We start from the raw sequence: 144179 nt of genomic DNA, 5'->3' as shown, positions 1-144179 counted from the left end.
ATACCATCCCTCTGGGTCATCCCAGTGCACCTGCATCAAACCTGGGCTGGCAATTCATTTCATATATGATATTATACATGTTTCAGTGCCATTCTCCCAAATCATCCCCCCTCCCCTCCCACAGAGTCCAAAAGGCTGTTCTATACATCTGTGTCTCTTTTGCTGTCTCGCATACAGGGTTATTGTTACCATCTTTCTAAATTCCATATATATGCATTAGTATACTGTATTGGTGTTTTTCTTTCTGGCTTACTTCACTCTGTATAATCAGCTCCAGTTTCATCCACCTCATTAGAACTGATTCAAATGTATTCTTTTTAATGGCTGAGTAATACTCCATTGTGTATATGTACCACAGCTTTCTTATCCATTCGTCTGCTGAAGGACATCTAGGTTGCTTCCATCACTTTCAATGTGTTCCTTTGACTATTTGAATTTTAGTAGAATAATTTTAATCAACTAGGATAAAATCATTCAAAGAACATGTGTTCAGAGCACACTACTTATAACACAGAGGTACTAAACTATGTTATAGAAAAACAGCCACTGTTAAGGAGCTCTGTTTATTATAAGATATTCCATTTTTTTGGACACTATTTAAATCATCAGATAGATATGACTGTGAAAACAGTACAGTCAACAGATAAAGAAGGCTAGATATATCAGAAGATGAGATGGTTGGATGGCATCATTAACTCAATGGACATGCGTTTGAGCAGCTCCAAGAGACAGTGAAGGACAGGGATGCCTGGCTTGCTGCAGTCCATAAGGTCACAAAGAATCAGACATGACTGAGCAACTGAAGAACAACAACAGACATATCAGGATACCATCTGGAGGAATACAATTTGATGAAGTTCATAGTCCATGCAAAAATGTATGGCTAATTTTTGTTTCCTAAATGTCATGGACATGAAGGGAAACATTTTATCATGAATACCGTCAATTCAAACCATATGTCAATAGTTTATAGCTCCTCTAAGACAAAAATATTTGTTTCATATCGCTTTAATCAAAAAGACACAGATGTATAGAACAGTCTTTTGGACTCTGTGGGAGGGAGAGAGGGTGGGATAATTTGGGAGAATGGCATTGAAACATGTATAATATCATATATGAAACGAATCGCCAGTCCAAGTTCAATGCAGGATACTGGTTGCTTGGGGCTGGTGCACTGGGACGACACAGAGGGATGGTACGGGGAGGGAGAAAGGTGGGGGGTTCAGGATGGGGAACACGTGTACACCCATGGCAGATTCATGTTGATGTATGGCAAAACCAATACAATATTGTAAAGTAATTAACCTCCAATTAAAATAAATAAATTTATTAAAAAATAAAAAATAATAATAATTTCTAGGCTTGTTAATTATTTATATTGAATTCAAATAGAGAATAATAAGGTATTAGCATACTAAATTCTTATAAAAAAATAAACAGCGACATCTTCTTTGGCTATCAGTGAGTCATTTCAATACTTGCAAGTAAGTGGCATAAATGTTAAATGTCCTGTCAGTATCTCAAAAAGATTATTCTTAGTATTTCCCATTGTTTAAGAAAATGACATCTAAGAAATTAAGTTACTGATAGAAGATTTCCTCTTTATAAATATTGAATTGTATAACATATATAAACAATTCTTGCCTATAAAATTAATAATTTTCAATGTATAATTATCATTTTATATAAACTAGGAGTCTACTTATTTTATCTGAATATTTTAATCCTATTTTTACTACTAAATGTCTATGCAGTTGATAATGCATGTTCAGTGGTTGTAATTGGTGTGATTTATAATTATGCATATCCAGATTAAATAAGACAAATGGCAGGGCTGGTAACGGCATCATATTTAAGAATGTAAATATATTTTAAAAATCTATTTAAAAGTATAATTGTAAAAAGGGAATGAGAGCTATTTTAAAATCTTTTCTAGGTATAAATAATCACATTTACCAAAGGGTATTACAGAAATCACATAAGCAAAAGATATTACAAAGTATTATTTAGAGAAACAATTGGAACTCAGACTTCTTAATAACTACTTGCTACTGCTGGCCAAATACAAAATGAGTGTAATCTACCATGATTAATTGCTTATGTTTTTTTCCAAACTGTATAATTGAGAAAGAGTGTAATCAATGATATAAATGTAACTCTAATATATTTTTCATACACAGCCTTAATGGCTTTTATTCCCTCCAACTTTTCCTATCCATAAGAGCAAACTATATTTGCAAAAGATTGGTTTCTATTATTGCTCTGATCCCAGGTGACTTGTAAGTGAATTTTTTATCACATCAAGCATAGAAATATATTTTAAGATGAAACTCTATTTTACTTCACTATTCTTAATGGATTAATGTGGGAAATGAGCTTTACAATAATGCACTAAAGAAATGGAAGATCTTGATAGTATATCTTAATAAAAAACACAAATTAAATAAATGATCTGATTTCCTCTACTTCTGATCTGCTGCAGGGAAAGGTTGGCCGGGGAGCTTCTGCCCTTCGAATTGATGCACCTTTCCCACCATCCTTCAACACAATTCTAGGGGTCTGCCTGGAATACCACTCAGGAGCCACTGACATCAGGCGAATGACCTTCATCACCTCCAGTCCTCTCTTAAAATTTCCATTAAAGGAGGCCAAAAGCTGCCTCAGAGCCTGTTAGCAGTTCCCACCTGAAAGGCACCCAATTTTCATTTACAATTTGTTAGTCATTTGTGATGTGTTTTTCATCAGTGCTCTTCCTTCCATTTCCAATTCCTTCAGTGTCTTTTCTCCACCTGCTCAGAAAACTTCAGCTGATCAGAAAAGTTAAGTTGATACTGAGAAAAGTTTAATTCACTTCTACTTTTATCCTTTAAGAGTCCTTTTCTTTCTGGCTAATATGTGATGAAACTATATTCCCCACAACAAATCTCCTCTTCCTGTGATTGATAAATTCACAATCATACTAGAATACTTGCTTAACATTAAAAAGTTGGTAGAAATCTGTGTTATCAGGGAAGACTTCTCAAATGTGTCATCCTTTTCTCCAAAATAAACCTGTATGATTCTTTTATCTCCTATAGTCTTCCATAAATATAGAAGACACATAAAGAATTATTTCAAAATTTAGTGTTTTCATATTTCAGGGCAAGAAGGGAAAGCTACAAGAACATTGGTATAAACACATATATGTTATTGTTGTAACCAGTATATCTACTGATCTAGGTAGAAAACAATCTTAATTCATGACTGAAACTCCTATTGTAAAGTATTTACAAAATAAAAAAGCCACTGGTTTGTACAAAAATAATCTCTGCTCTTATGACAGCAAACATAAAATTTATGATGACTCTCAACTGTAAGGCTCTAAATCCTGTACTCAAAGTCAGTTGTGCTTTTCAACCAATGATCTCCAAGTGCTTTACTAATAAGGGTTATTGAAAGTATTTCACACAAGAGCAAATACATACAAGTGACTTATCAAAGTCATGGAGTAAATTCCAAACCAACTCATGAATTAAACTATCTACCTCTCTCTGTGTCTGTCTGTCTCTCTCTGTATCCCTCTATACATATATTTTTAAATTTAGTTCTATATATTTAGCTGAATGTTCACATTACAATGGCTACTTTCTCATTTAAAAAAAAAATTAGGGTCTATTTATAACTGTCATAAAATCACAGCATATGGTTCAGTTCAGTTGCTCAATCAAATCCAACTATTTGCAACCCCAGGACTGCAGCATGCCAGGCTTCCCTGTCCATCACCAACTCCTGGAGGTTGCTCAAACTCATGTCCGTCGAGTTGGTGATACCATCCAACCATCTCATCCTCTGTCGTCCACTTCTTCTCCCGCCTTCAATCTTTCCCAGAATCAGGGTCTTTTCCAGTGAGTCAGTTCTTTGCATCAGGTGGCCAAAGTATTGAGGCTTCAGCTTCAGCCTCAGTCCTTCCAATGAATATGCAGGACTGATTTCCTTTAGGATTGACTGGTTTGATCTCCTTGCAGTTCAAGGGATTCTCTCGAGTTTTCTCCAACACTACAGCATAAAATCACAACATATGGTTACTTCTCCATTATAAAGACCATAAATGTATATCAATACATTACTCAATTGTCTCATGTTAATAACATTTCATTAAAACATGTACGATTCTGCTTCAGTATATGGGTAGTGAAATCAGTTGCGACATACTAAATGGAAAAAAGAAAATGCAGGGGTTATGTCTAAACTGACAATGTTTTAAGTATTGCTATCTCCCTTGAAACCTTTAAAAACTTTGGTGTTTGGAGCTGAAAATATTTGCATTCTGGAGAGGCATAATCAGCCAAACAGAACGTTTAAATGGCAGTGTAAAGGGAGGATGTGAGTGCAGCAGCTCACTGGTCAGCTTTTGTTCACGGGTTTGTTGCCCTTCCTTTCTCATTTCTGTGATGGTTAGATGAGGAATCATCTCGTGGACAAAAGAAAGAAAACTCCTCTTTCTTTCTAAGCCTGCATTTTTCCTGGCTACGTCATCCCTGTGAAGGAAGTGCCATTTACATGTGTTTGGCAGTAGGTTTATCTTTAGTTCAAATCCTCCGGGCTAATAACTATAATTCAGCCAAGGACCATGGTTCTGCTTGTTTGACGGTACATACCATATTGTACCATTACTAGCACTATTCATGTCTGCCTCTTTGTGAGAAGGAATCGCTTTTATCCCCTGTTGTTATCCTCAGGGCCCTGTAAGGTGGCACTCAGTGGGAGTTTGAAAACGAATAAAAAAGCAAGTAGAATAAAGTATAATCACAATTTACATTTGCTCATCATGTCCACTTTGGATCTATTTTCCTCAATAACACCTCCAAGGATTGCAAAGACTAGGAGAGTACTCTTTTGGGCCATCTCTGATGCTTAATCCACACATGTGGGAAGAAGCAGCTTAATATACCATGACAATGTATACTCTTTCTTTAAAAAAAATAAAAAATACAAACCAAATGCAAACCCTAAAGCTGCAACCAGTGTAGATATTTCATATATGCAATGCTAGAGGAAAAAAACCTCACATTTATCCATGCAGAAATCTACTGTATATTTGGTCATGACTTCATTTCATTATAGTACAAGTAAATGCATATCTTGCTTTTTCTTGCTCTTTTAATCCTGAAGTTGAGGGAACTCTTCTTCTAACCTTCTGTAGGGTGACCAGGCAGCAGATAACCCCAGAATCACATTTCATAACACAACTCCAGGAACCCAATGGCCACGCAGACACACAAAACTCTTCCTTGTTATTAGTTTCAGGACCTCTGGGACACTAATTCATCATTGCCCTCTCTCATCACTCTATCCATTATGCCTGTCTATATAGCTCACGTGGAGCGAAGAATGACACAGACTCCCACTAAAGCAATAGCAGGAGATTACCAACACAATCGCTTTCCGTGTGGGTAGGGAATTTTCTATACCCGCAGAAATGACTACAATCTGCTTCTGAAATATCCTTGTTGCTGCAGCCTTTTAGAGCTGCTACATAAGTGAGATTAGTAATATTAATCTATTCTTTGGTGAGGAAAGATATTGTATGTGGAAAATTAAATAGGACCATTCATTTCAGAATTGAAATGCTAAGCTAAAACCTTCTTTTGCAGCCTCATCTTTTTTCCAGAGTGTGGTACACATGTCAGTGTTATAGGAGAGCATCCTGGCTCTCTTTCCTTTGTTTGGATTCAGTTTTACAAACAACCATAGTATCCATTTCCTCGGCTTACAAAATTTGTGAACAAGCAAGGCAAAGAGAACCAGCCATTTTTATTCTTCCTTCAAAATGCATGAAAATATCAGCTGCCTTTTCCATGCTCCCATATAAAACATCAGTGGGCTGATAGGAAGCAAATGAGTGCATCTAGTTAACCAGTTAATAGAAGGTTTGGGTTGTGGATTTTGTGGGGGGTTTTATTTGTTTGTTTGTTTACGTTCTCATGAGTTAACTTGCAAAATTCAGAGATTACCAACTAGTCTTTGAATGAACTCGAAATGTACTTTTGTCTCTCACAAATACCAGAGGCTTTGTGCTAACAAAGATTTTTCTCTGCACACAGATTTTCATCCCTTAAAATGAATGGTAATAAGTAGAGGCTGAAGAACAAGCCACTCTTGGATTTTTTGAGACAGAAGCCGAGCGCCATCTGCTGGTATCATGCCTCCATGACATCCTAGCATCTTGTAATTCAGAAAAGAATTAAAGGGCTGTAATGTTTTGCATTGTTCTTCTCAGGAGCGAAAACCAGTCTTGACTTAAGCGAAACTTTCTGAACATTAACTTCATATCTGGAGAAATAAAACACTAAGTGCAATAATCCCAAGACACAGCACATTTCTAGATCACTGAATCTGTTCTACTGCAGTTCAGCTATTTGGAAGTTGCATTCTCTGAATTTCCTTTGAGGAGTAGGCAGTCCGGGTACATAGTGTACTGTTAGCCGCTCAGTCGTGTCTGACTCTGTTCGACCCCATGGACTGTAGCCCGCCAGGCTCCTCTGTCCGTGGAATTCTCCAGGCAAGAATACAGGAATGGGTTGCCATTTCCTTCTCCAGGGTATAGTGGGAAGGAAAAACACATTTCCGGAACCTCCTCCCCATGTAAGTGGATACTTAATAACTCTCACCTTAGGAGCCCATTCTGCACACATTCTTAAATCTCTTTAACTGCATAAGTAAACAAAACATTAGAATGTCACCACTTTATACAGAAAAAACAAATATTCAGAATGCTGTCTCACTGGTACTATTATATCACTTTTCTAATTTTGGTATTTTATCCTTTTACCGATATAGTAGATTTTGCACTGAGAGTCCTGCTGTAATTTTGTGCACTGAATTTTCATTTTCGATATTTTTTGTACAGTAAAAGTCTGTTCTTCACGCCAAGCAAAACAACTATACAATAGCTTCGCTTATTCCACATCCATCATGTAGAAGCATGGTTTTTTAAAAATAGACTGTGTAAACTGAAATTTAGGTATTTCCTTATTCCTATGTTAGCAAAAAAAAAAAATCCTAGATATGTCAATTATATTAAGGAACAGGAACTAAGCAGATAAGTAACTTTTAAATGTGTTAAAAATAAAATATAATTTGTCTTTCAGTAGCATTTCCAAAGAAATTTCTAAATAGGAGGGAAAAAACATAAAAAGTTTTAGATCTCAACAAGAAAATCCATCATTGCAGTGGCTTGCCTTGCTATCATTCTAGAGTCCAAACCTGTCATAATAAATGCAACCATAAATCCATGGCCAGTGACTCTGAACCTATCAGCTTCACAAGGAAGCATTTCCAAACCATAAATATAGGCTGATTGAAAACCAAGGTCAGGTCTTCATGACGATTTATAGAGCTATTTAAGAAAACTGTCTAGGACCTTATCCCTATGAAGAAGAACCAATTTCCACAAATGTGAATGCATCTTACATGGAACTATTTGAATAAACAGACACATAATGGAGTTTTTAAGCTATGTCCTCTCCATCTACAGACAAAAGGCAGTGGAGAGAAAGATAAGCAAGTAATTTAAAATGCCACCAGAAGTAAAGATGAAAGAAATGGGACAATAGCACTGTTCAAGGAGAGAGTGAGAGTAAATTTCTACAAAGACGTTCTGTACTCTGAGGGTCCGCTCATCCCTGTCCTTTTCAGCTCATGAATTCCTTCTCATATAGCTCAATCATTACTTCCTCCTGGAAGTCTCAACTGACCTCCCCTACTAGGTCAAATTGCCCTATTATATGCTTCGTGGCACCTGCATCTCGACTTCATAGCTTCTATCACAAATGCCATTTTATGTGGTTATTTGATTAATTTTTATCTCGTATCAAATGGTAGGCCTTATAAAGATATCATTCCTGCTTGAATGGCAACATCGTGTCCAGAATTTTTTAAAAAATGGTCTCAATGGATGGATGTTTCATAGGTGAGTGAATTAAAGAAGAAATGAAAAGAATTTGACAGTGATCCAAGTGTACATCTTATTTGGCTTCCTGTTGTTATGTATTATAAGTTGTTATGTATTATAAGTTCTGGCTCCCAATCTACAAGTGAAAAATGGAACATATGAATGACAAATGGACTTGAGCCAAATTCTCAGAAATGTAAAACACCTATCTGAAATTAATTAAGTTCTTGAGGCAGCTTATTAAACAAACTTAGGTCAAGTTGGTAGTATCCCAATATTCCCATGGGTTGTATATTGTTCTTTACAATCTTTTCCCCTACAATAGTATGTCAGATGGCTGGCTTAATTTTTTTTCTTCTTCCTGCTGATATTAGTCAGGATAATACAATTTCTGTTTTAGGTTAAATGTATTGCTAAACTGAACTCAAAACTCTTAAACAGATGAGAGACCCTGGTATTTACAGAAAATATTATTTCACAGTCGTAAGCATGGGTAGGATAGTGTAGAACAGTAAAAACTGAAGCATCATTTTTCAAAAGCTGAAAGAATAGGATTAAATGAGGGGGAGGGAAGTACAGCAACTAAAAATTATTACATGAAATATTTTCCAAGATATACTCTCATCTGTGTGTGCTCATAGACATTGGTAGGGATGGAAGATATAGTTATTCCCTTAGGGCACAATCCGAAAAAGTATAAAAGTCATGGGGCTTAAGCAAGGGTCAGCAAACTTTTTCTATAAAAATCCAGATAGTAAAAATGTTACCTTTGTTGGCCATAATATCTCTATTGCAACAACTCAACTCTGCTTTTCTAGTGTGAAAACAGCCATAGACAATACACAAACAAGCAGGTATAGCTGTGTGCCAATACAACCATTTTTACAGAAACAGGCAACCAGTGGATTTGGCCCAGAGGCTAGAATATCAAAAGAAATGAGGCTCTTTCCACTTAGAGTCTCTACAAATGAGAAAAAAAGTAGATATTAACTTGACACCAAAATCTGATCAAAAGGATTCACATTTAACAAATGGGGATGCAGTGTGACATTTCTAAGTGCCCTAATATGCTTTCTACCTCTCATCTTCCATTTTACCCTTCTTTGGCAGAATGTTTCACACCAACCTCCAAGGGATGCCTGAAATAATTTATATTTTTCCCTACTGAAAGTCCTTTGGGTTACTGATTTCCAATTCATTTCCTAAATCTACTTCATATGCTTTTTTGGAAGCCTAATATGCCTGGATTTTGTTTGTTTTGTTTTTCATCTGATCCTCATTAACATTTTGCAACTAATTATATTACGTCAACTGGGCCATCAGTACTTTCCAACTTTAAATTTATCAGACTTGGTGTCTGGTGTATAACTTGGGAGCTTCTCAACATACCATGAAAATAAATAATACTAAAATAAATCCACAGACATGCAACCTTGACTTTTCTGTGCCCATTTCCCAGTGGAGACTTGAGAAACTCAACTGGTTCAAGAGAATTATTTATAAGGCCAACAACCTGGCAAGGTTTTCTAGAAAGGTATAGTCACACATCAAAGATAATGTCACCATGCTGTGGATCTTTGAAGGGGCACATGAAAATGAACCAATGTTCTGAAGTACTGGTAATCAGGCCTTAGAAAGGATCCTAGAAAGACTAGAGGAGAGATAAGAAAGAGTTTCTTTTTTTTTTTAATTAATTTTTTTTATTTATTTTTTTACTTTACAATATTGTATTGGTTTTGCCATACATCAACATGCATCCGCCACAGGTGTACACGTGTTCCCCATCCCAAACCCGCCTCCCACCTCCCTCCCCATACCATGCTTCTGGGTCATCCCAGTGCACGAGCCCCAAGCTTCCTGTATCCTGCATTGAACCTGGACTGGTCTTTATAAAATAGATGTTTTGAAAAGTGTTCAATGAATGCTTTATCTTATAAAGAATAGACAGCTTCCCTGGTGGCTCAGCTGGTAAAGAATCTGTCTGAAATGCAGGGGACCCGGGTTCAATCCCTGGGTCAGGAAGATCCCCTGGAGAAGGAAATGGCGACCCACTCCATATTCTTGCCTGGAAATCCATGGACAGAGGAGCCTAGCGGGCTACACTCCATGGAGTCGCAAAGACTTGGACACAACTGAGCGACTAATGCTTTCACTGTCACAAAGAACAGAGGGTCTTTGCAAACATAAATATGGCTTTAATAGACTCAGGAAAGCTGATTAAGGGCTATTAAGAACATTGTGATCTATTCCTCATATTTAAAATGTCAACTCAAAAGAACCCATGTTAAGAGTAAGGAAATTTCTATATATTGCAAAATAGATCCCCCAAATGTCTGCAGAAAAGACTTGATAAGAAACTCTTTTCAGAAAAAAACCTTAATTTCTATCAAATCAACTTCTACTTAATTTCTAATACTAAAAGATTCAATTTCTAATAGTTTACTTCTGTTAACTTCAGTTTTACTCAGAATTGTAATATATGCCACCAAAAACAAACCTGAAATTATTCTGATACTTAACTAAACATTCCCATCTTTTCCAACACATCATACAAAAACAGTATAACTATGAACCAACAATTCTTCAAAACTTTTAACCCCAAGCTCAACAGCTAGGAGGAAAGCAAACCTCAGAGTTATGACTGGGTTTATTATTACAGATTTGGTTTCCAGAATGATTATTTGTCAGCTGTTTCTAGGATGACAATGCATAACAACCATAACATCTCAGTAGAGTGTAAATAGCAAACATACACATCTTGCTAATATATCCCAGATTTCCTCTGCTTCTAAAGTTTCAATTCACATCTGTGTCCAAGTGTCTCTCACTCCAGGAGCCTGGGCAAAGAAATACACCTACCTAGGATACTGCTCTTCTCACAATGCAAGATGGGAGCACAGGATAATGAGCAGAAACACGTAATGTTTCTTCAGCACCAGCACACCAAACGTTTCTTCGTATTTCATTGGAAAAAAGTAAGTCACGTGGCCACAATAAGCTTTAAAGTCAGTGGAGTGAGGCCATATGCTCCACCCAGAGAGAAACCTCGGCAAGAGCATGAAATAATTATGGACAAATAATACCATCTTCCCGAGACTGTATAGAAAATCTATGAAGACAGATTTTCTATGAGCACTCGATGTGAATATAGAATTTTTATGAAAGACTTTTGTGGCAAGCAAATATAAAAACCAGTGCGAGGAAGGCATCAACAAGACAAATTGCCATGAAAGCCTAAGAATTCTGTATTTGATAATGACAACTCCAAGGAGCACAGCAAGCAGAGAGCTGTGGCAGCATGTAATTCCTTCAGCCTCAACTTGTGTACAGAGAGAGGAGAAGAAATGTAATTTCCATTTCACTGGCAAACTTTATGACAGATACGTTTTTTTCATTTGTTTTTTAAGAGAGAAGAAAGAAACAAAAATGGTTTGAAAACATTTAAACTGATGACAAATTAAGAGAGCCATTTGGGCATACAAAGACATGTCAAGCTCAATTCAGAACACACGAAATTTGAGGTGATGCTAGATCATTCACTTGGATTTTTCTGAAAATATTTTGAAAAATGAGCATGGCTCATTTAAAGCATGGCTGAGGGCTGAATATGTAAAGGTAGGAATGAGGAGTCTGAGTGCCATAGTTAAAGCTGTGGGCATAGATGATGTCATCAAAGTAAAATATGGGAAGATGATAATAAATCCATAGAGAGGGGTCTTGGTGACATCCACTCTTAAAAGTAGAAACAAAGAAAGCTGACAAAAATGAGGAAGGGAAGAAATTATCTGTTATGGACCAAATGTTTGTATCCCCCCAAAATTCATATGTTCAGACCCTTTGGGTCAATGTGATGGCCTTAGGAGGAGGGGCCTTTGGGATGTAATTGGGATGAGATGAGGTCATGAAGGTGGAGCCCTCAATGGGTTTAATGCCCTCTTAGGGCTTCCTTAGTACCTCAGCTGATAAAGAATCTGCCTGCAATACAGGAGAGCCTGGTTCAACCCCTGGGTTGGGAAGATCCCCTGGAGAAGGCAATGGCTACCCACTCCAGTATTCTAGCCTGGAGAATTCCAAAGACTGTACAGTCCACTGGGCTGCAAACAGTCGGACACAACTGAGTGACTTTCACTTTCACTTTAGGAGTTACAAGGTGGCACTAGTGGTAAAGAACCCACCTGCCAAAGTGGAAGACGTAAGAGATGTGGGTCCAATCCCTAGGTCTGGAAGATCCCACGGAGGAGAAAATGGCAGCCCACTCCAATATTCTTGCCTAGAAAATTCCAAGGACTGAGGAGCCTGATGGACTACAGTCCATGGGGTGGCAAAGAGTCAGAAATGACTGAAGTGACTTAGCACACACACATAGGAGTTGCAAGAGGGCTTCCCCTCCCCATACTCACCATGTGAAGAACCAACAAGAAGCTGAAAATCTGCAACCCAAAGGAGATCCCTCATCGGAACTTGACCATGCTGCCATCCTGATCTTGAACGTCAAGCTTCCATAACAGTGAGGAATAAATTTATGTTGTTTATAAGCCATCCAGCCACAATGATACACTGTTATAACAGCTGCAACTAAGACATCATTCAATCAAGTGTGTCCTAAAAGAAGGTACTTGTGAGGCAGCCTAGGAAATAGGATCAAGTACAGGCTGTAGCATCAGATAGACCTGGGTCCTAAAATCTAACACTATCTAATCCTGAGACACCAGAGAAGGGACCTCTCTGAGCTTCTCTCTCTACACAAATAACATGGACCTAACAGTATCTACTTAACAGTGAAATTTACACATATATTTCCTTGTCTTCCAACATTTCTCCCTTCTCATTTTCCTTCCAACTCCTGTTATTCTTTCACTTCAGTTCAGTCACTCAGTCGAGTCCAACTCTTTGCGACCCCATGAATCACAGCACACCAGGCCTCCCTATCCATCACAGGCAGCCCACCCTGTGGGCCCACCCAAACTCATGTGTATCGTGTCGGTGATGCCATCCAGCCATCTCATCCTCTGTGGTCCCTTCTCCTCCTGCCCCCAATCCCTCCCAGCATCAGAGTCTTTTCCAATGAGTCAACTCTCCGCATGAGGTGGCCAAAATATTGGCGTTTCAGCCTCAGCATCAGTCCTTCCAGTGAACACCCAGGACTGGTCTCCTTTAGGATGGACTGGTTGGATCTCCTTGCAGTCCAAGGGACTCTCGAGAGTCTTCTCCAACACCACAGTTCAAAAGTATCAATTCTTCGGCGCTCAGCTTTCTTCACAGTTCAACTCTCACATCCATACATGACCACTGGAAAACACCATAGCCTTGACTAGATGGACCTTTGCTGGCAAAGCAATGTCTCTGCTTTTCAATATGCTATCTAGGTTGGTCATAACTTTCCTTCCAAGGAGTAAGTGTCTTTTCATTTCATGGCTGCAATCACCATCTGCAGTGATTTTGGAGCCCACAAAAATAAAGTCTGACACTGTTTCCACTGTTTCCCCATCTATTTGCCATGAAGTGATGGGACCAGATGCCATGATCTTCGTTTTCTGAATGTTGAGCTTTAAGCCAACTTTTTCACTCTCCTCTTTCACTTTCATCAAGAGGCTTTTTAGTTCCTCTTCACCTTCTGCCATAAGGGTGGTGTCATCTGCATATCTGAGGTTATTGATATTTCTCCCAAAATCTTGATTCCAACTTGTGCTACTTCCAGCCCAGCGTTTCTCATGATGTACTCTACATATAAGTTAAATAAGCAGGGTGACAATATACAGCCTTGACGTACTCAGGTATCCATTAAATTGAAAGCCTTCCCTAAATCTCAATCTGAATTTTGTGACCTGTTATTCTCTTTCAGAGTACTCCATAAGGCACCTATCTTCATTTACTTACCTACATTTATGTGTCATGTCTGTCTTCCCTTTTAGCCAGTCAAGAGTGAAATTTGTACCATTTTCTGATACCACCTCCTTCTCAAGATATGACCCCATTTATTACTCTAGAAATCAGTGTGATCAGATACAAATCCTCTCACCTTCTTCCCTCCTAAAGAAAGACATTTTCACCTCCTTTCCTCCTAAAGAAAGTTTCTTTTAATCCAGATTAATGTCTCCCATTCTTCACACTTGCTCTTTATATTGCCTGAATCACAGCCTCCCACCCCCACACTCTGCCCTCTCTATCTCATTTTCAGCTTCTCTTATTCTCTTCTGGGTACTTCTACATAGAGTAAAAATATGCCAAGTCTTTTTCATCTTCATAGAATTTCTCCCTCCAGTTTCCTTTCATCCAGCTGTATGTGTACCCCTTTTTTTCATTTGCATAACTCCACTCCTCTCTAGAATAATCAAGAATTACTGTACCTACTTTTCAACAGTGAGGTTCCATCCAAAACAGCATAATGAAACTGCTCTGGAAAAAATCACCAATAATTTCTTGTTTAAAGCAAAAATATAAATCTTTCATTTAGCTTTTTTAACCATATAGGAATATTTGATAGTTAAGCATCCTATTTTTGAAACTCTGTTTCACTTGGCTTCTCTCTCCCATTTTCTCCATCTCTGACAGTTCCCTTTGCTAATTTATCTTTTTCTAGTTTTTCTTTGGGGCTTCCCATGTGGCACTAGAGGTAAGGAACCTGCCTGCCAATACAGGGTTCAGCCCCTGGGTAGGAAAGATCCCATGGAGTAGGAAATAGCAACCCACTCCAGTAATCCTGTCCAAGAAACCCATGAACAGAGGGAGCCTGGCAGGCTACAGTTCATACTGTCACAAAGAGTTGGATACAACTAAAGTGACTTAGCACACATCCACTTTTCTTTAGTATTGATAATGACCAGAGTTCTGCTGCTTATGTATACCTGTGGCAGATTCATTTTGATGTTTGGCAAAACTAATACAATTATGTAAAGTTTAAAAATAAAATAAAATTAAAAAAAAAAAGAAAGTGAAAGTCAAAAAAAAAAAAAAAGAATCTTAAGGTAATCTTATTTTTAAAGATTCTTTCTGAATGACACTGTGGTATCCAAGACACAAGATAAGTCATGGAAGAGTTCCCAAGGAAGGAATGAAGCTAGAACTGCTGTCCAGACATTGTACATAAATCTACAGCCTGTCCTTTCTCTGTTCTTAATACTTACCAAGGATATGGTTTACAATCTTCATGCAAAAAACAATACCCCACATTCATAATTATAAACGTTACTACAACATAGATCTAATACCTAGACCCAGTGTCTAATAGATACATGTACATAGTTGACTCAAAAACAATATATCCAAAATGAACTCAACCAATTTTCTACAAAGTTTATTCTACCTCCAATATACTCTATCTTAATAAATGGGCCACCACTTCTCTAGGAAGTAAAATTAAAAAGTTGAGAGTCAATCTAGACTTCTATTTCCCACTCCCTTTATACTTCTAACCAATCACAAGCCAAGTTTGTTTGACTTCACTGGTATCTCTTATGCTTGACTATGCTTTTGCATGTGTACATACATTATTCACTCAGTCATGTCCGACTCTGTGCAACCTTATGGACTGTAGCCTGCCAGGCTCCAATGTCCATGTAATTCTCCAGGCAAGAATACTGGAGTGAGTGGCTATTCCATTCTCTAGGGGATCTTCCTGACCGAGAGATTGAAGCCAGGTCTTCTGCATTGCAGACAGATTGTTTATCACTGGGCCACCAGGAAAATGTTTGACTATGCTAGACGTAGGCTATTTTTGCTGGCCCACCCAAAATTTAAGAACCATCACCTACAAAGCCATAGGTTAAAAGTATTTAACATTGTGTAGCAAGAAGCCATTAGATTTGGCATAAAAAGGGTCACCAAAAGAAAACCTTCAATTAATTGTTGGAATTACATTCCAGATTTTAGTAAATACCATGGGCATAAATCATTCTTCAAGGGCATTGTGTATCTCTGTAGACAAAGAAATATGGTAGCCCAAAACTATTTAAAATGATGATGTTTTTCACTTTGTATATAAGAACTAAACAATAATAATGTATAATCTCAGTTTTAGACTTTTAAAGACCCTATTCCAGATAAATTTTTCCAATTAGACTTGTGTATGCATAACATCTATAAATGCTAATTTATTCAGATTTATAACACATGATAACTAAGGCCAAATATAAACTGTAAAATTTAAGCTTATGTATTCTAAGACTTCTTTAGAGCTACTAATAAGCGAATCCAGTTGCTGCTATTATTGTTCCAGTACTTTTTATGGGCCAGGAAGTTTGCTATACATGGATTATTTTCCTTAATCCCTACAAAATCTTGCCTAATGGCTCTTATTTTATTACTATTATCTTATAAAGATGAGGAAATTTAGGCTCAGAGAGGAAGCCAGAGATTTCCTCAATATATATTTGATGTGAAGTTCTAACAATTCTGCATCTATCAATACAATATTGCTCACATATATTTTGAATAGTCATTTACCTAACTCACTTTATATTGGCTTTACCATCTTAGCATAATTAAACAGTGTTGATTTTTAAACTATTTATAGTTCTTATTTTGATTAATACATGCTAGCTTTTATCTTTTAATTGTCTCCTTTATTGCCTCCTCATTGTTAAAATTAGTTAAATTTTGCTATGTATATTACTATGCTACTCATTTTTGGGGTATCCACTATTCAAGTTTAATAAAATGTAGACTCCAAATAAGCAGAGACATTATGGACTACATAAACCTAAAGGGCTTTTTCACAGCAAAGGAAACAATCAACAGTGAAAGACAACCTACTGGTTCAGAGAAAATATTTGCAAATGATATGTCTGATAAGGAGTTAACATTCAAAATATAAAAAGAACTCATACATCAAAAAATCAAACAACCCAATGGAAAAATGGGCAGAAGACTTAAATAGACATTTCTCCAAAGAAGATATACAGATGGCCAACAGGTACATGAAAAGAGTCTAAACATCAACAATCATCAGGGAAATTCAAATCCAAACCACAATGAGGTATCACCTTATACCTGTCAGAATGGCCATTATCAAAAAGACAAAAAATAACGAGGGTTGGCAAGGATGTGGAGAAAAGGAAACCCTTGTGCACCTTTGGTGGATATGTAAATTGGCAGAGCCACTACGGGAAATAGTACAGAGGTTCCACAAAAAATTAAAAATAGACCTAACATATTATCCAGCAATACCATGCCTGAGTATTTATCCAAAGAAAACAAAAACACTAATTAGACAAGTTATATGCAACCCTCTGTTCACTGCAACGTTATTTACAATAGTAAATAATAAGTCAAGATATGGGAGCAAACTAAGTGCTCCTCAATAGATGAATAGACAAAGATGATGTGGCGTATATATACACATACATACCCTGGAATACTACTCGGTCATAAACAATGAAATCTTGCCGTTTGAGACAACATTGATGGACCTAGAGGGTATTATGCTGAGTGAAAAATGTTAGAGAAAGAGACAAAGAAAAATAGATATTGTACGATTTCACTTATATATGAGATCAGATCAGATCAGTCGCTCAGTCGTGTCCAACTCTTTGCAACCCCATGAATCGCAGCACGCCAGGCCTCCCTGTCCATCAACAACTCCCGGAGTTCACTGAGACTCACGTCCATCGAGTCAGTGATGCCATCCAGCCATCTCATCCTCTGTCGTTCCCTTCTCCTCCTGCCCCCAATCCCTCCCAGCATCAGAGTTTTTTCCAATGAGTCAACTCTTCGCATGAGGTGGCCAAAGTACTGGAGTTTCAGCTTTAGCATCATTCCTTCCAAAGAAATCCCAGGCCTGATCTCCTTCAGAATGGACTGGTTGGATCTCCTTACAGTCCAAGGGACTCTCAAGAGTCTTCTCCAACACCACAGTTCAAAAGCATCAATTCTTCGGGGCTCAGCCTTCTTCACAGTCCAACTCTCACATCCACTTATATATAGAATCTTTTAAAAAAAAAATGAACAACTGTAACAAAACAGAAACAGAGTTACCGATACAGAGAACAAACAGGTATTTGCCAGAGGGCAGAGAACTCAAAGCAGGCAAAAAAAAAAATAGGTGAGAGAGATTAAGAGGTACAAAACCCATTGCAAAATAAATGAGTCAGAGTATGAAAAGAATAGTGTGGGAAATACAGTCAATAACTATGTAATATCTTTATATGTTGACACATTGTAACTAGACTTATCTTGATCAGCTTGAAATATACAGAAATAGTGATTTTTTTTATATTATGTAACAGGAAATAACATAGTGTTGTAGGTCAAATATATTTCAGAAACAAACTCATACAAAAAGAGATCAGAGGTGGTTATCAGAGGTGGGACAGAGGCAACTGGATGAAAGTTAGTCAAAATGTACAAATTTCTACCTATAAGATAAGTTCTAAGGATGTAATGTACAATATGATAAATATAATTAGTACTGCTGGGTGTTATGTCTGTAAACAATTAAAGAATAAATCCTAAGAGATCGCATCACAAGAAAATTTTTTTTTCTATTTTAATTCTGTACCCATATGAGATGATGGATGTTCACTAAATTTACTGTGCTGATCATTTTGATGTATGCAAATCAAATCATTATGCTGTATACCCTAAAGTTTCATGGTGCTGTATGTTAATTATATCTCAATAAAACTGGAAGGCAAGCATAGGACATTGTCATTTTCAATATACTCTAATGAAAATCGAGGCTTGTCCCCAGAAAGCACTAACATTTATAGTCTTTAAAGTTATCAGTTAAGTTTTAGCTCTGACTGATAATATCAAATAAGTAGACTGAGATCAATTAGGTAGATAGGTAGGTAGGTAGATAGATACATAGATAGATATGCAAAAATATTTAAAAGCATGGTGATACTAATTTATCTGAATTAATTAAGACAATTTTATTATCCAAATGTTTGTCTCATCCTTACATCAGGTATCAACAGTGATGGATGGCAGTTTCCCTTCAGATCTTTAAAAAATGGAATGAGCAAATATATTAGGTACAATATTTTCTCATAAGTTAAAAGAATGAAAATTCCATGTGGAACTTAATTTCAGGATCACCTTATTATCCATTTTGAGCATCACTCACATTTCTCAATAGCACCTACCCTTACCCTCACATCATTCTTCCCTGTCAAGAAAGTAACCAGCTCCTAAAGACTTCAACTGGTCTTCTTCTGGAAGGATGGGGATTCTTGGAGGGGAATCAACATAACCAAAGTAGCACAAAGAAAAACCCAGTTTCTCTAGCAGGTGTCAGAGTCAGAGATTTGGGGCACTTGCCTAGGTGGAGCTGAGCTGTCTATGAAAGTAAATAGCCTGACACAGCAGTGACTACAAAGTGCTGTGTTTTTTTTCTCTGTTCATTGTAAGGGTTGGAATTTTTCATTTCATACTTCATTTGCACCTGCTGAGTGATGCCACAGACTGGCACTACGTTCCATCTCCTAGCACGTAGAAGTAGCACATTACGTGTAGCAGTGGGACCCACGCCACTCATCAAGGCCCTGGCCTAATCCTTGTTTTGAAGTGTGTAACTCTCTTCCTTTTGCAGTCCTACATGGGTGATAAAAGCAAAGTGCTACAATTTGGTTAATCAGAGTACAAAACAAAAAGTACCCTGCAATTCAGCCTCTCTTAATTATATATATACACCAAAGCTGTAGTTTTCATCAAATGCTCTTTGTCAAGAAAAAGTAATATCCTCTAAAATATGGAGAGTAATTAACAGATACTTGGAAAGTGAGGAATGAGAATCACAGTTTTAAAAGGTTGGCGCTATCCAGGTTCTGACTTGTATGATAAATATTTTTAATTTAAATATTTATCAAACATGCAAACATGATTCGAAAACATGAGCATATTAATGTTCACAACAACCTAACTATATTTAGAAGCCCCACCTTTCAGTTAGGATGTTCTCACATTTGCTAGTAGAGAAGCATGCCTAAATTACTAAACACTGCCTCAAATGTAAGCTTGGTGGAAGATACGTATTATTATTCAAATTAAAGAAAGTCAGGAATGAAAATAGAGAACCCAGGTTTATAAACCACACCTTCAAAGAGATCAAAAGACATCTTTGTACTCCTGAATGACTCCAATTACATCATTTGTAAACTACAAACACTTAAAAATAATAATGATTTACATAAAGAAAAAGTGTTCTGTTCAGAGAATTAAATTTACCTAAAAGTATGTTAATACAGAGCTTCCATGGTGGCTCAGATGGTAAAGAATCCACCTGCAATACGGGAAACCTGGGTTTGATCCCTGCTTCGGGAAGATCCCCTGGAGGAGGGCATGGCAACCCACCCCAGTATTCTTGCCTGAAGAATCCTCATGAACAGAGGAGCCTGGTGGGCTACAGTCCATGGAGTCGCAAAGAGTCAGACATGACTGAGCAACTAAGCACAGCACATGTTAAATGCAATACGCAAAGGATGCTATCAATAGTACTGGGTTGGCCAAAAACTTCATCTGGGTTTTCCCATAAGATGCTATGAAAAACCTGAATGAACTTTTTGGCCAACCCAATATATGAAATATGTGATTATATAACATGCTGCTTACTGTTATAGAACAGTAGATCATTTCATAAGTAAAAGATGCCTCATGATGAGGTGAGCAAGGATATAGAATGGAATAGAATAGACTTAGAACTTCTGCAAGAAACTCTGAAAGAGAGGCAGGAGAATTAATAAATATAATTCTTTATTCATGTGAAGATGGCCAAGAGATTTGCAATATCTGAAAAACTTAATTATTATGATGTTATAGTGATATGATATTATAATTATTATAGTGACTAAATAGTTGCTAATTCACTGATAATCATGAGGTTTAAGTGAACTTTTTTTTAAAAGTAAATACAAGAAAGCTGCTGAGAGTGCAAATGTCCCTTCACCATTGCATATTAGTATTTTCAATCCTATTGAGAGTGAATCTCAAATCTTTGTGGATGCAAGTTCCAATAAAAGAGTATAGTTAGGTCCTAGGAGCACTGTCGTTAATGAAATATTAGCTAAGTGTTTGGCAAAATGTCATAAAACTCCACCAAATATCGATGATCAATATCAAGGAATTAGAATAAAATAAAATGAATGGACTTAAATAAAATGAATTAAGGAATTAAATATAATGAATGTACAATTTACAATTTGTTCACAGTTGAAACTGATGAATCAGACGTGGGCTCATCATCTTGAAGTCCTTAGGAGAATTATTTTAAGTTGCTGTAAACTGAAAACTAATATCAATAGGTTACCATCTTTAGCTCCATTAACTCATTCATTCTTTCAACAAAGGTTTATTGAAGACCTGCTCTATCTCAGGCATTGAGCTGGTGCCTGCAATAAATAGCTGTATTGACCCTTCCCCGACCCTACCCCCAAGGACTTTACACTCTTAACACACAAGATAAATGGAAACCTGAATCCATTACTGCAGTTTTATAGGCTTCTAGGGATGTTAATCCATAAACACTTCTCAAGAAGACTCACACCAACACATCACAACCATCACCGCTTTTGAGAAATATCTGCCTCTCTTTCACAAACAAGTTGATTAGGGAATCTCACTGACTATTGTTAAACATCCCAGATATACTTGTAGCAGATTGGTTTATTAAAATATGAAATAGCATTTGTTATTCCTCTATAGTTCTTTTCATCCTTTTCAATGAGGTTGCTCTTTTTTGCTTAGGGACTTCTGCTGGACTGAAAGCAGAAGCTTTTCTCAGAATAAACATTTCTTGCTGCCTTTTGTAAAAACCTAAACTCTTTGAAGAGATTATCCCAAGTGTGCTAGACAGGGGAGAGAGAAAATTGATTCTTCTGAGAACTGTAAGAGAGAAGAAAAAGATGGCCCTGAAATAAGGAAATGGTAAGAAATGTGCAGTCCCCTAGAAAGCCTGTGCCAGTCCACTGGGGAGGTGACAGCTTCTAGAAGGTGACAGCTTTGTGATGTGCATAGCAAGATTCCCCCACTATGAGAGTGGGAGAGAAGATGTAACCTTGGGGGACCTGAAGAGGCCATGCAGGTGCCACCATGAGCATTTCAGAGGTAATCGGGGCAGGGGAGGGCACTGACAACAAGATGAGATTCTATCATGTCTAAATAGCTCACAGAAACCAGAGAATTTGAATAGCTTTGCAGAGAAATGGGAATCTCAGTAACAACGGGGGTTAAACTGCCCTCAGAAAAGATTTAAGTTGATTTAAAGAAAATGAGGTAATGCATTTCTTGCTACTTGCATCTGTGGGCTAAAATTCATATTCTCTACAGAACCATAACTCATTTCTCCTGGTTCTATTCCTTAAAAAGAATAATGTATTAATCACATGGCACTTGTTTTTTATTTCATTTTTTAGTAGTCAGTTCATGCACATGGTACAAAGTTAAGACTTGGCAAGAATTTAAAATAATGTTCTCCCAGAATAAACCCATAGTTAATGAAGAGGAAATTAAATCAGAGGGAAATTAAGTCTCTCTTTCCTGTGATGCCAGTTTTGGAATTCCTCATTGCTGAATACTTGAGTCACAATCTCACCGTCCATTGTGTGAGTGTGTGGTTCACTTTCTCCTTCTTTTCTTAATTTCTTTTTACATATACCTACATTGAGGTACTCATTCATTCTTTCCCATATGGTCATCTTTTACAAGATGATTTCCAGACTTTTTTCCCTTTTGACAACACAGAGTTGCCAAACCTACAAAGCTTGAAGTGACCTACAACTCTGTTGTAGTTAACAGAATTGTCTAATAGGAAGGGATACTCTCCAAGGTGTATGTTTTAATGGTGACCTATTTTAGACAGTTCTACAGCCTAGTAAACATTTTAGGAACAAATCTGGAAATGAATCTAGACTAACAGTCAACATACTAACAACTATAAAAGTGGCCATCATCAAAAAGTCTACAAATAACAAATGCTGGAGATGGCGTGGAGAAAAGGGAAACTTTCTACACTGTTAATGGGACTATAAATTGGAACAGCCACTATGGATAAAAGTATAGAGTTTCTATAAAAAACCAAAAATAGAACTATCATATGATCCAGTGATCTTACTTCTGGGCATATATCTGGACAAAACTATAATTCAAAAAGATATACGTAACCCACTTTTCATAGCAGCACTGTTTACAAGAGTCAAGACATGGAAGCAAAGTATCCACCAACAGATGGATTGATAAAGATATTATATACACACACACACACACACACACAATGGAATATTACTCAGCCATAAAACATAATGAAATAATGTCATTGCCAGCAATGTGACTGGACCTATAGCTTATTATACTAAGTGAAGTAAGTCAGATACAGACAAATATCATATGATATCACTTAGTATTTATTGAATCTTAAAAAACTGATAGAAATGAACTTATTGACAAAGCAGATATAGACTCACAGACACAAAAAACAAACTTATGGTCACCAAAGGGTAAGGGGTGGGGAAGGTATATATTAGGAGTTTTGGAGTAAAATATACATACTACTATAAACAAAATACATAAATAATAAGGACATACTGTATAGCACAGGGAACTATACTCAATATCCTCAAAATCGTAATGGAAAAGAATCTAAAAAAAGAATAGACAAATATATATATAACTGAATTCCTTTGCTGTACACTTTAACACAAAATTGTAACTAAATTGCAATAAATTTTTTAAAAGAGTCAGGAAATAAGGGAATCATTGGCTACCTGCAGAGAGGATGGGCAAACTAAATCCCCAGCTATCTATGTTATGACTAAGGATCATTTGCAATGAAACTGCTTTACACATAATTCCAACAAGGCTGAAAAGGAGTTGCCCATTCTGGGCTGTAGTTTACAGACAGCTTTGACTGGACATGCCAAAGAGTTGATCTAATTGAAGAGGAGAGTGAGGGTGTCCAATACATCCCCAAAAGAGCTTGCATGGAAAAGGATGTGGAATGATGGCTGCTCCAAATCATGATAGGCTGAAGTCTCACATGAGGGGAGATGCTTTTGGGAGCCTCATATTTACAGGTCACATTCCCAGACCAAATCAGAAATTCTAACTGCTACCCCCATTAAATGAACCTGAAGTTAAAAATAAAACAGAGACTAGGGAATGAGTGGGGTTTATTTGTAATTTAGAGGCCACTTGATCATCAAAAATGAGTATTAACCACACAACCTTGTGTTGTGAAAGGGAAAGGTTGTTATGTCACCATACCTTCAATCGCCTTAGTGAAAGTGAAGTCGCTCAGTCGTGTCTGACTCTTCATGACCACATGGACTGCAGCCTACCAGGCTCCTCTGCCCATGGGATTTTCCAGGCAAGAGTACTGGAGTGGGGTGCCATCGCCTTCAATCGCCTTAGAATCTGAGAAAAGGCAAATGCAGAAATGAACCCTTGTCTCAGAAACAGGATTCAGAAAATGACTCTGACTGAAATTATAGGTGCTTCAGTAAAGCTCCCTATCACTGCTTATTTCAAACAATAACTATGGGGTCATATTTATGACACTGACTTTTCACATATAGACTTGAGAAGAAAGGGAGATGTTTCCATATTTGTTTTAGGACCCTAAGGAGGAAGGACCATTGCAGTCCCTGAACAAGGTGATTTTGATGGGCATAATGAGTTCTGAACATTGCACCAGTGGGTGAACTGGAAAATTCTGTAAAAAAAAAAAAAAAACCTTCCTGTAGTGTTGGATAGTTAAGCCCTGATCATTCGATATATAGATCAGGAGAAAAAATGAGTGTCTTAGAACTTACATGTCTGCGTCTGTGCTCAGTCACTCGGTCATGTCCAACTCTTTGAGACCCCATGGATGGTAGCCCACCAGGCTCCTCTCTCTGTCCATGGGATTCTCCAGGCAAGAATACCGGAGTGAACATAAAAAAAAAAAGAATACTGAAGTGGATTGCCATTTCCTTCTCCAAGAGATCCTCCCGACCCAGGGATCCAACCCACATTTCCTATATTGAAAAGCAGATTCTTTACCACTAAGCCACCTCTCCATATCTTTAAAAAGCCAAACTCCAAAAATCACACATAAAAGATATTTGTCATAAAACACAAACTTTTCACCTTGAGGAACCAGGATCCAATAATATATTTAATAGGTAAGTTTACCTCTTCAATGAGCTTTGTGTTTGCCTTCAGCTGGGCAATTAATAATAAGTCTAAAAGGATTATTTGGTGATAATATTGCTATCATCATTAATATATAAATTACAAAAAATCCTTATACTTAAAAGATATAGTGAAATTAACCCTTGGTAAATATATTCTAAGTCACAAGAATATTAATACAGGGTTGGAATCAGTCCAGCTTTGTAATCGTCACTAAAATGAAAAATGTTTACACAGAATAACCTAATTTAATATATGGGAAGTCTCATATAAAATAATAAGCATCAAGCATTTCTTTAAAGGCTTTGAATCTAGATAAAATAACTGATAATAAAAGCTTTTGTTAAGCCCTTGGTACACATATAAGAAAAGAAATATCATATTTATAACAGAAGTTGGATAAATTATTCTTAAGAATAAGAAAGCATTTGCTGCGAAAATTGTAGCTTCAGGAATAGAGCTAATCTTCACAAAGGTTCCTAGCTGAATTACAATCAGCTCTATCCTTAAAAAAAATAATAGAGATATGTTGGGGCTGTATGGCTTTTTTTGTTCAATCAATGGATTTTTAAATCTACATTAATGGAGGCACTAAGGGAAAAAAATAAAGGCTCTGGCAATAAAGAAAAATTTGTAAATTGCAGAGTAGTCATTTGGGTTCCTAGTCATTTTATGTTTATATAATATTTAAAGAGTTAATGCAAAAAGGATTTGCAGCATTTTTCTTGAGCATTGAAGGCTCTAGCAATAATTTTTGACATGCAAGACATTGGACAGATATTTGAAAATTATTACTTGAGCCAAGCAGGGACAAAGGAGGAAGAGAAAGAAAGAGAAAGAAACAGGTAGAAATGCAATCTAAAGGTGATATTTGTGGTTGATTTTGAGTCTTTTAAAAATAAAAGTTCTGAGTATATGATGGTGTTTGTTCATCAGCTAACAGCCTCTTCCATCTCTGTCTCTGTATCTCTGTCTCTCTCTGTGCACACATACAAACACAAGGTACTCAACATCTGTAGTCTCTATTTTACTTCAAGTAGACTTCTCAAAGGAAGTTGGCATTCATGATGCTAGGGCATTTGTTTTTCCTTGGAAACATAATTTTACATTAATTTGGAATATGATATATACTTATCAAAAATAAGCACCTTTCAGAAGGGCTGGATATTCTTAACAGGCATATTGTAACTGGTGTCAATTTTAGTTGTTTTTGTTTTGAAGGCTTTCTTAAATAATTCAGACCTATCTAAAAATATAAAAATAGTAAATAAATACCTATAAACTCAAAATACAGCTGAAGAAATGAAGTATAAATACAGCTGAAATGCCTTGTGCCCCTCTTCCAACTTATATTCTCCTCCCTCCATCTAAGAAGTAAATATCACTCTGAATCAAAGGTTTATCATTTCCATGTGTACCTTTATATTGTCACCACTTGTATAGTGGCAGGTTTTATTTTCCTGGGCTCCAAAATCACTTGGTTGGTGACTGCAGCCATGAAATTAAAAGATTCTTGCTCCTTGGAAGAAAAGTTATGACACGCCTAGACAATGTATTAAAAAGCAGAGACATCACTTTGCCTAGAAAGGTCCATATAGTCAAAGCTATGGTTTTCACAGTAGTCATGTATGCATGTGAAGCTGGACAATTAAAAAAAGGCTGAGTGTTGAAGAATTGATGCCTTTGAACTGTGGTGCTGGAGAAGACTCTTGAGAGTCCCTTGGATAGCAAGGAGTTCACATCAGTCAATCCTAAAGGAAATCAACCCTGAATATTCATTGAAAGGATTAATGCTGAAGCTGAAGCTCCATTACTTTGGCTACCTGATGCAAACAGCTGACTCACTGGAAAAGACCCTAATTCTGGGAAAGATTGTAGGCAGAAGGAGAAAAGGGCAACAGAGGATGAGATGGTTGGATGCCATAACCAAATCAATGGACATGAATTTAAGCAAACTCTGGGAGATAGTGAAGCACAGGGAAGCCTGGCACGCTGCAGTCCATAGGGTCTCAAAGAGTTAGACACAACTTAGTGACTGAACAACAATATATTCTTAAACAATTGTCATAATATTGGGTGTATTCTTTTCCAAGGAGCTTTTTCTCACTCAGCATTAGGTATGAAAGATTTACCCATAATGATACCAATGGTTCTAGCCTACTTCATTTGTTTTTGTTGCTTTGATATATTCTGTCATATGACCCCTTCCACAGTGTACTTATTTATCCTGCTGAAAATAATTATATTATCTCAATATTTTGTTTTAAGCACTGAGCTCTAAACATTCCTGTACGTATCTCTTTTGTACATACACAATATTGTCTCTTGAGTACATATATGGAAATTCCTACCTCTAGAAATTGATGGGTTGAATGTACCAGCATGGTCAAGTTTATTAGGTAATAACCAATTGCTCTCTCTCTCTCAAATGATTTTACTAATTTACAGTCATAGTATTATGTGCAAGTTTACCTTGTTGCATATCTTTGTCAACATCTTATTGGGGTAATAATCAGCATTTTATATATACATCCTATATGTAATAAACTTTCACAAAGTTGAATGTCATTTCATGTATTCCATGACATGTATGAGATGTCATCTTCTTGTTTCTCATATTCTTTTCTCATTTGCCATTGGAATGTTTCACTCTTTTACTACTGATTTATAGAAAACATTGACATATTCTTGGTAGCAATCCTTGTCAACTCTATGCCCTACAAATGTCTTCATCTAGTCTGTTCATTTCCTTTTTCTATTTTTCACAGTTCTTTAATAAATATAAATGTTTACCTTTGCCATAGTCCATTTTACTGACTGTATCCTTTATGTTCTAGGCTTTGTTCCCTATTTAATATATTCTTTGTTATTCCAAAATAAAGAGAGATTTTTCTGTTTTCCTCACAAAGTCTTAAAGTTTTGTTTTTATTTAGGTTTTTTTTTCTCATTGATTTATCTTTATTTATTTTTTTTTACTTTACAATATTGTATTGGTTTTGCCATACATCAACATGAATCCACCACAGGTATACACGTGTTCCCCATCCTGAACCCCCCTCCCACCTCCTTCCCCTACCATCCCTCTGGGTCATCTCAATGCACCAGCCCCAAGCATCCTGTATCCTGCATCGAACCTGGACTGGCGACTCGTTTCATATATGATATTATACATGTTTCAGTGCCATTCTCCCAAATCATCCCACCCTCGCCCTCTTCCACAGAGTCCAAAAGACTGTTCTATACATCTGTGTCTCTTTTGCTGTCTTGCATACAGGGTTATCATTACCATCTTTCTAAATTCCATATATATGCGTTAGTATACTGTATTGGTGTTTTTCTTTCTGGCTTACTTCACTCTGTATAATAGGCTCCAGTTTCATCCACCTTATTAGAATGGATTCAAATGTATTTTTTTTTGATGGCTGAGTAATGCTCCATTGTGTATATGTACCACAGCTTTCTTACCCATTTGTCTGCTGATGGGCATCTAGGTTGCTTCCATGTCCTGGCTATTATAAACAGTGCTGCGATGAACATTGGGGTACACGTGTCTCTTTCAATTCTGGTTTCCTCGGTGTGTATGCCCAGCAGTGGGATTGCTGGGTCATAAGGCAGTTCTATTTCCAGTTTTTTAAGGAATCTCCATAGTGTTCTCCATAGTGGCTGTTTACTTAGGTTTTTATTTGGCAGAGAATTATTGTTGTTACAGCTTCTAATGAAAGATAAGAATCCTATTTTTTTCCATGAGAGTAATTTATTTTAAAAATCTATTATTCTTCACTGATTTGATAAGCCTTATTTCTCATCTATCAACTTCAGATATGTAAACACACATACAACTCTGTGTCTGAGCTTTCTATTTTTCTCCATTGGTCTATTAATCTTTGCCTTTATCAATACTGCCTTTCCTTAATTACTATTACTTTAAAATGTCTTGATATATTGGTAAGATATCTCCCCAGGTTCTTCTTCATAACTGTCTGTTTTCTCTTTGTTCTTCCATAGTGTTAGAATCTTTCTCAAGTTCCAAGAAAATATTGGTAAGATTTTATTGGAATATTGCAATGAATTTATTCACAAATTTGGAGATCATTCACATCATCAGTATTTTAACTTTCTATTGCATGCAGTATCTTCTCCATATATTTAGTTCTTTTTATTGACTATCAATAAAGTTTTATAATTTTCTCCATACAAGTCTTCAACACCTTCTGGTAGATTTATTTCTACTGCTTTACATTTTAGTTTCTACTCTACATGCTATCTTTTTTAAATTATATTTTCAATTTTTTTTCTAGATCTTACATGTAATAAACCTTTAGAAATCGCTGATTATTTTTAATAAGCTAGTTAGAAATTTTCTTGGGTTGCCTACTACTCTCAAATATAGAGTATTATTTCTTCTTTTTTAATTATTATGTTTGCCTATGTCAATCTCTGGGCTTCCTGGACTGGCCAATACAAAGCAAAATAGGGCATGCTTTTGTCATGACTGGTTTCAAAAGGAATGCTTCTAATGTTTCACCACTATGAGTGAAACTTGATATACTGATATTAAGAAAGTTTTCCTCTCTTCCAACTATTCTAAAAAGTTTTATCATAAAGGAACAGTGAATTTTGTTGATTTCTCTTTGTTTTTATTGAGATAACCCTGTGGTTTTTTTTTGTTTATTAATATATTAAGGTGATGAATTTCATTAATGTTGTAAAAACAATAGTAAATCACTCTTGCATTCCTGAGTTAAAACTCTTATGAGCATGATGCATTTTTTTAGACATTTTAGAATTTTGGTTATTACTTCATTGATTTAGGATTATTTGCTTCTAAATTGATCCAATAGCCTAGCTTATAATTTTTCACTTACCATCTTATCTGACTTGGTTATTCTATTTTTTAAAGTTGGGCAAACTTCTTGCTTCTTCCAGTTTGTAAAACAGTATGCATATGGCAATACTGCAGTTATCTGTTACTTGAATATTTGATTTGTCTGTAGAACTAGTTTGCTTGGTAGGTGGGTAGAAGGGCAAGGGGGATAGTTAAGTTAATTAGTGGTAGATATTTTAAACACTGTTTCAGTTTATTGAATAGTCAGAGATCTTTTCATGCTTTCTATTTCTTGAGTCAGATTTTGACAATTTATATTTTCCTAATAAATTGTCCCTTTCACCCAAGTTTTTAAAGTTATTGCAATAAGATGACTATATTTTTTAATGTCCACTTTGTGTGTGATTATGTCATCTTGGTTGGTTGTTTATTTGTGCCTTCTCTCTTTAGATTTACTCTATGGTTCTCTAACTTAAGTTGGACACTGAGCTCATATTTTTCAATTTTTTTTTTGTAATAAATTTCTTTCTGAGTATGTTTAGCCATATCCCATAACTTTTGATATACTGTATTATCTTTATTTTTCAGTTATATTATCTAATTTCCATTATGATTCCTTCTGAGTCATATAGAACTGTGTTTTTTCCAAACATATAAAGATTTTGTTTCCCATAATGTGTTTCGTTTTGTTTTTCTGATCAGTTCTTTCATGGAGAAATTAGCACTCTAAAGGTACAGACTTTATTAAGTTTGATCCAGTGTCACCTCATTCAGTCCTAAGTCCTTGATTCCTTTTCAAGTGTAGCAACCAAAACCCAGTCATCTGTGGACTGACAACACCCTCAAAACAGTCTTTGAAGTTGGACAGGTTATTATTTTGGTTTTCAAATAATAATATTTTGGCTTTCCTTAGACCCCTGTGGTCCTTTCTTTCCCATGAGCTTATTTATATTTAATATATATGTATATATATTTTAAATGTTTCGTAGCTAAAAGCTTTCAGACTCTCTAGTCAACCACATTGCCAAGAACAAAAGTCTGAGGATATGCTCATTACATGTTGTACTTTGGGGAGAGTGTAAGGCCAGGATGTTTTTTCATACTAGTTCTTTTGGCTTAGTAAATGTAATTTTTGGTTAAATACTAATTTATCAATGGGGCCTTTATGCAGAGGACTACATCTATTTTATTTTATTGGAGATTATAGCTGATCCTGATTCTCTTGGCTCTTCAGTGTATGTATAGATGTCTTATATCTATAAAGCTCCTTGGACTCTAGGACCTATACACTCCTCCCTTGTGCCTTAGAACATTTTAACATGTCAAAAGGGTATTTATGTGTGGCTTTCTCATTACATAAAAGAGTTTAAATTACTTAGAAAATATACATATGAGAAGAAAGTAAAAATAACTGAGAAAGATTAAGAAAAGGAATACAGAAGGAATTAGGAAAATAATAAATCCAAGGATAAATTTGTATACCAATGCAATGCTTTATCTTGCTATACAGTTATTAGAAGTGAACCAAATTTGCTATTCCTAAAGGGAAAAAAAAGTAAAGGTGGAAACATTATCCATCACAAGAATAAAAATGTCCCTAGGATTAAAACAGACCGATGGTCAAAGTATTGGATCAAATACAATAATTGTAATAAGGCAAAGCCACATTTAGCCCTTGGGTAAATTCTAACACACTATTATATAAGCCAAAGTATCTGCCTTGAGCAAAAACAAAGAACATTTAGCCAGCAAGTGGCAAAGAAGGAAACAGAAATTATAACTCAGAGATATTATATGTTTTCTCTGTCTTCCATTGATTTTAGATGAAGGCGTATCTTCTATGGAAAGTTTGGATGTAATTTTCCATAATAGACTCATTAGGTAATCTCTAAAACCCTGTGTCTCTGTATGATATCAATGGACTACTTCATATCGAATATCTATAAGTCATATTGTGGAAGTATAATCAGCTTGGTTTTATGGCAAAAGGTGGTATTCAGGCTTTCATAGATAGAAAATCAAAGCTATATAATAAACACTCTGTTAAATCTTTAATCATTGAGATTTGGGGATGTTCTGTAAAGCTTATTGTGTTATATTCTGATATGTGAAAATAAGGACTAAGTAATTTACACTGGCTCCAAAATCACTGCGGATGGTGACTGCAGCCATGAAATTAAAATACACTTGCTCCTTGGAAGAAAAGATATTACAAACCTAAACTGTGTTAAAAAGCAGAGACATCACTTTGCCAACAAAGATCTGTATATAGTCAGAGCTATGGTTTTTCCAGTAGTCATGTATGGATTTGACAGTTGAACCATAAAGAAGGCTGAGAGCCAAAAAATTGATGCTTTCAAACCGTGGTGCTGGAGAAGACTTGAGAGTCCCTTGGACAGCAAGGAGATCAAACCAGTGCATCCTAAAAGAAATCAACCCTGAATATTCATTGGAAGGACTGATGCTGAAGCTGAATCTCCAATACTTTGGCCACCTGATGCAAAGAGCTGAGTCATGGAAAAGACCCTGATGCTGGGGAAGATTGAAGGCATGAAGAGAAGGGGATGACAATGGATGAGATGGTTGGATGGCATCATCCACTCAATGGACATGAATTTGAACAAACTCAAGGAGACAGTGAAGGATAGGGAAGCCTGTTGTGCTATAGTCCATGGGGTCTCAAAGAGTCAGACGCAACTAAGGAACTGAACAACAACAATTTACTCTGTACACAGATGTATATAGAAGATACTGAGAAAGAATTAAGTGGAAGTCAACAGACATCTTAAATTTTTTTCTCTGACGGCCTGGTACCTCTGAATAATGCAAATCACACTAATTAAATGAAAAATACAAAAGATTAGAAAACACTTTCAAAAAAATCATAAAGTATGTAAAACTCTATGTAAGCAGAGGTACATATTAAAAGCAAACTAGTTTTAGGGAGGTTAGGACCAGACAATAAGGTAACATTTTGCTACTCTGGGTATACATTGAAAGGTATTTACTTCCAAAAAGGCAAGTTTTCAAAAAACTTTAAGAAAGAGATGAAATGACAAAGAGGTGCTAGAAATGCATGGTATTCTAAAAATTATATGTGTGAATATGTGTGCTAAGTCACCTCAGTTGTGTTCAACTTTTTGTGACCCCATGGACTGCAGCCCACCAGGCTCCTCTGTCCATGGGATGCTCCATTCAAGAATACTGGAGTGGGTTGTCAGGCCCTATTTCAAGGGATCTTCCTGACCCAGGGATAGAACCTATATCCCTTGTGTCACCTGCATTGCAGGCGGATGCTTTACCGCTGAACCACTGGGGAAGCCCTATGTAAAGATAGTCAAGAGAATAAATAAGCTGAATGCTAGTAATGATACTGAAACTTACCTTAGTTGAATTGTGAATAGAATGCTTAGAAAAAGTCATAGGGACAAAGAATGGAAGGCCTTGAAGTTGGGTTGAATCAAGACAGTGATACAATTATAGTAGTTCTTACTACTTTACTACAAAGTAATAATATTTTCCAAGAGTATTTTGAAAATGCATTCTGAATGTATTTTTGAAGTCTAGAAGCCAGTTATTTAATATACCTGGTTGGTATAATAATCACATAATGATCAAAGTTCAATTAAAAGCAATTTCTATGAAATGGACAGAGAAGGAGATTAATCTCTTTAACATTAAACACAAAAAACCAGAATTTGCTTCAAGGTAAGGATTAGAGCTATATCCAGAAAAGGAAGGAGAAAAATAAATAATGCTGCCTACGTTTTCACTAGAGAGAACTATGAGGTTGTTGGCACAAATGATAATGAAGAGGAGAGTTCTGGCTGGTTGAGGGACGTTAAATCTGTATTTGCAATCTCCTACTAGCTCATTATCTATTGCAGCAATGTTCAGGAAAGACGAACAGGTTTAATTTTTCAACCAGGGAAAAAGACAGTAATTTTTAAAATGAAACAAAGGAATTTGCTACCATCTAGTGGCAACTTTGAAAATTACAGTATGCTTTAGTATTTTCACTTCTCCAAAAGATTTTTATAAACATATTCCTCTAAACAATTTCTATAAAGGATTCTCACAAAGTCAGTCTACTCACTTAATTATATGTTTTCTATATTAAATTTCAACTCCATTAGCAATAAAGTAGAGAAAATATTAAGGGAACACATATTCCAGTGTATTTTTTTTAATTTTACACAATTACAAAATGTTTACACAAAAATACATAAACCAAGCAAAAATGAATTTCAGTGACACAGTTCCTTGTAATCAACTTCATAATCTGGGGCAGAAAAAGTAACAGGAACAAGAAATTTGGGGGGCATAAGATAAGGAGACTTTATGCTCTGAAAAGCTCCATGATGGTGCTGAAAACAATGGTAAAATAGCTTTACCATTGTATTCAATAGCTCTGTGACTTAATGAAAGCTATTTAGTGGTTCATACCTTTCCTTCAAGATTCCCTGGAGTAGGAAATAACAAGCCGCTCCAGTATTATTGCTTGGAAAATTCCATGGACAGAGGAGACTGGCGGGCTACAGGCCATGAGATCACAGAGAGTCAGACACAACTGAGCACACGCCCACACACACACCTTTCCTTCTCTTCGAATCTGTTTCATTGAGGTGAGGTCACATGAATTGACACATACGAAACTTAGAAAACTAAAGTTTTGTTTAAAAATGAAAAGATAATGAAACTAACTAGATAAGGAAGAAAATAGTGTTGGATATGTGCCCAAGTGGGGAAAGAAAAATGAATTGAAAAGAGATCTTTTGCTTCATGTGGATGCTCAGAAAACAGACTGCTTGTTTCTAATAAATATCATACCCGTCATGTGAGAAAGTATGAAGAAAATTTAAATATGAAGAGCTGTCCCCAAACACCTGACAGTCTAATGGGAGATGCAGGCAATTTTAAAAAATTGTAACAAAAAGACATGAAAATGCTAGAATAAACATTCAGTGAGAGGTTCCAACATAAGTATGGATTCATTATTTTTTTTATTTAAATTTATCATAATAATAGCTTGCAGTAGAAAATGGCAACCCACTCCAGTATTCTTGTCTGGAAAGTCCCATGGACAAGGGATCGTGGCAGACAGTCCATAGGTCACAAAGAGTCGGATACAACTAAGCATATATTAAGAATATTAGATTGTGGGATAAGGCATAGGAATTAATTTCATGAAGTAAACATTGACTGTGGCTATCTGATGCTAATGGGATAAAAGGTTACACATTCTACAAGTTGTGCAAAAATTCCAAAACATCTTTGTATTTCAGGTAATCAGTGTTGTTTTTTTCTTCAGGGAAAATCATGAATTTCAGTATTTAACATAGGTTAAAGGAAAACACGCACTAGATTAGGTGCATTGAAGAACCCAGAGACTCGCAAATACTGCCTCATCCTTCACGAAAGGTCTCTGGAGCATGTTCACCAAGCAGTATGAGCCCACTTACTTCTTCCAATGTGAATTAGGAGGACAAACCCTAATCTGATTCACAATGATTTTTACTTAACATGTGGGGCAAAAATAGACTCAGATATAAAGAAATGCAAAAGAGTATATTGATCCATTAAGATGACAATTTCCTTGGGAAAATAAATCATGTCTAGACAATGTCTAATAAAACTAGTCTTTTTGTGTCCTGCCATTTATGTAAAACAGTGATGCTAGGAAAGATTGAGGGCAGGAGAAGGGGGTGACAGACGATGAGATGGTTGAATGGCATCACTGAGTCAATGGACATGTTCAGTTCAGTTCAGTCACTCAGTCGTGTCCAACTCTTTGCGACCCCATGAATCGCAGCACGCCAGGCCTCCCTGTCCATCAGCAACTATGGGACTCCACCCAAACCCATGTCCATTGAGTTGGTGATGCCATCAAACCATCTCATCCTCTGTTGTCCCCTTTTCCTCCTGCCCTCAATCTTTCCCAGCATCAGGGTCTTTTCAAATGAGTCAGCTGTTCGCTTCACCTGGGCAAAGTATTGAAGTTTCACCTTCAACATCAGTCCTTCCAAAGAACACCCAGGACTGATCTCCTTTAGGATGGACTGATTGGATCTCCTTGCAGTCCAAGGGACTCTCAAGAGTCTCCTCCAACACCACAGTTCAAAAGCATCAATTCTTTGGTGCTCAGCTTTCTTCACAGTCCAACTCTCATATCCATACATGACCACTGGGAAAACCATAGCCTTAACTAGACAGACCTTTGTTGACAAAGTGATGTCTCTGCTTTTTAATATGCTATCTAGGTTGGTCATAAGTTTCCTTCCAAGGAGTGTCTTTTAATTTCATGGCTGCAGTCACCATCTGCAGTGATTTTGGAGCCCAAAAAATAAAGTCTGACACTGTTTCCCCATCTATTTCCCATGCAGTGATGGGACCAGATGCCATGACCTTCGTTTTCTGAATGTTGAGCTTTAAGCCAACTTTTTCACTCTCTTCTTTCACTTTCATCAACAGACTCTTTAGTTCTTCTTCACTTTCTGCGATAAGGGTGGTGTCATCTGCATATCTGAGGTTATTGGTATTTCTCCTGGCAATCTTGCTTCCAGCTTGTGCTCCCTCCAACACAGTGTTTCTCATGATAAACTCTGCATATAAGTTAAATAAGCAAGGTGACAATATACAGCCTTGACGTACTCCTTTTCCTATTTGGAACCAGTCTGGTGTTCCATGTCCAGTTCTAACTGTTGCTTCCTGACCTGCATACAGGTTTCTCAAGAGGCAGGTCAGGTGGTCCAATATTCCCATCTCTTGAAGAATTTTCCACAGTTTATTGTGATCCACAGTCAAAGGCTTTGGCATAATCAATAAAGCAGAAGTAGATGTTTTTCTGGAACTCTCTTGCTTTTTCAATTATCCAGCGGATGTTGGCAATTTGATCTCTGGTTCCTCTGCCTTTTCTAAAACCAGCTTGAACATCTGGAAGTTCACAGTTCACGTATTGCTGAAGCCTGGCTTGGAGAATTTTGAGCATTACTTTACTAGCATGTGAGATGAGTGCAATTGTGCGGTAGTTGGAGCATTCTTTGGCATTACCTTTCTAAAGGACTGGAATGAAAACTGACCTTTTCCAGTCCTGTGACCACTGCTGAGTTTTCCAAATGTGCTGGCATATTGAGTGCAGCACTTTCACAGCATCATCTTTCAGGATTTGAAATAGCTCAAGTGGAATTCCATCACCTCCACTAGCTTTGTTCGTAGTGATGCTTCCTAAGGCCCACTTGACTTCACATTCCAGGATGTCTGGCTCTAGGTGAGTGTGAGTGATCACACCATTGTGATTATCTGGACTATGAAGATCTTTTTTGAACAGTTCTTCTGTGTAGTCTTGCCACCTCTTCTTACTATCTTCTGCTTCTGTTAGGTCCATACCATATCTGTCCTTTACTGAGCCCATCTTTGCATGAAATATTCCCTTGGTATCTCTAATTTTCTTGAATAGATCTCTAGTCTTTTCCATTCTGTTGTTTTCCTCCATTTCTCTGCAATGATCACTGAGTAAGGCTTCTCTCCTTGCTATTCTTTAGAACTCTGCATTCAAATAGGTATATCTTTCCTTTTCTCTTTTGCTTTTCACTTCTCTTCTTTTTACAGCTATTTGTAAGGCCTCCTCAGACAGCCATTTTGCTTTTTTGCATTTATTTTTCTTGGGGATGGTCTTGCTTCCTGTCTTTTATACAATGTCACAAACCTCCATCCATAGTTCATCAGGCACTCTGTCTATCAGATCTAGTCCCTTAAATCTATTTCTAACTTCCACTGTATAGTCATAAGGGATTTGATTTAGGTCATACCTGAATGGTCTAGTGGTTTTCCCCACTTTCTTCAATTTAAGTATGAATTTGGCAATAAGGAGTTCATGATCCGAGCCACAGTCAGCTCAATGGACATGAGTTTGAGCAAAAAACTCTGGGAGATGGTGAAGGACAGGGAAGCCTAGCATGCTGCAGTTCATGGGGTTACAAAGAGTTGGACATGACTTAGTGACTGAACATATATACATGGTAACTCTTCTAAAAGAAACATAAATCCAGTGCAAGAACTTGAAGAAAAATGTTAATTTATATATAAAAATTATTAAAATGGGGATTTTGACCAGCATAATAAGACAATAGATATCAGACATCAAAATGAGGTGCTCAATCAGGATGCAAAGATTCAAAGAAAAAAAAAATCATTGCTGCTGTGCAGCCACAAAGCCTCTTTTCTGAAATATTTCAGGAAGGATGTTGTGCTAGTCAGGGTTCTCCAAAGGAAACAGAACCAACAGAATATATTGGGGAGAGAGAGAGAAGGAGGAATGGAGAAAAGAACTTATTATACAGAATTGGCTCACACCGTTATGGGACCTAAGATATCCCATCACCTACCATCTGCAAGCTGGAGGCCCAGGAAAGCCAGTACTACACTTTCAGTTTAAGTCTGAAGACCTGAGAACCAGGTTAGCCACAGTAGAGGCCCGATCCAAGTGCAGGAGAATATTGATATCTAGCTGAAGTAGTCAATCAAAGTGAACCAGTACTCTCTTCCTCCACCTTTTCATTCTCTGCTTCTGCTGCTAAGTCACTTCAGTCGTGGCCCACTCTGTGCGACCCCGTAGATGGCAGCCCACTAGGCTCCTCTGTCCCTGAGATTCTCCAGGCAAGAACACTAGAGTGGGTTGCCATTTCCTTCTCCAATGCATGAAAGTGAAAAGTGAAAGTAAAGGTGCTCAGTTGTGCCCGACTCTTAGCGACCCCATGGACTGCAGCCTACCAGGCTCCTCCGCCCATGGGATTTTCCAGGCAAGAGTACTGGAGTGGGTTGCCATTGCCTTCTCCGTTTCATTCTCTAGAGCTCTTAAAGGATTGGATGATTTCCACCCAAACTGGGAAGGGTGATCTGCTTCACTCGCTCATTCTGCCAATTCAAATGGTAATCTCACCCAGAAACACTTCACACACACATACACAAGGAGATAAATTTGGCAAAATCTGTGGACAGCTTGATTCAGTCAAGATGATACATAATATTAACTATTTCAGATATATATTTCATAATTTTTTATATATATAATTTTTATACTACCTTTTTTTAAAAAGGTAGTATACTGTATTTTATTATATAACACCCTTGGTGCATATTATATATATCAATATTTCTGCAGCAAAATGTATGCATATTCTCAAGTAGAATATATTATAAATAGCCTCAGGTTAGTTTCAGTTCAGTTCAGTTCAGTCGCTCAGTCGTGTCCGACTCTCTGTGACCCCATGAATCGCAGCACGCCAGGCCTCCCTGTCCATCACCAACTCCTGGAGTTCACCCAGACTCACGTCCATCAAGTCAGTGATGCCATCCAGCCATCTCATCCTCTGTCATCCCCTTCTCCTCCTGCCCCCAATCCCTCCCAGCATCAGAGTCTTTTTCAATGAGTCAACTCTTCACATGATGTGGCCAAAGTACTGGAGTTTCAGCTTTAGCATCATTCCTTCCAAAGAAATCCCAGGGCTGATCTCCTTCAGAATGGACTGATTGGATCTCCTTGCAGTCCAAGGGACTCTCAAGAGTCTTCTCCAACACCACAGTTCAAAAGCATCAATTCTTTGGCGCTCAGCTTTCTTCACAGTCCAACTCTCACATCCATACATGACCACAGGAAAACACCATAGCCTTGACTAGACGAACCTTGGTTGGCAAAGTAATGTCTCTGCTTTTGAATACGCTATCTAGGTTGGACATAACTTTCCTTCCAAGGAATAAGCGGTCTTTTAATTTCATGGCTGCAGTCAGCATCTGCAGTGATTTTGGAGCCCAAAAGAATAAAGTCTAACAGTTTCCACTGTTTCCCCATCTATTTCCCATGAAGTGATGGGACCAGATGCCATGATCTTCGTTTTCTGAATGTTGAGCTTTAAGCCAACTTTTTCACTCTCCTCTTTCACTTTCATCAAGAGGCTTTTGAGTTCCTCTTTACTTTCTGCCATAAGGGTGGTGTCATCTGCATATCGGAGGTTATTGATATTTCTCCTGGCAATCTTGATTCAAGCTTGTGTTTCTTCCAGTCCAGCGTTTCTCATGATGTACTCTGCATATAAGTTAAATAAGCAGGGTGACAATATACAGCCTTGACGAACTCCTTTTCCTATTTGGAACCAGTCTGTTGTTCCATGTCCAGTTCTAACTGTTGCTTCCTGATCTGCATCAGAGGGGTATTATTGCCAAATAAATATGTAAGACAGATAGACATCTATATCTATATATATTTGTATGTGCTGTGCTAAGTTGCTTCAGTTGTGTCCAACTCTTTGCAACACTATGGACAGTAACCCTCCAGGCTCTTTTGTCCCTGGGATTCCCTAGGCAAGAATACTGTAGTGGATTGCCATGCCCACCTCATATATTTGTATATATAGATATATACAGATATATATATAGATATAGATATATAGAGAGAGAGATGTTTGTTCATCCTTTACTTTTTTACAACTTCTTAAATTTCAGAATTATAGATAATTATAAACAAGTATTTTAAAGCCACGTATATAATACTATATCTTTTTTCAACACAGGAAGAAAAACAAATTTGAAGATGGTTTCTTTGGCAAAGCAAGAGAAATGGGATAATACTTCCTAAATCAAAATCTAATCAGAGAAGTTTCCACAACAACTCTGAGGAAATAATCCCCTTTCCTTAGGAGGATATGATGGACTGGTGCCTAGCTCTTGCCTTGAGAACCCAGAAAGGAAGAGCTAAATCATCTAGCAGAAGAGGTGGTTGCATAGAATTCAGCCTGCACCCCCCAAATGTGTCAGGACAAAGTATGCACAGGACATGAGATATTTCTAGGCCTAAACAGCAAAATCACCTAGAAGTGTGTGTCAGTGATCTATTGCTGTGTAACAACCCCAGACTATTGCTTAAAATAACATCTTCATTTATCGAATCTCCCCATCCAGGCTGGCACATAACACGAAGCAGAGCTCCATGTGCTTTGCAATAGGTTTTTGTTGGTTATCCATTTTAAATATAGCTGTATGTATGTGACATATATATGTATGGCTGAATCCCTTCGTTGTTCACTTGACACTATCACATTGTTAATCGGCTATACCCCAACACAAAATGTTTTTGGTGTTAAAAGAAATAAATAAATAAGATTTTTTTTTTTAAGTCTTATTTCCTCAGCTTTGTGGACTGACTGGGAAGTCAGCTGTCTTGGATGGGGCAGGAGAGTGGAAGGGTGGCCTCATTCACATCTAAGGAGCCTCAACTGATGACAGAAATGTTAGAATGGCTGACCTGGTCTTCCTCTCTCCAAGATGTATTTCATCTCAGGCTTCCTCAAATGATGACAGAAGTATTTCAAGGGAGTGAAGCCAAAGCTTAGAAGTCACATAATGTCACTTCCAGAACATTCCATTCTATCAAAGCAAACCACAAAGCCAACCCAGATTCATAGAATAGGGAGGCAGATTCTGCTTTGTGGTAAGAAGAACTTGAATTTAAGGTTGTATTTTGTATACCACAAGGGGCAAAAGGACTTCTGCTGAGAGAACATGCAAGCAAATCACAAAATTCCCAAGGGCCAAGAAAAAGCATAAATGATAAGTCCACAGAGAGTTCATCTACCTTAATCAGAAAAATGGATATTGAGTGTCCCCCAGAATGTCAGTCTTCCAAGAACCAATCAATGTAAACACCAAGAGAAACAACAACCAAAGCCAGAATCCAAAAACACCCCTGCTTCTCTTCCCCACTCTTTCTTCCCCTGCCTCAGCAGGGTTGGAAAAGTCAGTAAAACAAGAAAGTAAGGGTGAAAACGAAGGCTTACGTGCAAAAGACCCAACTGGGGAGAAATTTAACTTTAACTCAAAATTTGAATATAACATGGCACCAGCTAGACAGCATATTAAAAAGCAAAGACATCACTTTGCCAACAAAGGTTCAGTTCAGTTCAGTCACTCAGTCATGTTCGACTCTTTGCAACCCCATGCACTGCAGCATGCCAGGCCTCCCCATCCATCACCAACTCCCAGAGTCTACTCAAACTCATGCCCATTGAATCAGTGATGCCATCCAACCATCTCATCCTCTGTCATCCCCTTCATCTTCCACCTTCAATCTTTCCCAGCATCAGGGTCTTTTCAAAAGAGTCAGCTCTTCCCATCAGGTGGCTAAGTATAGGAGTTTCAGCTTCAACACCAGTCCTTCCAATGAATATTCAGGACTGATTTCCTCTAGGATGGATTGGATGGATCTCCTTGCAGTCCAAGGGGCTCTCAAGAGTGTTCTCCAACACCACAGTTCAAAAGCATCAATTCTTCGGCACTCAGCTTTCTTCACAGTCCAACTCTCACATTCACACATGACTACTGGAAAAACCATAGGCTTGACTAGACCGACCTTTGTTGGCAAAGTAATGTCTCTGCTTTTTAATATGCTGTCTAGGTTGCCAACAAAGTTCCATCTAATCAAACAAAGGTCCATCTAGTCAAAGTTATGGTTTTTCCAGCAGTCAGGTACAGATGTGAGAGTTGGACCATAAAGAAGGTTGAGCACCAAAGAAGTGATGCTTTCAAATTGTGGTGCTGGAGAAGACTCTTGAGAGTCCCTTGGACATCAAGGAGATCAAAGTTAATCCTAAAGGAAATCAACCCTAAATATTCATTGGAAGCTGAATGCTGAAGCTCCAATACTTTGGCCACCTGATGTGAAGAGCTGACTCTTTGGAAATGACCCTGATGCTGGGAAAGATTGAAGACAAAAGAAGAGGGAGACAGAAGATTAGATGGTTAAATAGCATCACAAACTCAATGGACATGCCTTTGAGCAAACTCCAGGAGATAGTGAAGGACAGGGGAGCCTGGTGTGCTGCAGTCCATGGCATCGCAGAGTCAGACATGACCTAGCAACTGAACCACAACAACAACCAGCTACTTTCAATTACAGGATAACAACTCTATTTGAAATTTGAAATGACCATGATTTTTTTTCCCAAAAACAGAGCTGAAAATCATGGACCTGCCTGAATTTTCATTCATGAGAGGGAATAATTGCCTCTCCTGAATAAATACTGAAGGGAAAGTGAATGACAAAAGTAAAGCTACTTTCCAGGTGACTGTTTTTGCTACTGATCTTGAGACTGGAGCTTCAACATGTGTTTTTAGTAGTGAGAGGTATAATTCATATCCCATCAGATCTGTTGATTCAAATATTTTCTTGAAGAAACAGGGAAGGATGAGAGTCCCTCATTGCCTAAAACCACAAAATATCTTGAAACTTAGCTTTATCTTTGTCCTCTCCCATAGTTTCAAGTCTCAAGATTCTTGCTCAGATCTCCCCTGCCTTAACTCTATAAACACTGTGACTTCTTTTTCTCCTGACTATCCTGTTCTTAAAACTAGTATCACCTTTTTCTTCCAGGGATGGCTACTTGCCAAGCACCCATCCACAGCCACACACATCTGATTTATAAAACAGAGATTCTACAATGGTTTAATTGGAAGGAAAATATATCGTGCTTCAAATTTTGAAACCAAGCTCTATAAGTACTGAAAGAAATTCACTGAATACATTAAGAAGGTTATTCTAATGGCCATGTGCAGGATAGCTTCAATTAGAAGGTTTTAAAAGATAACAGAAGAATTCAAAGTGACCTAGAGAGAACAGGGATGATATTCAGTTACAGGCAAATTATAGAAAATTATAATTAACTTAAGCATGGAGAACCATGCTCTGCAGATAAAAAGTGATAAATGACTAGTCAGAGCTAAGGAGAAAAGAGTCTAGTTATAGAACATTGTAATACTCCTGAGCAAATTCGATTTGAAGAAGGTATATTTGTATTAATCAAAGTTTTAGAAATTCAGGCTTTTTCAAATCTCAATATATTGTGACAGATTAGAAAAAGATGATAAGGCTGCAATTTGAAGATGCTATCTTTATTAACAAATTATTTTAAATAATTGTCAAAATACTCCAGATGGGCAAAAGCAAGATCCTAATGTGTCAAATTATCAAAATTGGCCATTTACACTGATAAAATTGTCAAGCTCTTCATTTAACTTAAATTGGCTATAATAGACACTCAGAATTGTTTATATTTATAGAATAATACTGTACAAACTCTTCAACATTCAATTCCCTTAGAAAGTATTAATAGGGCATCAACTATATAATATGCTCTTTATTGGGCACTAAGAGATATTGGTTACAAAACAGAAATGGACCATGACTTGATATTTTGTAGTCTGGGGTTCCAACAAATAAACAGAAAATTATGAAGCTCCAGGACATGTACTGTGATAGAGGAAGTACAAGTTTCAGTGGGAGCATATAGCAGAGAATTTAATCCATATTTGAGAGAAGAGTGGGGGTCAGGGATACTTCCAGTGGGAAGTTATATTTAAATAAAAACTCTAAGACTCAACATGTAAAAATAATGATACAAATGAAAAACAAACAATAATTTACATCAGATGGGATGAAGACACATCTTAAGAATTGAATCAGTGAGAAGAGAACAGGGATACGTGACAAGAGACAATGCTAGAGAAGACAGAGCTGCATCATGCAGTTGGGCTAATCAGTCACTGGGGATATTAGGCAAAGGTGTGACACCATTTGACTGGAAGTTTTGAAAGATCACTCCAGTTTCAATGTTGAGGATAGAATGCAGAAAGCCAAGAGAGGAAACTAGGGTCATGAGAGGAGGTTGTGACAAAAATCAAGGTAGAAGATGGTAATGACCTGGGATAGACTGGTGATAGCCAGGAAAAGAAATGGAGGGATTCAAAGATAGGGGTTCTAGAAGCAAACAGTGTACATCTGCAGTCTGCTCTCTCCCAGATAAAATGAGGCTGCAGATGTAAAGTATTAACAGTGCTCTGGTGTATATATTGCTTGCTTTATAATCATGACTTCAGTGTCATGGTGATGAGGAAGGACACTAGAGAAATGGTTGGGGATCTGCTGTAATACCAAAAAAGTGAATACCATATCTGAAAGTTTTAAGCCTCAAATATCAAAGTCCACAGAAGTACACTTCATTTTTCCAGATAATGTATTTTTAAAACTTCACAGATAGTTCAGTCTTCTAACTTAATGCCTGAACATAGGAAAATGGAGCAAGAATCTAGAGTTTCTCTTCTTGCTCAATGGTTCTTATTTTTCAATCAGGTGAAAAGAGTAAATGACTACTGAGGGTTATTGTTCACACCCAGTTTACTTCCTTCACCTTCAAGATCTCTTGAATCCTCTCTAAATCCTTTCCTAGCATTTTCCCCTTCGAGGTGTTTCCCACGCCTTAGTTATCCTTTGATCAAAGGTAATTTTTACTCCCCTTTGTTCCCAAGTAGGAACCTGACTGTTGCTACTTGGGAAAGAACAGTCCAATGAAGTTGAAATGAGCAAAGGCAAAGAATTAGTAACATCACCATGCCACACATTTAAGCCATGTCCTCCAATCCATGTCTGAATTTTGGATGTATATCTCTCAGTCAATTTACAGTAGAGAAAGAAAGAGTCTGTGATTGGTCTGCCAAAACCATACAATATACAGCAAGCAAAATACTGGAAGAATATTACATGTTTTAAGGATGTTTCAAAATTATAATTAAACATTTTTAAATTATATAAATAAAATCAAGTAGGTGGTTTACAAAATGTATTTGTTCCACAACCATTCGCTGAGTCCCCACCACATGTGAAGCATCAAGGATACAAGGATGAGAAAAACAGACACAATCCCCATTGTTTAGTGGGAAAGGCAAACATTAATCAAATAACCAAAAATAAACGTGAAACTGTAATGGAGACACTCATTAAAAAGGAGTGTTATATTGCATTTTGAAAGCACATAAGAGGGGGACCTGAGCTAGTCAGAAAGATCAGGTTAGGCCTCCCTTTGTTGTTCAGCCGCTAAGTCATGTTTCATTCTTTGTGACCCCGTGGACTGCAGCCAACCTTCCCTGTCCATCACTATCTCCAGAGTTTGCTCAAACTCATGTCCATTGAGTCAGTGATGCTATCTAAGTATCTCATCTTCCATCACACCCTTCTCCTCTTGCCCTCAATCTTTCCCAGAATCTGGGTCTTTTCCCATGAGTCTGCTCTTTGCATCACACCTTCCTAAGGAAACAGAAATGGAGTTCGAATCTGAAGGAAAATCTTTCCACTTGAGGGGACTAGCATACAGTCGATGCCCAGAGTGTAGACTCCATTTATATTATTTCAAAGTTCTGATTTCTTCCCTTCTCTATGAATTCATTGAAAATGAAAACAAAAGCAGAGATATATGTATACAGATCACATAGGACTTTAGAAATTCCTTCCCAAAGGAGCTAGCAGGGCAGAACATATAATCTTGAAGCTAGCTAAGAAAAAGTCTTACTCAAAATATCACCATCGAAAGACCAAAAACTCAAATGTCAGTATGGGTAAGTGGCCTGGAATTATAGGGGTTAGAGTATGAGTATTAGGAAAACAGAATGGTGTAGCTACCAACAGGAATAAATAAAACATTTGAAGATAAGTTGTTTGATTAATTTCAGTCTTTCTGAAATATATGTGGTTTCTGAATTTCAGCTATACCTCATTTTGGAACACAGCCTTAAAGAATGTTTTCATTAACTTCTACAAGCTTATCCTGACACACATTTACTAAACCATGGTTATTTTCCAGGATGAAACAGCCTTTGCATCTGCATGTGCAGCTGTATCCAGCAAATCACTGAACCCTAAAGCAAACTGAAAAAAAAAAAAACCCATGACCTCTGCAGAACAGAACTAGAATCTTTTTCCAACAAACTCACCCTTACAAAAAACGACTTCTAAAAGAAGTGTGATATATGCTAGAGACATGCCATGGTTCAATTATGGTATTTATTTGTTCCTTTAAGATATTGTTAATTTCCCTATTTCTGAGGTCCCAATGTAGTTGTAGACTGCAAGATTATTTTGATTATGTAATAATTTGTAAATGCAATAAAATGTTATTCTGAAAGTACTGTGCACCCTGCCTGTTACTGCTCCCCAAAGGACCTAAATAAACTTTATCAGTGAACACTTTTTCCAATTGCTATTTACCAAATGTGAAACTTGAGCTAAAAAAGAAACTTTAATAAAGCCAAATTTAAAACCACCATGCTTCATTCTATGCAAGCATGACATTTAAATTAATAGCATCCATCTCCATCCCTTAGGACATATAACTTTTAAACTACAAATAGTGTATATTTATTTTTTGCCTTTCTTCCTCTGATCCAGACACAGTTACTGGAAATTTTGAGATAGTGTCATTATAGCTGTTCTACTCCATCACCACCATGTTGAAGTGAAAAATTAACATGGATTTAAGAACACCCATCATATCGTTAAGGAACTATCAAGAAAATAAATAGGCGATGTGTTATCTTTACTCCATGAGCAAATAATGCTCAGACAGTGCCCTCGACGCTTTTTTAAACCAATTCTGATCATGAAAAGGGAAACATGTGAAATGTGTTTAATGCCAAAAAGTATCTCAGTTTCTGGGACATTTGGTAAACTTTATAGCAAGAGAAATATTGCATATAAATGATATCACACCCTGTGTTTTAGCTGCTTATGCCTAAATCCTTTGTCGATTATAAGCCATATAAGTTCAGGCAGACAAAAGAAAAATAATCCATATCGTGTTGAATGCCAGGCTGTGATGTTTATGAGTACCTCCTGCTGTGTTAAATGACTCAAACATCTGTCAGGTGTGCTACATTATAGCCATAGGAAAACCTCAGTGCAGGTTGTGTGCCAGGCAAAATGCTTTGTCTAAGACCTTGTCAATCATGCTGATGGATGAGTTCAATATTCTAATGAGTTAGACTCTGAATATGTTTCTACTTTGCCAGATCTCTGGATCACATCAGGAGGCACAAAGCTCAGGCAATTGGAAGGAATAAGATCATTTTTAAAGGACAGTTCTTCTCCTGACTCATACAAATGTGTGGGTTTTATGCTATCCTGGTGAGATGGTCTCCTACCCCTTTATAATCCTTTTTTACATGCTTCATTTAACAGACTAATTTCCGTTTACTCAAAACAAATTAATTCCAAACAATTTGCAAAGGCTACCATACTTCTGAAGAGCTTTAGTTACTGTTAGCTTTACATTTTGCATTGTCAATGTCTACAATCAGTGGGTTTGCAGACATATTATTTAGTGAGTTATATTTGAGGGTGTGCTAATAGTAACAAAATCAGATAAATTATTTTGGTGGGATAGTATATATGTGTTTCATTTAGATAACTTGTAAGTAACAAATCCAACCACTTTTCTCATGACCTTTCCTATTCTAATATTGTTGTTCAGTTGCTAACTTGTACCCAATTCTATTCTAATATAAAACTGTCTTTTTTAATTGACTTTGGAGAGAACATTATAGTAAACATCTCTCATGATATAACAACTATTTGCTTTAAATTGCATAATACTTGTATTAGACTCACAAAGCTATGTCCTGTCCTAAATAAAAATTTTGTAAAGGAGTTTCATATTTTGTAAAATTGATATTCAAAGATTACTATTTTTAAACCCTACATAACATCTGATATGAATCCTAGTAAATTCTATTCCAAAAAGGCAAAATCACATATTTAAAAGAGATATAGTAAGGTGAACAATGATAATAAAAATGATAAGCCATCAGCAATTAAAAATCAATCTCTTCTCTATTTAAAATGTTATATACTACTTAACATCTCGAAGGACTCAACAAGGACATAATTTCTTTCCAAGAATACAACCACCATTTCAGTTAATGCCATTAAAAATTATATAACCCATATATTTAACCTTTACAATTAAGCTAACACAGATCTGAGGCCAATGATTTAACAGTACATTAAAAATAAATATTATAATAGTACTTATGGGTAGTAAATATCGAGATTATTCATTAATCACAAACGGGGATTTCTCCAAGTCATTATTTACCCATGCATTCATACATTCATGTTATCACACTGTAAAAAGAATACTGAATAAAAGATACATAATTCCTCTTGTCATCTTAAAAATTTTAAATCTCTAGCCCAGTTTTATGATACTGCTGATTGAGTCAATTCATGGATCAAAACGAGAGTGTACATATCAATATATATCAGCAAACAATATTTAACAAGACAATTTTTAGTTTTTAAATCTTTCTGTTAATTAAAGTTATATATATTCATTATAGAATATTTAAGGGAAAATTGAAAGATAAAAGAATTAAAGTCATCCTAATCCTACCACCCACATTTACTGAAAAAGACATCCCCTCTACTATACTGTAGAATCTTTAGTTGACATATGTATACAGTCCATATCTGATCTTTGTATTCTGCACCAGTCATGAAAATATAAACAAAATGTCAGTTATAGAAATATGAATAAAAGACTTGATTAGGCAATTTGGAAAAGAGGCTAACCAAATATCCAACATGTGAAAGTGGCCAATTTCATGAGTCAGGAGATAAGCTTAAAGCAATTTAACATTCCCCAGAATGGCTTAATGGAAAGAAGAGAAAATTCCAAGTACAGTAAGAATTTAGAGAAACTTAAACTAGCTTTTGTCTAGTCAAGGCTATGGTTTTTCCAGTGGGCATGTATGGATGTGAGAGTTGGACTGTGAAGAAAGCTGAGCGCCGAAGATTTGATCCTTTTGAACTGTGGTGTTGGAGAAGACTCTTGAGAGTCCCTTGGACTGCAAGGAGATCCAGCCAGTCCATTCTGAAGGAGACCAGCCCTGGGATTTCTTTGGAAGGAATGATGCTAAAGCTGAAACTCCAGTACTTTGGCTACCTCATGCGAAGAGTTGACTCATTGGAAAAGGCTCTGATGCTGGGAGGGATTGGAGGCAGGAGGAGAAGGGGACGACAGAGGATGAGATGGCTGGATGGCATCACTGACTCAATGGACATGAGTCTGAGTGAACTCCGGGAGTTGGTGATGGACAGGGAGGCCTGGCGTGCTGCGATTCATGGGGTCGCAAAGAGTCAGACACGATTGAGCAACTGATCTGATCTGATCTGAAACTAGCTTACATTGCTAATAGATGTGTATATCAGTATAAGGGCTCTGAAAATTGTTAGGCAGGGTTTCCTGAAGTCCCAAGTTATATGCATAGCAAAGTATTCAGTAGTTTATCTCATAGATATAAATATGAGCCCAGTCGCTCAGTCGTGTCCGACTCTGCATTTCCAAGGACTGTAGCCTGCCAGGGTCCTTTGCCTATAGAATTTTCTAGGCAAGAATACTGGAGTGGGGTTGCCATTTCCCACTCCAGGGGATCTTCCTGATCCAGGGATCAAGCCCATGTCTCTTGTGTCTCCTGCTTTGACAGGCAAACTCTAGGGCTTTCCTAGTAGCTCAGATGGTAAAGAATCCACCTGCAATGTGGGAGACCTGGGTTTGATCCCTGGGTTGGGAAGATCTGCTGGAGAAGGGAACTCCAGTATTCTGGAGGGAACTCCACTCCAGTATTCTTGCCTGGATAATTCCATGGTCAAAGGAGCCTGGCAGGCTAGAATCCATGGGGTCAAGAGTTGGACACAACTGAGCAACTTCCACTTTCAGTGCCACCTATACTCAAGAAATAACATACATATGTTCACCAAAAGTCATGTACAAGAATATATACAGCAGCTCTATTCATAACAGACCTGAACTGGAAACACCCCAAATATCCAATAAAATCTATTCAATAGAATATATTTCAAAAAATAGCAGTATATTGAGCATTGATACATTATATTCTCTTCAGCAAAAATAATGAACAAGAAGAGGAAAGAGGGGTGGATCAGTAAGAAGACCCTCTTGCCCCCAAGAGCTGAGGACACAGTTCCTAAGGAAGACTGATGTTAAACCAAAACAATGGAGAATGCCTGTGTCTTTCTGCCCCCACCACCAGACTAGCAAGCATCAAGGAACAGCAGTCTTCTGTCTGGAAAAAGCACAAAAGGGTAAAGAAAGTCCCTGTCTGATGTATAAGTTCAAAGGGAAGACCTGAAGCTGAGAAAAAAGCAAATATTGAGAAAATTCCTGTGGCAAGACAAGCCCCACCTTAAACACAAGGAACTGAGAGAGGACTTTAAAGCCTGTGGTGTACAGAAGCTAACCATAGCAACAAAATAAACCAAACCCACCACAATTCCTGATTAACTGACTTAACCCTTTGTACAAGAGGCCTAGACAAAAAAAACAAACAAACAAAAAAAAAACAAACAAACACTCATTTTTAACCATAGGTGGGGAATTCTGTAATGGGTTCGGTTTAGCAGGATTGCTTGGGAATGGAGAGGGTGCCTAGCAGAGGAAGGCGTAATGTGGTGGAATTGGTGCCTGAACCTCGGTCTCTCAAGCAGAGCACAAGGGACCAGTACAGGTGACTCAGGTCGAGGAAGACAAGCTGATGGTGTTGATGGGCGGGTCCCTGAAGCTGGTGACCCCAGAGGGGGCCCCAGTCCAGAGGCTTTGAACTCCAGAGATCCCCATGACTGAAGCAGTGGAGGCTGAGGCTATGGTCGGCAGTCAGCTCCAGGCCTTCGGGAAGCATGGAGTGCAGATGTGAGCTCTAGGCTCAGACCAGCTGCTGCAGGAACTCAGAGACCCCACCCTCACCTTCTGTCTGCTTGGCTCCCCCAGGCCTGTGGTGTAGAGACACACCCAGCAAATGATCCCACTGCCCCCAGCAACCTCTACATCCAGCAATGAGTCCCCAAGGAGGTGTTAGGTACCAGTCTCTACACCTCCCTCCCCGACGGACACACCACCCCCCCCCCATCCTGGCATGCCCCAGTCTCCCAATAAACATGGCTTCAGTTTCAGAAATCTTTTTTTTTTTTTTTTTAAAGCATAAAAATCTATTCACTGCCATCTATATTTTCCTACACAGGATATCAGTTTTCAACAAAAAAGTAAAGATATAAGAAGAAACAAAAAAGTCATTTTCAAGAGACAAAACAATCAACAAAACAAGGCTTCCTAAATATGAGACGTGTAACAGAAAATTTTAAATAACTATGTATGTAAAAGCTTCAATACAAATGTAGAGGACTTTCCTATCAGTTCAGCAGAAAAAGGAAATTAAAAGAAATTTAAATGGACATGCTTGAAATTAAATAATGGAAACAAATGAAGAGTGCCTTTGATAAATTCATCAGTAAATTTGATACAACAAGAAAAGAATCAGTGAACTTGAAAACAAATCAATAGAAATAATCCAGACTGAACCACAAGCAGGAGATAAGAACAGCAATAACAGAGGAGTACAAACCAGAGCTATGAGACAATATTAATAGCCTAGCATCTATGTTGTTAAAATCTTAAAAGAAGATAGAAATAAAACTAGGAAAAGTAAGTATTTGAAGAGATAATGGCTGACAATTTTCCAAAACACAGATCCGAGAATCTCAATGAATATTAGGCAGGATAAATATAAAATATATGCACACTTAGACTTTTCATATTCAAACTACTCAGATGAGAAGTAGAATACCTTGAGAAAAGCCAAATTAAAGGCACACACACAAAAATCATATGATCTCTCTTACAGGTGAAATATTAAAATGATAAAATGAACTTATTTTTAAAATAGAATCAGACTCCCAGACTTAGAGAACAAACATGTTTACCAGGGGGTAACAGTGGAAAGGAGGGATAGATTGGGAGTCTGAGATTGACATGTACAGACTACTATATTTAAAATAGATAACCAACAAGGACCTACTGCATAAAATAAATTATTATACTCAATATTCTGCAATAACCTAAATGGGAAAATAATTCAAAAAAGAATAGATATATGTATATGTACAACTGAATCACTTTGCTATCCACCTGAAACTAACACGCTGCTAATCAACTATACTCCAATATAAAATAAAACAATTTTAAATAAAATAAAGGCACATAACAGAGGAATAAAGATGAGAATTACAGTAAACTTCTCATTATAAACCATGCAAGCCATAAAACAATACAGTAATGTCTTTAATATGATGAAAGGGGAAAAAAACCGTTAACTAAAAATCCTATCTTCTAAAAATATTTTTCAAACATAAGAGGGAAATAAAGACATGATCAGAGAAAGAAAGCTTTAGAGAATTCACTGCTAGCTGATTTGTACTGTAACAAAAGTTAAAGGAAATGTTCCAGGCAGAAGAAATATGATACTAGAGAAACACTTGTATCCACATCTAGAAACAAAGAACACTGGAAATGTCATAAATGAAGATAAAAATAAAATTCTTCTTTTTTCTTATTTTCCATTGTTCTAAAAGATAAATTACTGACCAAACAAAAATAAGGACAGTGTACTGTATATTGTCACTCTGCTTATTTAACTTCTATGCAGAGTACAATATGAGAAACACTGGGCTGGAAGAAGAACAAGCTGGAATCAAGATTGCCGGGAGAAATATCAATAACCTCAGATATGCAGATAACACCACCCTTATGGCAGAAAGTAAAGAGGAACTAAAAAGCTTCTTGATAAAAGTGAAAGGGGAGAGTGGAAAAGTTGGCTTAAAGCTCAACATTCAGAAAACAAAGATCATGGCATCTGGTCCCACCACTTCATGGGAAATAGATGGGGAAATAGTGGAAACAGTGTCAGACTTTATTTTGGGGGGCTCCAAAATCACTGCAGATGGTGACTGCAGCCATGAAATTAAAAGACGCTTACTCCTTGGAAGGAAACTTATGACCAACCTAGATAGCATATTGAAAAGCAGAGACATTACTTTGCCAACAAAGGTCCGTCTAGTCAAGGCTATGGTTTTTCCAGTGGTCATGTATGGATGTGAGAGTTGGACTGTGAAGAAAGCTGAGCGCCGAAGATTTGATGCTTTTGAACTGTGGTGTTGGAGAAAACTCTTGAGAGTCCCTTGGACTGCAAGCAGATCCAACCAGTCCATTCTAAAGGAGATTAGCCCTGGGTGTTCTTTGGAAGGAATGATGCTAAAGCTGAAACTCCAGTATTTTGGCCACCTCATGTGAAGAGTTGACTCATTAGAAAAGACCCTGACGCTGGGAGGGACTGGGAGCAGGAAGAAGAGGGGACGACAGAGAATGAGATGGCTGGATGGCATCACCGACTCGATGGACGTGAGTTTGAGTGAAATCCAGGAGATGGTGATGGACAGGGAGGCCTGGCGTGCTGTGATTCATAGGGTCGCAAAGAGTCGGACATGACTGAGCAACTGAACTGAACTGAACTGTATAAGCATATGTACACATTTCTATAGTAAGAGCTGCTGTTGCTAAGTCATTTCAGTCGTGTCCAACTCTGTGCGACCCCATAGACGTCAGCCCACCATGCTCCCCTGCCCCTGGGATTCTCTAGGTAAGAATACTGGGGTGGGTTGCCATTTCCTTCTTCAATGCATGAAAGTGAAAAGTGAAAGTTAAGTCGCTCAGTCGTGTCCGACTCTTAGCGACCCCATGGACCGCAGCCTCCCAGGCTCCTCCATCCATGGGATTTTTCCAAGCAAGAGTACTGGACTGGGGTGCCATTGCCTTCTCTGATAGTAAGAGTACAAAGGACCAAAGGAAGAAATTCAGAATATCCCCTTTTATGGTCTGTATACTACATGTGAAGTGGTTTAATACTAATTGAAGATAAATTCAGATTAATTTTATATATATATATATATATATATATAGTAAATTCCAAACCAACTTCTGGGAAAAATGTAAAAGGCATTTGAATAAATTGACAATAACAATAAAATGGAATAATAAAAATACTCAATCCAAAAGAAGTCAGAGAAAAAGAGGGGAAAAGGAATCAGTATCCAATTAAGCCAACAAAAATTGTTAAAAGGATGGTAGATTTTCATCCAGCCACATTAAAGTACATTAAAGTAAAAGTATAGGTAAAGCTATCTCTAGTACACACTGATCAGAATAAAAGAGTGGTTATATTTATATATCATAAAAGCAAATATCCAAAACGAAGTAATAATTCTACATATTTATGGGCCTAACAAAAGTGCTTCACAATATGAGGTACAACTAATAAAACTGAAGAGGAAGAATCCACAGTTACATTTGGAGACTTCACAACTCCTCTCTCAGTAATTAATAGAACAAATAGAAATTCAGTAACTACATAACATTAAAATGTGGGAGATTCAGGAAGCTAAAGCAGTGCTTTGAGTGAAATTTATACATTAAATGCATATATTAGGTGAGAGAAAATATCTTAAGTCAACTTTCTAAAATCTCTACTTTAAGAAATTTTAGAATAAAAGAAAATTAAATTCCAAGCAAGTAGAAGGAAGAAAATAAAAATAAAAGCAGAAATCAATGACATTGAGAACAACAAAAAAAATTGAGGAAATAAATAAAACCAAGTGCACATTCCTTGGGGGAAAAAAACTCAATAAAACTGATAAGCCTCTAGTCAGGCAAACCAAGAAAAAGGAGAAAATAAGCAAATTACAAATGTCAGAAATCAAAAAGACCATATTGTGATATGTTAACAAGAAAATACTACAAACATCTCTACACCCATAAATTCAAATACTTAAATAGTAAATTTCTTTGAAAGACTCAAACTCCCAATGTGCACTGAAGAAGAAATAAACTCAATATTTCTAGATTTATTAAAGAAATTCAATTTATACCTAAAAACTCTCCAGCAAAGCAATCTACAGACCCATGTGGTTTCACTGGTAAATATTTATCAACAAATTAATATATACCTTTATGTGTGTTTCTGTTTTAAGACCCCTTACTTAGTATGTTGTTGATCCATTAACACTGACTTCACAGTGAACAGCACTATAGCTCATTTCTGAAATAAAAATTATCTCGCACGTGTATTTTTTTCTTTACTGCATAACACTTAGGAAGACTAGATAGCACTTGAGCAATATGCTTGGGAGCCATTTTAGTAAGTAAAACTATCAATAAAGAGCTCAAAAAAGTGGAAAATGTGGCAATAAGGAGACCATGAAAACAATGCTTAGTTACAGTATGACAGTTGAAAAAATGGTAAGGCATCACTTTTTTTTTACCATAGCTGGGACCATGCACACTGGGGGTTTCAAATATTTTGCTGCTTTGTGCACATCTACAAATGCTGCAAAATCACCACAAATGTTGATGTGGGGATTAGAGAAAAATTTTAAGAAGTAGGCAAATTCAGAAATACAGAATCTATGAATAATGAAGATTGACTGTAATTCACCATATCAACAGAATATGAAGAAAAAACCAATAGTTATCTCAATAGACACAGAAAAGCTCTTTGACAAACTCTGCATCCCTTCTGATAAAGCTCTGAGCAAACTGGTAATAGTAGGGATCATCATCAAGTTTTAAAGGGCACCTACAAAAAAAAAAAAAAAAAAAAAAAAACACCTACAGCTAAAATTATACTGAATAGTAAAAGACAAATGCTTCCTTTCTTTATGATTGGGAACAAAGGCAGGGATTTTTGCTCTCACCAGTCCTAGCCGACATCTCATTGGTTGTCCTACTCAGAGTATTGATAAGACAAAAAGAAAAAGAAACAGATTAGAAAGAAAGAAAGAAAACTGTCCCCATTCCCTGAAAACAAGATTGTCTACATGGAAAATTCCAAAAGAATCTTAAAAAAAAAAAAGCTAGCACTAAAAAACAGGCTTATCAAGACTGCAAAAAAAACAAGGACAATATAAAAATATCAATATTATTCTATATAGCAGCAATGAATAACTGGAAATTGAAATAAAAATTATAATTTACAATGACACCAAAGGTCATATACCACAGGCAAAAATCTTACAAAATGCATGCAGTCTTTATGTACAAGATTATAAAACACTAATTAAAGAAATTAAATAAGACCTAAATTAATGGTACAATATATACCATACTCCTGCATTGAAAAATTCAATATTGTTAAGATGTCCATTCTTTCCAAACTCACACACAATGTATTTCCAATAAAAACTGCAACAATTCTTTTATGTATTTGTTTTGTTATTTTTTTTTTTAGATCTTAACAAGTTGTTTCAAAAATCCGTAAGTCCAGGAAAAGGAACTACAATAGTCAAAACAATTCTGAAATAGAATAATTTGAATGACTTACACAACCTGATTTCCATACTTATCATAAGGTAGACATGTAGTATGTGGTTTTCGAAAAAAAAAAAAAAATGCCTATAAGATTATATGTGAAGGGAGTGCAATAAAAAGTCCAGTAATAGATCTACACATAGTTCAGTTCAGTCGCTCAGTCGTGTCCAACTCTTTGTGATCCCATGAATCGCAGCACGCCAGGCCTCCCTGTCCATCACCAACTCCCGGAGTTTACTCAAACTCATGTTCATTGAGTCAGTGATGCCATGCATCTCATGCCAACTCATCCTCTGTTGTCCCCTTCTCCTCCTGGCCTTAATTGTTCTCAGCATCAGGGTCTTTTCAAATGAGTCAGTTCTTCACATCAGGTGGCCAATGAATACCCAGGACTGATCTCCTTTAGGATGGACTGATTGGATCTCCTTGCAGTCCAAGGGACTCTCTCAAGAGTTTTCTCCAACACCCTAGTTCAAAAGCATCAATTCTTCAGCGCTCAGCTTTCTTTACAGTCTAACTTTAACATCCATAGATGACTACTGGAAAAACCATAGCCTGGACTAGATGGACCTTTGTTGGCAAAGTAATATCTTGCTTTTTAATATGCTGTCTAGGTTGGTCATAACTTTTCTTCCAAGGAGAAAGCATCTTTTTATTTCATGGCTATAGTCACCATTTGCAATGATTTGGAGCCCAAAATAATAAAGTCTGTCACTGTTTCCACTGCTTCCCCATCTATTTGCCATAAAGTGATGGGGTCAAATGCCATGATCTTCATTTTCTGAATGTTGAGTTTTAAGCTAACTTTTTCACTCTCCTCTTTCGCTTTCATCAAGAGACTCTTTAGTTCTTCTTCGCTTTCTGCCATAAGGGTGGTGTCATCTGCATATCTGAGGTTATTGATATTTCTCCCAGCAATCTTGATTCCAGCTTGTGCTTCATCCAGCTCAGCATTTCTCATGATGTACTCTTCATAGAAGTTAAATAAGCAGGGTGACAATATACAGCCTTGACGTACTCCTTTCCCAATTTGGAACCAGTCTGTTGTTCCATGTCCAGTTCTAACTGTTGCTTCCTGACCCACATACAGATTTCTCAGGAGGCAGGTCAGGTGGTTTGGTATTCTCATCTCTTTAAGAATTTTCCACATTTTGTTGTGATCCACACAGTCAAAGGTTTTGGCATAGTCAATAAAGCAGAAAGAGATGTTTTTCTGGAACTCTCTTGCTTTTTGATGATCCAGTGGATGTTGTCAGGAAATTCCCAGGGCCCACCCAGGACCCCAGAGCAGCTGCTGTGGATCCAGGTAGGCACTGGAGTGGCGGCTGTGTGGCGCTGGAGCAACTTTGAGGAGATACCCCATGTCCAAGGGCAAAGGAGAAGCCCCAGCAAGATGGTAGGAGGGGCGAAATTGCATTTAGAATCAAACCCCATACCCGTCAGAGATGCTCAGAGAGCTCAAACAACTTTGTGCACACCAGGACCCAGAGACCCCACAGAGACTGAGACAGAACTGTGTTTCAGTGTCTCCTGTGGAGGTATGGATCAGCAGTGGACTGCCACAGCAGTAGGGGCTCTGGGTGCATTAGACCTGGGTGGAGCATAAGTTCTCTTGGAGGAGGAAGCCATTAACCCCACCATAGAGCCACCAGAACTTACACAAGACTGGGGAAACAGACTCTTGGAGGGTACAAGAAGGTTGTGCATACCAGGACCCAGGAGAAAGGAGCAGTGACCCCACAAGAGACTGACGCAGACTTGCCTGTGAGTGTCCAGGAGTCTCCTGTAGAGGTGTGGGCTGGCGGTGGCCTGCTGCAGGGTTGGGGGCACTGAGTGTATCAGTGCAGGCATGGGACCTTTTGAAGGAAGTTGCCATTAACTTCATTACCTCCTCCATAGTTTAGCCCCAGGTAAATAACAGGGAGGGAACACAGCCCCACCCATCAACAGAAAATTGGATTAAAGATTTACTGAGCATGGCCCTGCCCATCAGAACAAGACCCAGTTTCCCCCTGAGTCAGTCTCTCCCATCAGGAAGCTTCCATAAACCTCTTATCCTTCTCCATCAGAGGGCAGACAGACTGAAAACCACAATCACAGAAAACTAACCAATCTGATCACATGGACCACAGCCTTGTCTAACTCGATGAAACTATGAGCCATGCCATGTAGGGCCACATGGATGGGTGGATGGGTCATGGTGGAGAGTTCTGACAAAATGTGATCCACTGGAGAAGGGAATGGCAAACCACTTCAGTTTTATTGCCTTGAGAACCCCATGAACAGTATGAAAAGATCTACACATAAATAGTTACTTAATTTACATAAAGATGCAAAGCCAATTCTATGTAGAAATGGTTTTCTTTTCCACATGTTTCCAGCATATGCAGAAGATTGAATTTCTCTTCATAGCTCACATTCTATACCAAAAAGTCTACCCAAACTGCATCATAGACCAAATAAAAAAACCTAAAACTATACAGCATTATGGTGCTTCATGTTGTTATTGCTGTTCAGTTGCTAAGTTGTGTTCAACACTTTTGCAAACTCATGGACTTTAGCCCACCAGGATCCTCCATCCATGGTATTTCCCAGGCAAGAATACTGGATTGGGTAGCCATTTCCTTCTCCAGGAGATCTTCCCCACCCCTCAGGAATCAAACCCATGACTCCTATATTGGAAAGTGGATTCTTTATCACTGAGCCACCTGGAAAGCCCACCATGTTCCACAGAATTGGTCAAATAATTTATGTCCTTTGTTAATTCTTTGTTCTGAAATTGTTCTCTTGCTAACTGAGAGAGATGTGTTTAGACTGTCAGTTTTGGGGCTTCTCTGGTGGCTCAATGATGAAGAATCCACCTGCCAGTGCAGGGAACATGGTTTCCATCGCTGATTCGGGAGTATCCCACATAAAGAGCAACTAAGCCCGTGAGGTACAACTACTGAACTTATGCTCTTTTTTTCCTCGTTTCTTGCTTTGTTTTTTGTTACTCAGACTTATTTTTAGTATTCTTCTCTTTTCCCAGCTCTATCCCTTTATTTCATTTTAGTCTTTGTCAGAAATTATAACATTCATCTTTAACACATCACAATCTTCTTCAGTTCAGTTCAGTCACTTAGTTATGTCCGACTCTGCGACCCCATGAATCTCAGCACGCCAGGCCTCCCTGTCCATCATCAACTCCCGGAGTTCACTCAGACTCACATCCATCAAGTCAGTGATGCCATCCAGCCATCTCATCCTCTGTTGTCCCCGTCTCCTCCCGCCCCTAATCCCTCCCAGCATCAGAGACTTTTCCAATGAGTCAACTCTTCACAGGAGGTGGCCAAAGTACTGGAGTTTCAGCTTCAGCATCATTCCTTTCAAAGAACACCCAGGACTGATCTCCTTCAAAATGGACTGGTTGGATCTCCTTGCAGTCCAAGGGAGTCTCAAGAGTCTTCTCCAACACCAAAAGCATCAATTCTTCGGCACTCAGCTTTCTTCACAGTCCAACTCTCACATCCATACATGACCACAGGAAAAACCATAGCCTTGACTAGACGAAACTTGGTTGGCAAAGTAATATCTCTGCTTTTGAATATGCTATCTAGGTTGGTCATAACTTTCTTTCCAAGGAGTAGGCGTCTTTTAATTTCATGGCTGCAGTCACCAACTGCAGTGATTTTGGAGCCCAAAAAAATAAAGTCTGACACTGTTTCCCCATCTATTTCCCATGAAGTGATGGGACCAGATGCCATGATCTTTGCTTTCTGAATGTTGAGCTTTAAGCCAACTTTTTCACTCTTCTCTTTCGCTTTTATCAAGAGGCTTTTTAGTTCTTCTTCACTTTCTGCAATAAGGGTGGTGTCATCTGCATATCTGAGGTTATTGATATTTCTCCCGGCAATCTTGATTCCAGCTTGTGCTTCTTCCAGCCCAGCGTTTCTCATGATGTACTCTGCATATAAGTTAAATAAGCAGGGTGACAATATACAGCCTTGACATACTCCTTTTCCTATTTACAATCACTCTGTTGTTCCATGTCCAGTTCTAACTGTTGCTTCCTGAGCTGCATACAGGTTTCTCAAGAGGCAGGTCAGGACAATCTTCTTAGAGCTTAAGTTTAATTATTTAAGACAAAATACTAGAAACTTTCAGCTGTATATCTATAGTTAGCTCCATCCCCTGTGTTATTGTTATGATCTGTTTCAGACAGAGGAGCCTGGTGGGCTCTAGTCCATGGGGTTGCAAGAGTCGGACATGACTTAGCAACTACACAACCAGTGCCATATCATATTTACATATATTATAAACCCAATAACTCAGTGTCTTAACTTTTGCTCTGAGTCCCCATATGTCTTTTAAAGGATTAAAGATAGAAAAAGAAAGTGCTACTGTTTTATATTTATCAACCTATTTATCATTTCCTGTGTACTTTATTTCTTCATGTAGCTCTAAGTTACCATCTGTGTCCTTTCCCTCCAGTCTAAAAAACTTCCTTTGGAAATATTAGAGCAGCGATGCTAGATTTATTGGATCTATAATTCTTGGTGGACAATTTCATTAAATTGAACATGTTACCCTAATGTTTTCCAGATTCTTTTTCTCTGATGACAGGCCAATCATCAATTGTACTGCTATTCCCTTGAATGTAAGGTCTTATTCTTTTCTATCTGCTTTCAAGATTTTTCTTGGTCGTTGACCTTTCTCTCCCTTCTCTGCTTCTGGAACATAAGTTGCACATATATTGGGCTGCTGGATATTGTCCCACAGCCTTCTCTGCTCACAGCAGTTTCTCTGCTCAGTTTTTGTAAAAATAATAATAATAATTAAATAAATAAACGTTCCTTGTTATATTAAATAATTTTTATAGATCTAATTTCAAGCTTACTATTTTTTCTTCCCACTCCCAAATTCTGTTGAGACTATATGTCAATTTTTCCTTTTAGTTAATGTGATTATCAGCTCCAGAATATCTTTTTTTGCTTCAGTTTCTCTCTTAATTTTCCCCCCATTCTTTACTCGCCTTTTTCTTATTATTTAATTATGTGCCTTTTAATTTTTGAACACACTTATACTAGCAGTTTTGAATTTGTTATCTTCTAAATACAACTTCTGGACAGACTCAAAGTCAATTTCTATTGATTGCATTTTCCCCCCTACATGCAGGTCATTCTTCCCTGTTTCTTGGCAGGTCTAGTGTTTTTTAAGATGAAAACTAAGACTGTGTAGATGTAATCTGTTGGGTTCTTCTGAGGTTTGTTTTTTATTACTGTTTTGCTTTTGTTTTCTTGTTTTCTACTGTGTTTCATTGATGTTACTATAATAGGGAATTACCTACTCCAGAGTTAAAATGCAAATTCTGTCTACCTTGAATTTTACAAATCTCTGCTTAATTTTTACAACTTCCCAGTGCTACATTTCATAGCCTGGAACCCTGAGAGTGTCCCCTACATCTGCACAGCTCAGCAGGCAACCAATATTTGAGCAGAGTATATATTCAGATTTGGGGGCTTACTCTAGGGTCACCTTGCTTTGTGGAATTCTCCCCTTAAGTTTTAACTGCTCTTCCAGCTTCAAGATCTGTTCTCTGATACCTCAAACCCATAAGGCTTCAGCTGTCTACCACCAAGCTGGACATTATTTTGGAAATATATTCAGTTAAAATACATGTGGACAGTGACTGCAGCCCTGCAATTAAAAGATACTTGCTCCTTAGAAGAAAAGCTATGACAATCCTAGACAGCATATTAAAAAATAGAGACATCACTTTGCTGACAATGGTCCGTAATAGTCAAAGCTATGGTTTATACAGTAGTCATGTACATGTGTGAGAGTTGAACCATAAAGAAGGCTGAGCACTAAAGAATTGATGCTTTCAAACTCTGGTATTGGAGAAAACTCTTGAGAGTCCCTTGGACTGCAAGGAGATCAAACCAGTCAATCCTAAAGCAAGTCAACCCTGAATATTCATTGGAAGGACTGATGCTGAAGCTGAAACTCCAATACTTTGGTGACCTGATGCAAGGAGTCGACTCATTGGAAAAGACCCTGATGCTGGGAAAGATTGAAGGCAGGAGGAGAAGGGGGAAACAGAGGATGAGACATTTGGATGGCATCACGATTCAATGAACATGAAATTTGAGCAAACTGTGGGAGATAGTGAAGGACAGGGAAGCCTGGCATACAACAGTCCATGGGGTTGCAAAGAGTCAGACATGACTGAGCAACTGAACAGCAACAAAAATACCAGCAAATTCACAAATCCCATCCACAGGAGTTCTAATTTTCAAGGCTAGTTTTCTCCCTGATCTCTACCTCTTTGGGGATAATCCCACTAGATCCTTCCCCATAGATATATAAGTTAGCTGTCAGTCAGAGATTTAGGCAAGTTATTCTCAGTCTGAGGTCTTTTGCATTCTGTAGCTCTCTCACAGATCATTCTCTTAAACTTCCAGAAATCCTTTCAGCCCTAAGCTGTTTTGTTTTTGTCACCTACACCTATAAGTAGGTAGTTTTCTGCTGTTGTAGATAGCAACTAACGAGAACCTACAGGAAAAATAGCTACAAATTCTGTTTTTACCCTCTATGGATAGTTTTTCAAGAGTAAAACTGCCTACAGATTCTAATTTTAGATGCTTTCTAGTGCCTTTATGCTTTTTCATATTTTATACAGACTTTATAATGGCTACCTATCCCCAGAGTTTGGGTTAATATTTAATTCTATCCCAGGTGGCACTAGTGGTAAATAACCTGCCTGCAGGAAATGCAGGAGACATGGGTTCAATCCCTGGGTTGGGAAGATCCCCTGGAGGAGTCCATGGTAACCCACTCCAGAATTATTGCCTGGAGAATCCCATGGACAGAGGAGCTTGGTGGGATACAGTCCCTGGGGTTGCAAAGAGGCAGACATGACTGAAGCAACTTAGCACACACCCAAGCCAATACTCTTAATTCAGTTTAAACATTGACCTTTTAAAAAGAGTTGTTATTACTTATCATCAGAGACAAAACATGTTTATTGCAGTAAATTTAGAAAATATAAGTGTGCAAAGAAATAAAAAGGAAAATTACTTGTAACTATCTCCAGGTAATCGCTGATAATATTTTGCAATGGGATTATCACTCCTCTAATGGTATTATTGTATAGGATAACTGATTTTCAACCATTGAAATTCCTGAAAGGTGTGCAAAAGTCATTTGTAAGAATGACTTTCATGTTATATCAAACCTAGAGATATTTTTAAAAGCAATAAGAAAAAAATTATAAGAAATTGGATGTCAAAAAAAAGTGACAGCCTAAGCAAAATGGCCATATACTTTTAAAGAAATATATTACAAAGGTCTCCAAAATCTGGGACAAGAGAATAATCAGTTTTATGCATTTAGGCAATTGCACATGTGTCTGGAAGTTTATGGGACAAATCAGGGCTGTATTTATAGATTTGAGTTATCAGTAGCTAGATAATACTGGATAAAGAGACCAAATCCTGATGACCTTTGTAGGACATGTGAAATAAGTTTGTCTGTATTCTGAGAGCATTGGAAGTCACTGAAAGATTTTATACAAGAAGATAACATTGTAGGGCTTGCCATTTGAAAAGTTCAATAACTACACTGCAAAAAAAAAAAAAAACTGATTGGAGGAAAGAGAAAAGATATGTAAGAACATTAGTTTAATGGCTATTTCAGTAGTTCAGATGAAAATGATGGTAATGTGGACTACAATGATTTTGGTGAAAGAAATAGGAAGATTTATAAGATATTGAAGAAGTAAAATCAAGAGGCTTTGTTGATGGATTTTATGTTCAGGATAAAAAAAAAAGTTTCTTCTGGCCTGAGTAACATAAGGATACCATTCACTAAACTATGGAACTTGCAGACCATCCATTCATTAATTTTTCATTCATATCTCCTTATAATGTAATCCTCAAGTGAAATACTCTTTATAATGTTAAAACCCTTAATTTCAAAAAATAACGTGAATATTCTGATTAAATACATAAGACAAAGGCTTCAGTTGTCTGGTATACCATTCAAACCATGATTATAAAGAATCATGCTAATATTGTCACACTTGTCTCATCTCAAATTTTTCCATCCTAACGTCGTAATTTCAGCTCCAGGTAAACAACTCAGCCCATTTATGGGTCTTATTCTTTCCATGAATTTTAAAACTCAGCTTCTCTTGTCACCAAGTGGACACTTTCCTGTAGATCATCTTTATTGCTGTTCCTATAGCCCATCCACCTTAACAGCATCCATGTATTATTAGATGAACTATTATACAAAATAATAATCTACTGCTACTAGGAGAAATTTTAAATATTTCTAGCTTTTAAATAATCATAACAAACACAGAATATAAGTAATATTTAGCATAAAGACCCTGGGCAAAAACATTTATTTTCTTTTAAAATGATGATAACATTTTGTGACTGTTGGTTTTGTATTATATTGACTTAATATCCAATTTTTTTTCATTTGTTTAGGGAAAAAAATCATTCATTATAATAGTGTTAGGTAGGAAGTTAGACATGAGCAACAAAGGGTGGCCTAAGGGAAAAGGATGCAAGCTGATCTCTAAACCCAGACACGCCCAGGAGAGCACACAGTGGATACACGCTAACCACAGGGGCTTCCTCAAGTAACCTTAGGCAGCCTTAGGAGACCATTAAGGGTTCATAAATATTCTATGCATATATACATCTTATTATAACAGACTGAATTATGGGAAGACATGCACAACAGAGCCTGTCACATAACTTGCAACTGTCAATTGGCCTTGAGCCTATGCCCACTTGCATTCCCTCTCCTGACTGGTGGTGGGTACAAGCTCTATTGTTAACCAGGGTAGAACCAAAGCATGGAGACAGGAAGTATAAAAAGGGGGAAGCCAAAGGAATCCTTACAATGACTTCTTTGGGGTTGACCTGCTCCCATGTCTTGGGAGTGGCTGCTTAATAAAAGATCTGTCTGCTTGGGCTGTAACTGCGCTGCAACTTGTCTGTTGTTTTAAACCCTTTAGTCCATTGTTCCAAACTTTTATTGCAATGAGGCAAGAACCAAGGGAGAGAAATAAACAGACCTGACAATAGGAATCACATAAGCAAAAAACTGCTTTGCAAATGTCAAATGTGAACAGTTAAAATAGAAACGTTAAAATTAGAAGGCTACAGAGATACCTATCCCTTAAGATTAAAGGTAACCATTTAACAAAAATTAACTTATAGTATTGGAGGGAGAAGGCAATGGCACCCCACTCCGGTACTGTTGCCCAGAAAATCCCATGAATGGAAGAGCCTGGTAGGCTGCAGTCCATGGGGTCGCTAAGAGTCAGACACGACTGAGCGACTTCACTTTCACTTTCCACTTTCATGCATTGGAGAAGGAAATGGCAACCCACTCCAGTGTTCTTGCCTGGAGAATCCCATGGACAGAGAAGCCTGGTAGGCTGCAGTCCATGGGGTCGCACAGAGTCGGACACAACTGAAGCGACTTAGCAGCAGCAGCAGCATAGTATTGGAGAAGGAAATGGCAACACACTCCAGTATTCTTGCCTTGAAAAATTCCATGGACAGAGGAACCTGGCAGGCTACAGTCCATGGGGTTGCAGAGTTGACCACTACTGAGCTCATTAGCACAACCTATAGGATGCAAGAAATAAAAAAGCTACCCAAGTCTGAACTTTGGACTACATCCTGCTGCTGCTGCTGCTGCTGCTGCTGCTAAGTTGCTTCAGTCATGTCCAACTCTGTGCAACCCCATAGACGGCAGCCCACCAGGCTCCCCCATCCCTGGGATTCTCCAGGCAAGAACCCTGGAGTGGGTTGCCATTTCCTTCTCCAATGCATGAAAGTGAAAAGTGAAAGTGAAGTCACTCAGTCATGTCAGACTGTTCGCAACCCCATGGACTGCAGCCCACCAGGCTCCTCCATCCATGGGATTTTCCAGGCAAGAGTACTGGAGTGGGGTGCCATCGCCTTCTCCAGGACTACATCCTACTTATCAGCTATATTTTACTCTGTGATACATCTCACTCCTATGAAATTTAGTGCAAATGTAGAAGAAACATTATCCATTACTTAAAAATTGTTTAAGCCATTACATGCAAAATACTAAGTGAGGAGCCTTAGAAGGCACAAAGTTAAATGAAAATAAACCTAGTTTTTATGAACTTTAGAAGAAATAAAATATGCACCAAAGTAACTCTGTAGAGTAATTTCAGATAGCACTTAGCTGATATACTGTGTTTATTTTATTCATTCATCAACAGTTGCTCTTTGAGCTCTTTCTATACTATAGAACCTACTGAATCAGTTGAGCTTGACTTCCATGATCTCTTTACTTGAGAGATTTAGAAGTTTCTGGGAAATGATTTATACCGTAAGAGCAGGGAGAATATTTTAAAAGTTCTGCCAATTTATAGGCAGAGAATAAAGGGACTAAGACCCATTTCTTAAGAAGAGAACATGAAGAAAAAGGAGACAGACAGAGAAGGAAGAAAGGAGGGAGGGAGGGATGGAGGGAAAAAGAGAATAAAGAAGGAAGAAAAGTAAGAATGGAAAGATAGAAGAAGGAAGAAAAGAAAGAAAGAAAAAAGGAAAGGGAAACAGAAAATTAAGTATAGTCAAATTATTCTGGAAATGTGTAAGAGTAGAAGGCTTGTTCTTGCTCCCCTACAAAAGAATAAAACATAGGAAAGGGAGAGAATCTCTCTCCTCACTTCTCCATCTACCGTTAAGCAGTTTTTGTTCCATGAAAAATTCAGTTTTATCAGTGTGGCACCTAATTGGAGATGAAAAACATGGTGACATTGCCTGATAGCTATTTTTGATGCCCAGTGAACTAGAACAGCAAGGCATGACACAGACATGACACCCGCAGTATGTGTTGATATCCAAGGATGCAATCAACAGAAGCACCTGTAAGCATCATGGTACCCAGAAGAAACAAAAATGGTTCTGAGATAACTAACAGGTCTCAGAAGACACTGTATAATTCAGTAAAAGCAACAACTTTGCCTACTAAAACATGTGGTCATTCAACCAACTTACTGATTAAAATATCTGAAGCATTCATCAGGAACTCCAAGATATATTTAGAGTTACGAGACTTCTGAAGCATGAGCAAAGTGAAATTTTGATATAATCATTAGTACAAGCTCACTGTAAGATATGGAGAAATAGATGGTGCTGCAATTCATGGGGTCGCAATGGACTTTACAAGAGAAAAGCAGAAGGGAGAGAAATTCATCCTAATTCTCAACCAATTTCTTGAGGAAGATGTTTGTTGTTGAGCTTGCTATTAGCAAAGAAGCCACCAAACTATTCATTGGTACCAGGGCTAAAAGGGAATAAAATGATGACAATAAAAATGATGCCATGACTCCTCTTGGGTCATGGTAAGGGTATGTATGGGCTTTCATCTCCACTGCTTATCCAGGGAGAGCTGAGGAGTTGAATCAAGTCTCATTTAAAAAAACCTGAAACAACAGGATGCACACCACAAAGAGTAGGTCTGCCTGGTGGATTTGGCAGTTCTTTTTTGTGGATTCTCTCTTTTCCTGTCACAGTGGAGAGCCTGTGATTCACTAATCCATCTCTCCTAAATAGCACTTATTGCTCAATACCCCAAGAACAACTATATTTCTTATTTTAACAAAGTAGAATAATAGCAAGAAAGATCACACATTTTCCAGAGACAGAGCAGCATTTATTAATGAAAACATTTATCTTTGCTTTCGTAAAAACATGAGTAGTATGTAAATGTGCTGAAACTTGATCTTCTCTCTTCACTTATCAATGTAAGTAATTATAAAATCAGTATTTTAAAACTCACCTAGGCAGTTATAACACTTCAGAATAAGCTCCATGAGGACAAGAATTTTTGTCTACTTTGTTCACTGCTACATCCCTAGGGCCTAAATTGTGTTTGACATGGGTTAGATGTTCAATTTTTAATGTGACTAAGCTCAAGATAAAATATAATAAGTTCCACTGATTTTTAGAATGAGGATGGTTTACTTTGAGTATCTGGAGAAAACAGTTGTAAACATTTCAGCTTAGGGAGACAGACATATTTAAGATAAATCATAAAATGTCCAGATCAAGATAGCAGAGTATGAAAATCTTGAGGTCACCTCCCATGGACATGCCAAACCTGTAACTACATATAGAACAACTATCTTTGAGAACAAACTGAAGACTAGCAGAATAGATTTTCTACAACTAAAAATATAAATAAAAGGCCACATTGAGATGGGTAACAGGGGCAGAGACACAGGCTACTCAGAATCCAGACCCCCAGTGCAGTGATTCACAATCAAAAGAGATATCACAATTGCAGCCAAGTCCTCTCTGAGAAGCAAGGGGTCCGAGCCCCAAGCTTAGGGAAGCTGCACTTGGAAGACAAACCCCCATAATGTCTGGCTTTGGAAACCAATGAGGCTTATGTCTGGGACAGCTGAAGAGCTGTGGTTACTGAGAGTACTAAGACCTTACTCTTGACAAATCACGCATAAACTCACCAACTCTAAGTCCCAGTGCACAGGCAGCAAGTTGGGTCAAACAAGGAGAATGATTAACTAATTTCAGGTCACATGCTGGAGAGGCAGGGATCTGGTAGAACTTTCTCCAGGGATGGAAGGGCTGAAGGGTTCCTCTTAAGTGTTTTTATTCTTCTTACATCTAGCTAACACAATGTACCTTGCCCTGGTAAGGTACTGAGCAGCAACCTCACTCAACCTATCCAACAATGGTAGACATTAATGGATATATCATCTAGAGAGAAAATCAAAAAGGATACATCAGCCTTTAATGACATATTATAGCAGACTGAATAAATATACACAATATTCCACCCCCAAACAGCAGAACACACATTTTTTTCAAGTGAACATGTAACACTGTCCAGAATAGATCATATGATACACAGAAAAGAAGTCTCCATAAATTTAATAAAAGTGAAATCCTATCTAGCATTTCTTTGTGACCACAGAGTATGAAACTATAAATTAATTATAGGAAGAAAACTGGGAAAAACAGAAACATAGGGAGGCTAATTCTAAACAACCAATAGGTCAATGAAAATCAAAAAGGAAATAAAAAAATATTTTGAAATGAACAAAAGTATAACCACAATATTTCAAAATCTATGGGACAGAGCAAAAGGAGCTCTAATAGAAAATCTTATAATGATACAGGCCTACCTCAGGAAACAAGAAAAATTTTAAATAAATAATCCTAAACCTAAGCCAGTCCCTCCCCTCAGGAAGCTTGCACAAGCCTCTTCATCAATCAGAGGGCAGACAGAAGCAAGAACTAGCATCCCACAGCTTCCAGAACAAAAACCACAATTACAGAAAGCTAATTAAAATTATCACATGGATCACAGTCTTATATAACTCAATGAAGCTATGAGCCATGCCATGCAGAGCCACTCAAGAAGGATGGGTCATGGTGGAGATTTCTGACAAAACCCGGTCCACTGGAGAAGGGAATGACAAATCATTCCAGTATTTTTGCCTTGAGAACCCCATGAACAGTATGAAATGGCAAAAAGATATAACACCAGAAGATGATACCCTCAAGTAGGTAGGTGTCCAATATGCTACTGGGGAAAAGAAATAGCTCTAGAAAGAATAAAGAGGCTGGACCAAAGTGGAAACGATGTCTGGATGTGGAAGGAAGGAAATAATAAATACAGAGCTAAAATAAAGAAAAGATAATAGAAAAGAACAATAAAACTAAGAGCTGTTTCTGTGAAAAGAAAGATGAACAAAGTTGATAAATGTTCAGCCAGACCCATCAAGAAAAAAGGCAGTGGACCCAAATAAATAAAAGTATAAATGAAAGAGAAGTTACAACTGACACCAAAGAAATCCAAAGAATCATAAGAAAGACTAGATCATAGAGATCAGATCATTAGGTAAGAGATTATAACAAACAATTATATGCCAAAAAAATGGGACAACCTAGAAAAAATGAATAAATTTCTAGAAACATACAATCTTCCAAGAATGAATCAGGAAGAAAGAGAAAATTTTAACAGACTAATCTCTAGTAGTGAAGTCTATTCAATAATTTAAACTCTCTAAACAAAATTTCAGTAATTTAATATCACTGAACAAAAGTTCAGGACAAGTGAACTCTACCATATATTTAAGGATGAGTTAATATCTACCTTTCTCAAAAAATTGAAGAGGGGGGGAGTGCTTCCAAAATTATTGTATGAAGACAACATTACCCTGATACCAAAACCAGATAAAGATATGATCAAAAAACAAGTACAAAAAAAAAATCCTTTTTGACATAGATGAAAAACCTTAACAAAATATTAACTTAATTCAACAATACATTTAAAGAATTATATACCATGATCAAGTGGGATTTATTTCAGGAATGCAAGGGATGCTTGAATATCTGCAGACCAATGTGATCTGCACCACATTAACAAAACAAAGGATAAATATCACATGATCATCCCAATAGGTATAGAAAAAGAGTTTTTTTTCTATAATAGATAAATTCAATATCTATTTATGATAAAAACTCTAAATTCAGTAGATAAAGAGGGAGCATACCTCAACATAATAAAAAGTATATATGACAAACTCACAGCTTAAATCACTTCACTCAATGATGAAAAGCTGAAAACTTTCCTTCTAGATCAGGAACAACAATGTCCACTTTCACTACTTGTATTCAACATAATATTGGAAGACCTAGCCACAGCAATCAGATAAGAAAAGAGATCAAAAGAGATCAAAAGTCATCAAAATTGGAAAGGAAGAAATGAAACTGTCACTATATGCAAATGTTGTGATTTTATATATTAAAAAACCTAAAAATACCAGAAAAAATATTTGAACAAATAAATTCAGCAGAGTTCCAGGCTACAAAATTAATATGCAAAATTTTGTTACATTTCTTTCTCTATATTAACACCAAACTATCAGAAAGACTGACAATCCCATTTACACCTGCATCAAAAAGAATAAAATCCACCTGTATACTGAAAAATATGACATTGATAAAAGAAACTGAAGATACCAATAAATAGAAAGATATTCCATGCTCATAGATTGGAAGAATGAATATTGTTAAAATGTCCATACTACACAAAGCAATCTAGATTCAATGCAATCCCTATCAAAATTCCAGTAGTATTTTTCATACAACCAGAACAAGCAATTCTAAAATTTTTATGGAATCACAAAAGACTGACACAAAAGCAAAGGCTTCATGAGAAAGAACAAAGTAGAGGCATAGCATTTCATGATTTCAAACTATATTGTAAAGCTGTAGAAACAGTATGTTTTGGCACAAAAACAGACATATAGATCAATGGAACCTAATAGAGAGTCCAGAAATAAACCCAAGTTTATATGGTCAATTAATTTACAATGAAGGAGGAAAGAATATACAATGAGGAAAGGATAGTCTCTTAAATAAGTGGTGTTGGAAACACTGGGCAGTCACATGCAAAAGAATAAAACTGGACCACCATCTTATACCACACACAAAAATTAACTCAAAATAATTACAGACTTGAATTTAGGATCAAAAACTTTAAAACTCCTAAAGAAAACATGGGTGGTAATCACCTTGATGCTGATCTTGGCAATAATGTTTTTTGTATCTGACACCAAAGCTAAGGCAACAAAAGCAAAAATTAAAAAGTGGGACTACATAAAACCCAACAACTTCTGCATAACAAATGAATCCATCAACAAAATGAACGAAGAATCTATCAAACTGCAGGAAATACTTCCAAATCATATATCTGATGAGTGGTCAACACAGTTCAATTCAGTTCAGTCTCTTGGTCATGTCCAACTCTTTGCAACCCTGCAGACTGCAGTATATTAGGCTTCTGTGCCCATCACCAACTCCTGGAGTTTTTTCAAATTCATGTCTATTGAGTCAGTGATGCCATCCAACCACCTAAAATATATAAAGAAACTGATGCAACTCAACATAAAATAAATAAATAAATAAGAGGCAGAGCACCTAATTAGAGATTTCTCCCTTGAAGACATATAGATGACCAACACACACATGAAAAAATGCTCAGCATCTCTAATCATTGCAGAGATGCAAATCAAAATGAGCTATTACCTCACATCTGTCAGAATGGCTGTTATCAAAAAGACAAAGAACAAGTGCTGGCAAAGATATGGAGAAAAAGGAATTCTTATGTACTGTTGGTGGGAGCTTAAATTGGTCCCACCACTATGGAAAACAACATAAAGTTTCCTCCAAAACTTAAAAATAGAACTGCTGTACAATCTGTGATTCCTTCTGGATATTCATCTGATGAAAACAAAAGCACTATTTTGAAAAGATATATGCACTGCTATGTTGATCACAGCATTACTTATAATAGTCAAGATATGGAAACAATGTAAATGTCCATCAATAGCTAACTAGATGAAGAAGATATGGTATATAGAAACATTGAAACATTACTCAGTCATACTGCTGCTGCTACTGCTAAGTCGCTTCAGTCGTGTCCGACTCTGTGCGACCCCATAGATGGCATCTCACCAGGCTCCCCTGTCCCTGGGATTCTCCAGGCAAGAACACTGGAGTGGGTTGCCATTTCCTTCTCCAACACATGAAAGTGAAAAGTAAAAGTGAAGTCGCTCAGTCATCTCCGACTCTTAGCTACCCCATGGACTGCAGCCCACCAGGCTCCTCCGTCCATAGGATTTTCCAGGCAAGAGTACTGGAGTGGGGTGCCATTGCGTTCTCCGACATAAAAAGTATTAAATCTTGCCACTTGACACAACATGGATGGGCTTAGAGGTACCATGCTAAGTGAAATAAGTCAGACATAAGAAGACACATACCATATGATTATACTTTTGTGTTGAATCTTAATAACAAAACAAATAGAACAAATAGAAACAGACTCTTAGATACAAAAGAGCAGGATTCCAGGGTGCAGAATGAAACAGATGAAGGGAATTAAGAGGCAAAAACTTTCATTTATAAAATGTCAGTTCAGTTCAGTCGCTCAGTCATGTCCAACTCTTTGCGACCCCATGAATCACAGCATGCCAGGCCTCCCTGTCCATCAGAAATGTAAAACAGCATAGAAAATATAGTCAGTAATACTGCTTCTTTGTCTGGTGACAGAGGGTTACTAGACTTATGGTGATCAATTTGTAATGTAAATGTCAGATCACTATGTTGTACACCTAAAACTAATATTGTGTGTCAATTATACTTTAATCAAAAATAACTTTAAAATAAAGAATACATTTTGTCTCATTAGTTAATTAAATCATGAAATATAAAGTGGACGTGGGTCACTAAGAGATTTAAAAAATGACAATCCAGGCAGAAGCCAACTTAGTAATTCAAAATTCTGGAGCTGAAGAATGTATTGTGTGTACAGAAAAGAATGAGTAATTCAGTTAATTCGTGAAAGGATACATGAGAGAAAAAAGAAGTACCAGTGGAAAGGCAGGTTAAGGTTAAGGTCAATGTAAGGTTAAATAAAAGGCCCTGAATGGCAAGTCACAGGGCATAGACTTGATTCAGTGTGGAGAAGCTGCTCTCCATTTTTGTGCAGGAAAATGAAAATCACAGCTGAGTCTTAGAAAAACTAACCTAGCAAAGCAGTCCAAATTAATGAGGATAGGACTAGAGGTGGAAAGCACAATAGAAAGGAAGATCGTATCCTTCATGAATTTTCTAAAAACAAAACCTCGTAGCAAGGGGTTGCTTCCTCCAATTGATTTCATCTCAGTTTAAAGAACGTGAGTTTGTATAACTCACTTCTAGTGAGCAGAAAAAGATTTAAGACAAAATGTTATAAAGTCTAGAATTGTCATTTTCTTGGATTATATATTAAGAAATAATTATTATTCTTAAAGGCCTTTAGGCATCAATTCTGGAATAGTAAAGTCTAAGAGTAAAAATAGCTTTTAGCACAGAAGATAGAAACACAAAGAGAAAGGAAAAGTCCAATGGCAGTAGATAGCTGTAATATGAGAAAGGTGTGTTTGGCAGAAAAAGCAAGTAGGAGGTGAGAAAGCTCAGTATGGTGCAATACCTAGAAGCATATTCTGCAGGAAATAGCCCACAATAAACTGCACAACCCATAGGATGTATATATTACAAAGAAAGAGTTCAGGGAAAAAGTAAATCTCACTTATAAAAATTTGTACAATGGGCAGTACATCCTTAGAAATTGATTATCTAAATCCCGAACAAATAGGAGGACTATTCATATAATTCATTTTGTTTGAAATTTCAATTATATTGCTTTACTTTCTAAGAAGCATTAATTACCACTAAAAGAAGAAATGCTTAAATCTGGGTTTGTTCCACCAAATATCTTTTCTCTTGCACTCATGCTCAAGTAAAGTTGGACACGCATGATTGGGTCTCCAGTCTTTAGGGAGAAAAGGATGAGAAAAGGGTAACTACCTGATTAGCATTCTGAGAAAGTATGGCAACATGAAATGAACCTATTTTATGTTGGTCTCTCTGTACATATTTCTAACTTTCATATATAAGAAAAGGAGAGAGATTATTCTGTTCCTTCCCCACTCTACAAATGCCTTGACAAATTTAAGAGAATAGAAATTATATCAAACATTTTTTTCCAAATTACAATGGTATCAAAGTAGAAATTAGCTATAGAAACAAAAACAGGAACAAACAAACATGCAGAGACCAAACAAAATGCTACTAAAAAGCCAATGGGTCAATAATGAAATCAAGAGAAAATTTAAAAATACCTCAAGGCAAACGAAAATGGGAATACAAATTTCCAAAATATACGGGATGCAGCAAAAGCAGTTCAAGGGAAGTTCACAGCCATATGCTTTTGGCCAGGCTTACCAAGAAGCAAAGAGAGAGTACCCAAATAAAATAATAACTGAAAGAGAAGAAATAATGACTCATAGCAAAAAAATCATGAGAATACTATGAACAGTTACATGCCAACAAACTGAATGACCTAAAAGAAATGTACACATTTCTAGAAACATACAGCCTGCCAAGAGACTGAGTCAAAAAGAAACAGACAACTTGAACAGACCAGTCCTTAGAAAGAAAATTGAATTTGTAATTAAAAAAACAAACAAACAAACAAACAAAACTAGCAAACTAAAGCCCAGGATCAGATGGCTTCACAGGGGAATCCACCAAACATTTAGAGGAAAGCCAGTATCTATTCATCTCAAACTAGTCCAAAAAATTAAAGAGGAGGAAATACTCCCAAATTCATTCCACAAGTCCACCATTACCCTGAAACCAGAACTAGACAAAGACACTATGAAAGAAGAAAGTTACAGGCCAATATCTTTGATGAATATACATGCAAAAATCCCCAACAAAATATCAGCAAAACCAAATCCAGTAATACATTTAAAAAAGGGGGGTGGGGATCATATGCCATGGATCAAGTTGGATTTTATTCTAAGGCCTGAACATCCATAAATCAATCAAGGCGATATACCACATTAGTAAAAGGATAAAATCACATGATCATCTCAGTAGACACTGTAAAAGAATTTGACAAAATTCAACACACATTCATGATAAAGCTCTCATCAAAGCAAGTATAAAGAGAACATATCCCAACATAATAAAAGCTGTTAAACACAGCCAACATCATACTCAGTAGTGAAAAGCTTAAAGCCTTTCCACTAAATTCAGGAAGAAAGAAAGAATGCTTACTCTCACCACTTCTACTTAACATAGTATTGGAAGTTCTAGTCACAGCAATTAGACAAGAAAAAGAAATAAAAGGATCCAAATTGGAAGGGAAAAGGGAAAACTGTCAGAATTTTCAGGTGGCATGATACTCTACATAAGTTCAGTTCAGTCATTCAGTCGTGTCTGACTCTTTGCAACCCCATGAATTGCAGCACGCCAGGCCTCCCTGTCTATCACCAACTCCCATGAGTTCACCCAAACTCATGTCCATTGAGTCAGTGATGCCATCCAGCCATCTCATCCTCTGTCGTCCCCTTTTCCTCCTGCCCCCAATCCCTCCTAGCATCCGAGTCTTTTCCAATGAGTCAAGTCTTCGCATCAGGTGGCCAAAGTATTGGAGTTTCAGCTTCAGCATCAGTCTTTCCAAAGAACACCCAGGACTGGTCTCCTTTAGAATGGACTGGTTGGATCTCCTTGCAGTCCAAGGAACTCTCAAGAGTCTTCTCCAACACCACAGTTCAAAAGCATCAATTCTTTGGTGCTCAGCTTTCTTCACAGTCCAACTCTCACATCCATACATGACCACTGGAATAACCATAGCCTTGACTAGACGGACCTTTGTTGGCAAAGTAATGTCTCAGCTTTTGAATATGCTACTCTACATACAGAACCCTAAAATCTGCACCCCAGAAATTACTGAAACTAATAAATGAATTCAGCAAAGTGATGGATACAAAATCAATATACAAAATATGTTGCATATGTATGCACTAATATCAGAAAGGGAAAGTTAAAAAAAAAAATCCCATTTAAAAATCACAAAAAATTACCTGGGAATAAACCTAGCCAAGGAAGTAGAAGACCTATACTCTGAAAAACTATAAGACATTGATAAAAGAAATTAAAGATGATTCAAAGAAATGGAAAGATATCCTGCATTCTCAGATGGAAGAATTAATACCGTTAAAATGGCCATATTATCAAAAGTAATCTGAAGATTTAAGGCGATCCCTATAAAATTACCCATGACTTTTTTTTAAAAATTAGAACAAATAATCCTAAAATTCACATGGAAACACAAAAGATCTCAAATTGCCTAAGCAGTCTTGAAAAAAAAAAAATTTTTTTGCAGGTTGAACCCCCCAGAAGTTAGACTATACTAAAAAAAAAAAGTTACAGAAAACAAATAGTTCATATTAGCACAAAAACAGACACATAGATCAACGGAACAAAATAGAAAGCCCAGAGACAAACTTATACACTTTTGGTTAACTAATCTATTACAAAGGAAGCAAGAATATACACAATGGATACAGTCTCTTCAACAAGTGGCACTGGGAAAACTAGACTGGTGCTGCTGCTGCTGCTAAGTCGCTTCAGTCGTGTCCAACTCTGTGCGACCCCATGGACGGCAGCCCATGAGGCTCCCCTGTCCCTGGGATTCTCCAGGCAAGAACACTGGAGTGGGTTACCATTACCTTCTCCAATGCATGAAAGTGAAAAGTGAAAGTGAAGTCGCTCAGTCGGGTCAGACTCTTTCCGACCCCATGGACTGCAGCCTACCAGGCTCCTCCGCTCATGGGATTTTCCAGGAAAGAGCACTGGAGTGGGTTGCCATTGCCTTCTCTGGGAAAAACTAGACAGTCACACGCAAAACAATGAGATTAGAAAATTCCCTTATATATAAGGGATATATGATATACAAAAATAAACTCAAAATGGTTTAAAGACCTAAACATATGGCCTGAAACCGTAAAACTCTAGAAGAAAACATAGGCAGTACACTCTTGGACATAAATTGTGGCAATGTTCTCTTGGATCAGTCTCCTAAGGCAAAAGAAAAAAAGCAAAAATAAACAAGTGATATCTAATTAAATGTAAAAGCTTTTTCACAGCAAAGGAGATTACTGAAAAAACAAAAAGCCAATCTACCTACAAAAGGAGAAAAAAATGTCTGCAAATGATGCAACTGACAGGTAATTAATATTCAAAATATACAACCAACCTATACAACTCAATATTTTTAAAAAATCAGAAAATGGGTAGAAGACCTGAATAGACATTTCTACCCAAAAAACAAAGATGGCTAACAGGCTTGTGAAAAAATGCTCAGCATTACTAGTTATTGGGCTTCCCAGGTGGCACGAGTGATAAAGAAACTGTTTACCAATACAGGAGACCTAACAGACACAGGTTCAATCCCTGGGTTGGGAAGATCCCCTGGAGAAGGGCATGACAACCCACTCCACTATTCTTGCCTGGAGAATCCCCACCGACAGAGGAGCCTGGTGATCCACAGTTCATAGGGTCACAAAGAGTCGAACATGACTGAAGTGACTTAGGATGCACTCTTTAGTTATTAAAGAAATTAAAATCAAAACAATTGAGATAAGGCCTCATACTTATCAGAATGGTTATCATTTATATGCCTACAAATAAATTTTGGAGAGGATATGGAGAAAAGGGAACGCTTGTACACTGTTGGTGGGAATATAAATTGGTACACCCACTGTGGAAAACAATATAGAAATTCCTCAAAAACTTAAAAATAGAACTACCATATGATCCAGCAATCCCACTCCTGGGTGTATATCTGGAAAAAAACAAAAACTCTAATTTGAAAAGATCTGTGCCTGAATTCATGCTCAGTCCCATCTGACTTTTGTGACACTATGGACTGGAGCCTGCCAGGCTTCTCTGTCCATGGGATTTTCCAGGCAAGAATACTGGAGTAGGTTGCCATTTCCTCCTCCAGTGAATCCTCCCTACCCGGAGATCGAACCTGCATTGACTGCATCTCCTACACTGGCAGGTGAATTCTTTACCATTGAGCCACCTGGGAAGCCCTTGAAAAGACGCACACCAAATTCATAACTGCGCTATTTACATAGCCAAGACTCAACAGCAACCCAAGTGCCCATCAACAGACCAATAGATTAAGAAGATGTGGAGTGTGTAAACACAAACACACAGACACACGGACACACACACTGGAATACAACTCAACCAAAGAAAAGAAAGAAGTACTGCCATTTGCAGCAATGTGAATGGACCTAGAGAATATTATGCTTAGAGATGTCACTTATATGTGGAATCTAAAAAATAATACAAATGAGTGTATATGCAAAACAGAAAGACACACAAAAAGAAAACAAAATGTGTGGTTACCAAAGGGGAAAGGGGGCAGGAAGGGCCAAATCTGTTGGAGAGCCGACAGATATAAACTACTGAATATAAACTACATAAACAACAAGAGTATACTGTAGCACAAGAAATTATATCCACTACTTTGCAATAACCTGTAATGGAGTATAATCTGCAAAAGGACTGAACCACTATTTTGTATACCTAAAACTAATATAAACCATACTTAAATTAAAAAATGGTAAATCAACCATACTTGCATTAAAAAATTGTATGCTCAGTCACTCAATTGTATTTGACTCTTTGTGACCCCATGGACTATAGCCCATCAGGCTCCTCTGTCTGGGGGACTCCCCAGGCCAGAATACTGGAGTGGTTGCTATTTCCTTCTCCAGGGGATCTTCCTGACTCACAGATTGAACCCCAGTGTCTTAACGTCTTCTGCATTGGCAGGTGGGCTTCTTTACCACTAGCTCCACCATAACAACAAAAGTAAAAAAGTTTTAAATGAGGTTCAGTTAAAGCAAACAGTAATCTAAATCATCGAAGGCAGTTCCCTATGTCTTTCCATCCCCATCTAAGACATGTGTCACTGGCCCAGAATAGATGAGATTTGGGGAGTTCTTCACATTGAAGAACATGTTTAGATTATAAAACAAGTTCATTCTACACTTCAGAGTATTGAAAAGCCTTTGTGGTAACATTGTCCAGGAAGCCGTGTCTTAGCCCTTGGGTTCTACTTAGATAGTTAATCCTTAGTGAGGGACATTCTGCTAAGAGCATTTCAGACATAAAAATACATTAGCATATTTTTCAGAATTTCAACTGAAATTACATCAGGTCACCTGATGCTTTTCTCTTTCCTAAAGGGTCTCCCTCTCTGCACTCAAGCAGGACAGACAGCAGGTCAACTACTCTAATTTCCTTCCATTCAGTAAGTGAAATTTCTATAGAAGAGTAAAGAAAGTGTTTATTTCTGTACCTACGTGGATTTGATTTCAGTTTCATGTCATTTAACTAGCCCAATATTGACCATGATATGGGAAATAGATGGGGAAACAGTGTCAGACTTTATTTTTCTGGGCTCCAAAATCACTACAGATGGTGACTGCAGCCATGAAATTAAAAGATGCTTACTCCTTGGAAGGAAAGTTATGACCAACTTAGATAGCATATTCAAAACCAGAGACTTTACTTTCCCAACAAAGGTTCATCTAGTCAAGGCTATGGTTTTTCCTGTGGTCATGTATGGATGTGAGAGTTGGACTGTGAAGAAGGCTGAGCGCTGAAGAATTGATGCTTTTGAACTGTGGTGTTGGAGAAGACTCTTGAGAGTCCCTTGGACTGCAAGGAGATCCAACCAGTCCATTCTGAAGGAGATCAGCCCTGGGATTTCTTTGGAAGGAATGATGCTAAAGTTGAAACTCCAGTACTTTGGCCACCTCATGGGAAGAGTTGACTCATTGGAAGAGACTCTGATGCTGGGAGGGATTGGGGGCAGGAGGAGAAGGGGACATCAGAGGATGAGATGGCTGGATGGCATCCCTGACTCGATGGACGTGAGTCTCAGTGAACTCCGGGAGTTGGTGATGGACAGGGAGGCCTGGCGTGCTGCAATTCATGGGGTCGCAAAGAGTCGGACACAACTGAGCGACTGATCTGCTCTGATCTGATCTTCTAGTTTAAGTGCTATTTTGGCACTTTTTCCATGAGACAGCAATCTCCTGTACACTAGACTTCTTCATCATAAAAATCCTATTTCCTAAGACTTTGATTTGAGTTCATATTTTGGAAATCTTAGTAAGGTTCTCATTTGTAAAAGGAAGATTTAAACTGTCATAAAGATAGGAAGAGTATATTTAAGTACATAAAATTTTAGTAACAATTTTTTAACATTGAAACCACTCTGAAATATGTTTTATTAATGATAAGAGAAGTCAGGCTAAAATGTGTCGTGAAAACATTTTCAATGCAACATAGAAAGTATGTAGCTCCTATTGTCCACATATATGGGATGAATTTCATTTAACTTGAAACCACATGATTCTAAAAGTTATATAGTTAGAGTGGATAAAAATAAGTCAGGGATGTTTGTAAGCAAGCAAATAAGTGTATGATCTAAGAAGCAAATGCTAAAATTCAAAGCAAAGTCTCATTAGTTAAAATTTACTAAAAGCATTGTATTTTTTCTTGCAATAGTTGGAATAGATGTTACTTCTTGCCTTGAAAATTTTGTTTGGTGTATAGCCAGTAGGAATTTGCTGTATGACTCAGGGAGCTCAAACTGGTGCTCTGTGAAAACCTAGAAGTGTGGGATGGGGTGGGAGGTGGGAGGGAGGGCCACGAGGGAGGGGACATATGTCTGATTCATTGTGATGTATGGCAAAAACAAACACAGTATTGAAAAGTGATTATCCTTCAATTTAAAAAATTTTTTAAGTTTATTTGGTTTTTTAGTGGTTTCCCTTGAATAGTAGTGGTTTCTACACTATGACATGATAAATAAATCTTTAGTACTGCCTACTTATTTTCTACATTTTAAAAAGAATCTCTTCGTTCTGTACTTTTTTTAATGAATTTTTATTTTTATCGATTTTTATTGGTTCAAGTGAGTAATGATTAATGAGTGCAATAATTTTTTTAGATTGAAACCCATTTGGAAACACATTTGAATTTACTGTATCTTATCTAACAAGCTGGACTCTGAGATAAATTGATATCATGTAGGAATTTCTTCAAAATAATCTGAGATGATGATATACTCCCAACAAGATCTGAAATGAGCTGATAATTATTGAAACTTTAAGAGTTTCTAAGGTTTAAGAGTGCTTGCAGTTCATTATACTATTCCTCTACTTGACAATGTTACATTTGAAAATTTTTATGACAAAAGTTTTAAAAAATTTTAAATGGATTATGAAATTCCTGTCAGGTTAACTCTCTTGATATTTTAGTACCTTCTTTCCAGTCACTGTGAGAGATACCGTCACCATTTATTGCCAAGAATTTTATTTTTGAGTACTGATTTAACATGAAAAGTAACAAACATTTGGTGAGCTATTAATTTTATTATTTGTGATGATTTGGCTTTCCATCTCATCCCTCTGAGTCTCTCACTGCTGTTTAAAAAATGAATTCCCAGAACACTTCATGAGAGAGCGTCAGATATTTCAATTTTGTTACTATTTTAAAAGAAGAAAAGATACTTAAAAACTTGTTCAAGGTCACAAAGCAATTTGCTACAAAAATCAGCCTAGGAAACCAAAACTTCATGGTCCTGGAAATGAGTGCTAACCATTGGAGACTTCCTTAATTGAGACTAAACTAGAACTGTTGCTTTGATTGAGGCTAAATTAGATTACAGACAGTCCTGTACTTTTCCACGCTCTTCCCTGAGAGTCATTGGTAGTCATGCACTAATTCAAATGAGTCACCTCCAAATTTAAATCAAAAACGTGTTTGGCAGTAACTACAGGCTTTATGGATCCATGGAGAAACTTTGTGGCAGTGCTCTCCATCAGTCACAGCGTCATGACTCACATCAGTCATCATGAGTAAGGCCTGTCAATGTCACCAACACAGACCCTGGATGAATGATCAGTGTCACACACCCAGGGTAAGTTGCAGTAGTTAATCAGATTGATGTTGTCATCCATGAAAACAGTGCAGGTCTTACAATTCTATTTAGAGCACATAGAGAGTATTTCCTGTTCAAATAGCTATAATCCTTCTCAAATGAATAAGCAATCAAATATTTTTGAGTCTATAGATTAAGCTTTGACTGAAACATAAATATTTCAGGATTAGTACCAAGGTTACTTCATTCAAATAGATTTCCCAAGGGAACAAAATGCCAGTGTACTGCCCTGAAGGAAATGTTGAGATATAAAATGTGTTTATATATCCCTCCATTTGCCCTCCATTAGTGAACTATAGTACAGAATATATTAATTTAAATTCCATAAAGGCTAATAAATATCATGAAGTCATTTCAGACCTGGACCTTAAAAAGGGAAATAAAATGGTAACTGTTATTTCCAATTACATGAAGTGTTAGTTATTATTGCCATGTAAAAAATTATCACAAACTTAGAGGCTTATAACAGCACCCATTTACTAACTTACGGTTTTGTAGGTCAGGAGTCCAGCACAGCCTGACTGGGCTCTCTCCTCAGAATATCAAGATATAAGCCAAGCTGAGTTCTTGTATGAGAGATCTGGGGAAAAGCCAGTTTATCTTTGGAGAAGGCAAAATTCCTCCTATTGGGAAGTCCTCCTATGGAAGTCCTATTCCTTACTTCTGATCAGCCAGGACCACTCTTAGCTCCTAGAGGTTGCCCACCTTCCTTGCCACGCAGTCTTCTTCATCTTCAATCAGAAACAGCAAGTCTGCTTATATCTGATATCTCTCATTTCCTTTTCTGTGACCAGCCAGAGAAAAATCTTTGCTTTAAAGAGTTTGTTTGATTAAAGTTGTCCCACCTGGATTATCTCTCAATCTCAGGGTCAGCTGATTTGGGGCATTAACTGTATCTGCAAAATTCCTTCACAGCAGCACCTAGATTACTGTTCAATTGAATAATTGGGATAAGGTGTGTGTTTACCAGGGGTCAGATCTTAAAGGCCGTCTAGAATTCTGCCTATCACAAATGGTATCACATACAATAAAAGTGTACTGTATCTCCTATATCTAAGTATTTCTTTTAAATTAGTCAAAATCTTCAAATTTCCTTTATACTTTGCATCTTAGTCCATGTGGACTATATGGACTGCTATAACAGAATATCATAGACTGGGCAGCTTATAAGCAGAAATTTATTTAACATAATTCTGGAGGCTGAGAAGTCCAAAATCAAGATAGATTCAGTGTAAGAACTCACTTCCTGGTTCATAGATAGCCATCTTCTTACTGTGTCCTCACATAGTAGAAGGAACAAAAAGGAGTGCTATGGGATTTTTTTTTTTTTAATAAAGGCACTGATCCTATTCATGAAGGCTCTATTCTCATGATCTAATCAATTCCCAAAGGCCCCAACTCAACTATCACATTGAGTGTTAGGATTTAACAAATAAATTTTGGGAGGACGCAAATGTGCAGTCTATAGCATCTTGTTAGTACATGTACACCTTACAAGTCTGGGCATCAGGATTTTGATATGTTTTGTTTCTATTCTGGCTATTTTTAAAACACTTTAAGAAATTATTTTTTTGGCTGCACTTGGTCTTTGTTGCTTTGAGAGGGCTTTCTCTAGTTGCAGTGAGCAGGTCTACTGTTCATTGCAGTGCATGGGCTCGTCTCGTTGCTGGTGGCTTCTCTTGTTGCAGAGCCCAGGCTCTAGGCATAAGGGCTTCAGTGGTTGCAAGTCACAGGCTTCAGAGCATGGACTCAGTAGTTGTGGTGCATGCTCCATGGCCTGTGGAATCTTCCGGGACCAGAGATCAAACCTATATCCCCTGCATTAGCAGATGGATTCTTATTCACTGCACCACCAGGGAAGCCCATTCTAGCTGTTTTTAAAATTGTTTATTTTCAGTTGGTCATAGATAACAGTTTTTACCCCTGTAATATAGACTGAAGCTTCAGTTCATTTCAGTTCAGTAGCTCAGTCGTGTCCGACTCTTTGCGACCCCATGAATCACAGCACACCAGGCCTCCCTGTCCATCACCATCTCCCAGAGTTCACTCAAACTCATGCCCATTGAGTCGGTGATGCCATCCAGCCATCTCATGCTCTGTCGTCACCTTTTCCTCCTGCCCCCAATCCCTCCCAGCATCAGAGTCTTTTCCAATGAGTCAACTCTTTGCATGAGGTGGCCAAAGTACTGAAGCTTTAGCAATGCACTATTTTGCCCATGTACTGATATATCTAGGCTAAAGCATGTACTCTTATTTGCCAGCCCAGTGACTTTCTAATCAATTTTGCAGATTGTCAGTATGACTGCTTATGACAAATGGCACTTATATATAGATGCAGAAAAGAATATAATTTAACTACTAAATTTGTACATTGAGTAATTTGTTGTTGTTGAATGGCTAAGTCGTGCCCAACTCCTAAGACCCCATGGACTGTAACACACCAGGCTCCTCTGTCCATGCGATTTTTCAAGCACGAATACTGGAATGCATTGCCATTTCCTTCTCCAGGGGATCTTCCCCACCCAGGGATCGAACCCACGTCTCCTATACTGGCAGGTGGATTCTTTACTGCTGAGCCACCAGGGAAGCCCCACATTGAGTACTTTCTGTAGCTAAAAGCAATGGTAATGGTTCTCCATCTGTCTTCATATTAATCTTTTGGGTTTTGTAGGAATTTATAGTTTACTACTCAAATGGAATAAAAGTCCAGCACCTTCTGACTGGTCTATCAGGAAAAGCATTATCATTTTTCTCACTAATTCTGGCAAGGATTGATTTTTTTTCTGAAAAAAATACCAGGTAAGCTCAAGGTCTATCATGATTCAAAGATCCTTTGCTTGTTTAGTAACTTGCCTAAACTAAATCTGTTGAATATGTCTCAGTTGTGGTATGTCACTGCCGATGTCTAAACTTGGGGAGATTTTCAAATTCTGGTTTTAATTTTTAAGGTTGGCTTGCTAGTGATTGGCCTTGTATCTGCATAGATTGTGACCAACCAGATATTGGTCATAGGTTGTACTCAAACACTTTAATCCAAGAAATACTTTCAACCTCTGCCCAAGGGTCTGTGTGCAAGTTGGGGAGCATATTAAAAGCTCAGCAGTTTTCAGGTGTGCTCCAGGTTTTCCTAACATCAGACTGTCTTGATTGTCATCTGTGGATGAACATATAAAAAGTCTGGATTCTGTTCAGTCTTTCATGAACATTTATGCAGACTTCCAGTTAGCCAGGGATATGAGGAAAGTTATCAAGCCCATGGTAGCCTCTTGCTAAAACCAGAATGGCAACCTCAGTCTAGCCAGGCCGCTGATCCAGTGACTCGCTATCAAGTTCACTACTTTTACTGACAACACTGCTGAGTACAGGTTTTTCACCTTCCATTCCAAATAAAAAAAGACCCATCCAAAAGTGAAGTTTCCGGTTTTCCTAGCCTGCCCCACCCTGGTACAATAATTGCATTATCCAACTGGGAAGCAAGGGGAATAGCCCTAGGCAAGAATGTCACTACTTCCTACTGAACTCTCCTGAAGTTCAGTCATTTTTCATGAATTAACACTTCTCACTGTTGCACACCTTTGGTAGATTTCCAGAGCCCTGAAATGGTTGTTTTTGACAAAATGTCTAGTTGACTTTTTAGTTGCTTCTTGAGGAAAGAATTTGCTGACCTCCTCATGTTGCCATAGCAAAATGTTCACTCTCAGGCCTGACTTTTTGATCTAAGGTCAAGGGCTATCTTATCTCCATATCAGTTTTAAGCAAAGTACTGACATGTTTATGGTTTGTCTTCATTAAATGAGATTCTGCAAGGAAGCAATTTTCAGTTTCATTACCCAGTTGAATGAGAACAACTCAGTGGCAAAAACAAGTACCAATTAACTAAATGAAAAGTTCAAGCTGTGAATTTATCTTCAGGGCAAACTGTAATAATGTGAAGGACAGCAATAGGAAGCAAAGTATACAAGTAACACAAAATAAACATTCTGGAAGTTGAACCTGCCTATATTATTCATTATAAATTATGGATAGATGGATTGATTTTATAGATAATATGCATAATAAACAAGTTCATTTATAATATGCAAGAATATAATTTATTTAGACTATAGCTTGGACTTAATGTAGGTCACTGAATTGAAATATTTTAATCTCAAATAGGGCTTCCCTGGTGGCTCAGGTAAAAATCTGCCTGCAATGCAGGAGACCTGAGTTCAATCCCTTGATTGAAAAGATCCCCAGAGGAGGGCATGGCAACCCACTCCAGTATTCTTGCCTGGAGAATCCCATGGACAGAGGAGCCTGGCTGTCTATAGTCCATAGGGTCGCAAAGAGTTGGACACAACTGAGTGACTAAGCACAGCACAATCTTAAATAGATATGGTAATTTTATCTATAAAATATTTATCAAATTTAATTATATAACTTGAGAGGATAACATGTTTAAGAATAGTTTTCTTAAACATATCTGCCATGCATTTACCATAATAAAAATGCTGCCTGGTAAAAAGCAGACAAATTTATATGGTTGTCAAGAAAAAGATTTTTAACTGAATATAATAAATCAATCAAAAAATTGAAAACAGTTAAAAGTTGGGGGGGAAATGCAATTTTTAAAGTGTATTACTAACAAAATATTGCCAAATATGTGGGAAAACACAGGAACTCTCTATATGCTAGTGGGAGAATAAATTACTATTGCCACTTTGGAGAACAATTCAGCATTACCTAATGAAGTTTTTAAAAGCACAATTATACAACCCAGTAATTCCATTTGTTCCAAAGAGACATATTCAAGGAAAGGTCAATTAAAATGTAGGCACTATATCGAAAGGTATGAAAACAAATAGATTTTCAACATATCAACATGTAGTATGTTACCATGTATATAATTTTTAAGTTATTCATGCATAAACATAAGAAGTTAAGATTTAATATGAGAAAATGAAAGAACACATTCCAAATTCAAAATAGAGGTTGACTCTGGAGAGGAAATGAGGAGAATATAGTGCTGGGAAGGAGTAGAAAGGTGACTTCATATCTCTCAGTAAAGATTATGAATTTGAAAAACAAAGGGAAATATTAATCTTGTTAATCTTTACTGATAATACAAAAGTGTGAGTTATATTTTACACTATATATTTCTAATTGGTAAAATAAGTAACGGTTAAAAAAGGGGGGGATAATATCAATACAAATGGGGCTATAAAACATAATTATTTAGTGTACCCATCCAAATTACCAACTAATAGTAGCAACTAATACATTTCCAAAGTATTGCTGTAAGGAATATGGCTGAGTGATTGAATATGCAATAAATTCATTCAGAAAGAATGAGGAGATGGAGCCAAAGCAAAAACAACACCCAGTTGTGGATGTGACTGGTGATGGAAGTAAAGTCCAATGCTGTAAAGAACACTATTGCATAGGAACCTAGAATGTGAGGTCCCTGAATCAAGGCAAATTGGAAATGGTCAAACAGGAGATGACAAGGGTGAATGAAGACATTTTAGGAATCAGCTAACTAAAATGAGGTGGAATGGGTGAATTTAACTCAGACAACCACCATATGTACTACTGTGGGCAAGAATCCTTTAAAAGAAATGGAGTAGCCATCAAGTCAACAAAAGAATCCAAAATGCAGTACTCAGATGCAATCTCAAAAATGACAGAATGATTTCTGTTCATTTCTGAGGCAAACTATTCAATATCACAGTAATCTGAGTCTATGCCCCCACCAATAACGCTGAGGAAGCTGAAGTTGAATGGTTCTATTAAGACCTACAAGACCTTTTAGAACTAACACCCAAAAAAAAGATGTCTTTTTCATTATAGGGGACTGGAATGCAAAAGTAGAAAGTCAAGAAATATCTGGAGTAACAGGTAAATTTGGCCTTGGAGTACAGAATGAAGCAGGGCAAAGGTTAATAGAGTTTTGCCAAGAGAATGCACTGGTCATAGCAAACACCATCTTCCAACAACACAAGAGAAGACCCTTCACATGGACATCACCAGATGGTCAATACTGAAATCAGACTGATTATATTCTTTGCAGCCAAAGATGAAGAAGCTCTATATAGTCAGTAAAAACAAGACCAGGAGCTGACTGTGGCTCAGATCATGAACTCCTTATTGCCAAATTCAGACTTAAATTGAAGAAAGTAGGGGAAAACCACTAGACCATTCAGGTATGACCTGAATCAAATCCCTTATGACTATACAGTGGAAATGACAAATAGATTCAAGGGATTAGATTTGATACAGAGAGTACCTGAAGAACTATGAACGGAGGTTCTTGACATTGTACATAAGGCAGTGATCAAGACCATCCCCAAGAAAAAGAAATACAAAAAGGCTAAATGGTTGTTTGAGGAGACCTTACAAACAGCTATGAAAAGAAGAGAAATGAAAGGCAAAGGAAAAAAGGAAAGATATACCCATATGAATGCAGAGTTCCCAACAATAGCAAGGAGAGACAAGAAAGCCTTCCCCAGTGATCAGTGCAAAGAAATAGAGGAAAACAATAGAATGTGAAAGACTAGAGATCTCTTCAAGAAAATTAGAGATACCAAGAGAACATTTCATGCAAAGATGGGCACAATAAAGGACAGAAATGCTATGGACCTAACAGAAGCAGAAGATACTAAGAAGAGGTGGCAACTATACACAGAACTATAAAAAAAAAACCTTCATGACCCAGATAATCATGATGGTGTGATCATTCCCCTAGAGCCAGACATCCTGGAATGCAAAGTTAAGTGGGCCTTAGGAAGCATCACTACAAACAAAGCTATTGGAGGTGATGGAATTCCAGTTGAGCTATTTCAAATCCTTAAAGATGACACTGTGAAAGTGCTGCACTCAATACGCCAGCAAATTTGGAAAACTCACCATTGGCTACGGGACTGGAAAAGGTCAGTTTTCATTCCAATCCCAAAGAAAGACAATGCCAAAGAAGGCTCAAACTACCATACAATTGCACTTGTCTCACATGCTAACAAAGTAATACTCAAAATTCTCCAAGCCAGGCTTCAACAGTATGTGAACTGAGAACTTCCAGATATTCAAGCTGGATTTAGAAAAGCCAGAGGAACCAGAGATCATATTGCCAACATTCATTGGATCATGGAAAAAGCAAGAGAGTTCCAGAAAAACATCTACATCTGCTTTATTGACTAGGCCAAAGCATTTGACTGTGTGGATCACAACAAACTGTGGAAAAGTCTTCAAGAGATGGGACTACCAGACCACCTTACCCTCCTCCTAAGAAATCTGTATGCAGGCAAGAAGCAACAGTTAGAACTAGACATGGAACAACACACTGGTTCCAAATAGAAGAAGGAGTACGTCACAACGGTATACTGTCACCCTGCTTATTTAACTTATGCACATGGACTGCAGGACTCCAGGCCTCCTTGTCCATCACCAACTCCCAGAGTTTACTCAAACTCATGTCCACTGAGTTGCTGCTGCCCTCCAACCATCTCATCCTCTGTCGTTGCCTTCCCCTTTCACCTGAACACAGAGTACATCATGAGAAATGCTGGACTGACTGAAGCACAAGCCGGAATCAAGATTGCCAGGAGAAATATCAATAACCTCAGATATGCAGATGACACCACCCTTTTGGCAGAAAGCAAACAAGAACTAAAGAGCCTCTTGATGAAAGTGAAAGAGAAGAGTGAAAAAGTTGGCTTAAAACTCAACATTCAGAAAACTAAGATCAAGGCATCTGGTCCCATCACTTCATGGAAAATAGGTGGGAAAACAGTGACAGACTTTACTTTGGGCTCCAAAATCACTGCAGATGGTGACTGCAGCCATGAAATTAAAAGATAGTTTAATGCTCCTTAGAAGAAAAGGTATGACCAACCTAGACAGCATATTAAAAAGCGGAAACATTACTTTGCCAACAAAGGTCCGTCTAGTCCAAGCTATGGTTTTTCCAGTAGTCATGTATGGATATGAGAGTTGGACTTTAAAGAAAGCTGAGCACCGAAGAATTGATGTTTTTGAACTGTGGTGTTGGAGAAGACTCTTGAGAGTCCCTTGGACAGCAAGGAGATCCACCCTTGCTGTCCACCCTAGGAAATCTGTCCACCCTAAAGGAAATCAGTCCTGAATATTCATTGGAAGGATCGATGCTGAAGCGGAAACTCCAATACTTTGGCCACCTGATGTGAAGAACTGACTCATTTGAAAAGACTCTGATGCTGGGAAAGATTGCAGGTGAGAGGAGAAGGGAACGACAGAGGATGACATGGTTGGATGGTAGCAGCAACTCAATGGACATGAGTTTGAGTAAACTCTGGGAGTTGGTGATGGACAAGGAGGCCTGGAGTCCTGCAGTCCATGGTGTCACAAGGAGTCTGAGAGACTGAACTGAACTGAACTGATATGATACAAGGCACTTTCACAGAGAACCAGTTAAAGCTTGACATTTTTTTATCTTTTAAAAATATAAACCTTTACAAGAGTCTATATGAGTTATGGATTTCTTATTCCTCTAAATATATCAAAGTGAAATATCACACTAGAGCTAGCATCTTTTTTGGCTGATAATTTGCCTCTAGAGCTCACACCTCATGAAAGCCTAACACCTTACCTTAATTCCTATTCCATAGCAGTATTATAATCCAGAAAAAAAATTTTTTTGTTCAAAGAATTAAAAGGGCAATTTAAACATTTTCTTCAGATTAAATAATAGCTATTTGGTTATAAAGCTTGATTTTTTTAACCTGATCTAGGAGTCAGGATACTACTAGTCATGATACCACTCTAATGTCAGAAAGCAGAGTTCCAAAAGTAACTCTTGACAAGAGTGAAAGAGGAGAGAGAAAAAGCTGGCTTGAAACTCAACATACAAAAAACTAAGACCATGGTAACCAGTCCCATGGCTTCATGTCAAAATAGAAGGGGAAAAAGTGGAAACAGTAACAGATTTTTTTTCCCCCTTGGGCTCCAAAATCACTGTGGATGGTGACTGCAGGCATGAAATTAAAAGAAGCTTGCTCCTTGGAAGGAAAGCTATGACAAACCTAGACAGTGTATTAAAAAGCAGAGACATAACTTTGTGGGAAAAGGGCTACCTAGTTTAAGCTATGGTTTTCCCAATAGTCATGTACAGATGTGAGAGTTGGACCATAAAGAAGGCTGAGTACCAAAGAATTGATACATTCAAAATGGAATGCTGAAGAAAACTCCTGAGAGTCTCTTGGAGTTCCAGGAGATCAAACCAGTCAGTCCTAAAGGAAATCAACCCTCAATATTCATTGGAAGGACTGAATCTGAAGCTCCAATGCTTTGGCCACCTGATGTGTAGAAGCAACTCATTGGAACAGGTCTTGATGCTGGGAAAGATTGAAGGCAAAAGGAGAAGAGGGCAGCAGAGGATGAGACAGTTACACAGCACTACTGATTCAATGGACATGAATTTGAGCTAACTCTGGGAGCTACTGAAGAACAGGGTAGCCTGGTGTGCTGCAGGGGTCTATGAGGTCTATGGGGTCTCGAAGAGCTGGACACGACTTAGCAACTGAACAGCAAGAAGTCAGGATACTTATGTCATTGCTCTGAATTTCTATTTTGGAAACTTGAGTAAGTTGGGGCCTTATCAGTAGAAGGAGAGTGGAGGGGTGGACAGGTAATTTTAATTCCCTTCCATAAATAAACATAAGCACTGTTCCCTGGGCAAGTCACTTACCATGGCTGTCCCTCAATGTCCTTATCTTTAAAATACTAAATAACCTACCCAGAGGGATTAGTAAAAATTAAGAGCGATAAATACATATAAAGTGCTTGGAACAGTTTGGCAGGTTACAAATATTCAGTAAGTGTTAATTATGATTATTATCATCATCACTATTTTCAATATCATCTGTAAGACTTAACTCAAAAGTCTAGTTTTATTAAAAAATATTTGAAACATTTTATTTATTGCATTTTTCAACAAATTCATCTCACTGCTTTAAACTTGATATTTTTATTTTGATCAATAATACACATTCAACAAATAAAATAAGATAGCAATTTTTAAAAATTATGTAATTTCTTCCTCTGTAGAAAATAAAGCAGAACATAAATATTTAAATACATTGAGTGTGAATTAGAGTGTTTTATTATTATATTTCTAATAAGCATCTAAACTTACAGGCTTCCCTGGTGGCTCAGATGGTAAAGAATCTGCCTGCAATGCATGAGACCCAGGTTCGATCCCTGGGTCAGGAAGATGCCCTAGAGAAGGAAATGGCAACCCATTCCAGTATTCTTGCCTGGGAAAGCCCATGGACTGAAGAGCCTAGCAGGCTACAGTCCATAGGGTCTCAAAAAAGTCAGATATGACCAAGACACTAAACAACAAAACAACAATCTAAGGTTATAAGTAAACACACAATAAAATTTATGACACCCTTAAGTAGTTAGTTTTGTGTTCCTTACCCACTGGCCCCACTTCCATTATTATAACTCTCCTCATGTTACTTCCTATAAAGAAACAAATAATACTATGGAGAACAGTGTGGAGATTCCTTAAAAACTGGAAATAGAACTGCCATATGACCCAGCAATCCCACTGCTGGGCATACACACCAAGGAAACAGGAATCGAAAGAGACACATGTACCCCATTGTTCATCGCAGCACTATTTATAATAGCCAGGACATGGAAGCAACCTAGATGTCCATCAGCAGATGAATGGATAAGAAAGCTGTGGTATGTATACATGATGGAATATTACTCGGCCATTAAAAAGAATACATATGAATCAGTTCTAATGAGGTGGATGAAACTGGAGCCTATTATACAGAGTGAAGTAAGCCAGAAAGAAAAACACCAATACAGTATACTAACACATATATATGGAATTTAGAAAGAAGGTAACGATAACCCTGTATGCGAGACAGCAAAAGAGACACAGATGTGTAGAACAGTCTTTTGGACTCTGTGGGAGAGGATGAGGGTGGGAATGATATGGGAGAATGGCATTGAAACATGTAAAATATCATATGTGAAATGAATCGCCAGTCCAGGTTTGATGCATGGTACAGGGTACTCGGGGCTGGTGCACCAGGATGGCCCAGAGGGATGGGATGGGGAGGGAGGTGGGAGTGGGGTTCAGGATGGGGAACACATGCACACGCATGGCAGATTCAAGTCAATGCATGGCAAAACCAATACAATATTGTAAAGTAAAATAAATAAATTAATTAAAAAAAACTCCCCAAAGTAAAATAAATAAATAAAAGTTTAAAAAAAAGAAAGAAATAATAGCTAAATAAAGGGATGATATTCTTGAAAGAACATTCAGTATGACCAAGTACAAGGGCCAGATTCTTTCAACACGATTAATGAAGGACTATAATCCATCTCCATATTGTACAGTGTATGCTGATGATAATCTATATCAATAGTTTTATTTTACTTAGGCTCATTTGTTTGCATGACAGAGGCATTTACTACACATCGTTTATTAAATGCTCACCCACATTTCAGTGCCCACCCTGTACTTTGGTGGTGGCATTGCAGTTCTGGCCAACAGACTGTCCATCTAAATAATGTGTGCACATCCTAGACTGAAGCGTTTAAAAGCCAACATATAAAGCTTTTGCTCTCCCTTCACCTGCTGCAATAGTGGAATCTACTTATTGAGAAGCCAAGGCCACAAGATTTAAACAGCCTAGATTTCTAAGTCTGCCCTTAGAAGGGAGCCACCCCATATAAAGGCAGACTAGGTGAAAGAGAAATTTTTATGTCTTAAGCCACAAAGTTTCAGTTTTGTTTATTTTTAAGCATAGTCTCAATGTATAAACTTAAGATAGCACAAAAAGAGGTTCATAGTAAAGACATATACAGATTGAAATTATAAATGGAAAGTGGTCACTCTTAGAAGATATCAAAATAATTTCATAAATGGTCTAGAAGGGCGGCTTAGGGGGACAACAATGAACAAAAGTGTTGAGAGTCACTGGTTTAGACCAGAGATTCTCTTCTGGGGTCAGTGCCATTGTTTTGGGGTGTATTTGAAAATGTATGGGAGTGTTTTTGTCACACTGACAGGGTCATGTCCCTGGTGTTTAAATGACAGGCTAAGACAGTGAAGCATCCTGTAATGTGTGAGATATCCCCTACATGAGAAGAGCCAAGAGCTGTCTCAGAAATTTCAAGGAAACATTGCTGTGAATCAGACATCATACCTTTGTGCCTTCTTTGCCCTCGTAAATGAGGTTATATATTTTGCAATAGACAATGCAGCTCAGAAAGGGCTACTGCCCATCAGAGCAAGAGACCCTAATGTGAAGGGCGTCCTCAGTTGTGTTCACAATGTATGGAAAGGCGCTGCAATGGAATGTTCAACTTATGTTCCCAGTGTCTCCTGAGTTTAATCCAGCTCAAAAAAATATTTATTGATCATCTACCCTGTAGTATACACTAAAGCAGCTGTGTATGACAGCAATGTGGGCGTAAGTAGTTGTGCAGATGCAAATTTTGGCTTCTATCCATGCCTTAACACAGTCCCAGAATGGAGCTCTGATAATGATAGTAATGATAATAATAATAATATCTATTTACTATTTGCCAGACCCTGTGCTAAGAGTAACCCTCATAACTAATAAGACAGATACTGTGATTATGATCTCCCTTATAACCAAAGGTTATTTTTTTTATAATTTATGTTTTTTCCACCCCAGGTATCAATATAAAATACATAGATTTCCCCTTGCATAAATGTAACCAAGCAGGACCCTATGGGCCTTCCCAGGACAGAGCTTCTCCGCACATCCTGTGCTTTAGCTGCTCACTAAAGTACCCAGATAATAGTACTCGATGCAAATTTTCCTGGGCAGTTTTTCAAGTATGCATATGCCCCACCAAATGGAATATGTTAACTACTTGGTGACCATAAGCACAGAGCCCCAAGCCTCCTGGAGTCTATGAAGGAATAAAGTTAACCCCTGTGACCTCACCCTGTTCCCTCATCATCAGCCAGTCAGAGAACTGTGCAAAATCTGACCACTTACTTTGTGATCCCTCCCCTCCCCTGGCTGTCAAATGCTTAGCCAACACCTTCGGGAAGCTCAAGATTTTTTAGGGCATAACCAACGTCATCTGGGAGAAGGCAGTGGCACTCCACTCCAGTACTCTTGCCTGGAAAATCCCATGGATGGAGGAGCCTGGTGGGCTGCAGTCCATGGGGTCACGACTGAGTGACTTCCCTTTCACTTTTCACTTTCACGCATTGGAGAAGGAAATGGCAACCCACTCCAGTGTTCTTGCCTGGAGCATCCCAGGGACAGAGCAGCCTAGTGGGCTGCCGTCTATGGGGTCGCACAGAGTCAGACACAACTGAAGCGACTTAGCAGCAGCAGCAGCAGCAACCTCATCTACCTGCATGGCCTTACAATGACCCTTCAGATCAGATCAGATCAGATCAGTCGCTCAGTCGTGTCCGATTCTTTGCGACCCCATGAATCGCAGCACGCCAGGCCTCCCTGTCCATTGTACAGGAGACAGGGATCAAGACCATTCACATAGAAAAGAAATGCAAAACAGAAAAATGGCTGTCTGGGGAGGCCTTAAAAATAGCTGTGAAAAGAAGAGAAGCAAAAAGCAAAGGAGAAAAGGAAAGATATAAACATCTGAATGCAGAGTTCCAAACAATAGCAAGGAGAGATAAGAAACCCTTCTTCAGCGATCAATGCAAAGAAATAGAGGTAAACAACAGAATGGGAAAGACTAGGGATCTCTTCAAGAAAATCAGAGATACCAAAGGAACATTTCATGCAAAGATGGGCTTGATAAAGGACAGAAATGGTATGGACCTAACAGAAGCAGAAGATATTAAGAAGAGATGGCAAGAATACACAGAAGAACTGTACAAAAAAGATCTTCACGACCCAGATAACACGATGGTGTGATCACTGACCTAGAGCCAGACATCCTGGAATGTGAAGTCAAGTGGGCCTTAGAAAGCATCATTATGAACAAAGCTAGTGGAGGTAATGGAACACCAGTTGAGCTATTCCAAATTCTGAAAGATGATGCTGTGAAAGTGCTGCACTCAATATGCCAGCAAATTTGGAAAAGTCAGCAGTGGCCACAGGACTGGTAAAGGTCAGTTTTCATTCCAATCCCAAAGAAAGGCAATGCCAAAGAATGCTTAGACTACCCCACAATTGCACTCATCTCACATGCTAGTAAAGTCATGCTCAAAATTCTCCAAGCCAGGCTTCAGCAGTATGTGAACCGTGAACTTCCTGGTGTTCAAACTGGTTTTAGAAAAGGCAGAGGAACCAGAGATCAAATTGCCAACATCCGCTGGATCATGAAAAAGCAAGAGAGTTCCAGAAAAACATCTATTTCTGCTTTATTGACTATGCCAAAGCCTTTGACTGTGTGGATCACAATAAACTGTGGAAAATTCTGAGATGGGAATACCAGACCACCTGATCTGCCTCTTGAGAAATCTGTATGCAGGTCAGGAAGCAACAGTTAGAACTGGACATGGAACAACAGACTGGTTCCAAATAGGAAAAGGAGATCGTCAAGGCTGTATATTGTCACCCTGTTTATTTAACTTATATGCAGAGTACATCATGAGAAATGCTGGACTGAAAGAAACACAAACTGGAATCAAGATTGCCGGGAGAAATATCAATAACCTCAGATATGCAGATGACACCACCCTTATAGCAGAAAGTGAAGAGGAACTCAAAAGCCTCTTGATGAAAGTGAAAGTGAAAAAGTTGGCTTAAAGCTCAACATTCAGAAAACGAAGATCATGGCATCTGGTCCCACCACTTCATGGGAAATAGATGGGGAAACAGTGGAAACAGTGTCAGACTTTATTTTTCTGGGCTCCAAAATCACTACAGATGGTGACTGCAGCCATGAAATTAAAAGACGCTTACTCCTTGGAAGGAAAGTTATGACCAACCTAGATAGCATATTCAAAAGCAGAGACATTACTTTGCCAACAAGGTTCATCTAGTCAAGGCTATGGTTTTTCCAGTGGTCATGTATGGATGTGAGAGTTGGACTGTGAAGAAGGCTGAGCACCAAAGAATTGATGCTTTTGAACTGTGGTGTTGGAGAAGGCTCTTGGGAGTCCCTTGGACTGCAAGGAGATCCAACCAGTCCATTCTAAAGGAGATAAGCCCTGGGATTTCTTTGGAAGGAATGATGCTAAAGCTGAAACTCCAGTACTTTGGCTACCTCATGCGAAGAGTTGACTCATTGGAAAAGACTCTGATGCTGGGAGGGATTGGGGGCAGGAGGAGAAGGGGACGACAAAGGATGAGACGGCTGGATGGCATCACTGACTCGATGGACGTGAGTCTGAGTGAACTCCGGGAGTTGGTGATGGACAGGAAGGCCTGGCATGCTGCGATACTCTGCTCCAAACCCCAATGTTTCCATTTGTTTCACCTCACTGCATGTCAGCAGTCAAACGTGTGTTAACACAAGTAAGGAAACTGCAGCTTAAAGAGGCGAACTAAATTTCTCAATGTGACTCAATATATTATTAACAAACCTGGCATGTGACATTTTGGGGCTCCAAAATCACTGCAGATGGTGACTGCAGCCATGAAATTAAAATACAGTTGCTCCTTAAAAGAAAAGGTATGACCAACCTAGACAGCATATTAAAAAGCAGAGATATTACTTTGCCAACAAAGGTCCATCTAGTCAAGGCTATGGTTTTTCCACTAGTCATGTATGGATATGAGAGCTGGACTATAAAGAAAACTGAGAGCCGAAGAACTGACGCTTTTGAACTGTGGTGTTGGAGAAGACTCTTGAGAGTCCCTTGGACAGCAAGGAGATCCAATCAGTCCATCTTAAAGGAAATCAGTCCTGAATATTCACTGGAAGGACTGATGCTGAAGCTGAAACTCCAATACTTTGGCCACCTGATGTGAAGACCTGACTCATTTGAAAAGACCCTGATGCTGGGAAAGATTGAAGGTGGGAAGAGAAGGGGACGACAGAGGATGAGATGGTTGGATGGCAGCAGTGACTCAATGGACCTGAGTTTGAGTGAACTCTGGGAATTGGTGATGGACAGGGAGACCTGGTGTGCTGCATGGGGTCGCAAAGAGTCAGACATGACTGAGAGACTGAACTGAACTGAAGTGGGATGTGAATCCAGGCACTCTGAATCTACAGATTAGATCTTATCTGCCACTGTATATTATCTCCCAATTCACTTACAATTTCTGGTACTGTTTCTTCATCTAAAAAAATGGGAATAGAAAATCTCCTTTCTGCTATCATGAGAATGAAAGAAGGTGTTGTTTTAATGATAGAAAAAGGCTGTAGAAATCATCTAATAGAGTAGACAGTCACTAGCTTATCTTCATTATTATCTGGTATTATTCTCTTTATCACTGATTCCACCACTCCTTGAAATTTCATATATTTGATGCTTTAAGCTACACAGTTTAAAATTCACTCATATCTTATTTTGTCTTAATGGCTGTTTCCTACACATTACAGCCTTCTTTTCCTACATGGTTAACTAACATTTATGGATGAAAACAGTTACTTGTACAGTACATATCCCACTTAATTTAGCAATTCTCAGTTGAACTTACCTTCAATTCACTTCTCGGTGGTTTTCTGATTGGTTGTAAGATCCCTCTGAGTTCTCCTTGATTTGCTGACTCACCTTCCACTACCAACAAGCTATCACACTCAATCTTTCCATTTCAATGGCTGTCTTAAGGTCTAAAGTTGTGGAGCAGAAAGGACAGCAAACCCACCAGTGAACATGATTCCTGACCTCAGTGGATCTCAACTCGGCGTAGCTTTTGGGCCAAAGCTCATTTCCTCTTCTCAGGAGTAAAGTCCAGAACAGCAACCTCCAGCACCCAGGACCCAAAGGTCTCTATCCCAGGATTCCCCTGCCAGCCTTGGTAAATCTCATGATATCCCACGAGATCAGGCTTCCTCTGAGAAGAGAGGTTGCAGCTGAAACAACTCAGGCAGTTCATTGAGCTGCCCCTGGCCCTCAGGCCATCCCAGCCCATTCTCTTGTTCTCCATCAGGACCCACACATCCTACATACGGACACCTGAAATCACAGAGCACATCTCGTGGACTCCACCTGTACCTGGTTAGCTTCCGTAAAAAACCCACACTCCACAAACTGGACCATGCCCCTGCCAGGCCAATGGACATTCTCTGTGGTGGTCAAAAGAAAAACATTCATACCAAAAGCAGTTTTGGTAATAAAGATACATTTGATTTCTATTTTCCCAACTCTACTTCTGTCAACAGTTTCCAAACTCTAGATGATGCAAAAAGGGAAGTAAAGTATTAAATCTCTAACCATTTCCCCCCAAATCCACATCTAACTAGAAAACTTTTTGTTTCTATGCTTGTGGCTCAAAATACCTATTTTAAATATTCATATTTCTACTTTAGTAGCTGCTATATAATAAATGTAGTAAGTCTCTCTTATGGTTATTTAGGAATCTGGTTTCTCACTAAACTAAGAAATGACTTAGCATCTTCTATAGTTTCTGATACACAACTTGTGTTTTGGTTTCCGGTTTTTTTCCTTTTTTGTCCTTGCCACAGGGCTTGTGGGATTTTAGCTCCCAACAAAGGATGGAATGCATGCCCTCCACAGTGAAAGCGCAGACTCCTAACCAATGGACCACCAGGAAATTTCCACAATAGGTGTTTGTTATTATTTAGTCATGAAGTCCTGTCCAACTCTTTGCGTCTCCATGGACTGCAGCTCATGAGGCTTCCCTGTCCTTCACTATCTCCTGGAGTTTGCTCAAACTCATGTCCATTGAGTTGGTATGCCATCCAACCATCTCATCCTCTGTTGCTCTCTTCTCTGCCTGCCCTCAATCCTTCCCAGCATCAGGGTCTTTTCCAGTTAGCTGGCTCTTTGCATCCACTAGCCAAAGTATTGGCGCTTCAGCTTCAGCATCAGTCCCTCTAATGAATATTCAGGGTTGATTTCCTTTAGGATTGACTAGTTTGATCTCTTTGCAGTCCAAGGGACTCTTAAGAGTCTTTTCCAGCGCCACAATTCAAAAGTATGAATTCTTCGATGCTCAGCCTTATGGTCCAACTTTCATATCCATACATGACTACTTGAAAAACCATAGTTTTCACTATACGGACATTTGTCAGCAAAGCTATGTCTCTGCTTCTGAATATGCTAAGTTTGTCATAGCTTTTCTTCCAAGGAGCAAGCATCTTTTAATTTCATGACTGCAGTCACTGCCTGCAGTGATATTTTGGACCCCAAGGAAATAAAATCTGTCACTGTTTTCTACTTTTCCCCCATCTATTTGCCATGAAGTAATGGGACCAATGCCAGATCTTAGTTTTTTGAATGTTGAGTTTGAAGCCAGCTTTTTCACTTTTCTCTTTCACCCTCATCAAGACGCTCTTTAGTTGTTCACTTTCTGCGTTAGAGCGGTATCATCTGCATATCTGAGGTGGTTGATATTTCTCCCAGAAATCTTTTTTTTTTTTTCCTTAGTCTTCAGTCTCCCAGCAATCTTGATTCCAACTTGTGAGTCACCAAGCCTGGCATTTTGCATGATGTACTCTGCATTGAAGTCAAATAAGCAGGGTAACAATATGCAGCCTTGATGTATTCCTTTCCCAATTTTGAACCAGTCAGTTGTTTCATGCAAGGTTCTAACTGTTGCTTCTTGTTCTGCAAACAGGTTTCTCAGGAGGTAGTTAAGGGAGTCTGGTATTCCCATCTCTTTAAGAGTTTGTTGTGATCCACACAATCAAAGGCTTTAGCATAGTCAATGAAGCAGTAACAGATGCTTTTTGGGAATTCCCTTGCCATTTCTATGATCCAACAATTGTTGGCAATTGGATCTCTGGTTCTTCTGCCTTTTCTAAATCTAGCTTATACATCTGGAAGTTTTCAGTTCATGTACTGTTGAAGCCTGCTGCTGCTGCTGCTGCTAAGTCTCTTCAGTCGTGTTCGACCCTATGAGACCCCATAGATGGCAGCCCACCAGGCTTCCCCGTCCATGGGATTTTCCAGGCAAGAGTACTGGAGTAGGGTGCCATTGCCTTCTCCGACTGTTGAAGCCTAGCTTGAAGGATTTTGAGCATTACCTTGCTATCATGTGAAATGAGTACAATTGTCTGGTAGTTTGAACATGGTTTGGCATTGTCTTTCTTTGGGATTGGAATGAAAACTGACCTTTTCCAGTCCTGTGGCCACTTATGAGTTTTCCAAGTTTGCTGGCATATTGAGTGCAGCATCACTCAATGCAGCATCATCTTTTAGGATTTGAAATAGCTCAGCTGAAATTACATCACCTCCACTAGCTTTGTTCATAGTGATGCTTCCTAGGTCCTATTTGACCTCACATCCCTGGATGTCTAACTTTAGGTGAGTGATCACACCATTGTGGTTATTGGGGTCATTAAGACCTTTTCTGTAGAGTTCTTCTGTGTATTCTTGCCACCTCTTCTTAGTCTCTTCTTCTTCTGTTAAGTCCTTGCTGTGTCTGTCCTTTATTGTGCCCATCTTTGCATGAAATGTTCCCTCAGTATCTCTAATTTTCTTGAGATTTCTAGTCTTTCCCATTCCATCATTTTCCTATAATTCTTTGTACTGATCACTTAGGAAGGCTTTCTTTCCTTGCTACTCTCTGGAACTCTGCATTCAGTTCAGCCTATCTTTCCCTTTCTCCTTTGCCTTCCACTTCTCTTGTTTTCTCAGCTATTTGTAAGGCTTCCTTGGATAACCAATTTGCCTTCTTGCATTTCCTTTTCTTGGGGATGGCTTTGGCCCAGCCTCTTCATTCTTTCTGGAGCTATTTCTCTGCTCTTCCACAGTAGCATACTGGACACCTACCAACCTTCAGATGCTCACTGGCAGGTCTGACTCAGTCTCTTTTGGGCTCACTGCTTCTTTCCCCTGGGTCCTGGTACCCACAAGGTTTTGTTTATGCCCTCCAAGAGTCTCTGTTTCCCCTAGTCCTGTGGAAGTTCTGTAGTCAAATCCTGCTGTCCTTCAAAGTCATATTCCCTGAGGATTCCAGTCCCTTTGCCAGATCCCCACGTTGGGAAGTCTGATGTGGGGCCTAGAACCTTCATAACAGTGGAAGAATTTCTTTGGTATTATTGTTCTCCAGTTCATGGATCGCCAAGCTGGCAGGTATGGGATTTGATTTTATCATGATTACACCCCTTCTATCATCCCATTGTGGCTTCTCCTCTGTCCTTGGACATGGGTTATCTTTTTTGAAGGGTTCCAACATCTTTCTGTCAGTGGTTGTTCAACAGCTAGTTGCCATTTTGGTGTTCTCACAGGAGAAGATAAGCACAGGTCCTTCTACTCCATCAAGATTTTTTGAGACAATAGGTGTTTAGACACTAGGGCTAATAATATGCTGGTGTCACTTGACTGAGAAAGACTGTCCAGCAACTGCTTATATACTCTGCCATCTAAGATTTAAACTAAATATATACTAACTCTATATATCTTGTCATCAGAGTTGTTTTTCTAAGTCTGCTTAGTAAGATGAACAGTTTTTCCTCTGTATTAAAAAATTGTACTAAGCTCCAAAGATTCTTAAGCTTGAGATTCTGAAATTTTGTTATAGGAAACATTTTTAAGAATACCCTTATTCTAATAGAATATATTATATAAGGTTTTTTGGTAGGAAAAAAATTATTTCAAAATCAGTTATTTTCCCTCACACTTATTTCAAGGTCCATAGACAAACACTTGAAGTGCGATAAGTGACCCATTTTCATAAACTAGCAGCCACTGCCACACAGTTTTCATTCATAGATATATAGATATTGTGAACAAGTAGTGTTCTTTGAATGGAGCTTCCCAGGTGGCTCAGCGGTAAAGAATCCATCTGCCAAGCAGGAAATTCGAGTTTGATCCCTGAGTTGGAAAGATCCCCTGGAGAAGGAAATGGCAACTACTCCAGTATTCCTGCCTGGAAAATTCCATGGAGAGGGGACCCTGACAGGCTGCAGTCCATGGGGTTGCAAAGAGTGGGACACGGCATCCTGACTAAATAACAACAGCAATGTTCTTTGAATACACTGGGTTGGTCACATCAAGATTTTTGTGGCACATTGCTAAACAAAAGAAAAGACAGGAGGAAGCTGACAATTTTGTAAAGAAAATCATCTATCCCAGATAATGGGGGATAGATGATAAATCCTGTTTCCCTGCACAAATTTATATACAATATCTCAGACTTAAGTGAAGATATCCATTCTCTAATATCAGACTTTCCTCTTAGATCCCCAGATAAAAATTTAAAGATTCCAAAATTGAATTCAGGAAATACCCTTTCTCATATATCCCTTTTTCATATTTACATATGGATTCATAATTAGTATCATTAAGGTATTATTCAGAAGTAACTTGGAAAAAAGAAATGAAACAAAACAAATTAGTAGCTTATATAACCATGGGTTTTTTTATTTGTTGTTTTTCTTACCAAACTAAGAATCTGTAGGTGTTTTAATGTTTCCTACAGAGTAGGAAAAACACTAAAATTAAAAAACAAGTATGTGGTAGGGTCAGCAATTAATTATTCTGTCCTAAAATAGCTACTCAACAATTATCCTTTATAACAGTTTTCTGTTATAAGTCCTAGAGATGAATTGTTTCAGAATGCAATAAATGTACAAGAACAAGTAAAGCTGTTCTTTAGAGTTCCAGGTGGGTGTGTATTGTGATCTTTCTGTTACCTTCCATTTTTACTCAGATCAACATTTTCCAAAGAGAATTACATTGGTTTTATTTTTTTAATTTGCAAGTTTAATATATCTTGATAAGAGGAAAGAGAGAAAAAATTATATCCCCAAAACACACCATTTTCATTTACTAAGAGGCTTTATATTACGATAAAAATGGTACTTCATAACTTTGCAAATAGATTATAAGCTAATCAAATGACAAAGATCATGTTTTTTCACCAATTTTGGTAATTATATATGATCATTTTTAACATGTTAATAATACGATGTCGTGAATATTTTGGGAATTCCAATTTCAAGTCCTCAGGAGAAAAGTATTTCTTCAGTTCAGTTGAGTTCAGTTCAGTCGCTCAGTCATGTCTGACTCTTGCGACCCCATGAATCGCAGCACTCCAGGCCTCCCTGTCCATCACCAACCCCCAGAGTTCACTGAGACTCACGTCCATCAAGTCAGTGATGCCATCCAGCCATCTCATCCTCTGTCGTCCCCTTCTCCTCCTGCCCCCAATCCCTCCCAGCATCAGAGTCTTTTCCAATGAGTCAACTCTTCGCATGAGGTGGCCAAAGTACTGGAGTTTCAGCTTTAGCATCATTCCTTCCAAAGAAGCATTTCTTACATGACTTAAAAAAAAAAAAAAAAACACCTTTTCTGTAGTCTTTATTCCTACTGGTCCCTTTTCAAAAGTATATAACATTAAAAGAGTTTTGGCTCCAACAGACACCAAAGTTTTCTGCCAAGATCAATTCTACAATCTGAAAGTGACAATTTCCTCCTTACACAAAGAAGGTAATGCAAAAATCACAATTTATCTAATTAACATCCTACTCCAGTTGGCTCTCAATACTGCTGTTATTAATTAACACTCTGCTACAAATCATCAACTCCTACACCTCTGCAGGCACTAGTTATTCCAAGTCAGGTCCTGATCCTACTGCTTTTTTGAGGACCCTTCTCTACTGTGGCTGCCCCACTACCACCACCACCACTTCTAATACTGAGAGTTAACCACTGGAATCACAGTTTCTCCCATCTCCCAAAGAGAAGACATTTCCTCTTAAGTAGAATAGTTATTTCAATACAGGAAGAGATATTGCAACCTTTTAATTTTACACCAATAATAATACCATTGTCCTTTCAATTATATTTCACTCAGCTAGTGGTTTCATCATATCAACCAGGTACTAGACAAGAAACAATTTGTGTGTCACTGTTTCATCAAGTGCTCTGCTTTTCTCAACAAAACCAATGCCTGAAAGAAATCTTGTGCCTTCCAAGATGTCTCTTGGGAAATGAAAAAGGAGCAAGGCGTCATCTTAATTTATTGCCTTCATGTTCCAGAAACTCCAAATCAGACTTTCTCCAAAGCAAACCATCTTGTTATTTTCTTCCAGAGATTAAAACCCCATGCAATTAGTTGGCCTGCCATAGTTATAGATAAGTCATTACTATGCTTGCATTAACCTATGGTTCAGATGGTAAAGAATTCACCTGCAGTGCAGGAGACCTGGGTTCGATCCCTGGGTTGAGAAGAACCCCTAGAGAAGGGCATAGCAACCCACTCCAGTATTCTTACCTGAAGAATCCTCATGGACAGAGGAGCCTGGTGGGCTACAGTCCATGGGGTCTCAAAGAGCTGGACGTGACTGAGTGACTAAGCACATAGCAACTATTCAAAAAAATTTCAAACTTAAGATATTTATGAATTATCCCAAGTTTGGTATACTTGTCAAAGTTACTATAATTTTCCAATTAGAGAAGCTTTGTATAGTTATTCTGAGCTCACTATTGTGTACCTTATTTTTATGGTGTTGGAGTGAAGTAGCACATTTAAAGAAATGTGTGTTAAAAATGCTATGAGAGTAGATATCTATTACAAGGGAAAAAAACTGTAAGAAACACAAACACATGGAGATTAAATGACACATTTCTAAATAACCAAAAGCTTACTTAAGAAATCAAAAAATTTCTAGAAACAAATGACAATGAAAACACAACAACTCAAAACCTATGGGCTGCAGCAAAAGCAGTTCTAAGAGGGAAACTTATAGCAATACAATCCTACCTCAAGAAACAAGAAAAACATTGAATAGACAACCTAACTTTATACCTAAAGCAACTGCAAAAAGAAGAAGGAAAAAAAAAACCCAAACTTAGTAGAAGGAATGAAATCATAAAGATCCAAGCAGAAATAAATGAAAAAGAAATGAAAGAAACAATAGTAAAGATTCATAAAACTAAAAGCTGGTTCTTTGAGAAGATAAAATTGACAAACCTTTAGCCAGACTCATCACAAAAAAATAGAGAAGAATAAAATCAACCAAATTAGAAATGAAAAAGGAGAGGTTACAACAGACAATGCAGAAATATAAAGGATTATGAGACCCTTGAGAGTCCCTTGGACTGCAAGAAGATCCAACCAGTCCATCCTAAAGGAGATCAGTCCTGGGTATTCATTGGAAGGACTGATGCTAAAGCTGAAACTCCAGTACTTTGGCCACCTCATGCAAAGAGTTGACTCATTGGAAAAGACCCTCATGCTGGGAGGGATTGGGGGCAGGAGGTGGAGGGGATGACAGAGGATGAGATGGCTGGATGGCATCGCCAACTTGATGGACATGAGTTTGAGTGAACTCCAGGAGTTAGTGATGGACAAGGAAGCCTGGTGTGCTGTGATTCATGGGGTCACAAAGAGTCAGACATGACTGAGTGACTGAACTGACTGACTGACTGATGAGACTATTATGAACAACTACATGGCAATAAAATAGATAACCTGGAAGAAATGGACAGATTCGTAGAAAAGTTCCAATTTCCAAGACTGAACCAGGAAGAAATAGAAATTATGAGCAACCCAATTACAAGCACTGAAATTGAAGCTGTGATCAAAAATCTCCAAAAAAAAACAAAATCCCAGGACCAGATGGCTTCACAGGAGAGTTCTATCAAATATTTAGAGAAGAGCTAATGCCTATCCTTCTAAAACTCTTGCCAAAATGTGCAGAGGAAGAAACACTTCCAAACTCATTCTACGAGGCCACCATCACCATGATACCAAAACCAGACAAAGACAACACAAAAAGAGAAAACTACAGGCCAATATCACTGATGAACATAGATGCAAAAATCCTCAACAAAATTTTAGCAAACAGAATTCAACAACACATCAAAAAGCACATACACCATGATCAAGTTAGGTTTATTCGAGGAATGCAAGAATTCTTCAATATAAAGAGATCAATCAATGTGATACACCATATTAACAAATTGAAAGATAAAAACCATATGATCATCTCAATAGATGCAGAAAAAGCCTTTGATGAAATTCAGCACCTATTTATGATTAAAACTCTTCAAAAAATGGGAATAGAAGGAACCTACCTCAACATAGTAAAGGCCATATATGATAAGCCTACAGCAAACATTATTCTCAATGGTGAAAAACTGAAAGTGTTCCCCTAAGATCAGGAACAAGACAAGGGTGTTCACTTTCACCACTATTGTTCAACATAGTTCTGGAAGTCCTAGCTACAGCAATCAAAGAAGAAAAAGAAATAAAAGGAATCCAGATCAGAAAAGAAGAAGTAAAACTCTGTTTGCAGATGACATGATACTGTACATAGAAAACCCTAAAAATAGCACCAGAAAATTACTAGACCTAATCAGTGAATTTAGCAAAGTGGCAGGATACAAAATCAATACACAGAAATCGCTAGCATTTCTATATACTAACAAAGAAGAATCAGAAAGAGCAATTAAGGAATAAATCCCAATCAATCCCATTGTAACAAAAAGAATTAAATATCTAGGAATAAACTTACCTAAGGAGATAAAAGAACTGTACACAGAAAATTATAAGATGCTAATGAAAGAAATCAAAGATGACATAAACAGATGGAGAGATATTCCATGTTCCTGATTAGGAAGAATCAATATTGTGAAAATGACTATACTACCAAATGCAATCTACAGATTTAACGCAATCCCTATCAAATTACCAATGGCATTTTTCGCAGAACTAGAACAAGACATTTCACAATTCATATGGAAAAACAAAAGACCCTGAATAGCCAAAGTAGTCTTGAGAAAGAAGAATGGAACTGGAGGAATCAAGCTTCCTGACTTCAGGTTATACTACACAGTTACAGTCATCAAGACAGTATGGTACTGGCACAAAAACAGAAATATAGACCAATGGAACAATACAGAAAGCTCAGAAATAAACTCATGCACCTATGGGTACCTTATTTTTTGACAAAGGAAGCAAGAATATACAATGGGGGAGAGACAGCCTCTTCATAAATGGTCCTGGGAAAACTGGACAACTACATGTACAAGAATGAAATTAGAACACTTCCTAACACCATACACAAAGATAAACTCAAAATGGGTTAGAGACTTAAATGTAAGACCAAAAACTATAAAATGCTTAGAGGAAAACAAAGGCAGAACACTCCGTGACATAAAGCAAGATCCTCTATGACCCACCTCCTAGAGTTATGAAAATAAAAACAAAAGTAAACATGTGAGACCTGATTAAATTTAAAAGCTTTTGCACAGCAAAGGAAACTACAAGCAAGGTGAAAAGACAACCCTCAGAATGTGAAAAAATAATAGCAAATGAAAAAACTGACAAAGGATTAATTTCCAAAATATACAAGCAGCTCATACAACTCAATACCAGAAAAACAAACAACCCAATCAAAAGTGGGAAAAAGACTTAAACAAACATTTCTACAAAAAGACATACAGATGGCTATAAAACAGATGAAAAGATGCTAAACATCACTCATTATTAGAGAAATGCGAATCAAAACTACAATGAGATATCACCTCACACCAGTCAGAATCAATTCTGTTCAGTTCAGTCGTTGAGTCCTGTCCGACTATTTGTGAACCCATGGACTGCAGCACACCAGGCCTCCCTGTCCATCACCAACTCCCCGAGTTTACTCAAAATCATGTTCATTGAGTCAGTGATGCCATCCAACCATTTCATCCTCTGTCATCCCCTTCTCCTCCTGCCTTCAATCTTTCCCAGCATCAGGGTCTTTTCAAATGAGTCAGGTCTTCACATCAGGTGGCCAAAGTATTGGAGTTTCAGCTTCAAAATCAGTGCTTCCAATGAACATTCAGGACCAATTTCCTTTAGGATGTACTGTTATATCTCCTTGCTATCCAAGGACTCTCAAGAGTCTTCTCCAACACCACAGTTCAAAAGCATCAATTCTTCGGCACTCACCTTTCTTTATAGTCCAACTTTCACAACCATACATGACTATTGAAAAAAATCATAGCCTTGACTAGACAGACCTTTGTTGGTAAAGTAAGGTCTCTGCTTTTTAATATGCTATCTAGATTGGTCATAACTTTCCTTCCAAGGATTAAGCATCTTTTTATATCATGGCTGAAGACACCATCTGCAGTGATTTTGGAGCCCCCAAAAATAAAGTCTAACACTGTTTCCACTGTTTCCCCATCTATTTGCCATAAAGTGATGAGAACGGATGCCTTGATCTTCGTTTTCTGAATGTTGAGCTTTAAGCCAACTTTTTCACTCTCCTCTTTCACTTTCATCGAGGCTTTTTAGTTCCTCTTCACTTTCTGCCACAATGGTAGTATCATCTGCATATCTGAGGTTATTGGTATTTCTCCCAGCAATCTTGATTCCAGCTTGTGCCTCTTCCAGCCCTGCATTTCTCATGATGTACTCTGCATATAAGTTAAATAAGCAGGGTGATAATATACAGCCTTGAAATACTCCTTTTCCTATTTGGAACCAGTCTGTTGTTCCGTGTCCAGTTCTAACTGTTGCTTCCTGACCTTCATATAGTTTTCTCAAGAGGCAGGTCAGGTGGTCTGGTATTCCCATCTCTTGAAGAATTTTCCACAGTTTTTTGTGATCCACATAGTCAAAGATTTTGGCATAGTCAATAAAGCAGCAGTAGATGTTTTTCTGCAACTCTCTTGCTTTTTCGATGATCTAGCAGATGTTGGCAATTTGATCTCTGGTTCCTCTGCCTTTTCTAAAACCAGCTTGAACATCTGGAAGTTCACGGTTCACGTATTGCTGAAGCTTGGCTTGGAGAATTTTGAGCATTACTTTACTAGCATGTGAGATGAGTGCAACTATGCGGTAGTTTGAGCATTCTTTGGCATTGCCTTTCTTAGGGATTGGAATGAAAACTGACCTTTTCCAGTCCTGCGGCCACTGCTGAGTTTTCCAAATCAAAAAGTCTACAAACAATAAATGTTGGAAAGGGTGTGGAGAAAAGGGAATACTCTTGTACTGTTGGTGGGAATGTAAATTGATACAGCCACTATGGAAGATGGTATGGAGATTCCTTAAAAACTAGGAATAACACCACCATATGACCCAGCAATCCCACTCCTAGGCATATACCCTGAGGAAGCCAAAATTGAAAGAGACACATGTATCCCATTGTTCACTGCAGCACTATTTACAATAGCTAGAACATGGAAGCAACCTAGATGTCCATCAACAGATGAATAGATAAAGAAGTTGTGGTACACAATGTAATATTACTCATCCATAAAAAGGAATGCATTTGAGTCAGTTCTGATGAGGTGGATGAACCTAGAACCTATTTTACAGAGTAAAGTAATTCAGAAAGATAAAAATAAATACCATATTCTAACATATATATACAGAATCAAGAAAAATTGTACTGAAGAATTTACTTACAGGGAAACAATGGAGAAACAGAAATAGAGAATAGACTTATGGACATGGGGAGAGGGGAAGAAAGAGTAACTGGAAACTTAACACTACCATTTGTAAAATAGATAGCCAATGGGAAATTGCTGTATGGCTCATGAAACTCAAACAGGGGCTCTGTACCAACCTAGATGGGTGAGGTGGGGAGGGAAATGGGAGGGAGGTTCAAGAGGGGATATATTGTATACCTATGGCTGATTCCTCAGCCACCTCATCGAAGCAAAGAAATAGAGGAGAACAACAGAATGGGAAAGACTAGAGATCTCTTTCAAGAAAATTAGAGATACCAAGAGAACATTTCATGCAAAGATGGGCTCGATAAAGGACAGAAATGGTATGGACCTAACAGAAGCAGAAGATATTAAGAAGAGGTGGCAAGAATACACAGAAGAACTGTACAAAAAAGATCTTTACGACCCAGATAATCACATTGGTGTGATCACTGACCTAGAGCCAGACATCCTGGAATGTGAAGTCAAGTGGGCCTTAGAAAGCATCACTACGAACAAAGCTAGTGGAAGTGATGGAATTCCAGTTGAGCTATTCCAAATCCTGAAAGATGATGCTGTGAAAGTGCTGCACTCAATATGCCAGCAAATTTGGAAAAGTCAGCAGTGGCCACAGGACTGGTAAAGGTCAGTTTTCATTCCAATCCCAAAGAAAGGCAATGCCAAAGAATGCTCAAACTACCAGCACAATTGCACTCATCTCACACCCTAGTAAAGTAATGCTCAAAATTCTCCAAGCCAGGCTTCAGCAATACATGAACTGTGAACTTCCAGATGTTCAAGCTGGTTTCAGAAAAGGCAGAGGAACCAGAGATCAAATTGCCAACATCCGCTGGATCATCGGAAAAGCAAGAGAATTCCAGAAATACATCTATTTCTGCTTTATTGACTATGCCAAAGCCTTTGACTGTGTGGATCACAAAAAACTGTGGAAAATTCTTCAAGAGATGGGAATACCAGACCACCTGACCTGCCTCTTGAGAAGCCTATATGCAGGTCAGGAAGCAACAATTAGAATTGGACATGGAACAACAGACTGGTTCCAAAGAGGAAAAGGTTCTGGGAGCCGGCATATTGCATATTGAGTGCATATTGCATATTGAGTGCAGCACTTTCCACAGCATCATGTTTCAGGATCTGGAATAGCTCAACTGGAATTCTATCACTGCCGGGAGCCAGAGTGAGGAACTCCGCCCATGACAAAGGTCATGAGGAAGGAGGCTCGGCATACGCAAAGGCGGGATCGAGCCTCAGGAGTCCCCCTGGAAATTCTCGAGCATCTACCCCCCCAAACCAGAGTCTGCCTACTTTCTGCTTTGTGCTTTCACCTACACCTCTGACTTTATGGGGGCTGTCCCCCACTACCTCTCTCTGAAAAAAGAGTTAGCTTACAGCTCCAGTTAATAATTCCTGGGTGTGACAGTGTTTCAACCTACAAACTCCTTTGGAAATCCTCTAGCCTGCCTGAATAGGTTTTTCCGGCCACATGTGATTGTTCAGAGCCTCCCAACTGTGAGAGGCAGGAGATGTTCTAAACTGCCTAAACACAGATTCTTTGAGTAGTTAAAAGATTGATTAGAAATTGTATTGGTGAAGGGTTTTTCACTTGTTGGGCCAATGTTTTCTGCTAAGTCTCCATACTCCTTACCTACTGTGTCCTTGGCAGTGTATTGATTGATATAATGGGTGTATAGAAATGTAAGTAGTAGCCTCAATGTTTGTAACGTTGGACCCTTGAGTTAATTCTTTTCTTGATTGAGCCCACCTCATCTTTGCCCTATAGGAATGCAGCTTTGTGCAGTGCTTTTTTGGAGGCTGGTGCCTGACTTTGGAATAATCACCTTTAGAGAAAGATAAGTTTCTTAAAATGTTAACAGGCCTCCTGGCCAGAAGATGATGTAATTCACCTGAACTTTTGCATATGATAAGTTTGAAAGCCTGGCTTCGATTAGGACCAGGAACTGCTGTCCTTGCATGACTCCACCCCTTTCCCCATTATCCTCTATGCACAACTTTAGGTATAAAAACTACTTTGGAAAATAAAGTGCGGGCCTTGTTCACCGAAACTTGGTCTCCCCATGTCGCTCTCTCTCTCAAATTCTGGCTGAGTCTCCATCTGGAGCGCGGAACCCGCCATGCTTGCTAATTATGCCTGGGCTTCTAAGATCCGACCGGGGAGGCCTCAGTGTCTCCTCTCCTTCAGGAGAACGGAAGGATGCCTGTGGCCTACGTAAGTGGTGCAAACTTCTTGTCTTGAAGTTTTATTGGTCTCCCACGTAAACCAAGCTACTCAGCCTATTTCTACTCAGCCTCTTTTCTTCACTGAATTTTCCTACTGAGCTATCCTTATTTCAGCCGCTTTTCTCCACTGAATTTCCTACTGAGCTATCCTCATTCTATTACTCTTTATATCCTTAATTAATGTTTAATTAAGCAGTTGTTTTCTGATCCTCGCCTACGCTGTCTCTCCTTCGAATACCCTGGATCAGCCAGGGCTGGACCCTGGCAAAAAGGAGTACGTCAAGGCTGTATACTGTCAGCCTGTTTATTTAACTTATACGCAGAGTACATCATGAGAAATACTGGGCTGGAAGAAGCATAAGCTGGAATCAAGATTGCCAGGAGAAATACCAAGAACCTCAAATATGCAGATGACACCACCCTTAATGGCAGAAAGTGAAGAGGAACTAAAAGGTCTCTTGATGAAAGTGAAAGAGGAGAGTGAAAAAGTTGGCTTAAAGCTCAACATTCAGAAAATGAAGATCATGGCATCTGGTCCTATCACTTCATGGCAAATAGATGGGGAAACAGTGGAAATAGTGTCAGACTTTATTTTTTGGGCTCCAAAATCACTGCAGATGGTGACTGCAGCCATGAAATTAAAAGATGCTTACTCCTTGGAAGGAAAGTTATGACCAATCTAGATAGCATATTCAAAAGCAGAGACATTACTTTCCCAACAAAGGTTCATCTAGTCAAGGCTATGGTTTTTCCTGTGGTCATGTATGGATGTGAGAGTTGGACTGTGAAGAAAGCTGAGCACCGAAGAATTGATGCTTTTGAACTGTGGTGTTGGAGAAGACTCTTGAGAGTCCCTTGGACTGCAAGGAGATCCAACCAGTCCATTCTGAAGGAGATCAGCCCTGGGATTTCTTTGGAAGGAATGATGCTAAAGCTGAAACTCCAGTACTTTGGCCACCTCATGTGAAGAGTTGACTCATTGGAAAAGACCCTGATGCTGAGAGGGATTGGGGCAGGAAGAGAAGGGGATGATAGAAGATGAGATGGCTGGATGGCATCACCGACTCGATGGACATGAGTTCGAGTGAACTCCGGGAGTTGGTGATAGACAGGGAGGCCTCGTGTGCTGCGATTAATGGGGTCACAAAGAGTTGGACACGACTGAGCGACTAAACTGAACTGATGGCTGATTCATGTTGAAGTTTGACACAAAACAGCAAAATTCTATAAAGCAATTATCCTTCAATAAAAAATAAATCAATTTAACAAAAAAGAAAAGACAGCCATAAATCTGAATCCCAGATGATTCAGCTAGTGGTGTCAACCAGGCTCAGTACTATAATACAAATCTATTTATAAAAAAATACATTTGACACCTATTTTCCTTATATTTAGTAAGAATTAATATGCTTGACATTAAGAATTTCAGAGAAATTTTATAATCATAATATAATAAATTCATTTTATTCACAAAAAATTGTGTATTAAACATGTAGTAAATACTGAATAATAATTGTCATTATCACTAGCCATTATTACTCTAATTCTTTCTCCCAGTTGTAGTGGATTTCATTTCTTATAATTTATACAGAAATAAATTTCTAACTTCTCCAATGTATTCATGTTTGAAAAAGCAAGAGATTTACCTTCATTAATTTTAGGCTTTATTTTAAATGTCAAACCTTAAATGTGTTAAAAAAAAAGTGAGTTATAAATAATTTGTCAAATATATGATATTGTTAGCTAAATTATCCTTAATATTTCATTAAATTATATGTATTGTACTGGGTTGAGTGGTAGCTTCCCAAAAGGTATCTGCCTAAAACCTGTAAACATGACCTTATTTGGAAAAGTGTCTTGCAGAACAAAGCAAGTTGAAGATCCTGAGATGATCATCTTAAGTTACAGAGGGTTCTAAATTCAAAGACCAGTACCCTTAGAAGAAAAAGTGAGCAGACATACAGGTATGAAGAAAGAGGCAGAGATTATAGTAATAAATCTGTAAGTCAAAGAATACCAAGGATTACAGTGAGCCATGGAGCCAAGAGACAGGCATGGGATGAATTCTTCTTCAGAGCTTCCAGAAGAACCAAAGCTGCCAACATTTTTATTTCAGACTTCTGGCCTCCAGAAAAAATAAATTTCTGTTGTTCTAAGCCACCATGTCTGTCGTTGTTGTTTAGTAGCTAAGTCATGTCCAACTCTTTTGTGACAAATGAAGTGTAGCCCACCAAGCTTCTCTCTCCTTGGGATTTCCCAGGCAAGAGCCCTGGAAAGGTTGCCATTTCCTTCTCCAGGGATCTTCCGGACCCAGGGATTGAATCTGCATCTCCTGTATTGCAGGCAGTCTTTACCACTGAGCCACCTGGGAAGCCCTACCGTGTTTGTACTAATTTATTTTAAAAAGCACTCCTAGGAAACTAACACATCTATTAAATGCATATCATTATGTTTATGTATGTTTATTTCTAAGGATCAGTCTACCATATCTCTGAACTTGTGTGATATTCAGCAACAAAACAAAAATTTAATTATTATTAATATCTTTTTCATTGTTATTAGTATAGCCACCATTCATAAAGGCTCATTATAATGCAGATACTCTATGCATACTTTACTCCTGTAATCCTCACAATTAACATACAATATTGTCCACATTTTCCAAACTCAGAGAGGTAAAAAAAACATGCCCAAGTTTTCATGACTGCTGCTGCTGCTAAGTCGCTTCAGTCGTGTCCGACTCTGTGTGACCCCATAGACAGCAGCCCACCAGGCTTCTCTGTCCCTGGGATTCTCCAGGCAAGAACACTGGAGTGGGTTGCCATTTCCTTCTCCAATGCATGAAAATGAGAAGTAAAAGTGAAGTCGCTTAGTCATGTCCAACTCTTAGCGACCCCATGGACTGCAGCCCACCAGGCTCCTCCGTCCATGGGATTTTCATGACTAGTAAGCAACAAAATCAACTTTCAAAAGTACAGGTACATCTGTTTCCAAAATCTCAGCTCCAGCAAGATTTGCTTTTTTTCTTAAGTGCATAATGTCTTAATAAATGTCATATGTAACAAGCCCACAACTAACATCATATTCAATAGTGAAATACTGAAGGCTTTTTTCTCTAAGGTCAGGAAGAAGACAAAAGTGTCCACTGTTGCCACCTTTATTCAACATATTCAATCCTAAACAGAGAAATTAGGCAAGAAAAAGAAATAAAAGGCATCTAAATTGAAATAAGAAGTAAAACTGACACTATTATCAGATAACAATAATATATATAGAAAACCTTAAACACCCCACTGAAAATTTGTTAGAGCTGATAAACAAATTCAGTAAAGTTTCAAGCTACAAAACTGATATACAAAAATCTGTATATCAGTGTATTTTTATATTGAGTTGGCCGAAGTTTCATTCAGGTTTTCCAGTAAGATGGTGTAGAAAACCCAAACGAACTTTTTGGCCAATCCAATACCCCACGTCCGAGGCCAGGGGCGGCAGCCGGGAGGACCAACCCCACGCCCAAGGAGCCCTGGCTGCGTGGGCGCAGGAGGGCCTAGAGGAGCTACCCCACTTTGAAGGCCAGGAAGGGTAGCAGTGAGGGGATACCCCTTGTCCAAGAAAGGAGCAGCAGCTGCGCTTTGCTGAAACAGCCGTGAAGAGATACCCCACGTTCAAGGTAAGAGAAACCCAAGTAAAATGGTAGGTGTTGCAAGAGGGCATCAGAAGACAGACACACTGAAACCATACTCACAGAAAACTAGTCAATCTAATCACACTAGGACCACAGCCTTGTCTAACTCAATGAAACTAAGCCATGCCCATGGGGCAACCCAAGATGGGCGGGTCATGGTGGAGAGATCTGACAGAATGCGGTCCACTGAAGAAGGGAATGGCAAACCACTTCAGTATTCTTGCCTTGAGAACCCCATGAACAGTATGAAAAGGCAAAATGATAGGATACTGAAAGACGAACTCCCCAGGTCCGTAGGTGCCCAATATGCTACTGGAGATCAGTGGAGAAATAACTCCAGAAAGAATGAAGGGATGGAGCCAAAGCAAAAAGAATACTCAGCTGTGGATGTGACTGGTGATAGAAGCAAGGTCCGATGCTGTAAAGAGCAATATTGCATAGGAACCTGGAATGTCAGGTCCATGAATCAAGGCAAATTGGAAGTGGTCAAACAAGAGATGGCAAGAGTAAATGTCGACATTCTAGGAATCAGCGAACTGAAATGGACTGGAATGGGTGAATTTAACTCAGATGACCATTATATCTACTACTGTGGGCAGTAATCCCTCAGAAGAAATGGAGTGGCCATCATGGTCAACAAAAGAGTCCGAAATGCAGTACTTGGATGCAATCTCAAAAACGACAGAATGATCTCTGTTCGTTTCCAAAGCAAATCATTCAATATCACAGTAATCCAAGTCTATGCCCCAACCAGTAACACTGAAGAAGCTGAAGTTGAACGGTTCTATGAAGACCTACAAGACCTTTTAGACCTAACACCCAAAAAAGATGTCCTTTTCATTATAGGGGACTGGAATGCAAAAGTAGGAAGTCAAGAAACACCTGGAGTAACAGGCAAATTTGGCCTTGGAATACAGAATGAAGCAGGGCAAAGACTAATAGAGTTTTGCCAAGAAAATGCACTGGTCATAACAAACACCCTCTTCCAACAACACAAGAGAAGACTCTACACATGGACATCACCGAAATCAGATTGATTATATTCTTTGCAGCCAAAGATGGAGAAGCTCTATACAGACAGCAAAAACAAGACCAGGAGCTGACTGTGGCTCAGATCATGAACTCCTTATTGCCAAATTCAGACTGAAATTGAAGAAAGTAGGGAAAACCACTAGACCATTCAGGTATGACCTGAATCAAATCCCTAATGATTATACAGTGGAAGTGAGAAATAGATTTAAGGGCCTAGACCTGATAGATAGAGTGCCTGATGAACTATGGAATGAGGTGCGTGACATTGTACAGGAGACGGGGATCAAGACCATCCCCATGAAAAAGAAATGCAAAAAAGCAAAATGGCTGTCTGGGGAGGCCTTAAAAATAGCTGTGAAAAGAAGAGAAGCAAAAAGCAAAGGAGAAAAGGAAAGATATAAGCATATGAATGCGGAGTTCCAAAGAATAGCAAGAAGAGATAAGAAAGCCTTCCTCAGCGATCAATGTAAAGAAATAGAGGGAAACAACAGAATGGGAAAGACTAGAGATCTCTTCAAGAAAATTAGAGATATCAAGGGAACATTTCATGCAAAGATGGGCTCAATAAAGGACAGAAATGGTATGGACCTAACAGAAGCAGAAAATATTAAGAAGAGGAGGCAAGAATATACAGAAGAACTGTACAAAAAAGATCTTCACGACCCAGATAATCACGATGGTGTGGTCACTGACCTAGAGCCAGACATCCTGGAATGTGAAGTCAAGTGGGCCTTAGAAAGCATCACTATGAACAAAGCTAGTGGAGGTGATGGAATTCCAGTTGAGCTCTTTCAAATCCAGAAAGATGATGCTGTGAAAGTGCTGCACTCAATATGCCAGCACATTTGGAAAAGTCAGCAGTGGCCACAGGACTGGAAAAGGTCAGTTTTCATTTCAATCCCAAAGAAAGGCAATGCCAAAGAATGCCAATTGCACTCATCTTACATGCTAGTAAAGTAATGCTCAAAATTCTCCAAGCCAGGCTTCAGCAATATGTGAACCGTGAACTTCCTGATGTTCAAGCTGGTTTTAGAAAAGGCAGAGGAACCAGAGATCAAATTGCCAACACCCACTGGATCATGGAAAAAGCAAGAGAGTTCCAGAAAAAGATCTATTTCTGCTTTATTGACTGTGCCAAAGCTTTTGACTATGTGGATTACAATAAACTGTGGAAAATTCTGAAAGAGATGAGAATACCAGACCACCTGATCTGCCTCTTGAGAAATTTGTATGCAGGTCAGGAAGCAACAGTCAGAACTGGACATGGAACAACAGACTGGTTCCAAATAGGAAAAGGAGTACGTCAAGGCTGTATATTGTCACCCTGCTTATTTAACTTCTATGCAGAGTACATCATGAGAAACGCTGGACTGGAAGAAACACAAGCTGGAATTAAGATTGCCGGGAGAAATATCAATAACCTCAGATATGCAGATGACACCACCCTTATGGCAGAAAGTGAAGAGGAACTAAAAAACCTCTTGATGAAAGTGAAAGTGGAGAGTGAAAAAGTTAGCTTAAAGCTCAACATTCAGAAAATGATCCGGTCCCATCACTTCATGGCAAATAGATGGGGAAACAGTGGAAACAGTGTCAGACTTTATTTTTGGGGGCTCCAAAATCACTGCAGGTGGTGACTGCAGCCATGAAATTAAAGGACACTTACTCCTTGGAAGGAAAATTATGACCAACCTAGAGAGCATATTCAAAAGCAGAGACACTACTTTGCCCACAAAGGTTCATCTAGTCAGGCTGTGGTTTTTCCAGTGGTCATGTATGGATGTGAGAGTTGGACTGTGAAGAAGGCTGAGTGCCGAAGAATTGATACTTTTGAACTGTGGTGTTGGAGAAGACTCTTGAGAGTCCCTTGGACTGCAAGGAGATCCAACCAGTCCATTCTGAAGGAGATCAGGCCTGGGATTTCTTTGGAAGGAATAATGCTAAAGCTGAAACTCCAGTACTTTGGCCACCTCATGTGAAGAGCTGACTCATTGGAAAAGACTCTGATGCTGGGAGGGATTGGGGGCAGGAGGAGAAGGGGACCACAGAGGATGAGATGGCTGGATGGCATCACTGACTTGATGGACGTGAGTCTGGGTGAACTCCAGGAGTTGGTGATGGACAGGGAGGCCTGGCGTGCTGTGATTCATGGAGTCGCAAAGAGTCGGACACGACTGAGCAACTGAACTGACTGAATACTAGTAACAAACTATAACAAAGAGAAATTAAGAAAAAAATCTCATTAAAACTGCAATTTTTACATTTTACAAAATTACAATTATAATTTACAAATAGAACAAAATACTTAGGAGTAAATTTCACCAAGGAGGTGAAAGACTTGTACACTGAGAAATACAAGACATTTATAAAAGATACTGAAGAAGACACATATAAATGGAAAGAAGTGATTAAGTTAAAGTTATTAGAGTGGACTTTAATCCAGTCTGACTGGTGTCCCTATAAAAAGAGAATATGTGGAAACAGAGACAGTAGGATTTGCATGCACAGGGAGTGAAGAGGCAGCAATATGTATGCCCAGGAGAAAGACCTCAGAAGAAATCAAGCTTTGACCCTGGATCTCTAGCCTCCTGAATCATCAGAAAAATTAATTTCTGTTGTTTAAACCACTCAGTCAGTCGGTAGCATTCTGTTATGGCCGCCTTAGCAAATTACTACAGAGCAGAAGAGTTCTAGTAATGTTTTAAAGAATTTGAGTATTATAAGTTAGAAAATGGCATAATATATTCATAAAGAAACATTGCTATCTTCAATAAATCTATAAAAGTCTATTAAAATATACATGAGTTCCTTCAGAAATTCCACAGATTTCTTCCCTTAATTGCATAAAGAAATTCCTTCTTGAACACTAAAATGAAAAGTAAATAAAAAATGATTTTTCATGATCTTAGTTTTCAGTTTTAATTTACACTTCTGCAACTTAATTGTTTTTACTTATTTCCTATTTGACAAGACTCAAGCTATATTATGGTCTAAATTATTTTCTGCATTAGGCATAAAGACAAAAATCTCAATATAATACTTTAATTTGAGAAAAAGGATACTGTAAGTTTCAAACAGTTGGTTTCAACTGTTTTCAATTGTTCAACAATTGGTTTCAAACCAATTTAGCCTCAAAATTTCAAAATATAACCAAATGTAATTTTAGAACTACCTTATACCTCACTGTGCATACAATGTGTGTATAAACATATTAAGTACCCTAGTGTACCTTAAAAGTATATTAATCATGCATAATGGGCTTCCCTTTTGGCTTGGCTGGTAAAGAATCCACCTGCAATGCGGGAGATCTGGGTTCAATCCCAATCATGCATAGTATCTAACCAAATTTTTAATACGGGAATTCTAAATCCCCCTTTTTACTGATACTCTGCTTAAAGCAGTGCTGTTAAGAATATAATTCACTTAGAAGATTTATTTAGATAAATTGTACCTTGCTATTAAATTTTACTATAAACCTTACTCATATTAACACTGTTCTCTGAACTTTTTTTCTCACTCTTCCATCATCAACTACAGACTTTAAATTGACTATTGGGATTTGTTGGTAACATAACTACTGATATCACCTGAACTCCTAAATACTGAGGACTGAGTTTAGTTCTTCCTATTTAATATCTGGATACAAGTTTTGTTTCATGGTTTATCTATGGTATTATTAAATATCTGAATGGTCCTCAGAAGAAAACTGTTATTATTGACATTAGTTATTGATCATTAAATTAACCTATGTGACATGAATATACCACTCCAGTTGCTCAGAAATTTACAAAGTAAAACCAAGTCCATTTCAAATGATGGAGAAAAATCCCCCTCTGTATTTTCTTAAAGTCAGTCCTTATTCATACATTTTTACAAAAGCCTCCTTTTTACTGGAGTTTTTAATCCTGAGAAATCAAAGGGCAGAACATCAAGCATTCAAAACATGGAAAGAATATGTTCCTATTTCTTTTCCCTATGATTGTTATTTTAATAGACACCTACCACTTTTGTCTCTTTTCCTGGAATGCAGTCAGATCTCACTTCTCTGCTGTCACCATGTTGTGGTTTTAAAAGCTGCCTATTGATTTAATTTCCATGCACTCTGGTTTTCAATAGTAGTGGAACTCTTCATTTATCCTCCATGTTTTACATTAATACATTTACATCTATACAAAATGGAACTGCAGCAATGGTAATGATACCTGTCTCTACATTATCTTAAAAACATAGCTGTATCACTAAGAACAGGAGAAAATTTATGTTCAGATTATTGACATTTAAGTATATAGAATGCAAGACTACCATTATTTACAAGTGGTTTATTACTTTCTTTCCTGAATCAGTATAGAGAAGTTTGTTAATTATATACTACAGATGTGGAAAAAGATATTCTTATACCTTTGAATGCTACTTTTTTCACATAATTACCTTTAAAGTAAGACAAGCCTCTTTGTACTACCTTAGCTATAATGCATATTCTCTAACATAGTTTATGTACCCTAAATACCTTCATTAAATTTTTAAAACTTTGTAATCAGAAATTCATTTTCCTGTTCTAAGACTTACACAAGTATAGAGGTTCAAACACAGTAAAGTTTTCCCTATAACTCTTTTGCCAACTATGCTTCAAATACGACAAATAGTCATTAAGAGCCTACAATATGCAAGACACTATTCTAAGAACTTTGAAGAACTTGGAGATAATAAAGACATTGTTCCTGTTTATGGCAGTAAAACTGATACTTCACCTTGCTGCTACTGGGGATAAGTATGTAAAATGCACTTCATAACTAATAAACACTTTACAATTTTAGATAAATCAAAAAAACATGCAACTAGTTCCTCAGAACAGATGAGATCTTCACTTCCTATAAGTTACTGACATCCCATGATAACAACTATATTACTAACCTCTTAATAATGCTGATGTCTGAAGATATGTAATTATCCATGTAGAAATTATAATCATATGATAAAATTGTTTTATACTATACCATTAACAACTTAATAAAACTTTGGTAATTCTGGTAATTGTGTGGATTTTTTTCTTTTCTTCTTGAAATGTCTTTTGTGACTTTTACTTGATGAACTGGTTCTTCTAAAATCTGAATTCAGGATGGAATTCTAAAATAGCCTTTCTGTATACAGAATTGTTGACAATCCCAAGCATGCCAGAAACGCAGAATTAGTTCTTCCTAAATAACAATGTAGAATAGTAATATGTTTTAGGTGCCTCCATTTGTATGTACAAAATTGAGAGAGGACAGCATTCAAGTTTTTTAATCAATAAAACAATGAATATTACAAACAAATTAACTTAGTATTCAATGCAAAAAGCTTGAAAATTAAATAAACCAGGAGGAAAACTTGATACCATTTAAAAGCAATTAGAATATACTGAGGGTTCAGTCCCTGGGTTGGGGAAATTCTAGGTTCATCCACATCACTACAAGTAACCTAACTTCATTCCTTTTTATGTCTGAGTAATATTCTACTGTATATATCCACCACATCATCTTTATCTATTCATCTGTCAATGAACATTTAGGTTGATTCCATGTCCTGGCTATTATAAACAGTGCTGCAATGAACACTGAAGTACATGTGTCTTTTTGAATTATAGTTTTCTCAGGTTATATGGCCAGTAGTGGAATTGCTGGGTCATATGGTGCTTTTATTTTTAGTTTTCTAAGAAGCCTCCATGCAGTTCACCATAGTGGTTGTATGAATTTACCTTCCCACCAACAGTGCAAGAGTGTTCCCTTCGCTCAACACCTTCTCCAGTATTTAGTGTGTTTAGATTTTTGATAATGGCCCTAGAATAGCAAGTGATTCTCAGGTGGTGCTAGTGGTAAAGAACCCACCTGCCAATGCAGGAGACATAAGAGATGTGGGTTTGATCCCTGGGTCAGGAAGATCTCCTGGAGGAGGGCATAGCAACCCACTCCAGTATTCTTGCCTGAAGAATCCCCGAGGACAGAGGAGCCTAGTGGGCTACAATCCATAGTGTCGCAAAGAATCGGACACGACTGAAAAGACTTAGCATGCACTCATCTAGTAGTAAGTCTTGACGAAATATAGGGGGAGCACTAACAGTATCTATTATAAGTTTAGTCTATAAATATCTGTTTTTATTTGTAAGTATTTGTAAGATATATTAAAGTTACTTATTTACATTTCTCTCATGAATAACTAATTTCCTGCTTCATTCTTTTGCAACTTTTGGTAGAAAGACTAAAAAGTACAGAAATGACATAGAGAATGGATGTGTGGACACAGTTTTGGGAAGGAAAGGGTGGGATGAATTGAGAGATTAGCACTGACATATATCCACTGCCATGTGTACAATAGATAGCTAGTGGGAAGATGCTTTATAGATTAAGGAGCTCAGCTCAGTGATCTGTGATGGCCTGGAGAGGTAGGGTGGGAGGTGGGAAGGAGGCTTAAGAGGAAGGGGATAGATGTATGTATATACCTGATTCATGTTGTTGTATAACAGAAACTAATACAACATTGTAAAGAAACTACACTCCAATATAAAAAAGCAAAAATGAACAAGAGGGGCTACATTAAACTAAAAATGAAAAGGCAACCTACAGAATAGGAGAAAATATTTTGCACACTGTGTATATAAAGAAGGGCCTTCCCAGGTGGTGCCAGAGGTAAGGAACCCACCTGCCAAAGCAGGAACTACAAGAGACATAAGTTCAATCCCTCAGTTGGGAAGATAACCCTGGAAGAGCGTATGGCAACCTACCCCAGTATTCTTCCCTTGAGGCCATCAGGTACATGACAAGATTCTCAGCATCACTAATCATCAGGGAAATATAAATCAAAATCACAATAAGATATCACCTGTACAAATGGCTATCATCTCAAAAACAAGAGACTAAAAAGTATTGGCAAGGATGTAGAGATAAGGGAGCCCTCGTATACTGGTACTGGGAACTTAAATTGGTGCAACCACTATGAAAACAGTATGGAGATTCATCAAAAAGTTAAAAATAGAACTAGCATCCAATATTGGGTATATATCCAGAAGAAACTGAAAATAGGATAATGAACAGACACACGCATTCCCATGTTTACTGCAGCATTATTCACAATAGGCAAGATATGGAAACCACCTGTCAACAGATTAATGGATAAAGGAGTTGTGAGATATATAATAATATATAATATTATATATATAATATTATTCAGCCATGAGAAAGAAGGAAATGCCGCTAGTTGCAACAACATGAATGGACCTCAAAGACCTTATGTTAAGTGATATAATGTAGATAGAAAAAAGCAAATACTGTATGACATCACTTACATGTGGAATTCAAATAAACCAAACTCATAAAAACAGAGAGTATAATACTAGGAGGGTGGGGGAATTCAGGAGCTGTTGTCTAAGGGCACAGACTTGAAAACAGAAGATAAGTTTTGGAGATCAACAGCATAGCATAATGATTATAGTCAAGAAGGCCATGCCATACCATGCTCAGTCGCTTCAGTCATGTCTGACTCTTTGAGACCCCATGGACTGTAGCCCATCAGGCTCCTCGGTCCATGGGATTTTTCAGGCAAAAATACCAGAGTGGGTTGCCATGCCCTCCTCCAGAAGATCTTCATGACCCAGGGATTGAACCCTCATCTCCTGTGTCTTCTGTATTGCAGGTGGATTCTTTAATGCTGAGCCACTCAGGAAGCCCATAGTCAGCAATATTGTATTATAAACTTCAAATTTTCTAAGAGATTGTATCTTAGTTATTCCCACCACAAATAGAAATGATAAATATGTGACATGACAGAAGTGTTAGCTAATACTATGGTGCTAATCATATTGCAATATATATGAGTCTCAAATCAATAGGCTATATATTTTTAATGCATCCAATATCATATGTCAATTACATTTCAATAAAAAATAAACATAAAAACATTAATAGCAATGGCATTCACCATATTTCTTTTTTCAATAGTCATTCTAAGTAGTGCTTAAACATGATAATACTTATCCAGTAACACCATTCATAGACATTAGTTGGAAAATGTTATTGAGTGCTTCAATAAGTTAAAAATCACTCTCCTAATTTGAGGGTTTGGTATAAGATAAAGATTATACAATTATAGGGGGGAAAGCACCCTAAAATAAGAAAACAGAAATATTTGCTCCTTTCTGACAATAGAAATCTTTGTTCCTTTTTTTCTTAAATGACAATTTTCACTTTTCAGATGCTACCTTTTCTACTTTTCTAATAGCCTCCAAGTTACTTTTGAAGACTTTTCAAAGTCTCTATGTCAATCTCTCCCATTATCAATATGCCTTATTTACTAAATAATTTTAAAATCTACATGTAGAAAATAATTGGCTCAACTGAAAAATAAAGAAAAGTTTCTTCTTATATTTTCCCTTTCTCCTTGAATGATTCTCTACGAAAGCCAATAGATGAGGCTAAGTAAGAGCAGTACCTGTATGTCCCAGTTTCAGGCCGTCAGATCACTTGAGTGGGAAGAAGGCATGTGTAGAGGGGGAAGTGACTTGGCAGTGGCTCTGGCTGGAGTCTAGCCAGAAGGAGAATGTTATTTTTGGAGAGAAAAAGGAATTATTAGTGATAGGAGGTTGTTCAATATTCAAAGCAGGGAGTTGGTGGGAAGGGGTGGAAAGAGGTAGGGGATAGAAAGTAGAAATGGATTTGATGATATGGTAATGAAACAATGGTACCATTACATTGTGGAATGTACCTATTTCCACATTGTGGAAATACCCCTATCAGGGCAGAACACAAACTACCAATGATAAATGTGTGTGTGCATAACTATGTATTCTATGTTTGTGTATGTTCCTTCCTTCCTCCCCTGCCCTTCTTGCTCTCACTCTCAGAACTTGGTTACCATGATATGAGAAACGCAAATTACATGAAGAGGCCATGGCTGGAGGCCCCTGTTTGGCAGCCGCAGGTGATCATCCAGCTAACCTCCAGACTCAACTCGCAGATATGTTGAGTGGGTGGGTGAGCAACTTGTACATCCAGCCCAGGCAAGCCTTAATGTCACTTCCGGCCAACCGCTATTTGACTCCAGTCTTACGAGAGGCCCCAAGCAAGAATGGGCTAACATATCCCAATCCACCTACAGATATGTGAAAGATAAAACAGGTATTTTAAATCACTGTTCTGGAGTGATTTGTTACACAGTAGTTGATAATTAGAAAAGTAAATTCAGTGACACTTTAATGGGAAATGGGAAACTTGTATAGTATCTAAATGTCTCACTGAAAATATATAAAAGGATAGAGAGTAAAATTACAGTGAAGAAACGTCTCAGGCACCTGCTTACCAAAAGGATCAAAGTTAACGTCTTTCAGTAAGGGGACAAATGGAAACCACGCACCACTTGGTAGATGAAATGAGAGGAACACAATATCGCTCTGAGAACTAGCTGCCCAAAATGCACAACCTGAACCTAATCATGAAAAAATATCAGACAAAGAGACATTCTACTAAACAACTGGCCTGAAAATTTCAAAACGTGAAGAAAGTCCATAACATCAAGGGAAGACTCAGGGGCTCTTTCGGTTAAACAGAAGATAAAAAAAGTGATCTCGTCAATGAACAAGTAAAATTGAAATTCAAAACGCATTACCTAACCTATAACGGAAAATAATCTGAGAAAAAAATACATATGTATATATATTGCTGAAATATATATATACACATATATTTTAAAGACAGAAGCATTCTATCATAATATGAGATAAAATGACTCAACGATGAATTGTGAAACACAATCGAGAAATGCAGAATAATGTAGAAGGGTCAACATCATATAAAATGAGTTCCAGTAAATCACAGTATAGAAAATAAGGGTATGGACAGTCTCATTTTCATCTTTTAGTCAGAAATGATCACTAGAAACTAAAATCTGTAAGCTAGGAATGTAATTACTTCCCTGAGGCAACATGACTTCAGCACACAATACAACAGTAATACTACTAACTTTACTCTGAACAGTTAAATGACTAAATGGAAAAAACACATATTATCATTTATATTAACACCCTCAAAATAAAACTCTTAAATATATAAATCTTAGAAAATATGAAGGGGCTTCACTCGTGGCTCAGTAGTAAAGAATCTGCCTGCCAGTGCAGGAGACACAGGTGGTCCGGGAAGATCCGACATGCCGCAGAGCAGCTAAGCCAATGTACCCCAACCACTGAGCCTGCGCGCTAGAGCCCAGAGCCACAACCACTGAAGGCCGCACACCGAGAGCCTGTGCTCTGCAACAAGAGAAGCCACCTAAAGAAAAGCCCCTGCACCGCAACTAGAGAGTGGCTCCTTCTTGCTGAAACTAGAGAAAAAGCCCATGTAGCAACGAAGACCCAGCACAGCCCAAAATAAATAAAAAAGAAAATTAAAAAAAGAAAATATGCAGAAGACCTCTATGAGGAAAACTGCAAAGTTCTGATGAAATATATCAAAGAACTAAATAACAGGAGATAAAAGTTCTTAACACAAGAAAAATAATTTGGTAACTGTGTATGGTTAAGGATATTAACTAGACTTATATGGTGATTATTTCACAATACATATAAATATTGAATCATTATGTTATACCTCTGAAACAAATATAATGTTTTATGTTAATTATACATCAATAAAAATTTTATAATACTTAAGTAACATTAAAAAAAAAAAATTTGCTCTGTGAAAGACTACCAAGAAAAGGAAAGGCAACCCACAGACTGGGAGAAAGTATTTTCAAAAGACAGATCTTATAAAGTTCTGTTATCCAAGTACACAAAGAACTCTTTTAACTCAACAATAAACAAATGAACAACTCAATTAAAAAATGGACTAAAGACCTAAGCAGACAGCTCACCAAATAATATACACAGATGGTAAATAAGCATATTAAAAGACATTCAACATCATATATCATTTAGTAATTGCAAATTCAAACAACAGTGGAATACCACTACAAACTTATTAGACCAAAATCCAAAACACAGGACACCACCAAACGCTGATGAGGTTGTGATACAACAGAAATTCTCATTCATTGCTGATGAGAATACAGCCACTTTGGAAGACAGCTTGGCAGTTTCTTACAAAACTAAATATACTCTTACCATACCATCCAGCATGGCATTTACCCAAAGGAGCTGAAAAACTTTGAGCATGCAAAAACCTGCACATGGATGTTTATAGCAGCTTTACTGATAATTGCCAAAACTCAGAAATAACCAAAATGTCCTTCAATAGGTGAATGGATAATAAATTGAGGTACTGTATCCAGACAATTAAATATTATTCAGTGCTGAAAAGAAACGAGCTATCAAGTCATGAAAATACATGGAGGAAAGTTTCATGCATTTTTCTATGTAAAAGAAGCCAATCTGAAAGGGCTACACACTGTTATGATTCCAAGTATAACAAACAGCATTCTGAAAAAGGCAAAACCCCAGAGACAGTAAAAATGTCAATGACTACCAGGGGCTAGTTGGAGAGACAGGCAGAGCACACGGGATTGTCAGGGCAGTGAAACTTTTCTATAGGATACTGTGGTGATACATGTTATATATTTGTTAAAAACCACAGGATGTACAATGCTAATGGGCTCTGAATGGTAATGATATGCCAATATGGATTTATCAATGATAACAAATGTACTAATCTGGTTGGTGTGGGCCTGCCAGATGGCTCAGCAGTAAAGAATCCGCCTGCCAATGCAGAAGATGTGGGTTCGATCCCTGGGTTGGGAAGATTCCCTGGAAAAGGAAAAGGCAGCCACTTCAGTATTCTTGCCTGGGAAATCCTATCGACAGAGGAATCTGGTGGGCTGCAGTCCGTGAGGTCTCAAAGAATCGGACACAACTTAGCAGCTAAACAACAACCAATCTGGTGTGGGATGTTGCTAAAGAGGATCCTGTAAGTCTAAGTGTGTGAGGGCAGGGAGTAAATATATGAGAACTCTATATTTTCACTTAGTTTTGCTTTGAATTTAAAGCTGCTCTGAAATTTTTTAAAGTGACAGCTAAAGGAAATGCATGATCTTGGATTGACTATTGTTGGCATTGATAAACAGTTAATTGGAACTCCAGATTAAATGGTAGTGATGTTTTAATGTCAATATTCTGACATTGATTACTGTATTGTGATTAGGTAGGAGAATGTGTTTGTAGAGATTACACAATAAACATTTGAGAATGATGAGGTATCGTATTATAACTCAGTTTCAAATGGTCAGACAAAAGGTTCTTTATACTGGTCTTTCCATATGGAATTATTTCAAAATAAAGCTTATCTTTAGTATTTAAAAAAAGGAGAAAATAAATATTTCTTAAGGTTAATGTTGTACAGTTAATAGTTAAAATATAAGAAGGTAGACATTAACCAAAAAATATTTCAAAAAAGATTATATTTCCTATAAAATATTACCAAAAAACAATATTAATTATAATCTAGTTTTTAAGTAGGATGCTACATTCTTGTTTCTTTACTGTTATGGTTACTTTCCTGACTATATATTATATAGATTTTTTGGTATGTGTCAGATATTATATTACATTGGGAAATTATCTGATAAGTAGGCACCACATTATGCAAATATAAGAATGCAGAATTCCAAATAAAATTAACACCACTCTTCAACAAAATGCAACTAATGATTTCAACTTTTAAAACCACTTACACTTTCTCCACTTTTTCATGTGAGTTGGTCATTTTGGACCTTATAAAGTTCAAAAGGGGTGAACAAATATATTAGATGAAGGATTTTTAATTACTATTTTAAAATAGCTTATTACCAGTGACTTTTGAAAAATGACAAAGGATATACTGAGCAAATAAATGGTATCAATATGTATTAGCCAATATGTAATTTAAGTATATGCACAAAGGAACATATAGGCAATGCCAAAGAATGCTCAAACTACCACACAATTGCACTCATCTCACACATTAGCAAAGTAATGCTCAAAATTCTCCAAGCCAGGATTCAACAGTATGTGAACCATGAACTTCCAGATGTTCAAGCTGGTTTTAGAAAAGCCAGAGGAACCAGAGATTGAATTGCCAATGTCCATTGGATCATGGAAAAGGCAAGAGAATACCAGAAAAATATCTACTTTGCTTTACTGACTATGCCAAAGCCTTTGACTGTGTAGATCACAACAAACTGTGGAAAATTCTTCAAGAGATGGGAATACCAAACCACCTGAACTGCCTCTTGAGAAATCTGTATGCAGGTCAAGAAGCAACAGTTAGAATTGGACATGGAAAAATAGACTGGTTCCAAATCGGGAAAGGAGTACATCAAGGCTGTATATTTTCACCCTGCTTATTTAACTTATATGCAGAGTACATCATGAGAAATGCTGGACTGATTGAATCACAAACTGGAATCAAGATTGCCAGGGGAAATATCAATAACCTCAGATGCACACATGACACCACCCTTACGGCAGAAAGCAAAGAAGAACTAAAGAGCCAATAAAAGTAAAAAGAGGAGAGTGAAAAAAGTTGGCTTAAAACTCAACATTCAGAAAACAAGGATCATGGCATCCGGTCCCATCACTTCGTGGCAAACAGATGGGGAAACAATGGAAACAGTGAGAGACTTTATTTTGGGGGTCTCCAAAATCACTCCAGATGGTGCCTGCAGCCATGAAATTAAAAGACGGTTGTTCTTGAGAGAAAAACTATGACCAACCTAGACAGCATATTAAAAAGTCTGGTCAAAGCTATGGTTTTATGTATGGATGTGAGAGCTGGGCCATTAAGAAAGCAGAACACCAAAGAATTGATGCTTTTGAACTGTGGTGTTGGAGAAGACTCTTGAGAGTCCCTTCAACTGCCAGGAAATCCAACCAGTCCATCCTAAAGAAAATTAGTCCTGAATATTCATTGGAAGGACTGATGCTGAAGTTGACACTCCAATACTTTGGTCACCTGATGTGAAGAACTGACTCATTGGAAAAGACCCTGATGCCTGGAAAGATTGAAGGTGGGAGTAGAAGGGGAAGACAGAGGATGAAATGGTTGGATGGCATCACCAACTCTATGGACATGAGTTTGAGTAAACTCCGGGAGCTGGTGATGGACAGGGAGGCCTGGCATGCTGCAGTCCATGGGGTCACAAAAAAATCAGACATGACTGAGTGACTGAACTGAACTGAACTGAACAAAGGAACAGATTTTAGTAACAAGAGAGTACAATTTTAAAAGAATCATATATTTGCAAAGAACTAAAATAGATTCATCAAAAAATAGAACTTTCTTGAATTGCCTCATACTTATTTTATGGTGTATTAATTCAATCACCAGAATGTAAACATAATAAGAACAAGTTATTTTGTTCAATGTTGTGTCTCCAGCACCTGGAACACTCCCTGAGCATATGCTCAAAACCATTTTCGACTGAATGAATAAATGAATCATATCTGAAGATGATGCACGATAATCTTTTCCACGTTTAAGGCACCTAAATACTTGGAATTCAGCCCCAGTCACCAAAATACACTGTACTACATTTCAAACCTAAAAAAAATAAAATTGAAAAGGTTCCCCATTTTCACTTACAAAAGTAACAAAATTTGTTGGTGAAAATAATTCCATTTTCATGTCCTTTATACAATAGCATTTTCATCTTTGTTCTTTTAAATGTTAGTGCATATAGAAGTGTAAGCATTAGTGCATGTAAGAATAAAAACCAGAAAGACCTGAAGTTGGTATGTACATTCTTGCTATGGATCAAGCATAGCATGACTGTCTTGGAGGAAAAGAAATTAAGTTGCAAGGTGCTGCAGCCGTGGTGTATTGTGGGAAAAGGGGAGAAGGACAAAGAGGCAGAAGATTTTTAATCACAGGCTTTAATTTAAATCAAAAATTTCTGCTGAGAATTCCTTTGATAATTGCTTCTAATTTCTCTATCATTTGTCTTTTATGTTTTTAGCTATGTTCATTATGGGGAAGATTTTAAATTTAAAATAATTATGCATACTGAATTCTCTATTGCCTCAATTTTCATTTTATTACATTCCTTTTAATATTATAATGAACAATGTATTCTGATGCATCTAGTTATTAAGGAACATTTGACTAGTCAAATACAACTTTAAAAAACCGTAGTTTCTATTATTTTGGTATTCTATTTTAATGCATTCTTATAGCTTTTATTGTTTTTATTATACCAGTTTTCAGATCTAATTAATTCTGCCAGCACAATAGCTTGTTAAAATGCTTTGAGACAGTAAACAGTGGAGATGTATGCTGTGTGTATATATATATATATATACACACACACACATACACACAAATGGTTTGATTATTTTAAGCAAAGTGATTGGATGTTAATTGCTTAAAATGAGTAAATTCATTAACAGTTAACTCTGCTGTGTGCATAAAGAACTACAATATCAAAATAAAAATATTGGGAGTTCCATATGATGCTACTCCCTCCTAAAAATATTTAAAACCAAACAAGGTATTTCATAATGTACCCAGGAGGATTGTAATTCAGTTTCCAGTCTCAAGGAGCCACACCTTACTTCTAGATAGTTTATGGTATTGGGATACAGGTTCAGCCTAAATTAAAAATGACCTCTACAAGCTAGACATACATATCTAGGCTGATGCACCTAGATACGTTTATATCTTGTAAACAATACAGCTAGATATGTTTAGATCTTCTGTTTAAAGTCACCAGGTATTCAGATTCCTTCTTGTTGTTTCTACCATCCATAAAGTGTTACACTTGCCCTTTAAAAGCATAAACTGAAAGCAGCATACATCACTTCTGCGCACATCCCAGTGGAAGACCTTGATCACATGGCTCCACCTAGCTGCTGGGGTCGGACATGACTGAGCGACTTTATTTTCACTTTTCACTTTCATGCATTGGAGAAGGCAATGGCAACCCACTCCAGTGTTCTTGCCTGGAGAATCCCGGGCACGGGGGAGCCTGGTGGGCTGCCCTCTATGGGGTCGCACAGAGTCGGACACAACTGAAGCGACTTAGCAGCAGCAGCAGCAGCAGCAGCTGCTGGGGAGGCTGCCAAGCAGTCTTTATTCTGAGCAATCATAACCAACTCAAGTTTGTGAGAGTAAGTAGCAATCTCTGCAATATACAGTAAGTCTCACAAATTTACTAATATAAAATCAGATGAATGGATAAGAAAGCTGTGGTACATATACACAATGGAGTATTACTCAGCCATTAAAAAGAATACATTTGAATCAGTTCTAATGAGGTGGATGAAACTGGAGCCTATTATACAGAGTGAAGTAAGCCAGAAGGAAAAACACCAATACAGTATACTAACGCATATATATGGAATTTAGAAAGATGGTAACAATAACCCTGTATACGAGACAGCAAAAGAGACACTGATGTATAGAACAGTCTTATGGACTCTGTGGGAGTGGGAGAGGGTGGGATGATTTGGGAGAATGGCATTGAAATATGTATAATATCATATATGAAACGAGTCGCCAGTCCAGGTTCAATGCACGATTCTGGATGCTTGGGGCTGGTGCACTTGGATGACCCAGAGGGATGGTATGGGGAGGGAGGAGGGAGGAGGGCTCAGAATGGGGAACACATGTATACCTGTGGCAGATTCATTTTGATATATGGCAAAACCAATACAATATTGTAAAGTTAAATAAAATAAAATTAAGAGAAAAAAATAAAATCACATTGCATTTTTCAAAATTCCACTTTGCATCTGTATAATTGAGAATTTAGACTTAAGTATTAAAAGGCTACAACTGAATTCCAAAAAATGTTTCCAACAAATAGGGAACGTTTAAAATTTTTTTTCAATATGGCTTTCAATACTGTACACAACAATGTTAGTCCAGTAGAGTCAAATTATAATAGAACATGCTATCTACAAATATCATGAAACACAGTAACATGGCTTTGTTTTCTTACATTGCTTCCCTGTATTGGACACTGGTGATCACCCAGCATCCTTTCTTCCTTTCTGTTCTCTTTTTCTTTTTTCGGCCATGTTGTGTGGCATGTGGGATCTTATCTTAGTTCTTTCTTAAGTAATTCCAACTTAATTCAAGTGTTCACATAAAAAGCCTCTCTCTCTATCCATCTTACTCTCTCTCTCTCTCTCTCTCAAACACACACACACACACACACACACACACACACATGACAAAAACATAAACGCTTACAGCACCCATCTCAAGATCATTAAGGAAACCAGGGGTGTATAAAGCTGGTGTTGTAGGCAGCAGGGTAGAGGCTAAAAGAATTTGGCCCTTGCTGGCAAGGTTGAGTTGATGAATCGATACACCTTGATGTCATCCTAGAAGATAATAAATTTTCTTATTTTTAAACTGTCCTAAGTCAGTTTTTCAATCACTGGCTTCACAAAGCCTTCTAACTGATATGCACTACTTCCTAAAAAACTCAGTTTACTACTCACAAAAACACTGAGCAATATGATTTCTAGAGTTCAGAAAAGCTATATACAGCTCTAAAAAGCAAAATTTAGCTCCAAATTATCAAATTTCCATGATATAATTTCATATATATTCTGAATAAGTTTGGGTAAGGCTAAAATGATTCAACTTAAGTTTCAGATTGATCAAATCAAAACTTTTTCATTTTTAAAGCATAGATTTCAATACAAAATCACTGGAATTTGTTTAATTTCACATCTAACCATATATCAGTGTGACCCTCTGAGAGTCAGTGTTTATAGAAATATAGCCATTATATCAGGAACACATACCTATTTGCCCAGCATCAGGAAACTGTTTTTTGCTAAGATGTATCTACTGATGGGCTTCCCCCCACCCCCACCCCCACATTAGGCTTGTCTTTTCCACAAGAAGAATCCTGAAAGCTTATCTACTTTTGTAGGCCAAAAGTGCTGCTTTATTCAAATGGAACTTCAAATGTTCTCACTTTGCAATAGAAATTGTCTTTAAAGGGTCTTAGAATAGTTAGATTCTATTGCAACAAGTATTTATTTCCTTGACTGAAAAAAGAAACTATTGTACATTATTTGACTGGGGTTTTTTCTTAGCCTTTTTTCCTTTATTTCATTCCTATTCATGGCTTATTTACAATTTATTATGCTTTGTATCACAAGGCACATCATTATAATTGTCAATCCCTTTTAAGGTTTTGAAAGATAATGAAAGAGAGTTTTAAAACTCTGAATAAGAAGTGAAGTAATATTAATGTGTGATTGAATGTCAGCTGTTTGAGTAAAACAGATGATTCAATGATTTCTAAATGCAATATATTCTGGGTGAGATTAAGCTAACAAAACTAAGTCCTCTTAAAAGAATCAAAAGAGATATATATGGACTACTTATGACTTCATCGAGAGCATAGTACTTCTCAGTTCAGAGCAATTCATTAGAAATTAGCTCCCTAATATTAAAAGCAAAAGATTAGTAGTATTGACATATTCTAGCACACAATAGGAAATCAATAACTGAATGTTGCAATCTCAGATTAAAGCAAAAGAAAAGGTTGATGTTACAGCTTTTTATTTTACAAAGTGTAAAGAAATAGTGATTACAATTACAGATGTAAATGAAGGAGAAAGTTTTCTTTGACCACATGAAAAGGTCCATTTTTGTTAGTAAAGATAAATAAATAAGTATGCATTAATATATTTTACATAATTTAGTAGTGCTTTCAGAAATCATCATTGGATGTCAATGTTACAATTAGTTAAGAGCATAAAACTAGAATGCTAAAGTTCAAACCTTGGCTTTGAACCACTTACTGACTGTGTACCTTTAGGCAAATCAATAAACTTAGCTGGTTCTCAATCTCCTCATCTGTAAGATGGGTATGATTATAATAATACTAAATTTTTCATAGGTTTGTTACAAGGATCAAACGGTAAATAAATATTAAGATTTAAAACAGTGCAGGTACTGAAGAAATATAAACTATTAGTAGTAATTTTCTATCCATGAAAATGATCAATTCACTCCATATTTTAAGAAATGTCAGTTAAAAGCATACTTCTATATTTTTCTATTAAAATAGAAATGGTCATACAAACACACGATTCTATCAGATAGAATTGCTGAAGTTGTCCCAGAGGGCCCTTAAACTATACGAATTTAATTTTTTTTTTTTCTTTTTGCTATTCCAGCTGGGTGATTTCCACCACTCTGTGCTTCGGATCTCTGGTCTGTTCTGTATCGTCTAATCCAAGGCTCCCCAACCCCCAGGCCATGGACAGGTACCCACCCATGGCCAATTAGGAACCAGGCTGCACAGGAGAGGAGCAAGCTCGTCTGTAGTTAAAGCCACTCCCCATCACTCACATTACCACCTGAGCTCTGCCTCCTGTCAGAACAGTGGCAGCATCATGGGATTTTCCAGGCAAGAATACTGGAGTGGGTTCCCATGCCCTCCTCCAGGGCATTTTCCCAACCCAGGCGCATTGCAGGTGAATTCTTTATGGTCTGAGCCAACAGAGAAGCCCATTAGATTCTCACAGGTGAGCAAAGCCTAGTGTGAACTGCCCCTGTGAAGGGCCTAGGCTGTGTGCTCCTTATGAGAATCTAATAATGCCTGATGATCTGGTTCTGCATGATGGTGAGCTACACAATTATTTCATTGTATTTCACATATAAAATAATAGAAATAGTGATAATAATAGAAATTAAGTGCACAATAAATTTAATGTGCTTAAATCAGCCCAAAATCATCCCTCCCTGCCCCCCGCCACCACCCCCTATTACAAAATCGGTCCCTGATGCCAAAAAGGATGGGGATGGCTGCTCTAATCTGCCGTTGGTTCTCTCTGGCATATTTTTCATTTAAGTTATTGTATTCTTTAGCTCTGCTGCTGCTAAGTCATTTCAGTCATATCCGACTCTATGTGACCCCATAGACGGCAGCCCACCAGGCTCCCCTGTCCCTGGGATTCTCCAGGCAAGAACACTGGAGTGGGTTGCCATTTCCTCCTCCAATGCATGAAAGTGAAAAGTGAAAGTGAAGTCGCTCAGTCGTGTCTGACTTATCGGGACCCCATTGACTGCAGCCTACCAGGCTCCTCCATCCATGGGATTTCCCAGGCAGGAGTACTGGAGTGGGGTGCCATTGCCTTCTCCGATTCTTTAGCTCTAGTTGGTTCTTTTTATAATTTCTAACTCTTTATTAAAGTTCTCATTGTGTCGTTCCATTTGTCTCCCGAGTTTGGTATGTATCTTTATGAATCACTGCCTTGAACTCATTATCAAGTAGATTTCTTATCTCCATCTCATTTAGCTCTTTTTCTGAGGTATTGTCTTTTTTTTTTTAACTTAAAACATATTTATCTTTCTCCTCATTTTGCCTAATCCTTTATTTATATCTACATGCTAGGTGTGTATTAGGCCCTATGTCTCCAAATCTTTGGAAAGTGGTCTTATGTAGGAGATGCTCTATGAGCTCAGCAGCAGACTCCCCTCTGGCCACCAGAGACAGATGTTCCAGGGGTGTCTGTCTTCTTTATGGCTTGTGTGCTCCCTTCTATTTTGGTGAGGCTGACTGCTGTGGGTACACTGAACCAGCTGATTGCAAGGCCTTGCCCCATATGGTTGCTGTGGGCATGCTGGCAGGCAGGATAGGCCCTCCAGCGGTGCTGGCTGCAAGGCCTAGTGGCATGTGACTGCTACAGGTATGCTTGTGGGTGGGGCAGGCCCCCAGGGCTAATAGGCCATGGGGAGGGCTCCAAAACGGTGCCCACCAGCGCCATTGTCAGCAGGGTAGAATAAGATCACAAAAAGGCTGCCACCAGCATCTCAGTCCCCAAGGGAAGTCCCAGCTCCCTCGTCCCTCTCCAAGAGGCTCTCCAAGTCACCAAGTGGGTCTGACTCAGGGACATTTCAAACTGTTGCCTCTCAACTCAATGTGGGGTTCAGGTGAGAACCTCCTCACTTCTCCAGGAGGATCTCAGCAATTGAGATATCCTTCCTGCTTATGGTCACCTACCTGGGAGTGTGGGTCCTGACTAGACCACATCTCCATCCTTCCTACCCATCTGGTTGTGGTTCTTTCTTCATATCTTTAGCTGTGGAAAATATTTTCTGCTACACTTCAGGACACTCTCAGAAAGGGTTAATTTGTAAGTAGTTGTAATTTTTTTTGGTAATTGAAGTCTGTGCTTTTGGAAAGAGGTGATTTCAGAATCTTCCTACTCTACCATGTTGATCCCTCGCCCTCCTGATATACATTTTGAAAATAATAAATACACTGATTATATTCACAAAGTATAAACTGCTCAACCAGCTAAAAAGCTTCTTTTTAAATACATTCATTACATTTAATACATTCAAACCATTTATCCTGACATAGCTGGCATTTTATCAGATATAAAAATAATAATGTTTACTATATATTTCCAACTAGAATATGGGGTATTGTGTTTTCACTTAGTTCATATTATTTTTAGGCAATTATTTCTCTTTGACTGAAGTAAACAGGCAATTCATTGTGCTTGTGATTTTAATCACATTGTTCTGCTCCCCAAATCACAAATGTTGAGATACCACACAATATTTCCATACAACATTTGTAACTCCCCATTTGGAAGTCAAATTTTTTTTTATAATCATCCCAGGTGCCTCAGTGGTAAAGAATCTTCCCACCAATGCAGTAGGCACAGAAGACATGGGTTCGATCCCTGGGTCAGGAATATCTCCTGGAGAAGGAAATGGCAACCCACTCCAGTGTTCTAGTGGAAAATCCCATGGACAGAGGAGCCTACAGTCCATGGAGTCACAAGAGTCAGAAACTGAGTGACTGAGCATGCAATGTTTATATTGCACACCAATCAGATTCAGAGAATCCCTTGAGTTCTAGGTAAATAAGCCAAAAATAGCTAGAATTGGAAAAAACTCAGAACATGTTGGACAAATCCTTTTTTTCATATGTAAAGAAACCAATGCCCACAAAACAACCTGAGATCATGGAGAAGCTCACTGTCTTTACCACACAGAAGATTCAGATTTTTACTTACAACATCCCACTGCTCAGCCCTGTCCTCCAATTATAACCAAACTACTAGAAACAGCAAATGGATTTGATTCTAAAGGCATTATTATGGTCTTTTACAAAGTTGTATTGAGATCTGCAGAAAGCTGTCTTTGATTCCACTAAGGATATAGCATTATTAGCAGACAACAACAACAAAATGGTAATACCCACCATCTCATCTGAAGTTTGTGATGGAATCATTATGTTATCCTGATTAAAGAAATTGCTCTCCTTTGGTCAATCTGCCCCAGTTATTATCTGAGAACATCTAATCAAAAAGTGCTGGATGGCATGTTCTAACAAGAAAAGAGGCAATTGTAAGTTATTAGAAAATGTTGGTTGACCCTTTATTTACAGTAGGAAGAAAACTGCAATAAGGTATTCTTGAATCCTGATATATTTCTAGGAAGACTCACAATTTTAATTTTTTAGTCAATTAGAATATTTGTATAATCTGTCTTCATTTTACTTTATACACAGTGACAATTAGAGAACAACCTTTTCATAAGAGTACAGAAAAGAGTTATGCATCCACCTAATGAATCATATGTGTATAGGTACCAAACCCTGGAATTCTGTGGGACATTTCACTTATTTTTCAATTGCTATTTTTCAACTGAATTTTCTGATTAATTGCCTTAATCTTCAAATATCTTTGTTGATAAAAATTCAACCACAGAAAGGTCAGTAATCAAAGAATTATTAAATGGGAAGAATTTCCATATCTCCTTGACTTCAATTTTTTAAAAAGTAGGTTTCTTTTTCGTTGTTTAGTTCTTAAGGTCTATTTGTATCACTCTATTGAAAATAACATGCACAGTTAAATCCAAATTTGGTAGAATGTTAATGTTCAAATAATCTCAATAAGAACATTTAACTCTTTTATTACTTCCGCCTTTCTCTGCCATCCTAGATAGATACTGTCCCTTCCTTCATGAAATATTTAAAAGAGTATGTTTTCTGGCTCAAGGACATGTAAATAATATCTTTGTTGGTAATGATTTGTATTCTAGTTTTAATGGTAATATCAAATGTTGCAAGACAGGGTATGCAGTGGAGATTCCTCTAAGCATGACATTAGAGAGGTCTGAGAAACCCACACAATAAGGAAACTCACCCCTTATTCCTGGAAGAATTCCTGAGAGGAAGACCATGAGACCAGAGAGCAAAAGTGGCGGGTCCATCTCAGAAGGTCAGAGGCACATCAGCTAATCTGAGCTGACTGATGGAGGCCAATGTTCTATGGCCTAAGAATGATACAGAAGCAGCAACCAACTGATAGACTTGAAGTAGTCATTGTCAGTGGTAATATGTATTGTTGAATGATGAATGGCATGTAATTCTCTTCTCAGCTCCAAATAATGGCACAATTCTTGTGAGACTTGGCAAGGTTTTGTTTCACTATTAACTACGTGGTCAGTCTACGCCCCAGGATAGAAAATAACGTGAGTGTAGTCAAGCTTAGGGGCTTCCCTGGTGACACAGATGGTAAAGAATCTGCCTGCAAGGCGGGATACCTGGGTTCAATCCCTGGGTTGGGAAGATCCCCTGAAGGAGGGCATGACAACCCACTTTCAGTATTCTTGCCTGGAGAATCCCCATGGACAGAGGAGCCCGGGTGGCTATAGTCCATGAGGTCGCAAAGAGTCGGACATGACTATGCAACTAAGCACAGCATAGCCAAGCTTAAGAGGCAGGTAAGTGATACTCAGGTTAAAGACTAGACCAGTATTCAAGGTTGCACACAGATAATATACACACCAGACTCAAATAGTGCAGTGTTTACTTGTAGCAAGAGGTGAAAGAGTAGCAAGACCCAATTCTTTGCAAAGCATTGGTCCCTCAAGGCCAGCAGATCCTTTCTACAGCCTCATAGATAGTGTGGCCGCATGCACCTCACTTCTTATTGCAGTATAAGGACCTCAAACATTCCCCTGTGTGGTCTGAAATACAGAAAGTTGGGGGCAGGGGTGTGCTTGAGGGTCATAGACATCTGACATTAAGCAGTAGAAAGGAGCACACACTGATTATGAAACAGGGAAAGATATTCCTACACAAGGTGATAAGCCCAGCAAGGCTGTATGGGTTCCTTATCTCTTGGTAAGTGTACTGATCTAGATCCAGGGCCCATTCTTATGTGGCCAAGCTGGGGTTGAAAGACTGTTTGCAGGAGACTACCTTTCTTAACAAGCTTCCAGAAGCATTTTTGTTGTTGTTGTTCAGTCGCTAAGTCATATCCGACTCTCTGCGACCTCACAGACTGCAGCACACCAGGCTTCCCTGTCCTCTATCTCCTGGAGTTTGCTCAAACTCATGTACATTGAGTGAGTGATGCCGTCCAACCATCTCATTCTCTGTCACTGCCTTCTCCTCCGGCCCTCAATTTTTCCCAGCATCAGGGTCTTTTTCAGTGAGTTGGCTCTTCACATCAAGTGGCCAAAGAAGCATAGCTGAGTTATAACACCATCGATTAAACCACTTTTTTAGTGAATAAAAGTGATGTCCCCTGATGAAATTAAAACATCCCAAACACATTCAGAGAGAGTTAATATCAAGAGTGAAATGGTTTCCTCCTCTATCCTCTGGCATTTGTTTTTTCTCCTTTTTCTCTATAAGTACCACTTCCCCAATTAAAATTTAAGTATCCACCCTAGTCTCCTAAGCTTCATCAACTTTCTGGCCAGTTTTTTGCTCAATGTGCATGGTTAACATGTACTTAATACCTACTTGTATTTTACTTCTCTCACAAACTTCTTGACATCCTTGCTACTTCTTGTCACCGCTTCTTTTGGATGTTTCTACTTATTAAATTCTCACTTCTCCTTGATATCTTAAAATCTACTTTAGTGTATAAGTGACGATGAAAACCAATAATGCAAAAAAGAGTTGTGTTTGTGCATAAAAACCACGATTGTGTATGCCCACATATCCTAATAATATCTTAGTTCAGTGACTCTTTTCCTTCTTTCATTCCCATCCTGTTTCTCTTAACCTGCTGCTGCTGCTGCTGCTAAGTCGCTTCAGTTGTGTCCGACTCTGCGACCCCATAGTCGGCAGCCCACCAAGCTCCGCCGTCCCTGGGATTCTCCAGGCAAGAACACACCCACACATACAGAACTGTGCTCCTACACACACACACACACAAAACATGTGTACACACGTGGTCAGTTTGTCCATTTTGACTCAGTGATAATTCCCTGGTGGCTCAGCTGGTAAAGAATCCATCTGCAATGTGGAAGACCTGGGTTCAACCCCTGGGTTGGGAAGATGCCCTGGAGAAGGGAACAGCTACCCACTCCAGTATTCTGGCCTGGAGAATTCCATGGACTCTATAGGACATGGGGTCGCAATGAGTTGGA

The sequence above is a fragment of the Bubalus bubalis genome, chromosome 20 (genome assembly GCF_019923935.1).
Source record: "Bubalus bubalis isolate 160015118507 breed Murrah chromosome 20, NDDB_SH_1, whole genome shotgun sequence".
NCBI classification, from domain to species: domain Eukaryota; kingdom Metazoa; phylum Chordata; class Mammalia; order Artiodactyla; family Bovidae; genus Bubalus; species Bubalus bubalis.
The sequence above is the reverse complement of the archived record's forward strand: the minus strand, read 5'-3'. Positions refer to the sequence as shown.